The 144,179-nt window shown below is 42.6% G+C and overlaps 1 protein-coding gene across 1 annotated transcript; it reads right to left on the reverse strand.

Moving 5' to 3' along the window:
- Positions 1-23,954: 23,954 nt before the first annotated feature.
- PLPPR5 (phospholipid phosphatase related 5) lies at positions 23,955-119,848 on the reverse strand. Its single transcript, XM_077332987.1, has 6 exons — positions 118,692-119,848; positions 82,036-82,168; positions 75,629-75,879; positions 49,619-49,795; positions 48,291-48,410; positions 23,955-29,140 (listed from the first exon to the last, which is right to left on the reverse strand). The coding sequence occupies exons 1-6, from the start codon at positions 118,950-118,952 to the stop codon at positions 29,108-29,110; spliced, it is 975 nt and encodes a 324-aa protein (XP_077189102.1). The 5' UTR covers positions 118,953-119,848; the 3' UTR covers positions 23,955-29,107.
- Between the last annotated feature and the right edge of the window lie 24,331 nt (positions 119,849-144,179).

Consider the following 144,179-nt stretch of genomic DNA (forward strand, 5'->3'; position numbering starts at 1 on the left):
TAATTTGAAATTAGATACACTCAACTCTATTAAAATGTTGCTCAATTGCATTATTGCTGATACAGAATACAATTGCATTATTGCTGATCCAGCTCCTCAATATAACCAGTTTAATTGCACTATTAATAAACAAGATTGGCATGGGGATGTCTGCAGTAGTAATATATCTATATTTTCTGCATTTTTTTTCATTTGGTATATAAAGGTACATTTATTTCCAGGGTGAAACACTCCTGTTCTCCATCACTGGATGCAACCTCTAAGCATCTTAAAGTAGTAAAACACAAGGCAATACGCCAGACCTATAGGAGTGATGACAGAAAAAAAGTTAATTTTTCAAAGAGACAAAAAGCCAAGAGCTGTTCCAAGAGATCTGATTGGTTAGCATTGGCTGAGCAGAGAAAGACTTCTGAATTGGATGCTGAGGAGAATTCAAGCTGATTTCAGCCTTAGCAGAGAAGAGTCAAGAACTGACAGTTTTGGAATTCAGCCCAGACTGAGAGTAGAAAAGGGGAAAGTTGGCAAGGACAAGTGGGTAGTTAGATGGAGATTTCCATTCAGACAAAGGGAAGAGGATAGATATTCTGGAGAGAGAAGGAATTTCCATATCCAGTCTAAACAAGGTGATAAGTCTGAAGAGTGGAGAAATGTCTAGTTTAGTGTGATTAGAAACTGTCTTTAGAGACCTTAATAGTTAAAGACTCAAGACAACTACTGGTGTTTCAAGGGAAGGGGTTTGGGTACTGGAGAGAGTGTACCAGTCTTCTGGAAACCAAAGAGTTCAAGAGTACTCAAAGAAAATGTACATTTTGAACTCCTCTTGAACTCTGTAAACCAACTAGTCAGATGCCATAATAAAAATATTAGCTTATGTTATGCCAGATTCTTAGTTTTCCACTTTTTTCATTATTATGATAATGGCAAATGGAACTTGAGATTTGTTTCATTCATTTGAATGCAAATCTGCCAACATTATATAAATGATATTACACAGTATAGAGAGGAGAGATCAATATGGGATTGTCATTACAATAGCAATCCAATATCACTTATAATATGTAGTTCTGCACACACACATTTTTCTTTATTGAGTTTCTCTCAGAGCCAGAGGTAAGTAGAACATACATTGATCCTCAGACTTCAAAATTAAGGGGGAAAGCTAACATATAACTGATTCTCTCCTATCCCAGGTTAACTGAACACGACTGAATTATTCAATCTGAACTATGAAATAAATATACTGAAATCATGTTATAGCTCATACATTTACAATTCGTAAATCAGGATTTCTGCTCTGCCAATTAAAACTTATTCTTGTTTTCCTTCACAGGGATTTCTGGGATTATTTCTATTGAAATATATTGATTTACTCACCAATTTACTCGTTGATTTACTATGTGCCTGTTTGAACTTACCAGTCTATAGTCTAGGCAGATAAGAATGCAAGGATAAAGAAGCACAGTCATCTTGCTATAGCCTCCAGGTTCAGGAGTGCAATTCATATGAGGGAAAGTGGATATGGACCACAGAGGAATCATCTTCCTGCTATGGAAATCCTGGCTAATCACCTATAACCATTGACTGGTTCTCTTGACCAAGAAGTAATTCCAGTCCTGTTCATGTGTAAGGGGTAAGAGTCAACCTCCAGGTGGCAGTTGAAAATCTCCTGGGACTTCAACTGATTTCCAGGCAATGGAGATCAGTTCACCTGAAGAAAATGTCTGTTTTGGAAGTGGACTGTATGGCATTATACTCTGTTGACGTTCTTCTCCTCTCCAACCCCCCCCCCTCCTCAGACTCCACCCCCCATACACACACCCCTTTGCATCTCCAGGTACTTCTGAAAGCTAGAAATAGGTGTGGCTGGAGAGCTACATATTAAAGGCAAAGAAAAGAGGTGGTGGGGGTGACTGGACAATTTTTTTTTAAATAGCTAAATATGAACTTTATGTACACAATGTGCTCATGTAGTGTGATGAATATGATATTGGACTAAGATCAGGAATAACTTGTTTAAGTTCCCAATTGGACATAAAGCATCCTGTGTAGCTTTAGGACAGTCACTATCTTTTAAATCTCATGGGGAACAAAATAGGGAAAGAGGTAGGGAAATGTTTCTTAGTCATTTGGAGAAAGATGGGATATATACCAAGTTACCAAGTTCGGCCCTCGACCCATACCAGTCTGGTTTCCGTCCTGGCCATGGGGTGGAGACCGCGCTGGTCGCTCTGACGGATGATATCCGACGCCAGCTGGATCGAAGTGGGTCCGCCATTCTCGTGTTACTAGATCTGTCGGCTGCATTTGATGTGGTCGACCACGAGCTATTGGTTCACCGCCCCGCTGGGTCCAGAATTAGGGGGACTGCGCTGCAATGGCTGGTCTCCTTCCTCTGGAACCGGACGCAGAGGGTGGCAGTGGGGGATGAAATATCGGATCCCTGCGAACTCCCCTGTGGGGTTCCGCAGGGGGCGGTACTCTCCTCCACGTTGTTCAACATCTACATGCACCCTCTGGCCCAGTTGGTTTGGGGTTATGGGCTAGGGTGCCAGCAATATGCGGGTGACACCCAGCTCTATCTCCTAATGGGCGGCTGGCTGGACTCCCCCCCAGATACATTCGCCAGTTGTTTGGAAGCAGTGGCTGGATGGCTCAGGCAGAGTCGCCTAAAACTCAACCCATCCAAGATGGAGGTCCTGTGGCTGGGCAGAAGAAGGCAGGATCAGGAAGCACGCCTCCCATGTCTGAATGGTGTACAATTAACATCTACACCAGTGGTTAGGAACTTGGGAGTGACTTTTGATGCCTCCCTGTCTGTGGAGGCTCAAGTCACGAAAGTAGCCCAGATGGCTTTTTTCATCTTCGTCAGGCCCAGCTACTAGCACCCTACCTGTCCTCAGAACACCTAGCCACTGTGATCCAATCAACGGTCACTTCCAGACTAGACTACTGTAACTCGTTCTACGCAGGCCTTGACTCTGATCCAGAAGTTACAGCTGGTACAAAATGCGGCAGCTAGGGTCCTCACTAGGACACCTTGGATGGCCCATATTCAGCCGGTACTTCATCATCTTCATAGGTTATCAGTCTGTTTCTGGGTCAAGTTTAAGGTGTTGGTATTAACCTTTAAGGCCATACGCAGCTTGGGTCCTACTTACCTGCGGGACCGTTTGGTTGCTTATGCTCCCCGCAGGGCTCTCCGCTCTGTGGGTATGAATCTACTGACTGTCCCGGACCCCCGGGACGTTCGCCTGGCCTCGACCAGGGCCAGGGCCTTTTCAGTCCTGGCCCCAACCTGATGGAATGAGCTCCCGGAGGAGCTAAGGGCCCTGTCAGAATTACCATCTTTCCACAGGGCCTGTAAGACAGAGCTCTTCCGCCAGGCATATGGTTGAGGCCAGGGCAGAGCCCGGGTTCCATCCAAGATCCCTAATCCATCGGTCAGTCTTTCTTCTCTCTCTTACAGGATTAACGCCCAACCTCTCTCTGAACAAGCGGGGAAAGTGGGGAAAGTTATAGAATAGAATGCCATCTTTTATTGTGATAATGGGGTATTTATGGGATTTCATGTGATTTTACTTTGATTTTATATTTTATTGTGAACCGCTGTGAGACCTTTTGGCGAACGGCGCTATATAAATCCAATTATAAATACATAAATAAACATTGGATTCTTAAAATATTGCAAGTTGCTTTGAGGCTTTTATTGTTGAAAAGTAGGGGGGAAATGACAAAATACATGAATACACAGATTTACAACTATGTGGAAGCTGAAAACTTACTTAGGTAAGAACAAGAGGGAAGGAAAATCAGAAAAACATTGTCTCTGACTCAATCATGTATTTAGATTCCCCACCACCACCGGATATGACATCACATTCAGCCGCCCCTCAATGCCAGAAATGGCATAGCAGCCTACTCCACTGGGCTGGGAACAAGGCTGGGGCAAACATCTGCTACTTCATCACCCACTGCCACCCTGCCAACACGATTAAGTTAAAATGAGAGTGCTTACCTCTCTGGAGTTCCATCTACCATGTGCAATAAGCCTTGGCCAGCAAAGATTTTTATAACCAGAGCCTTCCCCCTTTCCACACTCTCCAGGCCCATCATTGGCCATTTTGGAGGGGAAGTGGAGGTTGACATAACCATCATTATTGGTCATATCGCCCAATGATTTTCTTTAGACATTAGAAAAATATATGAATGCATTAATTATTAATCATTAATTTATTAAACCCCACCCAATCGGTAAGAACATTCTGAGACTGTCAAGAAACCCCAGGGTTTCATGAAACCGTTGTTCCTGTTTTTTGCCTACAGCTGGAAACATGGTTTTGCTCCTCCAACTGGATATGAGTAAGCAGCTGCCACGTGCTGCTATGTAGGGCACTTTAAAGGAACTCTGTTCCAAAGCAGCAAAAGATGTACCTTCTACCCATTGAGGAAAGTGCAAAATAATGATACTATGGCAGAGATCCCAGTTTTTCTAGGGCTCTGTTCTGCAGCTATCATAGCACAATGCCATATCCTTAGAAATTCAGGAGATGAAGACCTCCCAAAGAAAAAAAATCTGAACTACTGTGAGAACAATGTGATGTAAAAGACATATAAATAACAGTCTTGGGAATTAAGCTAATATATTCAACTCTCTATAATATACTAAGCACATTTTTTTTAAAAAATGTGGAGCTTATTGGCTCAGACAGCACAAGACCTTGCTCTGGAATATATAGTTTTGTAAATGACAGCCACAGGCCAAGCTCTGAATTCAGAGATCAAAGACTCAGCGATTCTGTCAAGGATTCTGCTGGAAACCTCCTCTTTATGCTGAGAATCTACAGGGTCAATCATCTGAAAGTTTAATAAGCCTTGCAGATGTTATGATATGTGCAGGGAGAGCTTATTCTTTAAATGCAAATATTGACAACAGTCCTTTCCTCCAATTGGAGCCGTTTTTATTTTCAGACCCCCCCCCCAATCCGCTTCTTTTTTGCAATATAGTCTTTTTCAGGAACAACCAAAGTGACACTTCCATTTCTGTGACAGGATTCTTTCCCAAACATAACAAAACGCAGAACATTTAAGGCCAGAAAAGGGCCTGTCATAAAACACCCTGATGATTTGTAGGACGAAGAACCATGAATTTATTTTGCTGCTAATATACCAAAAAAATGTATACCAGAAAAGACCATAAGATTAATAGCAGAGCTGCCAAGCAAATGATAGATTCAAGTGAGTAGCCGTGTTGGTCTTAAGCAGCACAACAAAACAAAACCAGAGTCCAGTAGCACCTTTAAGACCAACAAAGATTTATTCAGGGTGTGAGCTTTCGAGTGCAAGCACTCTTCCTCAGACTATGAACTTCCATCATGACAGCGGGACTATATAAACCAAAGTGAATCCTGTTAATCCAAGCAAATGAGAGAATATTAACTGATTAACCAGCTGGTACTTAAATGATATACATGCTCATGTTACCAAAACCTCAGTAGTGTTCCTTAAACACTCTGATCTAACTGATGGCTAGTAAGAAAATGTCAGTTGGCTTTAACGTAGACATCCCTCTGGTTAAATGAAAAGCCATGCACACGTCCAGGTGCTGTATGCACACGTCCAGGTTCCCCTCACCGATCTGCTTGCACAGCTATTGGCAAATCCCTCCTCAAAAGCAGTTCTCCTGGAGGGCCAAGAACAGGGCAACACCTGATATTGCCTGTGTAACTGTGCTTGAGGAGCAAAATATCTCTTTTTACTCCTTTTTCATCAGTTGTTGTCTGTGCAATCCTTTCCCTCCAAGACCTATGTGAACTTCCTGATTCCTGTATGGTTGCATTCATAGGGATGTCAGTTAACCACTCTCTCCTCCCTGCTTCCACTTACATTTAGGAGTGCTTACTACCATTCATTTTTATAGGCAATAAAATCTTATGGAATGAGCCTCTTGTGGCGCAGAGTGGTAAGGCAGCCGTCTGAAAGCTTTGCCCATAAGGCTGGGAGTTCAATCCCAGCAGCCGGCTCAAGGTTGACTCAGCCTTCCATCCTTCCGAGGTCGGTAAAATGAGTACCCAGCTTGCTGGGGGGTAAACGGTCATGACTGGGGAAGGCACTGGCAAACCACCCCGTATTGAGTCTGCCAAGAAAATGCTAGAGGGCGTCACCCCAAGGGTCAGACATGACTCGGTGCTTGCACAGGGGATACCTTTACCTTTACCTTTAAAATCTTATGGAAGACAGGTACATGTTGTCTCTGTGATTTGCTGACTTTCTACTTCACCCTACTTCCCCCCTCCCATATTAGATATATAGATGATAAGGGCAGAAGGGCAGGCAGAGTAGTTCCTTGGGTTAGTGACTGGACAATTAAGTGGAACGTCTTTCAGTTTCTAAAAATATAGATCCACGTGGTCAGAGTTGCATTAAGCTCAGGCAGCATGTGATGGATGGGAGTCTCAATGGAGAAAGCTATGGAATTGTTAGGAGTAGAGCTAGGAGTAGAGCCAGTTTACAGATGCCATTTTATGTTAGAGGTGGGGAATTGATATGTTTTAATCCTCTTCCTCAAGAGGAAAAATTGTCTGCAAATGGGAAAATAACAATGAGAGAAGAGTGGAGAAAACATGCTATGTTCATACTATGGTCCTGACATGGTTTCTCCATGCCATCCAATGATCCCTTTGAACTGTAATGTGCAGGTGGAGTCCCATCGTCTTCAATGTAGAGTCCTAAGCATGTTTCCATTAGGTATGTGGGACTGACACCCCCCCCCCCCGCCCAGTACAGGAGAGAAAGGACCAACCACAGTTTCCATATCACACCAGGCGTATGGCCAGGAACCTCCACTAAGAAACAAATGGTTAAATAGACTGAGGCAAGGCTATATATTTTGCCAATACAGTGCTAGTGCCATCTGCATGGCAATTACAAGGTACCAAATACAGTGATACTGTAGAATGGTGGTTCTGGAAGAGGCCAAAGACTTTGCAGCATGGGAATTGTAGTCCATTGACATCTGGAGGGCCGCAGTTTGATGACCCCTATTCCAAGGGATGGTCCTTTTACTCTTCTTTCCATACCACTATCCCAGGGCCATTTCGCACGGCTTCAAAGTAGCACAATGGTTGCTATTTGGAAACGCTACTAATTTGCCATAACCCACGACGTCGTAGACAATCTGCAACAATCCTGAAACCAATCAGCAAAAAGCGCTTCGTTGTGGCGCTTTCAGGGGAATCCAGAAAAGTGGATTCACCCTCCGGATAGCAATACACTCCTGCAACCAATCTGCAACAGTAGCGCTAAAGACCTGTGCGTTACCATTGTTGCTGGTTCTTCAAAGTCCCTCCCCCTGGCTCTCTCCTCCAAACTTCCGGCGAAGCGATCGCCATTTTTTTTTCTCCGAGCGAGCGGGGATAAACGCACCAGCGAGCCTCTTTCTGTTTAGAGGCTTCCCTGGCTTCAGTCCTTCACCTTTAGTCACTAAGCACAAACCACTGAAAAGCCCGTTTGCTGAAATAAAGTCCCTTTATTTTTTACAAATAAATTTAGCCGAAAATCGGGCCCGTGAGAGGGGGGGGGATTTTTTTTTATCACTCGAGGCAGCGTGCAAACGATCATACAATCAAACGACAGCTCACATTAGGCAGCTGGATGGGTCTCTCCGTAGCAACGAATCTATCTAGATTCGTTGCTATGGGTCGTTTTTTTTTTAAAAAAACCTTTCTTAAAGGGAAAGGGGCTGTTTGGGAGTATGCTAACGGCTGCCCATTGGCTGCTTGACGGCCAGGGGCGGGACGAGCTTGGCAATAGCGCTTCCTTTCTAGCGATTTCTGCCGAGACCGGAAGCCTGTGGGAAACGCTAAAAAACGCAACTGATTCCACTACAAAGGCAGGTATGCATAACGACGAATTCCACTATTTTAAATGGCGATTTTTCATTCCGCAAACAATTTGCAACAAAGATCCCTGTGCGAAAAGGCCCCCAATTTTTCCCATTGGTTAATCTGTCATCTTTTATCCCCCAGTTTCATGCATTTAAAAGAATATCTTAGGTGGCTGCTGTTTTGGAGAATTCAGTGCTACTCTTTGGTTTAGTAAAATCATCAAAGGTGCTGGCAAAATAAAAAGTCACACAGCTGTAAGGCCAAGAGGTGCCTTTCTTCCCAGAGTTCCCAGCCAGCATATGCCTTGCAGCTCCTCTTTGCAACTGCATCAAGGCTAGGGAGGTACCCAGAATGTCAGTCTGTCACCCCAGGAAACTGGTTCAGGTTCGGCTACACACAGCGAAACCCAGTAATTATACTCCTCATAGCCTGATGTCACCCCTTCCAGGGGAAGCCTGGAATTCTTCTCTTCACCCCCACCCCCCACATATGCACATTGCCAAAGAAAGATTGTATTAACAAATCAGAGGAACTCAGATGCTCCCTTAATCCTGTCAGGATTCCTACAGATTCCAGACCTCCACCTGGGGAACAGGTAATCTTCTGCTTTTCAGGAATTTTATCCCACTTCCATTTCCCATCCTGATAACAATTGTGGGCCATCCAGGTTATTGCCAGTTTTAATAATTATTTAGAGACCATCTGGTCTCCGCAGTCCACCTACTGTGACTCATCATCACCTGCCAGGAAATTCCACATTACCCCACTTATTGTGCACACCTGGTCTTTGTCTCATGCCAATCTGGGAAATCACTGTTCTTTATTCAATATCAATCTGCTTTGCCTGAGTTCTGGTGGTTGGACCCTGTTATACATCGGTGGAGGGTTTTACTGTAACCAGCCTCTCGCTCCTATTACTTCAAGCATCATAATTTGTGACTGGCCATTTCTGGTAACACAGCCTTTCCAGCTGAGTTTTGGAAGGTGGAATTCAGTTCCTTAGATATGCAAGGCGAGTATTGAATAATTCATGGTGTTTGCAAGAGGAGGCTCTATCTCCTGGGACTTCTTTGTGTTTTGTGAGGATGCCACAGAATAATTGAGGCCATTCCTTTCCACATGCTGATCTCAATTATTAATATTTCCATTCATTAATTTCAGCTGTATAACACTGGCTTATATATGGGGTTATAGATTCTGTCCACCCTCCCACCCACCCCCGCTCCTCTATTTTATCCTTCTCTTTTGATGATTTTGTTTACTCAGCTGGAAAGGCTGTCGAATGAAGGATGAAAAATGGCTCCCTATATTCAAAGGGGAGGGGGTGGCATTGTCAGGGCAAGTACCAGGATGGAGGTTGGGGCAGCTGTCATTGCAGAACTTCGGGTAGCGATGGCATGGTGGTAAAGAAAATGATTGCAGCCTTCAGATTGATCATGCAGTTATTAGTAATTGACTATATTTCTGCATATGGGTTTGACTGTTTTTGACCCATGGTTCTTATCAAGAGAGCAGTATGTTCCTCTCCAGAATGTCACTTCCCATGAGTTGGAGGAGGGAATGTTTTGAGCACGGTCAAGCCAATCTTATTTTATGCGCCAAAGCCAAAAGGCATGAGTAAGCCATTACAATATGTAAACCTTGGGGGCTGGGATTGATGCCAGGCAAACTCCTCAATCCCTGTCAGCAGTTCCTGGAAGGCTGGCATAAGGGCTATAGGGTGTTCCAGGGAGATGGAGTGGGGAGGTAGAGACCCCAGGCTATTGGCTCATCCTGCAAGGGCATAATCTTTCCCGACCTCTAAGATTAGGATATTTAATACTCTGTAATCCTATTGTTCTCTGCGCAGATTTGGGAACTTCCCTGTGTTTATATTTCTTCGGCAGTAAAAAGATAAAAAAGGTTTTTCTCTCAGTATGATTCACCGGGCAAAAGAACCCTAATTAGGCCTTTTGGCTATCAGTAGGGCCCACAGCTGTCACCCTCCTCTTTGCACCATCAACCAGCCACTCGTGTGGTCTTCCTCAACCCACTTGTTGGCTTGCCAGCCTTCTGGTTGGTTGTGCTGCCAGCAGGTTTGCCACGTCTGGGTTGGAAAATCCATGGAGATTTGGAGGTAAAGCTGGGAAGGATGGGGTTTGGGAAGTGGAGAGACATCTGTGGGTAAATTGCTATAGAGTGGACCCTCCAAAGTTGCTGTTTTCTCCAGGGAAACTGATGTCAGCAGTTTGGAGAGCAGTTGTAATCTAGGAAATCTCCAAGCTCCACCTGGAGGTTGGCAAGCATAAATCCCCACAATCTGTACTGCATTGCGCCACTAAGTGGAAATGGTGTATGTTATGTATGTGGATATTCTATGCATCCAGACAATATATAAATGAAGGATTGTAACTCAGCCAACTAGAGGCTCACATTTCATGAACTTATGGACCAATGAACTGCTCCCATTAAGCAGTGGTCCCCAACCTTTTTATCACTGGGGACCGGTCAAAGCTTGACAATTTTACTGAGGCCCGGGGGGGGGGAGTTTTTTGCCGAGGGACATTGCCGCTGCCTGAGCTCCTGCTCCACTTGCTTTCCCACTGGCACCCCTGACTTCCCGCTGCCCGCTGGGGGGTGCTGCCAGCAGCAGCCGTGCAGTGCCATGCCGAGGGGTTGAGCCCCAGCCATGGCGGCTGCTGGAGAGCACCAAAGGAGAGCTGGCAGCAGAGTGGCAGGGCAGCCCCTGAGGCAGCAGCCGGGGAGGAAGATGAGAAGAAGCAGCGGCCCGGTACCGACTGATCCACGGACCGGTCCCGGTCTCCGGACCAGGGGTTGGGGACCACTGCCATTAAGGACCAATCAGGTTCTTTGATGGGCAAGCCAAACTGTATATAAGTCTGTGTTGTTCCTATCTTCCCTGTTGGTGTTGTGTTGGATTCAATAAAGAGCTGTTATTTTCAAAGAATTTGTGGTCTGTGTCTACTGAACCCGCAAACTTAACAGTGTGTGTGATATGTGCAGCTGGAGGCACAGGTGGTGGGAAGGCTTGCAAGGGAACAAGCTAGTAGGACATGGTAGGCAGTGAGGGAGGAGCATACAGGTGGGTGAGTGGACAGGGGAGCATGGCCTGGGCCTGGCTCAGGACATAAAAATAATGGCTAACCTCCAAAGAAAATAATATTTTTGCCTGACACTTCTCAGTTTATCAGGATAGGTACCACAGAAAGAATTGAGCAAAGGTATTTCACAAATGTGGCATCACAATGAAAAAAGCACCATCCTTAGTGGCCACCCATCTTACTCCTGAAGGCAGGAAAGATGAAGTCTGAAAGTCATGCAAACAAGTATGTCATGACTGTGCTCTGGTAATAGCTCAAGATTGAACAATTGTAACAGCAGGCTCTGTACTGGGAAGGTTGCCAATAATTTTGTCTACAAAGAGCCTGGTAAGCAAGTCACAGAAAGCTGCCAGTTCTCTGCTCCTGTCCTCAGGGTCAAACAAAGAACCCCTGGCACTCTTTTTTTAAAAATCTGCTGTACAGCTATCCACAGAGGTACAGATGACAGAAAAGTAACAACATGTTACCAGTATCAGTGCCAGATAGTACTAAGCAGAATAACATGCTTTATTTTTAGATTAGTTGAATTCATCCAGAAATTGAGACCACACCATTGCCCAGTTTGCTTCATTAACATCACTTCTGGGGAGACATCTGGGAAATGATATCTAGGAAAGATTATGTCAAGTGCCAGAGTCATTTGTGTATACTAGCCTTTGACCCGGGTTTCAACAGGAGCACCGACCATGACTGCTGGAAACTCCTCAAGAGCTGACCACTGAAATGGCCCTTGTAGAATTTCTGTATTGCTACAAATCGAAAGAGCAAGAGACACGTGTCTGATCCTGACAATGGGATAGATGTATAATTTCCGCACTTCCAGACCAGCATGCAATTTGCTCATAACAAAAAAGCAGACTGAGCATATGACTTGCTGCATGAATGTGTGACAATATGTTCTGGGATTGTCCCAAGGTCACGGGGTCCTGAAACACCCGTTTTAAGAAAGAAATGCTGATTTCCAAACAATGAAAAACTCAGGATCCTTAATATTGTCCGAGATTATGTCTTTGCAGTTCTGACAGGGAGACAGTTATACTGTTGCCAGGTGGGTGCTATGACAGCACACCTGGTCCTGTCTGGGAATTCAATACTCAGCCACATGACCTCAGACAATTTCTGTCTGACCAAATGTTATCATGACAGATTGCGGCAATATCCTCCCCTTACCACCAATGAGTGCTACTGCTGCACTAAGAATTTCAGAGGACAAAACAGAAAAGATACACTCTTCCTGACTCATCTAACCAAAAGAAATATGTCACATATAAATGCCATATCAACTGTAAATAAAAATCATACAATATGTATGCACAATATGCACAAATTTACAAAATCATCAGTGAGAAGTTCAAGCTGTAATGGTTGACAAAATTATTAATTAATGTAAAAGAATAGCTTTGCTCATTCCAAATGCCACTTAAACTAAGTAAGAGGAACCCAAATTGTCTTCTGCCTGGTCACAATATTCCATTCCACTGTTATTAAGTATTACTTTAGAGATAAAGGTCTGCTGTATGTAAGAATAATTTCACTGGGTCAGACCAAAGCTCATATTTTGTTGGTACAGCAGCTGGGAAGATTCCTCTGGGAATTTACAATCATGGAATTTTAAAAACTTTATTTATATTTATTTTTCAAGTTCTACCCTGCTAGCAATACAGAGCCCCTGGGACAGTTTACAAGGATCAAATCTAAAATAAGATTATGCACCAAAAACACACAACTAGCAATGCAGTATGTAAAGCTAACCTATAAGCAACAATAAAATGTATAATGAAATAGATATTCAGCTGCTGGAAAAGCTCTCAGTAAACAACCTTCCCCCTAAACCCATTAAAATCAAGTGGCTTTTAAACATTCTTTTAAAATAACAAATTGACTTTACTGGGGAGGGAATTCAGTGTGTGCCACAACCACAGAGAAGGCCCTGTTTCTTGACCAATCAAACAAATTTAAGCAATGGGATTTGGAGACAAAGAAGAAGAGTTGGTTTTTATACCCTGCTTTTCAGTACCTGAAGGAGCAGCAGAAGAGTTGGTTCTTATATGCCGCCTATCTCTACCCAAAGGAGGCTCAAAGCAGCTTATAGTGGCCTTCTCTTTCCTCTCCCCACAACAGACACCCTGTGAGGTGGGTGAGGCTGAGAGAGCCCTGATATTACTGATTGGTCAGAAGAGTTTTATCAGTGCCATGGCGAGCCCAAGGTCATCCAGCGAGCTGCATGTGGGGGACTGCAGAATCAAACCCCGCATGCCAGATTAGAAGTCCCCACTTCCAATCGCTACACCAAACTAACTTTCAGGGAGTCTCAATGCTGCTTGTCCCTAGGCCAGACTCACTAATAGGTCGGTGAGAGCTCCGATATTACTGCTCTTTGAGAACAGCCCTGTCAGTGCTGTGATGAGCCCAAGGTCACTCAGCTGGCTGCATGTGGAAGAATGGGGAATCAAACTTGACTTGCCAGATTAGAAGGTGCTACTCTTAACCACTACACTAAGCTGGCTTTTTGAGTATCCATAAGGTAAAGGTATCCCCTGTGCAAGCACCGAGTCATGTCTGACCCTTGGGGTGACGCCCTCTAGCTTTTTCATGGCAGACTCAATACGGGGTGGTTTGCCAGTGCCTCCCCCAGTCAATACCGTTTACCCTCCAGCAAGCTGGGTACTCATTTTACCGACCTCGAAAGGATGGAAGGCTGAGTCAACCTTGAGCCGGCTGCTGGGATTGAACTCCCAGCCTCATGGGCAAAGCTTTCAGACGGCTGCCTTACCACTCTGCGCCACAAGAGGCCTTTATGAGTATCCATAAAGATGCATTATACTGACCATTGATCTATCATGGTCAATATTGTCTACTCAGACTGTTTCTACATTAGGAGACACACCTTGTTTTAGCCCCACTTTGGATTTCTTTTGCATGCTGCAAATCAACTCTAGCCTTTCCACATTTGGTCTTTCCTCCCCTTAAATCCCAGGCTGAAATTTGTGATGTGCTTTCTGTATTGAGTCCAAAGAAGGTAGTCTCCTATCATGCTTTGCTCCCTTCCCCTTTTAAAAAAATGGTGCCTGTTTACACCTTTGTTTTAATTGCATCCCTTAATTACATAACTAAATAAAAATAGAATTAAAAAAAACTGTTCCACATTTGTGATTGGCCCCAGTCCCAGTCATTATAAAGTCCCCCCCCCCCAGGTCAGCTATTTTGTGGTGACACCCACTACCTGTTCTCAAAAAAATTCTTGAAGTGCCTACAGGCTCAGCATAGTTGTAGATCCCTAGCCCAGACTGTCACTCAGGAAAAGATACACAAATATGCCACAGGATAACTGCTTACCTGCAATGAACAAATTCAGACAGGCAAAAAAATGACTGGAATTTTGCCAATCCTCCACTATAAAAGTGTGAAAATTGTAAAGGGCTTTTAAATAATTACAAGAGATCATGGCCCAGATTTTACTTCCCCTAGTAAATTATGTTTAGTAGTAAATGAATACAGGCAAGGCCACCATCATAATAAACCTTCAGTTTATTGTGAAGACATTATTTCTCAGTCCTTTCCACAAAGAACTGAAAAGACTACAAAAAAATATGTATTTATTTATTTTGTTACATTTATATACTGCCCTCCCTGAAGCTTAGTTATTTGACTGTGAAGGAAACACAATTGCCTTATTGAGTGGTGAAAGATAAATGAAATCCAGAAACTAACTACATTAAGCCTGTAGCAGGAGGGCTGTATAAACTACTATAGTGCAAGGGTATGCTAAATGAAGGTCAGACATATGTTGATTTATGATGGAAATGTTGGTTTATTGCTTTTTTATTGGGGACATTTTGTGGTCGTAGTTTTCAAAGTCTGTTTCCAGGAAGGTTCCAAGGAATTTTGATCTAGATATAGATCAAAACCAGCTTGGTGTAGAGAACCAGCTTGGTATAGTGGTTAGAAGTACGGACTTCTAATTTGGTGAGTAGGGTTTGATTCCCCACTCCCCCACATGCAGCCAGCTGGGTGATCTTGGGCTTGTCACAGCACTGATAAAGCTGTTCTGACTGAGCAGTGATATCAGGGCTCTTGCAGCCTCACCCACCTCACAGGGTGTCTGTTGTGGGGAGAGGAAAGGGAAGGTGACTGTAAGTCACTTTGAGACTCCTTCCGGGTAGAGAAAATCGGCATATAAGAACCAAATTCTTCTTCTACATATCTTAGATATTTGGTCAGGAGAACACTTAAAGGAAATATTTCAGACTATACCCATGTCAGGGCTGGTTCTATCCAAGGGCAATTGTGCCCCTGCAGTGGAAGCAGCAGAAAGCAGGTTAGGCATGGACGGGCACCCCACTCCCTCGATGATACTCCCTGCTGGCACCACCTCACTGCCTCATCACATCAGTCAGTACCAGTCTCAACCCACCAAGATTTTTTCTTGCTGGGTGTAATGCAAGCCAGCAAGGCCTCTCCCCTCCTAACAGCTGAGATGTCCCTCAAATGTTAAAGAAAAGAAGCCCTGTTCAATAGCTGAAGTGTGTGTGTGTTGGGGGGGGGGGGAATGGAGCTTAGCTCTGCCATTTTGAAGATGCCTGCAGAGCATATAAAAACAGGCTCTGACTGCAGCAGCAGCAGCACCATTTCCCCTTTAAGTCAGAGTAAAGGCATTTTTCCCTCTTTTCTTTGACTTCAAAAGGAAAGCCCCTGGAGCCCCGCAAGCTATGCTTGGAAAGAACATGGCATTAGGTGGAAGCTCCCAAATAAAGCAGGGGTAGGCTATGTGACACCCAGGGGAAATCCCTGTATGCTTTACCATGATAAGCACAAAGAGGTATTCTTTCTCTGTCTAAAGATTCCTAAGTGTGTTGTGCATAGGAATTAAGTCTCATCACAAACTAGAAGTAATAAATCCCATTCATGTTTTTATTGCCACCATGGCTAATCAAGAACCCCACTTGTAATCAACATTTATTGTACTCCATTTAATCAAAAACTTGCTGGTCTAGCTGTTTCACCCCAAAAGTGAAAGCTTTTTATATCTTGTCCTTAATGGGAGAATCTTTCTGTGTGTGTCTCTCTTGTCCAGGAACAGAAAGAAAAAAAATATTATGCTTATTTTTCATCAATGCATATTTTATAATCTAGAAACATCAGGTCTGAGATTGAGTTTTTTGTTTGGTTTTTCTTCTCCATGCATAGAACGAATATTGCTTTTCATCCTGCCTCATGCTTATGTTTATCTGTGTATGAATGTGGTTTGTCTCCTGTTCATTAAAATAACATTGAAAAAGAAATATCAGAATGACTTCAGGAAATCATGTTTATGTTCCATATTTGCTTATGCTTCTTTGGTATCTTTTCTGTATAATAAATAGTGCTCTAACTATTTCATGTGTTTTCAAATGCTATCCGTTATGACCTAAATTCTCTTGAAAGCCAAGTCTTTATATGTTTGCATTTCCTGACTTTACGGCTTATAGGTATAAAGAATGCATATTGAGTGCTGAAGGAATATTGAGTACTAATCCAAATGGATATGCTTATTTTATAGAAAATTTGTTGCATATTTTATAGCAGTCCATGGCACAATTCTAAGTTTCCATAGGGAGATTTTAGTAAGGGGAAAAGATTCACAACAAGGCTACAAATACTTATATTGCGACATTTTCATAGTTCGTTAGCATATTGCTGCCAGGGTCTATATCCACGGACAAGCATGCTTTTGTGCACATATCTATATGCTCCACAGCACAATATTTCAAAGAGCAAAACTGGGATATGCTTATACCTCCTTTGTTATCAAAACAGGGATCATGGCCCGAATCTGACTATTACATGTAGTTAAAGGTTCTGTGCTGCATTCAGTTACTCTGCTGCCAATGCCTGTCCTCAACTGCTTTAATGACCAAGATGGTGTTTGTTTTATCTGCTGAGAGAATAGAATTAACCTGGAGGTGCTCCTTGTGTGGGCAAAAGAACAGACAGAGCGGTAGTCACATGCCTGGAGCATCAGAGGAGGGGAAGCCCCTCCTCCAATTCCCCCCAGCCATGCTCCATAGATCCCTCCATGATTTTCAGGGTGTCTTCCCATTTCCTTCCTCTCTCGCCCTGGATCAGTTTTCCCCCTGTGAGGGAAAGGAGCATGATGGTGAGTAGGAGCCCTTTTTCATCGTCATCTCCCTTCTCAGAGACAAAAGCAACAAAAACTTCACCTGCAGTGGAAGTGAAGGAGGAAGTGGAGTCCAAGCTGGGCTGAAGGAGGTGAAGTAAAAAGCAGTCAGTCACTCGCCAACCATTTTCTGGTCCATATTGAGGACTTTATTACGTGTGATTCCAAAAACGTTATTTATATGATTAAATGTGGGTGTGGATTCAGGTATATTGCCATGTCTACCAGATTGTTGAAGACTAGAATTATGGAACACAGGTCCCGCATCTGGAACCGGTTCCTGGACACCCCATTGGCCCTTCATTGGATTGAACATCAACCTGAATTGGATGATTCTATGACAGAGGGCTTCCTATCCTCCAGTCACCCAATTTGAGTAACCATGATGGACAGGGATTCAGGGGCAAATGGCCGCCCTTATCGATCCCAACAACTTGTCCACTTTGGATTCAGAGAGCCAGCTGAAGCCATCAAATGTATTCCCCTGAGGTGGTCAAAAGGCCTTTAGTACCCTTTATGTATCAAGCAGCATGGCAGGAAGGTCCCGCCAGAGCAACAAGACTTTATCTGCAAAAAAGCTTGCACATGTCTCACAGCTAAGATCCAATTGACTAATATTTTGGCACCCCTCCTCATGGACAATCAAAGATCAAACTATCCTAAGCAATTGGGCAGGGTGAGAGTTTGTAATAAAAATTACATTTAGCCACCTTCACTACTATCTCACTTGCCTTCATAAGTGTGCCCTCTAATTTCCCTCTTCCTCTCCAATAGCTCCCCAATATACCATGGGGCTAGTTTGAGGCAAGGGCAGAGAGAGCACTGAGGAGTGGTTGCACCAATGGTGGCCAACAAGCAGGACTGTCAGTCCTCCACTGGTGCTACCAGTGAGTTGCCAGGAGGCATCAGGAAACCAACTGAATCCTTAAGTCTCCACAGGCAGGCTAAAACAGCATTGTTTCAAGGCATTAGAATCCCAATTCCAATAGACTACAGTGAAACCACCTCCCCACCTGGTACTTCTGTGCTGATGCATCACTGAATATCCCAGTGGGCACAGTTGGGACTGGTTAACTCTTCCCCATATCCCCAACTTGGTTTCAGTGGTATATATCAGGTCAGTCCTCTCCTCCATCATTAAATCCTAGGTGGCTGTTGTTTTGCCTGCAACTGACCTGGCATTAAATAGCATGGTATTATAGGTATTACAGCACAGGCAGCTTAAGGTGGCCTTGGGCAGCAGCTCACAGCCAGATCAAGTGGGGCGGGTGGGGGCTGGGCAGCTTATTAGCAGGATTGACAGAACTCCTTAGCAGTCCTTAATGAGCACTCAGCAGGCCAGGAGGCCCTCGTCAGCAAGGCCAACCTAACAGGCCAAGAAGCCCTTGTTAGCAAGCCCTCCACCACAATCCTTTGCCCAGGGCCTTTTCCCTTACCTGCTGCTGGCTCCAGGCACTGAGGCATCTGAGAGCAAAGAGGCTGGAGTCCAGGGATGGAGGGCGGGAGCTGCAGGGGCAGGGCCAATCAGGGCAAAGCTGGCTGCACCCTGATTGGCCCTATTCCAACTTGGACAGCCAGACACGTCCCACCCTATAGGCTATTTCATAAATATAGAGAGGAACAACAATGGATAAGGATATGTTAAAATATTTCTAGACTCTTTGTCTGCATTCAAAGTAGATAACATAAAACCTAGTTATAGCAATTGGTTCAACATGGGAAACCTTCAAAAAGCTCAATTCACAAGAAAAAGAAAATTGCCACATTCCTTTCCTTTGAGAAGCTCATTATGTAGTCTCGGGCAAGTCCCTGTATTTTTCACTAACCCTACCATCTGTTGTGAGGATAAAAATAGAATAACCCATTTATATAATGCCTGAAGCTCCTCAGAGCAAAGATGGAATACAAATATCATTAATGAATACATGAAATCACCTGCCATCAATAAACTACCAAGTTTTGTAAAAGCCTCATATCTAAGCTTCAACAAGCATTCAATACATTCAACTCTTACCCTGGTACAAGTGAATAAGAGTATATACTATTTGCTCTGTAAATGCTGGCAGAAGATCTTATTTGGTCTACACTGACTATTTCCACCTAATTCTGTTCAATTATTCTTACACTTCATGTGTTTGTACCTATTCTGATTCACCAAATAGTCATTGGAGGTTTTCCAGTATGATTCTTCACTTCCTACTTAGAGCATTAAAAGGGTCCAATAAATTGGAAGATCTCATTTGATGCTTAATGATTTCAGGGCTGATTGAAATCAAGCATTGTGTCTAAACCTGAAACTGTGGACTATTTTTTCTTTTGTTTTGCTTTGCTTTACTAAAACTAATACTTTACTCTTTATTCCATCTGGCCTGGTTTTAGAATCACAGGGTCTGAAGTAATTAAGTTGTCAGTTGACATTATCCTGATTCCAGAAGCCAAGACAAGACCAGCAGCTACCTCTTAGAATGCAGAAGAGTAGGATCAAGCAGGCCAATAGAAAAATACTTGTTCAGCCATCCACAATTGCTGGTGGGGAAATTTTGCACCAATGCTTTGGGAAGGATAGGACATAAGTTAGGGCTGTCTGAGGAAAATGAACTATTGAATGGATTTAACTGTACCAGGTTCAAAAGAGGAAGGAAATCATTCTGTGCTTTATGTTCAATGACCATGACCCCAGGAAAGTCTCCATTTTCTCCGGCAAAAGATATGATATACTTTTGGGACTAGGACATCCATACCACCTATCTGAGGACCCAAGAAGGTCTCAGTAATTCTATACATCTCTCCTCCTTGCAGAGCACTCCAATGAGGCACCTCTAAAGTAGACAAATTCTGTGCGGAGACTCTTCCCATAAGAAAGCAGAAATTCCAAACTTATAAGAGTATTTGAAAGCAGTGTTTACTGAAAACTGCTTAATTTGTTTCTCATGGTCTTCATGTTTAACCACCAGGAAGTTGGCAATCCTAGCAAGACAAGAATATATTTTCCCAGGGTTGGAAATTGCTACCAGGGCAAGGGGAAACTTGGGAAGAAAGGAATCCTTGTGCAGGCTGAGCACAGTCCTTGCGCTGGAGCCAGGTGTAGTAGCTCTCGGCTAGGGATGCCAGTCCCCGGGTGAGACCTGGGGATCCCTTGGAATTACAGCTCATCTCCAGACTTACAGAGACCAGTTTCCCTGGAGAAAATGACTGCTTTGGAGGGCGGACTCTATGGCACTGGACATAGTCCTCTCTTGCTTGAATATCTGAATCCCTTTGTTTGCCACAGCCTTCCTCCAGCCATTTTCTGCTGGCTCTGGGAAGAAATTATGGGGAGGGGAGAAGCCAATGGGGGGGGGGTGCAGCAGATCCAGTTCTTCCCTATTCTTTTTCCATTATGTGTCAATTAAATAAGGCCACTGCAGACCAGACAGAGGGGCATAAAGCCACTCTGTCATCATGACTCCTGCCTGGGTTAGTTAATTTATATAAGTGTGTATAAATAAATTAAATCCCACCTCCATCTGGAGTAACCCCTCTGGAGCTGTGAAATAACCCTGGGGTTACTACTGCTACTACTGGGCTAAACTATTCATATTTTTATGTACTCAGTGTATTTTAATTTTTTAAACTTCTTGTTAACTTCTTTTCATTCTAAACATGGTAAATCTGATCTATATGACCCATGTTAAGCCCCATTGGTCTAGGCTTACCAGGAGGTACAAAGAAGAAAGACACCAAAAAGTGGTGTTAAATGACCAAAAAGAGAGATGAATGTGAGTGTAAATGAGCCAAAATCTCTTTAAAATAGCCTTGGCTTTTCGCATCCCTTCTTCTTTACTTTGGTTCTTGCGCTATGAAAAATGCTAGTTTTATTGAATATGTTAGATCAGTTCAGTGGGAAATGCCTGCATTCAGCACAGCATATAAGAGTGTAATGCTATAAAATAATTTCTGCAGGTGCCTGGTATTAGAAACGTAAAAAAATGATTAAGTATTTGCTATAAACGACAAAAAATCCAAAGAAAATGCAAATACCCCTGAACTTAGCAGTTAAATAATAGTGACATTATATTCCCCCTTTACTATATATTGCTAAGAAGAACCTTGGTAAGAGCTGAAGAGCTGAGCTCAGATGCTGTTTCCATATGGCCAATGTGTTTCCTAACTGCAAGTGTGCCAGAGAATATGTATAAGGACATCTATAACAGTATGGAAATGCTTCCAGCTGGTACCCTCCATATGCCTTGTCATAATTTTGCATTTCAGGAACTGAAGATAGAAGAGAATATTGGCATTTGTGCTTCTTATACAATTGTTATTTATTTTATTTATATTGAAATTTCTTATCCACTGTTCTCGTGAGTGGCTTACAAAAATAAGGTACAACAACCACGAACTGTAAAAATCCTAATATAAGCCCAAGTAAAACCCCAATAAAACAGTCAACAATATGGCTGCAAAAACAGATGTATCTTGGTGGGATGTCAGACCCCACACTGCAGGAATAAGCGGGCTACAGGGCCTAAGATGGAATGATTGTTTAAAAACAGGGGAGAAACTTTTGATCCTGGTTTTGGGTCCCTGGAGACAATGGATCTGTGTGGACACTGAAGTCCTCCAGGATCAAAAGCCTTAGAAACTGCAATGTCCAGATGGCCACCACCTCCAGCATGTCTGACAGGGCAGCAGGCAGTGTATTGGGCTGGTGGTACACCAACCAGATAGCCAAATTCTTGAAGGCACCCCACCCTAAGTCAACACATCCTGTGATTGACAGTTTTAGACTGTGTTGCTAGGCCCTCAGTTTCCTTAGAAACTTGCATTTGTTGAAAATATCAATATAGAGAAAACTTTGTTGGCAAATAATAACAAAATAGCAACCAGCAATAGCTAAACAATACAACAATCAAAGTAATAATGATGATTGAACAAGCCACCAGTTAAAGTTTGTTTTTTTTTGGCAAAATACCTTCTTCAAAGAATCTGAAACATAGAAATACATTGTGAAAAACCAGTGCATTCCATTAAAACTACTAACCTTGAAGACACGCATACCATTTGTTGAAACCAAAACGGGTCATAGCTCACACTGGCTGCAAAGGCTCAAAAATGGCTCCCAAATGTAACTAAGGAAAATGAAAAATGAGTTCCTTGTCTTATTAAGTAAACTGAATAACAAACCCCACCAGAAGGATACCAAAATGATCAAACTTAGGCTGCTGACAACACACCTGCTTTCCTGCATCTTCTGGTCATTACCTTTCATAACAAACACTGTTAAGTTAAAGTTAATGTGGCCAGATAGTTTCAACCTGCTTGTGTTCACATTTAAAGATGCAGTTACAATTTTTTCAATCGCAAACATTAAGGATTCTGTAAAGATATTTTTTACAAATAGCAACTCATTTCAATAGTCTGATTCATGTGAAATTAAGCTATGCAACCTGTGAATAAAAATCAGACTACAACCAATGATGCTGGGAACTTAATTTGGGATATTCTGAATAGAGAACAGTTGCTCTGCTGTTGAGTCACAGCCCTTCCTGGCACATGTGAAGATGTTTTCTCCTAGAATAAAGAATCTCATTAATCAGATCTCCATTTTAAAAATATAAACTGTAATTTATGGCAAGTTTGACATTAATACTGTGTGGTTATGTATATTTATTATATATCAAGTATGAAATTATTCTGTATATTTCATATAAATAAGCACTGTGTGCATCTACATCTGATAGAGATTATACAGATTAATAATAGAAATTGGCATGACCAAGTCAACGTTAAGCATTACTCAATGACTTAAATAATAAAGTTATGGATGTGATCACGTTTCTCACATTAAAATCAAAAGACAATAGTACTGAGCTTTGTCTGGTGCTAGCAAACATTTTTTTAAAAATTGATCTTGACATCTAGGGAAATTCACAGCAAAGCCACGTGGCACATGATGATGGAGTTTCAGCAGCCTTGTATAAGGTGACCAGATTGTCCCACTTTTGGAGGGACATCTGGGGGCACCTGGCAAATTGTACTTATGTTGAAATTAAAAAATATACATTACAATACTATTTTTGCGTTCTATGAAACTTTTTGTTGCTCCATATAGACCAAATTTTAAATCAAGAACCACCCCTCCCCGGTCAATGGTGTACCGCTTTACCAATGTCAAAATCTGGTCACCTTAGCCTTGTATCAACTTTGGAGGAAGTATTAAAAAGTAATCTAGATGTTTGGTGGGAGAAGCTACCTAAAGGATGCTACCACTGCAATCCTAAAGGTAGTGACATCCTTCTAAGCCTGTTAACTTCAATGGATTTAGGATTGCACTCTAAACCAGCATAAACTTCATGATATAGGTCTCCTCCACGTAACAAGCAAATAGACAAAATATAAAAGCAAATGGGGGGAAATATAAATCCTACTGACATTTAAAACCAGTAGGATAATATTTCTCTGGTGAGGCAACGTGATGGGTATAAAAAGTAACCGCCCTTGACTCATAGAGGTATCCAAGTTCAGTATAAGCATATGCAACTTTATAGCCCCAAGTTGAACACAGTCCACCAGTCCAGTGTGGCAAACCAATAGGGATTTGATCATCAGAGGGATTCTCAAGTGCCTATCAAGCCACAATATGTGACCAGTAGGCTGCATTTGGCTTGATGAGATGCACAGCCTAGGCAAAGAAAAATCCAAACAGCCAGTCTTCCCCATATTATATCTCAGTATTATTCGTTGTATTTCATATAATGGATAACAGGATTCCTGGGAGGGGTATCTGGTGGGGGGGGGGGTAGGAGGGAGGGAAAAAACACTTGTAACATATGCTTGAAAAAAATTATTTTATTTTCTTGAAAAATACAGTACACAGCAGTGTGTCTCTTCCTTCATCCTGTCACCACTGATTCACAAAGATAACATGATCAATTGAACCCAAATACTAGGCTGTTATAAATCCTGAGAGACAGACTCGGTTACATGCTGATTTACATTAAGACAGTTTGCTGAAACAGAATAGTCTTTCTTTTAACATAAAAGAGTCCCTTCCTGAACTTATAAATCAGATACAAAATCTGCAGGATTGCTTTACTGCAATGGCCAACTAAAGGTTTCTCTAAAATCCTCATTGTGAACAATTGTAATTAGGGTGGGTCCTAAATAGCTAGATCAAGAAACATAAACATACCAAGCATGGTGTGCATATGGGATATGCTACAATTTACTGAACATAATTGATACATTTAGAAACAGTGCTTATAGTACATATTGTATTAATCATAGTTAAAGGCTCTATTCTTTCCTTCTCTTGAGCACTTTGGGAATTTTTAAAAAAATTATTATACATCATCTTTGGAAAAGATCCAGATGTCAGCTGTCTATGTTTTCCAGACAGGTATTCTAATGCACAACCAGAAGTACAGAAATTGGATTATCCATAGAGAAGTTATGTGTTTTTCACTAGGAACAGCTTTATACCAACAACTGGAAACTGGAAGATTTAACTGTAGGGTCATCTCCAGTGAGGTTTAGATACAAAAAAAAAAGCTTTTGATCTCTAAAAGAAATATGATGCAGAGAAATATTTACAGCCATGATTTATGATCAGCAGAAATCATGCGCTGCCACTCTTGCTTGAATACACTTCTGATTACAGGTGGGAGATTGTATAAATCAGGGGTAGTGAAACTGCGGCCCTCCAGATGTCCATGGACTACAATTCCCATGAGCCCCTGCCAGCAAATGCTGGTATAAATGAATGAGCTAAAAAACAAAACAAAACCTCCCTGCATACATGGGGTTAGCATGTCAGAGACTGATAGAACTTTATGACATTTTGGATTGTTTTTTTAAAAATAGGGAGCATTGAAACATGTGACTCCCCACATATAGTCTTTTGATAGTAAAGTCCAAACTGACCGACATCATTTGATTCTACTGAGGTAGTATCTCAACGCTGATTGTTGTTGATCATGAAACTATCTTACTGTGCTGAGCTGAATGAAGGCAGTAAATCCAAGAGATTGCATGCTTTTGCTAGTCATGTTAGGAAGAAATGTATCTCTATATTCTATTAAAACAGCAGCAGTTTTACCTTCTTTTATCAGACAGATTGTTCAGGTAACATGCAGGTAACTCTACATCAAACAAGTGGCATTTCTTCTTGTATTTCTATCTGTTCTGGGGCTTTAAAAACTCTAATTTCCGCAGCAGAGTCAAAGTAGACAGTTTTTTCAATAGTACAGACTCAACGTGTGATAAATGAAAAAAACAAGTCTGACAAAGTTAAGTAGTTTCATATCACACTGATTTCAAGGAGTGGTATTGATCAAGGATGTCTGAAAGTACCTAATTTTGGCTGGATAATACCCAAAGTATGTTGTAATTCCTTCTTGTACACACACAAAAAGAATAGCTTCATATGAAAATTATGTTTGACACCTCTCAGGTGGCCAGGTGCAATTAGGCTAGTGATAATTTTTGCAGCCATCTTAAATTTGATGCTCAATCCATGCAGTTAAGTCATTTGTGAACATATGGACAATTGTAGACCTACTATTCCAGTGTATCCTCTTATCCCCTTGTTGCATGCTTTCCTCACATGTCAGAAAAGATTCCTGAGATAGACAATAAATAATTGGAAGGATGACAGTACTTTGGTTAAACTTCTTTCCCCCTTTTAAGTAATATCGTTCATTCATCCTTTTAAAGAATATCTTTCATGAACTTTTTCACAATGCCTATCACCATTATAGGTGGCATCCCAGGATAAAGAAAATAAAAACGGCACACATGTGTGCGCACATACACACACACAGAGACACACACACATATGTTCCTGGCATACCCAGACTCAGGCCGTAATATGGCTCAGCTGCCACTATGTTTGAAAGATAATGTGAAAAGAACATTAATCCCATTTGCAAGAGTGATTTAAGAAAACTGGGCAGTGAGTCTCACTCTGTGGATCAGTCTGCCATGGAGATAAAGCTTGGCTAGGAAGAATGCTCCATAAATCAGTACAAGAAGTGCCTTTTGGACTAGGAATATTATCCAAGACTCATCCCAAGAGATGTCTCCTAGTAAAGCTGGTAATTAGTGCTTTAGAATACTGATCTTAAAATAATATGGCCTACAATTAGGTCACCATTTGAACTCAGATACAAATCTGAGGTAGAGCCCCTCAGTGGCTTTCCCATTCTTTTTGGAGAAAAGAAAAAAGAGGGAAGTGTGAGGTTAACAGAGTGCTAGAGAATGAGTCCTGGTTCTCACAGGACGAAACACCACAGCTAAGGAATATGGTTTTCCTATTCGCACTGACTTTGTATTGTTAGAGATCAATAGGACTATATTACTATAAACTGGACAACTATTTATGGTTGACCCTCCTGCATCATAGGTAGAAGTTTGCAGTCCCTCAACTGTCAAGAAATCCTGTGTGAAGCAATCTGGAAGCAGCAGGACAGCTCTGTTCCACTTGCTGGTAAATAGAAGCATTGATCTTTCCTAGCTGTTTCTCTGCTTTTTAAATGAGCACTTTGAAAGAGAAACAGCTAGGGAAGATCAAAGCAGGGAACCATAGCTCAGTGGTTGAGCAGCTACTTGGCATGCAGAAGTTCACATATTTAATCTCTGGCACCTCCAATTTAAAAAGTGTGGAAGTAGGTGATGAGAAAGAGCCCTGTCTGAGACCCTGGAGAGCCAATCTGAGTACTGCCTTTGATGGACCAAGGGTCTGATTTCATATAAGGCAGCTTCATGCCTCAGTGTACATGTGTTCACATACATAAGCCACCTTGTGCCCTCCATTGTGGAGAAAGGTGGAGTTAAACAAAGTAGACCACTATAGGTAATAAAACAAGAGAGGAAAAGGGGGTGGGGAGATAACATATGGGCTCACAGTCAACAAAATAATGCGTGGAAACACCAGAGGACTGCTTGCCATAGCTCCCATAGCTGATGCAACAACATATGCATTAGAGTAGGGGTAGTCAACCTGTGGTCCTCCAGATGTCCACAGTCTACAATTCCCATGAGCCCCTACCAGCAAATGCTGGCAGGGGCTCATGGGAATTGTAGTCCATGAACATCTGGAGGACCACAGGTTGAATACCCCTGGAACTAATGACCCACATTAGTGACCAGTCTTAGGATGAAACACAATAAGCCTGTGATGGAAAACAATAAACCTGTGAAGGCTAGCCTCTACTCTAGCCCTTTCCTTGAAAAGAGAAAGAAAAACCTGTGCAGATTTCTTCACTATACAGACACTCACAGTGCAATCCTAAGCACAGTCATGCTTTTCTAAGTCCACTGAAGTCAACACACTTAAAAGAGCATAATTCTGCTGAGAATGGCACTGCTAGTCTCTACAGTCATGACCGATTATGCACAGAAATGGCTGCGCCGGGCTGCTGACAGTGTATTGCTGCGGAGCATAATGCTCTGCTATTTCTTGTGTCCCCACAGGGGAAGCATTTCAGTGGCGGAGCTGGTCTGCTGCTTTCCGCGTTGCTGTGAGGGACACATTTTGGCAACAGAGCAGCTCCACCACTGAAATGCATCCCCCCAGGAAAGGTTCCACTGCATGGGGGGGCAGGGTCCCCCCCCAGGAAGGTGGGATTGCATGAGATGGCATCGCACCTTCCTGCACGATAACAAACCCCCCCACATCATTCGACCCCATGGTGCTGCAAAGTGCCCTGGGGCTGAGTGGGACATTTTCAGTCCCCTTCCAGCCACCATATCACTTGGAAGGCCCAGCTCTTCGTTTATGCATGAGCTGGCCCAGCCGGGTTGCTGATGGCGGCCACGGTAATAAAGGGCATATTAGAAAATCAACATTCCCTTGCTGCAGGCCATCAGAGGCCCTAAAGTGGGCCAGGGCTAGGAGGAGGCCGTGCCGGCACTGATGTCGTGCATAAGCAGGGATTAGCCCTACCATCATGCAGGCATCGGCTTGGCCTTTCTTGCCTGAGCATAATTGGTCAGTGAGATGCTGCTAGAACACAAGCAGTGGGGAAAAGTTTTAATTAGAATGGTGGGGTGAATGGGGACAGAATTTATACTCTGTTCCCTTGGCATGGGCAGCACACAGAATGAAATTCTAAGGCTTTCAGATCACTTTTGGAAATGGGTCTTTGGCTATGTCACATTAACTTTCAAGATCAATGAACAGCAGTCATTTTACTTGGAATTACATGAATATGCCAGGCCTAAGAATGGAGCCATTAACCTTCAGAAAGGATTGTTAATCATTAAAAAAAAATAGAATATCCCAATGCCTACAATATTCTCATTTCTAGTCCTAACTACAGGGCACATTGAAGACAGTCAAGAACTACAAAATCAACTATTCAACCACATGAAGTCAGGAAAATATCCAAATAAATATATATATATATATATATTTTAAAATTATCATACAATACTTATTACAGTAAAAATTGGCATTGTTTTTCTTCAAAAGCAGAAGCACCAGTCTTAAGATATAAATGTGGTGTGTGAAATACAGTATAATACGAAGTGCAAATGACAGTTCAGTACAGGATGCGTATAGAAAAATGTGTACACTGAATTTTGTCAGAATGGGAACAAGTGTCATGCTGTATTAAAAAAAAAAAGCAAGGAGTCCAACTCAATCAGATGTCTTGTGTACCACGTATGTGGTTAAGGAAAACAAAGTAAATGTATCCAGAGAACGAAACGGGTATATTTATGGAGCTTGCTCAGGTGTACTCTTTCCTCATACCTCCCCCCACCACTTCAATCTTCAAATGATGCAATGCTTTTTAAAAAATACTTTGTTGACATTTCAGGCAGATTCTTCATAGGTTGATGTAAATTTTAATGTTGATAAATCAGGCCTTGAAAAAAGACATAAGTTTTATTTTCTCTTGTATTCAAAATGTTTAAGTTATTATGAGTGAACTGTGAAAAGAGATGACGTCCAATGCAGCGAATAGACATCAGCTTCAACATCATGTGACTTCTGCAAAGGCCGTGAGGTGGTTCTACGTAGATTAAAGAAAGGAGGGAGAAATGAAGAAAATAGTCAGAAATTTGTAACTCCTGGAACAATTTCCCCCCTGCCACTCCCCTTTTGGATAACTGTACAACCTTGCTGGATAAAATTCCCATGTGTTTATTATGGGGGCAGCCATACATCTTAACACCGCCCGTGGTGCCACGGGCGCCACGGACTAAATAAAACGGTAAGGCGTTCTGAGGCGGGATGTGTCCGGGATGAGGAAGGGTCCGGATTGGACCCTTCCTCCGGACAGACAATCGGAGGGACGAATCGGCAGGCGCAAAGCCCTCCGATTCCCAGCCCCTCCGATTCCCAGCCCCGAGCAATTGCGAGCCGCGCGCAGCGCGGCTCGCAGTTGCTTCTTTGCCGCCGGCCTGACGCCCCGAGAGGCCAGCCCGCATGGCCACAACAGAAACCTCCAGGTAAACACCAACATAAAAAAACAACAACAGACGAAAAGCCCCATTCCTTAGCGCGCCTCGTATTAAGCAGCCGGCCTGGGGGCTCCCAGCCCACATGGCCGCTAAGGAGACCTCCGGGGAAACACCAACATAAAAAAAAAAAAAAAAGGCCGGCCGCTAGGGAGCCCCCGGCCTGACGCCCCGAGAGGCCAGCCCGCCTCCGGGGAAACACCAACATAAAAAAAAAAAACCAACAGACGAAAAGCCCCATTCCTTAGCGCGCCTCGCATTAAGCCGCCGGCCTGGGGGCTCCCAGCCCACATGGCCGCTAAGGAAACTTCCGAGGAGAAACAGACATACAAAAAAAAAAAAAAACGAAACGCACCATTCCCTGGCGCGCCTCGCATTAAGCCGTCGGCCTGGGGGCTCCCAGCCCGCATGGCCGCAATGGAAACCTCCGGGGAGACACCGACTTAAAAAAAAAAAAAAACAGACGAAAAGCCCCATTCCTTAGCGCGCCTCGCATTAAGCAGCCGGCCTGGGGGCTCCCAGCCCGCATGGCCGCAATGGAAACCTCCGGGGAGACACCGACATAAAAAAAAAAAAAAAAAAACCCGAAAAGCAACATTACCTGGCTCGCCGTCTATAGCAATGGTCCCCAACCTGCGGGCCGCGGCCCGGCGCCGGGTCGCGAAGGCCATGGCGCCGGGCCGCAGCTCCCTCTCCCCGCCCCCCCCCCGCAGTAAAAAACTTCCCAGGCCGCAAGTTTGCGGCCCGGGAAGCTACTTACTGCGAGAGGGCGGGGAGAGGGAATCAGGGCCGGGCTGCGCCCGTGCAGGCCGTGCCCGCGCGGCCCGATCCGCGGGCGCGGCTCGTGGGCGTGGCCCGATTCGCGGGCGCGGCTCGCGGGCGCGGCCCGATCCGCGGGCGTGGCTTCCGGGCGCGGCCTGATCCACGGGCGTGGCTTCTGGGCGCGACCCGATCCGCGGGCGTGGCTTCCGGGCGCGGCCCGATCCGCGGGCATGGCTTCCGGGCGCGGCCCGATCCGAGCCTGATTGGGATGTGACTGGTTGTGCCCACCCCCCTCCAACCTGGCGGCAGGCACTCTGGCACAACAGATGCCACTGTGTCCCTGCCTGCTGCCACAGGAGGAGGTGGGTGGCCCTCTTGGGGGTGACGGGAAGGGAAATGGGGCTGACCGCTACTTCCCCCTCCGCCCTCAAGCCCTGCCTCCAGGGAGCCCCTCAAGCCCCACCACAACCCTCAGTGGAGCTCTGGAGGCTCACAGTGAGAGGTGCGGGCCCTCTTTTGGGTGACAGGAAGTGAGCGCTACCCGGCACTTCCCAAGCTCCACTGCAGACCTCGGTGCCACTCTGGGGGCTTGCAATAAGAGGCGAGGCCTCTCTTCTGGGGGCAGGGAGGGAGGGTGGACTGCCCCCTTCAGGCCCGCTAGCGCCCATTGCATCCCTGAATACAACAAGCTTGCAGGCTAGTCTAAAAATATTACACATATTAGCAAATGGATTACCAAACTCAGGGGAGAAACAGTTGTTGAAAAGAATATCCATCAGTTCTCCCTTGAAAAGTCCTTCATTTCAGAAGGGTGGTCCTTCAACTCAGTTTACTCCTAGTTCAGATTATGACTGGGGGGAAATAATTAAAAATGCTCCCCACATCCCAGTTATTGAACTCACCTTACGCATTTGCTTCGTATGCAAATAATAAGCAGGTGTGGATGTTTTTTTCTTAATAATTGGTTCAACCCTCAACTCTAATGGATTACTGGATGTTTGATTAATTTTTTATTATGTAACAAACTGCAAAACCACAAGATGGATCTGGTTTGCCTTAATAAAGCTTTATTACTGCACTCTCTGCCCTTCTTAGAAGAAGGCTTACCCCTAGCCAGATACATGGCACAGAAGGAAGTTGTAAAATGTTAAATAAAAATGTAATTTTTATGTATTAAAAACATTTCCGTCAATAAAATGTCCCCCATACTTGTGTTACTCTTTCTGCTGATTCTTTCACTAGGATGGTTCTGCATCTCTGTTCTTTTTAGTGTACACTAAAAATAGAGGTTGGATATAAAACAGAAGCCTACAGTTGTAAGAATAGCAACCTAAGGTTTGACTGTGTCTGTCACATGAGTGCAGGGCCACTGCAGGATATTCTTCTTACAACTTAGTGCTTGACAAGAACTATTCTGTTTAAAGGAATGCTGCCATTTGGTTTCCCATCCAAAGCAGAAATTTGGATGTTACAAGAACTGTTAAGAAATAATTCCCAAAGGCAAAATTCTTGTTAGTTACATCTTTGTTGTCAATATGAACAGACCTTAAAACAAAAGACAAAATTTGGACCTAGTGTTGGAAATCCTCATGGTATTCAATCCTCAAAGCCCTCTTCAGGTTTTTCAACATCAGCCACAGTGACTGACAGGCATCTCATGGACAGTCAGATGTGGTATAAATATGGTCTTCTTCTGCCAGGTCACAGATAAGGAAGAACATGATCTCAAGAACAAACCAGAACAAACCCATGAAAATAGCCCTGGTTGTGGGGATTATGTGAGCCACTTGCATGATCCTCTAATGATCCTTTACCTCAATGGTTCTCAACCTTCCTAATGCCCAACCTTTTAATACAGTTCCTCATGTTGTGGTGACCCCAATTATAAAATTATGCAAGTGTTCTTTCACAGAAATTAAACCGAAATTGACCAATGGCGTGAAGATCCATTGTTCATGATTGTATATAAACTTTTTCACCCCTGGGGGTTTTCAGTTCAGTTCTGCCTCTTGTCCCACTGTGCTGATCTTGCTCTTCTCCGCTGCTCCAGAGAGATGAACGCTCTATCTCAATCTACTCTGCAAGGCTATTGTGTGGAAGAGCAGCGATGTTGGCCACTTTGGGAACCCCTTGGAGAGAAGGGTGGGGTACGAACTGAGTAATGAAAACCAATTATTTGGAAGAACAAAAATTGAGTCCAGGAGGAGAAGCGGCAACAGTGGCGGCACCCCCCACCCGGGCCAAGCTGCTTGCTCTGACATGACCCCTGTGAAAGGTTCGTTCAACCCCCAAAGGGGTCCTGACCCCCAGGTTGAGAACCACTGCTTTACCTGATTTCTGAGTTCAGTGGTTTGTGGTGGGGTTGGGTGTGTCCGCTGCATCTTTGTCAGCACTTAGCTCAGCCGACATGCTGACACACTGAGTACTGTTTCAGGAAGTGGGGTGGGAGTTGACTTCTGCAGCCCTGTAAACACCAATAGATAGCCTTCCAGAGCTGACAGGCAGCCCTAGCCACTAATCAGAGAGCTTCCATTCTGCTCTATGGGAGCAGATTCCTCAAGACAGCCCCTTCTTCTGGGCACCCAGCAACCAGGAGAAGAGGGCTTGTTGCAGCTGGGATCTGAGTGTTGATGGAGAAATGGCCCCCTCCCTACTCAGATCCTGATGGCAGCTTCTTCTCCCAGATACCAGGCACCCTGGTGAAGGTGGCTTTTTGCAGCTGATATGTGAGTGGGAAGGAAGACATCCCCCCCCCTCCAGACTGTGACGGCAGCTACTTCTCCTGGGCACCTGGCACCCATTAGAAGAAAGCTCATTATAGCTGGGATGTGAGTGGACAGGGTCTCTAACCCCCCACCCCCAGGGGTTACAGCTTCTGCTCCTGGGTGCCTCACAATGCCTGCGAAGCCTCCTAGTTGCAGGGTCTGAGTGGGGAGTGGGACATTCCCTTCCCTGACCGGGGAGACAGTCTCTGTTTTCTGAGAGCCATCCTAGCAGGATGTTTCATATCACATTCTATGCAGGGAGAAGCGAAACAGACTGGCCCAAACCAGACTTATTTGTTCTGACAGATTGGGTCATCTGGGTTTAGGAATACCCCGAACCTTGAACCTAATCAGAATGTTCTGGTCTGTGCCCATTGCTAGTCACACAGCACTGCACAGTAGGGATGCTCAAACATCTTACATCCTGCTGCTGGTCAGTTTTCAGTTATTGATTTATTGTTCATTTGTGGATGTTCAGCAGATTTCTCCATTGTATTCTGTTCTAACAGTGTAGTACAGCACAACTGGCTTTTCCTGCAGTCGTGGCTACACTTTTGAGCTCTGTTCACATAGGAAGTGCTTTTAAGATGGCTAAGCAGACGAGACTACTGAACAGAAGACCCGCTGAAGAATTCCAAGCTCATTGGCACTTCTATGTAGACTATATGGATAAGTAGCTTTATAATCAGTATTACTTTTGTGATGTGATTGGAAAAGGAATGGTCATTCTAATCTTTCTATAATCTTGTGTATTCTTTATTTTTTCTTTCTAATAAAATATTCAATAAATACGTTTTTTAAAAAGCAAGGAAGTGCTTTTAATCCGCTAGCATTATTTCTTAGGAGTTTCAGGTAATGGCTCCTGAATCCTAGACTATTTTGACATGTGGTGAACTTCCAGTTTAGCTAACTAATTTAATCTCACATTTTGTTCCCACTGTGGAGAAAGTTGCTCACCTTGGAGCCAAACACTAAATACATACATTTCAGTCCCACAGTACAGAATGAAGTTAAGTCAGCTGTGGCTCTTTTAACTTCCAGGCTAGTCTTTCCTGCTACATCACATCCAAAAATATATATCTGCTCTCTTGGACTGTACCCTCACATTCATGGAAGACTGCTCTACCGCTGCTGTACAGCAATAATTCATAATTGGATTATCCTGTGTGGACAAGCTAATCCAGTTGCAAATGACGGCTGTAGCATGACAGTGGCATGATGTGCAAATGCAGCAAAGGGGCCATGCCAACCATATTATTTTGCTAGGGTTTTCTGCCTGTGAATTCCAGAAACTCATTCAAAGGAACACAGCAAACAAACGTAACACCATGCAAGAAAGCTGATCATATTCTCAAGCCCTAAACGAATGTTTGTACCCCTCGGTGTTCTCACTCGCTTCATCCCAGCAGTCACAACAGAGATGTGTGTGAAACTGTGTTGTTCTGACACAGACCGTTTATGCACTGGAGGTTTCATGCCTGGCTGCAGGCTGGAGTTTTACTCGGGGCAGGTTGTCCCACCTCTTCCTGCACCCACATGGGGGAGCACTTGGCCTGGTGCACGTTGTCCACCCCTGGTTTGTGCTCCTGCACAGGAGCTGGGGCAGTGAAGTTCCCAGTGCATAAACGGTCACAATGAAACAGCTTTCAGGAACAGCAGCAGAGGGGTTTTAAAACATAGCATGCATAGCAATGTTTTTTCCAACCAATACATTTTTTGGAATGGATACTAGACCAAAAGGGACAAACCAATAAAACCAGGTAAGGAATTACTCTGACTAGGAAAGCAGAATATTAAGGGTGAACCTTAAGTGCAGGTTTTAATGTAATAAATAAATAAATAAATAAGTATATCATACTGCATTTGGTAGTTTTGATATTTTAGTCTTCGAGACATATTGACATTTTATGAAAAACAAGGAGTCCATATGAAATATTTACAAATTTCATGTAATTTATGAATACAGATTCCTTGTTTTGTATTGTGATTTCCACTTTAGATCGTGAAATGCTTTTAACTGCTTATTAAACATGTAATTACTAACTAAATGCCAATTTTGAAACGACACATCTCAATAAGCAATTTTGCTTTAATTTTCCCTTCATTACATTTTAAGTAATTAAGCAGAGAATGCAAAAAGAGCTCCCTCCAATCCCAGTTCTTGGAATGATGTTTGCCTGCACTGAAGGCTGACATGTCTGCTGCTATTTGCAAAATCACACACACACCAGTGCGCTTTCTCTGCGCACATACGTTTATTGCCTTATATGAAGATGTTCAAACTGGTCCATTCCTGTAATCCAGGAGAAAACCCTAAAGAGGCGTTCTTTAAAAGAACTCTGTTGGAATGGTTCTTCTTGGCTATCACCAACACCTTGATTGTGCCATACCTACAACAATTATATTTACAGAATAGCATTAGGCATGTTTTCTGCTTGGTACTGCATGGCAAGCACATCAAGACTCAGACCCAGCCACCTTTCTTCATTGACATGACAGGAAAGAGAGGGTTCCCTTTGACTACCAAACAGAATATGCAGAGGATTATGGCACCTACAGGGACAAAAGGCAAGTGGGACGAGAGAGCTCTAGTAAGTCAAGGAATTAGATGAGATCACTGCATGAAGGATCTGGCTGGGTCCAACTGAAACTCATCTGTTTGCGTGACTTCTATTTGTAACAGCTGATTTGTCATTGAGGGTGAAAATGAAAATAAATTGGAAAAACATAATGGGAAGGGATATTTTGAGAGGTTTCCCCATAAAATGTTCTAGTCCTAGACAAACCAAAATATTTGCCAGAAAGCTGTCTACAGAATACTACTGATTTCTTCAAACATGCCTGGATGTAGATCAAACTGAGGACTTCTTCACTACTTTGGTGCTGCATTTTAATTATTTGTTCAGGGATGTAATAGCTGTAATTTGCTTTAGGAACCAATTCTTTGCTGGAAAAGGCTATGAAATTGTCCCCCCTTATCATAATATTTAAAGAGTGGTCTGTGCTATCTGTGAGTGTTTACCCATGCACACAACAATGTATCCATGGCTACTAGCCATGGTGTCTAAAGGGAGTCTCCACATAAACATCTGTAATACCAGTGTCAGAAGGCAGTATGAGAGAAGGCCTCACCCTCTGTACCCTGTTACTGGACCTCCAATGTAACCGGTTGGCCACTGTGTGAGACAAGATGCTGAACTAAATGGACAACTGGCCTGATCCTGCAGGGCTCTGTTCTCATGTTCTTAACAGTGAGTATATAAAATTTGTTCATTCATTTAACTGAAAATATGTTCTCCCCTGCCTTTCCCCACTCCCTGTTACTTCTATCATATCACATTTTAGACTCTGTGCTTATTGAGGCAAGGAGCTTCCTTGCTGCAGTCCATAAAGCAACATGAAAATTCAGAGTGTTATATGAAACAACTAAAAGTTTGTATTTGCATACACACAAAATGCCTACAGACTGGCTTTCTGTCAGTTACAACTAACACAAAGCATATAACAAAAACAAGCCCATGCTACTTGAAGGATCATTTAATAAGAGGATAAGGTTTAATACGAAACTATAAGTGAAATTGCCAGGACAATCCTATGTGACCCCGTTCATAATGAAACACCTACACCAAAGATATACATTGTACATCTATTTTTGTCTTGAGAATCTAATCTTATCTTTTCTGACAGTATATTTATGGTTTATGGATAAGTCCTATATTAACTTTAGCTGCAGCTTTTTGATTAGCTGGAATAAAAAATCCGTTAGCACCTCGCATGGGAGTACGTGAGGCTCATCCGTCTCCATTTAAAGAACAAATGAACCGAGACCTGTCAAACTGATGGTGTTAAAGAAAATGCTGGCCCTGCTATTTATTTATTACATTTTAATCTCACCCTCCAAGGAGATTCCTTTCCCCCATTTTATCCTCATAACAATCCTGTGAAGAGAGCTGGACTGACAGGAGATTCATCAAAGGTTATCCAATGGAAGAGCTGGGGTTTGAACCTTGATGTCTTTGGGCCTCGCCTGGCATTCTCATTCTTATACAGCACACTTGTGAAGGGGAAAAGAGAATGTTCACAGTTCTGTCTCTGTGCTTTCTTTTATTCTTTTCCACAGTTCATAAGGAAGAGGTAAATGTTGTTAAAGTTTAATATTTTCCTAGACACTTCCCAAGATTGCCATTGAAGTACCCAAAATATGTGAAATGCTGTATTTTGTAAAGCAGCAGGGTAATATATTTTACAGCTGATTGACCCTTCTTGGGCAGCAGTAGTTCGCCCTTTATGTTTCACAGAATGGCCTGGTAATCCTTTCAATATTGCCCCCCCCCGAAAAAAAATACTCACTTGTCTCTGTAATGTCCCTTAGGCAAATGAAAGTATTGCTATCAAGGCTAAGAGACCCCTCAGTTAGATAGGCCACACTATGGCCATTCCACAACAGGCTGGACTTTGGGGCCATTTAGCATCTAAAGAGTCTGGAGCATGGTTGATAACAGTGCTGGAATGACTGAATGTTTTAAAAGTTGCCCAAGTATATATATATAGGATTAAGGAACTCTTATGTATCTTCTCCACTGTAGAAATTATATACTATGCTTCTGAGAGAGCTGTACCACTTATTGTGAGTCTACTACAAGTGTCTTGCCTGTTGTTGTTAGGTGCGAAGTCATGTCCGATCCATCGCGACCCCATGGACAATGATCCTCCAGGCCTTCCTGTCCTCTACCATTCCCCGGAGTCCATTTAAGTTCGCACCGACTGCTTCAGTGACTCCATCCAGCCACTTCATTCTCTGTCGTCCCCTCAATCACTCCCAGCATTAGGCTCTTCTCCAGGGAGTCCTTCCTTCTCATGAGGTGGCCAAAGTATTTGAGTTTCATCTTCAGGATCTGGCCTTCTAAAGAGCAGTCAGGGCTGATCTCCTCTAGGACTGACCGGTTTGTTCGCCTTGCAGTCCAAGGGATTCATAAAAGCCTAAATCAGTGCCTCTCAACAACCCCTCTGTCCATGTCAACACATAACACAGACACTATACCTTGCCTACTAGACAGAGTTCAACGAGATCTGAACACAATGGAAAAATAGGCAAATGAGAACAAGATGCAATTTAATAAAGATAAGTGTAAAGTTCTGCATCTGGATCAGAAAAATGAAAAGCATGCCTACTGGATGGGGGATACGCTTCTAGGTAACGCTGTGTGTGAACGAGACCTTGGAGTACTTGTGGATTGTAAACTAAACATGAGCAGGCAGTGTGATGCAGCAGTAAAAAAGGCAAATGCCATTTTGGGCTGGATCAACAGGGGCATCACATCAAAATCACAAGATGTCATAGTCCCATTGTATATGGCACTGGTCAAACCACACCTGCAGTACTGTGTGCAGTTCTGGAGGCCTCACTTCAAGAAGGACGTAGATAAAATTGAAAGGGTACAGAGGAGAGCGACGAAGATGATCTGGGGCCAAGGGACCAAGCCCTATGAAGATAGGTTGAGGGACTTGGGAATGTTCAGCCTGGAGAAAAGGAGCTTGAGAGGGGACATGATAGCCCTCTTTAAGTATTTGAAAGGTTGTCACTTAGAGGAGGGCAGGATGCTGTTTCTGTTGGCTGCAGAGGAGAGGACACGCAGTAATGGGTTTAAACTTCAAGTACAATGATATAGGCTAGATATCAGGAAAAAAATTTTCACAGTTAGAGTAGTTCAGCAGTGGAATAGGCTGCCTAAGGAGGTGGTGAGCTCCCCCTCACTGGCAGTCTTCAAGCAAAGGTTGGATACACACTTTTCTTGGATGCTTTAGGATGCTTAGGGTTGATCCTGTGTTGAGCAGGGGGTTGGACTACATGGCCTGTATGGCCCCTTCCAACTCTATGATTCTATGATTCTACTACCATCCCTAAATATGTCCATATTCTTCCAGGAAAACACAGAGGCAAAATAGGTACTGAGCCTTTCTGCTTTCTCTCTGTCCTCGTCTCCAAACAGATCTATTATCACATTTACATTATGTTTGCTCCTCACATATCTGAAGAAGCTTTTCTTGCTAAAGTGGGCTTCCGTGCCTACTCTCAGCTCGCTTCCAGCGTTAGCTGGATGACTGACCTACAGTGTCTAGTAAACTGCAGATACTCTTCTTTAAAAGTCTGTCCTTCCCTCTATTACTTGAACATTTCCTTTTTCTTTCTGAGCTTCTCCTGAAATTCTCATGCTACAATTTAGTTGGAATACTCATGGCTAGAGCATTCAATAGCTCTTGCTTCAGGAGAGCCCACCCATCACTTGCTCCTATCTCTTCCAGCATTTTTGTCCATGGGACATCATCATGTCTCTGAATTTATTAAAGTATGTCCTATGAGAGTCTAACATACACATCTGACTACAAACTTTCTTGGTACCCCATCTCAAAAGGAAAGGTCCTTACCTCCTTCACTCTATCCATTAGATCTTGTCTGTTGGTCAGCATTAAGTCAAGTATGGCTGAGTCTCTCGTAGGTTCTTCCAACATTTGATTAATACAATTGTCAGCAAGGCAGATCAGAAAGTTACACAACTCTGGACACTTAGCAGAGCTCGTTTCCCAGAACACATCAGGGATATTTACATCACCCATAATTACAAGGCCCTGATGATATTCTATCAAGCTGGTCAAGGAGGGCACCATCCACATCTGGTTAGGCGGTCTGTAGCAGACATCAACCACTATACTCTTTGTTTTTTCCTCCCTTATCTTCACCCAGATACTTTCCACCGGAATGTCACTCTCCTTCTCTAGGATTTCTTGACAAACAAGCCCTCTTCTCACATACAGCATCACTCCACCTCCTCCTTAATCTTTTCTGTTTTTTTAACATATATCCATCCACTGCTGCATTCCAGTCATGGGAATCATTCCACCAAGTCTCTGTAATGCCTAGTAAATCATCTCTCTCTGTCTGCAGGAGAAGTTTGAGCTCTTCCTTTTTATTTCTGATGCTTCAGGCATTGGTTTATAGGCATCTGAAGCCTCTTACCCTTGCTTCTGTTTGATCCAGGGCCATTGCTATTTTATCTTTTACAGTAGATCCCTGTGTTGGACATCTCCCTTCCCTTGTAGATTCTGTTTAAAGCTCTCCTGATGAATCTCCCTAGGTTCCTGCCAAACACATTCTTCCACAACTTGGATAAGTGAAGTCCATCCTGTACTAGCAGGCCTTCTTCTAGAAAACCTATCCCATGGTCTCACAATCCAAATCCCACATGCAGACAGTGGTTCACCTGCATTATCTTCAGCTCCTGACTCATTCCTCTTCCCCTGGCAGGCAGGATAAAAGAGAAAACCTCTTGTGCCCTCACTCTTTTTAGCCTCTTTATAGGTTTTTTATTATCAGTTTCAGCATCCACTACATAATACCTTTAACCTTGGCTCCTGGCAAGCAATATAACTCTCAAAATTGGGAGTCAGGCCTAACCACACGCTGTTCTCCATACCTCTCAGGAGAGCATCACTAATGATTTCCTTCAAGTGCCATTTCTTCCTGTCCCCTTGCCCTCTTCACTCTGTCTTTCAATTTTTTTTGGTTCCTCTTCTGCCCTTGATGCTGCTTCCATCTCCTCTGCAAGGGCTTGAAATCTATTCTTGAGCTCCAGTGATTCCAAGTGCCATCTTGCCTGACACCTTCAGGCTTGTGTTGCAGCAGTAAAGGGAGGCTCCATAGGGAATTCAACCCCACCCATTCTCTTTTGGACAGGCCTCTTCACTCATACACAGGTGTGCAAAGGTCCTCTCCATTAAATCCTCTCCTTCCTTGATTTTATGCAAGGTTTTAGTCCTCTCCTCCAGGCCCCTAATCTTCTCCTCAGAAACCCTATCAATTTACCCGTATGACAAGTATAGTCCATCTTGTCTTCAGGGAGGAAACCAAATATGGCACACTCCTTACAGGTGACTGGATGTGGACCTTGAGTATCTATCATTGTCTTCCAAAAATAGATTCTTTCACTCTAGAATCTTTCTTTAGGATAAAGTTGTTAGGATGATCTTGCCCTTCAGTTAGGCTCTTGCCCTTCAGTTTGCACCTCTGGCAAAGAGAAACCTTTAAGCTCACAGGGTCACAGCCCAGCACAGGGCTGGGTTTGTAATCCCTCAGTTGCACACCAGCCCCAGCACATACTTCCTCCATAGCAACAAATAAAAGCACTTAACAATATTTAACACAAAGGACACTCTATTCTTGGGAAACCGAACATATATTGTAAAAATAGGACTCTATGAATTAATTTTAAAATAATCCCCTAAAACTGGCCTAATGAGGACAGAATACAATCTGGAATGTTGAGGACAGCTGAGTGTCATTTAAAGGGGGGAGAACCAAAAGGGACCTGTTTAGGCGAGACCCCGATCATTTACAGAATCCTGAAGGGGGAGATTTCAGAATTGCCTCTGAAGCACCTGCACACTTCTGGGTCCCAGTTTGTATCAAATTTATATTCAACTGACTGCTCGGGCTAGGAATGGCTGTACCCTACTTTAGTTCAGAATTCCTGAGACTGGTGACTTATACACCTTAAGCAAGACTGCCCACACCTCTGGACAGTTTCCTCTACATTTTATGAATGACACCTCAAAACAGTAGAACAAAGTTTGAGTCCAGTGACACCTTGACCAATGAAGTTTTTTTTCAAGCACATGAAAGCTCATATCTTAAATAAAATTTGGTTGGGCTTAAAGGTGTCTCCGGACTCAAACTTTGGTCTGCGGCTTCAGACCAATATTGCTGCACACCGGAAACTAACCTCAGAAAATGTAACTGCCCCCCATGAAAAAGCCCAGCAAGTGGAAACTTTGCCCTTCAAAGCAAAGGAGAGGTCTGTTCCTCTCAGCTGGGCAACTTGATGCAATGACAAACACAGGTCCATGCCTCTGTGCTTTATACATGAATTGGCCCAGAGAGAGGGAAACAAATAAGTCTGGCCCTGCTTGCATCTAATTTGGCCCTTGCAAAAGCCTTCCCAGAGCAGCCAATATCTTGCTTTGTTTTGATGCCTTGAAAAGAGCTAACTGAACGGATTATATCAAAGACACACATTCATCAACGAAATGCTTGCTCGAGCAAATGAGATGGTGACCTCCTTATGACAAAGTGTCAGAAAAGCTTACTTAGACTTGTTTGGTTTAAAAGGCCTGTTAGAGAATGCTGAAAAGAAATCGGGTGCATTTCTTTCTCCAGCTGGGACTGAATGAAACATATAAATGGCTTGCACAACAGTTCCTGTACACAGAAATCTTTTAAATGGACAGGTTAATTCCTAAGAAATGGCAGTTTATGCAATGAAATAAAACAAAAACCAATAAACCCCAAGGAACATCGTTTTCTATGGGCCACATAATGCATTATTGCACCAATCTAGCAAGACAATTTTATGCAGCCAAGAACTGGCATGGAAATTATTCGACATCCACACTGCGTTGCTCATTCTTATTATGCAGGGCTTGTACATTATTAGATATAAAAATGGGGGTATGTAACTGCATTTTGACAACTATTATGTCTAAATAGGTCTTTGTGATCCTACATTAGGACATATTTTTAAACGTACATGTAGAATGTTTAAGCACACACAAAAAATGTAAAGTGTAGATGTCAAAAACATGGGTCTATAAGTAAATGTATCACATGTCTAAATTTTCCTCTGTGTAATGAATGAAATACAACTGAATTCCTCAAATAAAAATAAAAATTTACAGCAACTGTAATGAGTCCGATAATAACATGAGTCACCTCCTATCAATCTTGCATAAGTAGTTTTTTCCTCTTAAATGACTGTCTTCTTTCGTGGGTTGTTCTTTTAGTTTTGAGACTATTTGATAATAAACTAGCTAAGGTATATTCTTCTTTCTTGACAGTTTGCCAATCTTTTATTTTCCCTTGTTTATTCACCTTGCTCTCACAAGTTGTTGTCTATTTTCTTTCTTGAACTTAAATCATAATGAACATTTATTAGAAAGGTCAATGGTAAAGTTGATGGACTTAATCTTTCTCTACACTGAAACTATATTCTTAGCAAACTATCCTTTATATGTTTCCCACTTGCTTCTGAATTCTTCGGAGTGATTGTTTAAGCCATAAATAATTATGGATTCCATCTTTAGTATCCATTGTCTCTAATTTAACATTGCTTCCTTGAGGGTCAATAAACCAATCTGTTATCCAAGCCAGTACTGCTGCTTGCCTGTATAATGTAATGTCTGGAACTGCAAGGCCTCCATGGTTTTTATCATGTTCTAACACCTTGCATATTACACTTGACCTTTTCTCATTCCATATGAATTTAGTTAATACCCTTTGCCATGATTTTATGGTCATTTCCTTAATGTGAATTGGTAACATTTGAAATAAAAAGTTTAATTTTGGCAATATTTTAACTATTCATCCTAGCCAAAAAAAAAATCTTAGTTTTTTCCATTGCTTTATGTCTTCCATTATTTTTATACAAGTCATCTGGTCATTTGCTTTATAAAGTCTGTCACGTTGGTCCATTGTTTTTATTCCGTAATACTTCATTGGTTTTTTTGGTTTATCACACATCCCGTTAACATTTAAGGTAGTCTTCCTCTTCCTTCATCGTATTTAATGACATTATCTTAATATGGTTTTATATGCTTTGCAAACAGAATGCAATCCAAATCTATAAATTTGGTTTGTTGCATGTTTCATGGGAATATCAGGTTTTACCAAAATAACTATATCATCAGCGTAACTTTTTATTTCATTTCCCCTCCAGTTATTTATCTCAGCAATATTTTTATCTTTTCTTATGCTGATGGCCAATATTTACGATGCTAATATAAACAAATAAGATTAGGCACCTTTGATGGGTTCCTTTTCTGATTTCAATTTTCTCTGATAATGACCCATTTATTATATTATATATTGTTTTGTAAATACACTTTGCATTTACCTTAAATCCCCCCATTGTAAATATTTCAAAACTTCAATCAAAAATTTCCAACAAACACTGTCAAATGCTTTTTCAACATGTAAAAACAGCTTTTCACCTTTTTTTCTTTGAATATTCAACAGTTTTTAATATATACCTGATATTGTCTTTCATATATCTTTGGGGATTAATCTTGTCTGATCCTGATGTATCCCATCTGGGATAAAAAGGTAAAGGTAAAGGTATCCCCTGTGCAAGCACCGGGTCCTGTCTGACCCTTGGGGTGACGCCCTCTAGTGTTTTCATGGCAGACTCAATACGGGGTGGTTTGCCAGTGCCTTCCCCAGTCATTACCGTTTACCCCCTAGCAAGCTGGGTACTCATTTTACCAACCTCGGAAGGATGGAAGGCTGAGCCAACCTTGAGCCGGCTGCAGGGATTGAACTCCCAGCCTCATGGGCAGAGCTTTCAGACTGCATATCTGCTGCCTTACCACTCTGTGCCACAAGAGTCTCCTAAGAGGCTCCATCTGGGATACATCTTCTCAAATTTTTCACCATTATTCTAAAACATTTCTAATCCACATTTAATAAAGAAATTGGCCAATATGTCTATGGCAATAGTGGGTCATTTTCTTCTTTGTGTATCAAAGTAATGTTCGCTTCTTGCCAGCTGATATAAAACTTTTTTTTTCTTGGAGGTTGTTTGCCAGAAAAAGATATATATATATTATGTACTGTAGAATGGTGCCTTAACAAATTTCAAAATAGTAGTGTATTTTTTGTATTTTTTCCTTAATAAATAAAATATTTAACAACAAAAAAATAACATGACTGATTAACTGAGGACTTGAGAAATCCCAGGCACCAGTTAACCATGGCACCTGAAAATTTCATTGTGGCAACTAATATTTTCAGCAATAATTTTATTGTAGTGTCTTTTAGCAATCCTCAGAAGAAATACAAAGCTCATTTATTACTTCATATCAGAATGTATTATATAAAAATCGTGTGTTTGAATTTCTGGTTAATACTTGCTTGAAGCTGCTTTCTATAATAGTCCAATATTCAATAAGAATGTACATTTAGCTATAACCAAGCCAAATATATATCCAAGAACTAATTTACCAGTATTTTACAGATATAATCAGATCTTCAAAATATAACTGGGATTTCTGGCATACCAAAAAATGGGTCCTGAAAATCCTGCTCCCTATCCTATCACTCTCTTTCTGTCTCTCCACCCTAGCACTGTCTCTTCTGCTCCCTACCTCATCACTCTTTCTGCCCCCCCATATCCGTAAATCTCTCTTTTTTTTGGCCCCCCTGCCACAGCATTTTATTTTATTTTCTTAAAGGAGGGCCCATGAGACTGGCAGAGAAAATCTGAGTCCCCCCATTGCTGAGCCTGGGCAACTGTACCATCCACCTTCAAGGCTGACTGCAGTGTTAGTGGTGTCTAGGAATAACTTTGAGGCCAGAACAGCAGTTGGAAATGTTCCTGGAAGTTTGGAGGTGGGGCTTTAAAATCATACAATGCCTCAGAGTCCAGCCTTCAAATGAGCCATTTTTGCCTGCAGTTGGTAGGGAATGGTGCAGATGTGTCCCTCCTGGCCTATGGGTTATGGCCAGCCCTTACCAGCAACTGTTTGTATTCTGGGGCGCATTCAGGCAGACCAGCATCAGTCCTGCGAGTCTGGAAAGTGCAGGAAGATCTAAATAAATATTTACAGCCTGAAACTGTAAATAGAGAACAAGTAAATGTCTGGAGACACATAGTAACTGTAATGACTTATTGGCCCGGCAAATAATCTTGGCCTGGCAAATAAAAAAAACAGTATAAAAATCTTACTAAGGTCAAGACTGCTGTGCACAGAGAGTCTTCCTCTTAGGGTTGCCAGCTTCCCTGTGAGGCTCGCTACCCCACCTCCCTCATGTGGAGTCTGCTATGGGGAGAGAAAGGGAAGACGATTGGAAAATGCTTTGAGACACCTGAAGCCTGCTGGGTCACTGCAGCCCATTCCCAGTTCTCTCAGATCTCTCACAACCCCACATACCTCACAGGTTGACTATTGTGGAGAGACGAATGGAAAAGCGGTTTGTAAACCGCTTTGAGACTCCTTTGGGTAGTAAGCAATAGGGTACAAAATCCATTCTTCTAAGGAGCAACCATGAAAGAAGCATGTGGGCACATAACATTTTACCAACTGTGAAAACATGGGAGATAGAGGGAACAGGGTGGACACCTGTGTACTGTGACTACCCTATGTGTATTAGGGCAGAGGGGCATTTCGGTGAATGTGGTCTAATTCACACAAGAAGGGAAATGACGCAGAACTGGGAGGAATTGGTTGCCATGTAATCTTCCCCTAAGAAGAGTCTCCAGTCTGATTTTCACTTCACATATCTGAGGACATGGCTCTGGAAAGCTCATCTGTAACCACTATGCCACAATTCCCAAAGGTCAGTCCTCTCCCACACTCAACGAACATTCCACACCACAGGTTCTTGACACCCATATCTCCACACCCATGCCCTCATTTGCCACCATGCCACCACAACCTCCCACACAACACACACATTCAACCCCATGCCCTTACAGACTGGACAACTCCTCCCCTTCCTCTTCCCACTGCCAAGCTCTAGCACCCGTTGTATTCTTGGATACAACGGGCTTTGCCCCTAGTATCAATATAATATATGATACATATTCAATAACAATGAAAACACAATATATGAAAATACACTAGAATTGCAGCAAACCTATCTAATACACAAGGAGAATAAACAAAATCCAGCCCTTTCATTAATAAGGGCAAAAAGAAGTACACAATCTCTGATACATGTATGCTATGTGCTTTCTGGGTATGACACATGTTTCAAGGACACTTCCTCAGGCATACAATGTAGAAAAATTCTTTTGATATTCCAAAGTCAGTAAGTTGTCATGTTGGATATTCCTCCTGCTTGAAGCGATGTAGTTTAAAAACATCCAGTAGATAAACTGGCTATTGTGCTTTCATTGTTATTGAATATGCATAGTAAATTATATTGATATTATTTTGTGATGCTTTTTTGATCTTACTTTATAATTTTCATAGTGTTGTACTTTGTACTAACAGGTTTATTGCAGGAAAAAATGAAGCTCTGATGTGAAAAGCTGAAGCAGTCCTATAGCAAAAGCTCTCTGTCCACAGATGGAGTGAACTGCCACCTTTCACAGACTTCTGGGGAAAGGACGGCCCAAGAACTGGGTTTCAAAGGAGTTGGGTAGGATTTTTGAGCAGATACTCCAGTGTGAGATAACAGGTATCATAAAAGTCCACGTAGAGGAAGAATACTGCTACTGCTTATCTGAGGATCTAGATCTTAGGAATGTTTTGCACCCATGATGAAGTAAGCTATTTTCAATGGGGGAGTTTTCGTATGCCCAGTAGGATACATGATAAAGGCAGGGGCTGTCAAATGGAGAGAGATTGCTTTCCAAGGTCACCAATACACACAAGCTTGATGAATAAAGGCAGACTGGTAATATTAAAGATTTATGAAACATTCTTCAAAGTAACAAAGAAACATTCTTCAAAGTTCTGTTTCTTCTACCCCATTATTAATCCCCACAATTGCTTTTGTAATCAAAATCATTCTGGCCTAATTAAATTTACTATGATGAAACTAATAAGCATTGTCTTCCAGTTTAAAAATATTAGTACCACCAATTGCATTACTTTTTTCATGCAATGCATTAATCCAGCTGGCATCTTCTAGCTACTGTTATGGATCATCCTTGTTTCAGCAAGGCCATACAATGTTTCTAAAGGAAACAATCCAGCTATCATGGCAAAAGTATGCATGATTTCTTTAAACCTTCATACATTGAATTTCTGCTCACACATTCTATGACCGGGGATGAGCCAATGAGGGAGTTGGGGAGGAACCTAAGCACGTTTGTTCAGTATCTGAACATTCATTTGACCTGTACAAAGGTCTTGTAACTAAATGTGGCTCAAGTGTCATATGAAGTTTCTCCTCATTTTATGTACACAGGACTGGCATATTTGGAAAACAAGGATGAAGCTCTCCGTTTCTCTTAACTCTGCTATGACCTGATGTTTTCATAATCTTTGAGAACTTAAAGGGGGCAAACCTATCATTCTGTTAATGATAGGCTGTGGCTACAAATCAGAAGATTTAAATACACTAAAAATTATAACAGTTGTACAGATTAAATGAGAAAACCACTCAGAAGAACATTACCTTTTCTAAAGGACTTTCTACCCGTGGAATGCTGATCATAGGCATCTGGGCCAGATTGTCCATGTGAGAATGTTCATTTTCTCGTTGTCTGCCTCTAAAATTGTTTACCACACACACAACCTAGAAAGAGAAAATTAAATGTTACAAAATAATTGTACTGATTTGGTCCAGCAGTAATTTTCTGCCACCAGAAGTGAGGTGTGTGTGTGTGTGGGGGGGGGGGGTAACTTTCAGTGATTCTTCTTTCACACTGAGGACCCCTAATACACTCATGTTTTTTTTTTCTAACTCCAGAAGCAGCATAAAGGGAGGCTAGGCAACAATGCAAGAAGACAGGCAAGACAGTTTCATCCCTTGGATGCAATGCTTTCTGCTAGCAGAAAATTACCACTGGATACAATACAGTGTACTAAGATATAAATATTCTTAGTGTACACTTCTATACTGAATGAGATCTTTAAAGCATTTCTTAAAAAGTAACTTGCCACCTATAGTATTTAAGCTGATGCTTAAATGCTTTGAGATGGGGAGACTGGATTCTAAAAGTTTATAAATAAGAATGCATTGAGGTAGAAGGCCAAATAAGGCTTGTTGATTGCACTCTCCATGTGCAAGGCGACCTTCCATTATACAGATCCATTGAAATAAAACTATGAGTCAGGTAAATAGATTTTTTTACTATACAGCATTTTAAACATAAGCCAAAATCTGGCAATTCCTTGTGCATGCAGAAATTCAGTTATGACCCCCCACACCCCCATGACCCTTGCTCATGGTCTAAAGGAAGGCATGCTGTCACAAATATTCTCAGTTGGTTGACTGACATTCTATAATGTTTTGAATGGATGTTGAATGGGATGATCAGACCTGGGCTTGAAGGTATAATCCTTCATGATAATCCTTTCAGAGCTTCCCTGTTTAGTTCCATACGGGCTAAAGGATGTGAATGGAAGATGTTTCATGTGAAAATTCTCCAATGCAGCACATACTGGACTTTGTGTTTGCACAACTGTGTATTTGTATATATTTGTTGTTCATGTAAATCTCCTGCTTGTTGCTGAATGAAAAAAAAAACTAAGGTAGACTTGTTGGGGATGGACAGCCACTTAATGGCAGAGCATTTGCTCTGCATGCAGTAAGCCCTAGATTTATTCTCTGGGCAGGTGATGTGAATGATGTGGCTTGAGATCTTGAAGAAGTGCTACTAGTCAGCACTGACAATACTGACTCTGTAGGATCAATACCCTGAATCAGTACAAGGGAGCTTTATGTGTGTTCACAACCAAGTGCACATAAAAAAATAGAAATTTGCTTGTTAATGTACTTACCAAAAACACTGCTATAGAAATGCCTACTAGAAATCCTGCTATCACATCTGACCAGTGATTTCGATATTCTGCTACTCTGTTGATCCCAGTAAGAACAGCCATACACATTAATCCCAAGCAAAGGACTGGTTTTGCTAGCCTTGTTCCTCTGGATTTTATTGTGTTGGTGATATACATCTGATGGAGGAGAAACAGATACACAAAAACTGAGACTAGTATCACATTTTTCCTTAGGGGATGGAGAATATTGTTATTCAGATCAGAACAGGAAATCCCCACAGCTGAGAACCAGTATTCTAGTACTGGACTAGAATCTAAGAGACCTTGGTCTCTGCTACGGAAGTTTCCTAGCTAACCTTGGGCCAGTCACTTTCTCTCTGCCTAAACTACTTCACATGGTTGCTGTAAAGATAAAATGGAAAAGAGAAGGAGGTAAGCTGCTTTGTATTTCCCATTGAGGGGGGAAAGGTGGGGCATAAATGAAATGTAGAAATGCTGTTGTAACAATTTAAAAAATCAAGCGATGATCAGAAGTTTTAAAGCCCAAGCAATGATACTATGGATAATGCCTGACCTGTCCTGACATTTTCTTCTGAATGACAAAAGTCCCTGAGAACAACAGAGGAAATTATACCATCACTATCCATTCTTCAATGAAAGAAAAAGAAAGAAAGAGCACTTTCAGCAATATTGGAAAGGCAGCTTATTTCAACTGCTTGCATTTTCATATATAGTAGCTGAGGGCAATTAATGCTAATTAATCTCATTGTGTGAAAAGAAAGGAAGCAGAAGCTTTTCCAGATAAGTTCTACAAATCCTTTCTTTTTTTTTTACAAAAAAATCTTTGCTATCTAAATTCCCAGCAAGCCACAGTCTAGCAAGCATTCAGCAGGCCTTTTCTGTGGCTGCTCTCCAGCACGGCAATACACTGAGATCAATGGGATTGCTGCACACAATTGGGTGTGCTAATTTGTCAGACGTCTTTCTTTGCAATCCACTGACATGTATATATCAGATACAAGAATGAAAACACCACAAAGTCAATTCTGTTTCCAACTGGCGGCTTCCTGGTATCTATGAATGAAGTCTCAACTAACCTGCCAAGCCCACTTGATAAGAGACCACAGTAAGTCAAATGATCTAAAAGGTATAAATAAATTAATATTGTAGGTTGCAGCAAGTCTGCAAAAGATGGTGCTGTTATTGAAGGCATGAACTGAAACTTGACTTAAGGCCTCCCAAGTTCTTATTGAAAGACCTCTACTTATAATAATGCCATCCTATAGAAATTGTCACTATAAGCCATATCCAAGAGCCTCCTCATGTTGATATCCCACTGCATACTTGGCTGTTCTGTGTCACTTCAAAATTGAACAAACGAAAACGAGCCGGTATGAAGAATCAAAGCTGACCCAAAACTGACCCAAGCGGCATTCCTAATGTAATAAAGATTCTCATGGTGCAAATGTCCTTTGTATGTTCTTATTTATTGGTCTAAGTTTACAGCTGATTGGATTGGGTCAAGCCCAAACAATATTTACATAGTTATGCCCATTTTCAGAAAACAAGCCTTTCTTCAGTGGCTTGTCCCTAAATAAAGTAACATTTATATTCAAGAAGTTACATTTGAAAATTAATCTTGTTCTGCTTCTACATTTTAAAACATTTGTATACAGTTAGGCAGTATACTTAATAACATTGCTTTCATAGGGAATTTAAATCTGTTTCACATTTTTCCATAGTTTTCCTTGCATTTTTTTCCCTTTTACAAGTCCACCACATATGGAATTTTCCAGCATTTTCCTTAGTAGTTTTTGTCTGCTTTCTCAGTGTCCTTTGGGATTATATACCATCTGAATACATTTTGTGCCAATTTTCTCTTACTGCCTGGCTGTAAACTTGATTTATTTTTTCCCATAAGTTTTATTATTAATTTGATTTATTGGCCACCCTTCTCTGGCAGCAAACTCAGGGTAGCTATTATCAGTAAAAAAAACACCCCCACACATACATAGTAAATATAAATGCACCTGAGCTCCACAGTAAGGTGGGTTTCTGCTCCTGCCAGGGGGTAAGAGCTGGAAGGATGCGGGAGCCAACGGGAACTCCCAATCCCAGTGGGCAGCAGGAGCCATTTCAGTGGCGCATGGGTGCCACAAAAGGAAGGGGGCAAGAGTGAGGTTGGCACCTTATATGGGCTGCCAATGCTCGCTTGGCCTCTTCTCCCCCTCAGTGCTAGAAGCAGTTAACCCACCTAACCACCCTCCCTTAGAAAGCATTGTTAATATTAGTAAACCTTTACATGCTAATGGTTATGTGTTCAGTTTGTCATAGTCTGTGGTGGTGAAATGGGGCAGATCTTTGAGAGTAGGCTAAGCTTGTGTGCTGGCCTCCCTTGGTTAGGGGGCCCCCAAAAGGGGCTGTGTGGATGCTAAGCTTAGGTAAGCCAGCATTTCTGGGTAGTTGATGGAACTCTACAGAGGCGGACACCTGAAGGATTCACATCTGGTGGCCACCTGCCATGGGCCACCAGGCCAATAGGTCCCGAGCAGCGGGCGCTGGATTGTCTGGAAGCACGGTGAGGATAGTGCCTGATGACAGGGGTCTGCCTTGCAGTCGGCCAATCGCAAGAAGGCGGATCCTGCCCCATAAACACCTCACTCAATGGTTAATAAGGCTGTGGCCAATTTTATGCCCAAATAGCAGCTGTCCGTGACTTTCATAAGGTGTGTAAAACACCCAGGTGCAAGACAAAACCATTTCCAAATAACTATTCAAATTTTAAAACTTAATGCCCTATTAACTGTTCCAGCACTATCCACATGAGTCAGAATGATTCTGGATTAGATTTCATATCCAAATTTAGATGGGAAGGGAGTTGGAGAGAAAGGGGGGCCTTTCTGATGTCATTCTCTGCTTGGATTGGTCTTAATCTTATGCCTTGTGTATTTATGACAGGCTTGTATTGGGGACATAAACTGGGAGTTTGAACAGCTCAGTAAAATTCAGGGTGTAACACATAGACCATCTCTAATTATGGCTTCTTTCTTGTGTTAAAAAATCAATCAAAATGATTATAAATGATTGTGTGGGCATTCTTCCAGATGAAATGATTCAACTTTTACTGTTCTTTGTCTTGGGTTTTTAATCCAAGACCAGGTCTGCTGGTTGATAATATAATTCTTTATTTGGAATTGCTAATCCTCCTATCTTTTTCTCATCTTGCAGTATTTAAGCTTACTCTTGGTTTCTTATAATTCCAAGTAAATGTTTGTCTCTGCCATACTTTCAGTAGTCTTTTTTCCATAAGTATAGATCACATCTGAAATATTAAAAAATTAGTTTTGGCAGTTCACTCATTTTAATTGCAGAGATTCTCCATAATCATGATATTTTATTTTATTTCTTCATATAGATAAGTCTGCTCGTATTATTTTCCAAATCTTCTGGTAATTATTTTTTAAAAGATTACAATTTTGTTCAGACACATTTATTCCCAAATATTTAATGGGGTCATTGGTTACTGTGCATTCCATATCCTTATCCATTGTTCCTCTTAATATTTGTGAAACAGCCTAGTGGGTGGAATGTGTTCTGGATGTCTGAGTGGGAATAGGGCTAATCAGGGTGCAGCTCCCACCCCCCGTTCCGGGACTCTAGCCTCTTTGCTCTCAGATGCGCCTCAGTGCCTGGAGCCAGCAGCAGGAAATGGGAGATGGCCATGGATAAGGGGTTGTGCAGTCCCCTGAATCCCCATGTTGACAAGCTGGTAAGCAAGAAGCTTGTGATCTACCGCATCAAGCACTGCTGTGAAATCAAGCAACTCTAGCAGCACTGACCCATCTCAATCCAGCTATCACCAGAGATCATTTGTCAGGGCAACCAAAGCCATCTCCAACCCATAGCCAGGATGGAAACACAAATGGAATTGATCCCCAATGTTTCATCCGGGAATGCTAGCAGTTGGTCTACCTTTTTATCATCGGGGACCACTCAACGCTTGACAATTTTACTGAGGCCCGGTGGGGGGGGGGTAGTTTACTCCTCTACTCTCAACCACTGCCCTAACATTCTCTGACTCTGGTCGCTATGGTAATGTTTAAACATCCCTTCAAAATAAGATACAGACACACCACAACAATGAACATAAGGAACATTTTATTTTCATGGAAATTTTAACTCATGACAATGACAAATCAATGGGAACCCTGAGCTTGTTTCTCTGCAACGAGATAGTCCCATCTGGGAGTGATGGGAGACAATGACACCCGAAGTGTGTTGTAAAGGGCCGGGGGGATGAAGTAAAGGCCCGGGGGGGGGGGGAGAGAAGGCATCCTTCGTGGCCCACCTCCAATGAGTCGACGGACCACATGTGGTCCTCAGCCCACAGGTTGGGGATCGCTAGTCTACAGTGCCCCTTTCAAGCACCTTTCCAGAAATGTGAGGTGTGAAACACGGCAGTAACTGGCCAAGACCTGGGTGTCCAATGATGGCTTCTTCAGTAAGTGATGAACCACAGCCTTTTGAATTCCCTACAATAAAAGCTGAGATACATAGCCAACACTAAAATAATTCTGATATTGTGGTGTTTATAAATGTTGCTGTAAGAAAACAAGTTGTTGAGGAAGGAGGCATGTATAAGCCAGGATGTAGGAAGCGGATATAGCATGAGGATGTGTTGTTGTTGTTATGTGCGAAGTCGTGTCCGACCCATGGACAATGATCCTCCAGGCCTTCCTGTCCTCTACCATTCCCTGGAGTCCATTTAAGTTTGCACCGACTGCTTCAGTGACTCCATCCAGCCACCTCATTCTCTGTCGTCCCCTTCTTCTTTTGCCCTCGATCGCTCCCAGCATTAGGCTCTTCTCCAGGGAGTCCTTCCTTCTCATGAGGTGGCCAAAATATTTGAGTTTCATCTTCAGGATCTGGCCTTCTAAAGAGCAGTCAGGGCTGATCTCCTCTAGGACTGACCGGTTTGTTCGCCTTGCAGTCCAAGGGACTCGCAAGAGTCTTCTCCAGCACCAGAGTTCAAAAGCCTCAATTCTTTGACGCTCGGCCTTCCTTATGGTCCAACTTTCGCAGCCATACATTGCAACTGGGAAGACCATAGCCTTGACTAAACGCACTTTTGTTGGTAGGTTGATGTCTCTGCTTTTTAGGATGCTGTCTAGATTTGCCATAGCTTTCCTCCCCAGGAGCAAGCTTCTTTTAATTTCTTTGCTGCAGTCCCCATCTGCAGTGATCTTGGAGCCCAGGAAAATAAAATCTGTCACTATCTCCATTTCTTCCCCTTCTATTTGCCAGGAATTGAGAGGGCTGGATGCCATGATCTTTGTTTTCTTGATGTTGAGTTTCAAGCCAACTTTTGCACTCTCCTCCTTCACCCGCATCAACAGGCTCTTTAGTTCCTCTTCACTTTCTGCCATTAGAGTGTTATCATCTGCATATCTGAGGTTGTTGATATTTCTCCCTGCAATCTTGATCCCAATTTGTGACTCCTCTAATCCTGCATTTCTCATGATGTGCTCTGCATACAAGTTAAATAGGCAAGGCGACAGTATACAGCCTTGCCGAACTCCTTTCTCAATTTTGAACCAGTCAGTGATTCCATGTTCAATTCTCACTGTTGCTTCTTGACCTGCATATAAATTTCTCAAGAGACAAATAAGATGCTCTGGTATTCCTATCTCTTTAAGAACTTGCCACAATTTGTTGTGTTCCACACAATCAAAGGCTTTAGCATAGTCAATGAAGCAGAAGTAGACGTTCTTCTGGTACTCCCTAGCTTTCTCCATGATCCAGCATATGTTGGCAATTTGATCTCTAGTTCCTCTGCCTCTCCTAAATCCTGCCTGTACTTCTGGAAGTTCTCGGTCCACATATTGCTGGAGCCTAGCTTGTAGGATTTTGAGCATAACTTTGCTAGCATGAGAAATTAGTGCAATGCTGCGGTAGTTTGAACATTCTTTGGCATTGCCCTTCTTTGGGATTGGAATGTAAACTGACCTTTTCCAATCCTGTGGCCATTGTTGAGTTTTCCAAATTTGCTGGCATATTGAGTGTAGCACTTTTACTGCATCGTCCTTTAAGATTTTGAATAGTTCAACTGGAATGCTGTCACCACCACTAGCTTTATTGTTGCTCAGACTTCCTAAGGCCCATTTGACTTCACATTCCAGGATGTCTGGCTCCAGGTCAGTAACTACCCCATTGTGGTCATCAGGGATGTTAAGCTCGCTCTTGTATAGTTCTTCTGTATAATTTTGCCACCTTTGCTTAATCTCTTCTGCTTCTGTGAGGTCCCTACCATTTTGGTCCCTTATCATACCCATCTTTGCATGAAACGTTCTCTTCATATCTCCAATTTTCTTGAAAAGATCTCTGGTCCTCCCGATTCTATTGTTTTCTTCTATTTGTTTGCACTGTTCATTTAAGAAGGCATTCTTATCTCTTCTAGCTTTTCTCTGGAATTCTGCATTCAGTTGGGTGTATCTTTCTCTTTCTCCCTTGCCTTTCACTTCCCTTCTCTCCTTAGCTATTTGTAAAGCTTCCTCAGACAGCCATTTTGATTTCTTGCATGAGGATGTAGGGAAGTGTTATTTTGAGCTATTTAACCTTGCTGGAGCTTTTTAAATAAAAGGATCCTTAAACTTGGAACATAGGCTTTACTAAGTAAAACATAAATGACATCTAAGTTCTCAAGAGCTTAGCAAATCTTATTGATTTGGATCCTAAACATTGAGCACTTGAGGAAGGAAACTTTGCCACCATTGTATATCACTACAGCCCTCTACACCCTGCCCCAAAACTGTTCCTTCAGGTTAGTGAACCCAACATAACAATGTGAGGAGTAACCAGAGGAGAATATTGGCAGTCTTGCTCTCCTTCTCTGCAGATGGAAAAGCCACTCCATTGATGGAGCATGGACTGTTACTTTTATATAAAACTTGGGTTTTATATACAATCTTTTCTTTTTACAGTTCCCAATATTTTATATTACCAGTAAGTGATAGAATAAAATTTACTCCTCTTCAGGAACTCAAGGATATTATAATAGTGAGAAATCATATATATTTTACTTGATGAGAGTTCTCAATTTGAGAAGTAGTTTTTTTTTAGATGAATTTCACATCACTGGCACAATGTGCATAAAATCACATCACTGTATTCTAGACTGGATTTGATTTTGCAGTTTGCCAAACCTTCCTCTTCCTCAACACAAAAAATAGGAATAATTTCTAAGCTTTAAAAAAAAATGTTTCCAAATTACAAAAACAGAGATTTAAAACAATAAAACCAAGGATGCTTCCCCCACAGATAAGAAGGAGAACTAATCATAGATAAGTTAGCACAGCTAGAAGCTTGAATGGGTATTACTCTCAGATTTTACAGACCTCTGCTATCAGGAATTTCTGTCATCTTTTTCAGTGTAGCAACGTCTATCACTAAACATAATAGAGCTCACATTGACAACTCACTCCCTACCTGATTGGCCTTCCTTGGGAGTGTGCCACCAATACGGAGAGAACAATTTCCCATTGAGGGCCAATCAGTTCAAATTGTGTGCAGATAACTCACTCCCTACTTGATTGGCCCTCCCTGGGGGTGTTCTGCCAATAGGGAGAGAGTACTCTTCCAGTGAAGGCCAATCGTGGGGCTTATCTGCACTCTTCTTCATCTTCCTGCTGCTTGCCAGGTGAAAGAACTGCTGGCCTCTCTGAAAGGCCCTGCTGCTTGTAAGTTCCCCCATCCTCAGCCTCTTCCCTCCCTCAGTCTCCCCGAGGCAAAGGAGGGATGCCAACTGCTTCCTTTGCCTCGTGTGTTGGTCTCTGGTTTCAACTCTCTGCTGGAAGGCAACACAGATAAGCTGCCAGAAAGGCAGAGAGAATCAGTATTTCAAAAACTGGATGTCAAGGGACAGACAGAATGTAATGAATCCCTTAACTCAGTCCAGTGAGTCAAAGGTTCATTGAGGCAGTCCAAGAGCATCAGCAGAAGGAGCAAGTCACAGGTTGCATCCACAACCCAGGCCTCCCATAGTCAAGTTAATATAGGCAGTCAGCAGCCTCTCAGTTTTCACTCTGTGATGAACCCCAGTCTCCTGCAGTCAGCAACTGCTTGCTAATATGGTGTGGTGCATTTTAGACTGGAGCTCTCTTCTAGCACATAGCTGGCATTCCTTAATTGGCTCAGATGAGCCAGGTGGGCTGGCAAGGCAAGGAGCTGCAGGTGGATGCAGGGCAAAGGAAGGGGAGTTCCTACAACAATTTTGGAATCTAAGCTCTGGTTTGTCTGCAGCGCCATTCCCTCATGCTGGTCATAGCTCTTTGCCTGTTGAACATCTGGCTAGGCTAAGCTTAGTATCTGGGCTCACAACACCTCCCCGTGGTCCTGAGCTGGTCATTGGAACACTCTTTTCTCTCCCCCCTCCTTAGAGGGGCTGGGGAAATCCCACAGCCTTCCCCATCCAGCCTGGCCCTTGGGAGATGTGGAGGGATGGGAAGAAGGCAGCCTCCCTGCCACAGCCTTCCCTACCTGGCCAGGCCTTTGGGAGATGGGGTGGGTGTGAAAGAGGCAGACCATCATCCATGGACTACCTCAAGAAGCCTGGCCTTTGGGAGATGTCGAGGTGGGTGGAAAAGAGGCAGCCCAAGCCCTGTGACCTTCCCCACCCAGCTTGGCATTTGGGATATGTAAGGAAGGGGGCAGGAAGGAGGCAGCCTACTCACACAGCCTCCCCTGCCAGGCCTGCCCTTTGGGAGATGTGGTGGGTGAGAAGGAGGCAGCCCATCCCCCATGGACTTCCCCAAGCTGTCTGGCCTTTGGGAGATGTGGGGTGGTTGGGAAGCAGGCAGTCCACCCGCTCTGCAGCCTTCTTGTTCAAGCCTTTGGAAGATGTGAGGAGCAGAATGGTGGCAGAAAGGTGGGGACTGTTGTATGGGGGTGGGGGTAGAAGGGCCAGTGCCCCTGCAAAGCAGCTGTTTTCTCCAGGAGAACTGATGCCCTTCCTCCTCTCTTCCCTTCCCACTCTTTCTTTCTGTCTCTTTCATCTTCCTGAAGCCTTCCAGGCCCCCATCTGAAAGTTGGTAACCCAGCTGCCTGCATATGGAAGAGGAGACAGGAATCAAACCCAGCTCTTGAGATCAGAGTTTGCGAGCAGGGGAAGGAGGGCTCAAACCCAGGAAGGTCACATTGCAGGTGTATGTGCTAGTGCCCATTAAATTCCTGGGTGCTTCTAGTTTCTCATATAACTATTATAATCCACATAAAATGGAATCCAAAATACAAATGAATGCACTCTTTCTAAAATACAAAGAATCTTTTCTGTAAACTTAGCCAAAACCATTTTTAATAGTTATTTAACAATACCGCAATTTGTGGTGAAAACCACTAGAGGTCAGGAAAATCTTCACCATCACATATATTTGAAGCTTACAAATAAACTATCCATCTAAGAAAATTGCTTGTAGAAAATGAATTTGCAGTTTTGTTGAACAAGAATTATAGTTTTGTACTGAAGTGTATGCATTATTGGCACAATAATTTATCAACCAATACTGCTCCACAGAATAGTCAATAAACTACTGCTGAAAAGACAAGATTTTCTCAAGGACCCTTTGTTTCATCAATGCAACAGGTTAGCCTGCTTCAGAGGTTATGCGGTAGATGTAGTAGCTTTGCATGGTAAATAAGTTGTTAAAGGATGGTTGAGGCCATTTTTTTAGCTACGGCATATAACCGCTTCTTCTTCTAGAGTTCGGTGCCATTTAAATTCATTCTGAGCCACTGGGAACCCACTGTATGCCAACCTTGTGTCACATACAACGGATTCTAGACAAGAAATTCAGAATTTGCAGTGGATGTTGAGTTGAACATACAGCCCTAAGTAATGTCTGAAGCAGAATCTAGGTTGAAACTAGATGCTATTGGTAGATGCACAACTGTCTGCTGCTAAACAGCAATTAAACCTCCTCTTCCAGATCACCTAGGGATACTCAGCACAGAACATTACGGCATGGCAGCCAATGAAATGGAGCAGGGACAGAGGAACAATGGAAAAAACAGGATCCCAGGAGAAAAAGATGAGAAGGTTATCAGGCTGTTGATGTGGCAACTGCCATGTCTCTGCAATAATGTCTAGTTCATTTTACTTAATTTATTTGCTGTTCACCATGCCCAAGCCTGATGTTTTGCTGTAATTCATAAAGGAACTAGTCCTTGAAAAATTATGTCCCCTTCTTAAAGAATAAGGACTTTAATAATAATTTCCATTGCCAACAGTCTTTCATATATAGCTGCTGCCAAGGAGAATAATGACAAGTGAGACCCTGGAGCAGAGTCACAATTTATACCTGAGTACATCGCCAACTGGGAAAAATAGATTAATAGTAAGGCAAACCATGTTTTTAACTTTGGATAGAGCACAGAATCACAACCTACAATTGTCTCAGTGTAAACTAATATCGACTTAGTCCAGAGCAATTAATCATTGTCCAATGTCACAGACACATAAGCGGACAAAGGACAGAGAGGAGGTATATGTGTCCCTTAATCTTATTGCAGATGATGGATGGATTAACCCCATTGTGTCCACTTTGAGATGGCAACTAATTTTGGGGGGGGGGGAAATCCTGGGGAATCAGCTAAATATGTTTGGCCAGGAGTTGGGTTGGAGTGCTCCATTTCTTGAAGCTGGTTGGTACCAATGGGGAAAGTTATTTTTCAAGTGCCACAGAGCCCACTTATGATCACGAACGCAGCATGTGGGTAAGAGATGATTTCCTTCTCATATTTCCAAATCAAAATGCCACATGAGTCCCCATACGCAGTATTCAATGCAAATGCTGCTTACAAGGGGGCTAACACCATCCAGGGTCATTTCAGCCTGGAAGACCCCATGTATGGAGAAAGGTAGAAGATTCTTCCCCCAGTTCACAGTCTCTATGGTACTTCGAAAATGTTATCTAATCTAGCAATTTTTCTGTTGGCACAAAAGGAGGAGGAGAACAACCCCTTTGATGACTAAAAAGGTCGATGTGGATCATGAGAGCCATATTGGGAGAGAGGCTGTGATAAGGGAAGTGGTCAATATTGAGGGAAAAATTGGATGGATTGTCACCAATATCTGGGAATAGGTAATATAAATTAGGTAAGGAGAACCCTGATCCAACTATTCCCAATATCTGGGAATAGGTAATATAAATTAGGTAAGGAGAACCCTGATCCAACTCATGGTCTTGTGGAACTTGGCTCTGAGCTACATGTGTCTTCTACTATGGCCAACTCCCATACATAGCTGTGCCTACCTCAATGGGTATGTATTTCACATACCACTGCAAGGGATTCCATGATAATGCTTTGTGTATTTATATTCAGATTTTTTCCATCTAATGTGATGAACGCAATTAATAAAAGTGATATTCTATGCCAGATATTGGATTTTGTTCTGTTGTTTCAGAGCAACACAAATGCTATATGTGATCTACCAAGCAGACAAGGATTTTTCAGTCTGTGCCTTTACGTGACAGCCCCCACTGCCCCCCCCAAAAGACAATTCATGAAGTTCAAGGGGCTTTCTCCAGAAAGGAAGCATCAGCAAACACACACCTCTCTTTTTAACTTTGGCCCTTGTGCTCCCAAAGAAGGGACCCCCATCCGCTCCATTATATCCTATGGGACAGACTCTTCTTGGGATATAATGGAGATGGGGGCTTTCTCTTTGGGAGCACCTAGGATTGGACCCCATTATCCAAACTTTTTGAAATTTGGAGGGGAGTCACAGAAGAGCCTCCTGGAGGCTGTAACTTAAACCGCCACCCCCCAGGCCCTGGGAAAGTTAGAAAAGCCAAAATTCCTATTAAAGTCAAAGGCGCCATTGACTTTAATGGGCGCCAAAGCGAGGCAATCTGAGGTGGCTTAATCCAAAGCCGAATCAGTCCAAATTGGACCCTTAGTGCACATCCCCAGTTGCAACATCCCACTTTGTAGCCATAGGGTAAACTCAATATTTCCGTTTTGAACACTTTACAAAGTATGCATTTTTATTTAGAAATTTATCTATTTAGCTTACAGAATGGTACAAAGAGTGGGTGGCTGTGATGCAGAACAGGTGTTTAAAATCACAGAGTGCCCAATAAAGCCATAGCTCTTAAGGGATCATGGGGTATTATTTTTTTACACACCCACAGAGAAGTGATTCACACTTTGCAATGTTATTTTGCCATTTATACCTATACTAATAAAGAACGGGAGGGGGGAGGCCTTGAGTTTTTTGACATGCTGTGGACATGCTGTGCCAGACTCATACTCAGCACTCATACTCACACATACACTCATGCCAGATGTCCACTGTGTGTGCCTGAGATTGTACAGATTTCAGAGTATTTAAAGAATGTGTCTAACACTTTATGTACTCAGGTGTAAAAACCCACAACTGTTACATAAATTGTAAATCTAAGAATTGAATCTCTTGGTTGAAGCATACTCATGATTTCAGCCTCACTGATATGAAGCCTTCCCTGGGCTGGAGGAAAAGTAGTTTCATGATTGCATACTGTAACAAAACTGTATGCCTTTCCGCTGCTACTTGATGTAGCTGCAAAACTCAAAGAGTTAAGATGGAAACCCCCTAATTAAATGACATGTCTATCTGTCTTAAATGTACAGTCCTATTTATTTACTATGGAGCCACCTCCCTCTTGTTTTCATTGACATTCAGCCACCAGCCATTCATCACTCAGCTGCATACTGAGGACTTGGGGAGGAGAGCTGAAAGACTGCGCCATCTGGAACTGAGGGAGAAGAGAGTAGCATCACATTGATGACACTATCGTCTAAATTAACTTGCAGTGTCCTCATATATAAATAGGATAAAGAAAGAGATGTACAACTCCTTATACAAGCAGACTCAGAGGGCAAAAGATCAATTACTCAACAGTGGGACCCAATTAGCACCATACTTTTCTGCTCATCTCCAGAATCACAGCCCTGGTAATACAATAGGCAGAGAACCAGCAGGGTCAAGGAGCCTTGCTGTTTGCCAAGGAGTTTTAACAATAAGCAGAACTCCCACAATTGGAGGAAAATATGAGGCAATCCTGTTTCATTAACTCTTTTAGTTGAAACCCAGTAAGGTGTTTGCAAGATGTCAAGCAGATTCCACTGGCTTCTCCATTATATATGTCTTCTGCATACAGGATTGAACATAGTTTTATTTTAGGGCTTAGTGTAAACAGAAAGCAAAATTGTGGTTTTATTAAAACAATGTTGCCTAGTGTGAATTCACCAGAATGTGGGCTAATCAAACATGGATAGTGGGGTCTGTCAAACCAGGATCTGAAACTATGGTTTGAAGTTGGTCTATAACAATAGTTACAGCGCCATCCATTGCAGTCAACAGATTTAGAGTGTGCAATTCTGCTTATGGTCACAGTGTTAGACTGGTTTTGTGTGATGTACACATATGGACAATCTGGCTTGTTCCCTCCTACTCCCATCTGAATGCAAGCTGGGATACCAGCTCAGTCTTATAGGAGAAGCAGGGGAGAGCATGAAGGTAATGAAATCAGCATTTGTTTCCCAGTAGAAAAGGGAGGAAAGTAGTTGGGTTCACAGGGTGTAACTACATACAACACATTAAGGTCCACCATCATTTTGAAAGAGGGCTTGTTTTCCCAAGTACAGCCATTTCAAGGGAAGCCAGTTTTTTCTTAGAAGGGGGAATTGGTTCCAGGGTGACTGCTTTCAAAAGAAAAGTTACACAGAGGGTTAAAAACCTCACACTTCCCCCCCCCCCACACACACACACAAGCTCTTTGTAACATGCAGTTCCTCCCAAAATGTCAAATAAATATTTTAAAGTAAGTCAACCTCAAAGATCTCAAGAATTTCTAAATTATTAAAACCCAATGAACCTAAAAAGAAGAGGCTGATCACGCTCATTGACATGCCACATGCGAAGAAAAAGAGGAAGAAGCCAACAGAAGACAGTCAAATTATTAATCGCATCTCAATTCCAATTTTTAAAATATTTTGACAGTGTGCTCCCAATTTACGGAATAGCCTGCCTGAGGAAGGCTCCCACTCTCCCAACATTCCACACATTATGCAAAATGGAATTATTCAAGAGAGTTTTTCTACACAGGCGATACAGCTACACTGTACTAAGCGATCATAATGTTACTTAGGTGAAATATTACTTATTAGGGTCCAGGGTCTTTACTACAGTGTTTAGTTTGTTGAAACTAGGGTCCCACTATGTCATTCTTGCATCATTTAATATGTCATGTTAAGAATTATGCTTCCCTTAGTTTTATTTTTAGATTTCTGATGACTTATACAACACTAATCCTATTATATAGTTTACTAAATATCCCATCCTGTCAATCATATTGACTAACTGTGCAATCTGCCTTGCCTCTATGTGAGGAAGGCGGACTAAAAATAATGTAAATGAAAAATACACAAGTAAACAAATTCTGAGAGAGAAACTGATTTGGAACATGCCAAAGGGCTTCGATTTGGGACAAGGTACAGAAGCAACTTCATAAAAATCTACAACATCCCTACCTTTCTGACAAAAATTGATGGTTCAAAAAATAAGCAACAGTGTTGAATAACCATAAAATGCTGCTTTGGATAGGCAACAGAAAAGCTGTTGGTAGAAGCCTGCACATCCAGCAAGGGAGACAGTCAAAGTTGCTATAGCAGCAGCCACCCACACTAACGAGTGGCAAGGAGAGAGAACTTATTGTTAATAAAAACAATATGCTGAGATATTTAAAAGCTTGAAGAGACCCTGGAGACAATTAGCAGGAACATATCTCCATAAAATGTACTATTAGTTGCCCTTCTCAGTCAGAAGAGATGGCGCACAGTTACACCACTGGGGTATATTTATTTACATTCCACCTCTTCTCAGAGAAGTGTACCAATAGGTTACCCCGTTGTGTCCTGACAAGAAGCACAAGATATGGTGGGAAACAGCAAGTAAACCATAAGTTTCACAGCTATCTGTCAAATAGTCGGCTCCCTTGTTGTTCAGTCCCAACCGCCAACCATCAGCAGCCTAATAAGGTCATGCTCTCATTGTTTGTTCCAAAGCTCAGGTGAGAGAGACAGTGTGGTGTGGCGCAGTGACTTCGGCAAGGATCTGTGTTCCACTTGCTACTCTGTCATAAATCTCGCAGGTGACCCTTGGGCACTTATTTTTTCAACCTTCATCACAAGGCTTTTGTGAGGATAAAATGAGGATAAGATAATCATGTATGAGGCTTTAAACCTTGTGAAGGCTGGGATATCAACGGAATAGAAGGATGTAACAAGGTGCACTGTACACATGCACAGCCAATATTGGTTTTCAGGTTCTTTCCGGTGTGTTGCCAGTGGGCCTGGGCAGTAGCTTTGAACATCCTCACACACCCAGCTTACCTCTCCTGCTCACTTCTATCATCATTGCTATCACAACATTATCCCATTGTTCAAGCCAAATACAGGTCCAGGTATCCCTGTAGTGCAAATCTACATGTGAGTACCTTTTAAAAATGATCATTTGAAAAAGTCAAAGAACCACAGAATAATAGAGTTAGAAGGATCCCATGGGTCATCTAGTCCAACCCCCTGCACTAATACAGGACACTCACAACCATATTGCTCATCCACTGTAACTGCCATGCCCTTGAGCCTTCACAGAATCAGCCTCTCCATCAGATGGCTATCTGGCCTCTGTTTAAAAATTTCCAAAGATGGAGAACCCACCACCTCCCGAGAAAGCCTGAGAAACCGCTCTAACTGTCAGGAACTTCTTCTTGATGCTGAGATGGAATTTCTTTTGAATTAATTTCATCCCATTAGTTCTGTTCCGTCCCTCTGGGGCAAGAGAGAACAACTCTGCTCCATCCTCCATATGGCACCCTTTTAAATACTTGAAGATGCTTATCAGATCCCCTCTCAGTCGTCTCCTCTCTAGGCTAAACAGACAAAGCTCCCCCAACCTTTCTTCATATGTCTTGGTCTCCAAACCCCTCACCATCTGTGTTGCTCTCCTCTGGACATGCTCCAGTTTGTCAACATCCCTCTTCAACTGTGGTGCCCAAAAGAGAACACAGTACTCCAAGTGAGGCCGAACCAGAGCAAAGTACAGCGGTACCATCACCTCCCGTGCTCTGGACACGATACTCCGTTTGATACAGGCCAAAGTCCCATTTGCCCTTTTCGCCACTGACTCATGTTCAATGTATGGTCTACTAAGACTCCTAGATCCTTTTTGCACATGCTACTGCCAAGACAAGTCTCCCCCAACCTATATTGGTGTACTTGGTTTTTCCTACCTAAATACAGAACTTTACATTTGTCCCTATTGAACTTCATTTTATTCAGTTTAGCCCACTTCTCGAGCCTATCAAGATCATCCTGTATTTTGATTCTGTCTTCGGTTGTGTTTGCTACCCCTCCCAGTTTAGTATCATCTGCAAATTTAATAAGTATTCCCTCTAATCCCTCATCCAAATCATTTATAAATATGTTGAACAACACAGGCCCCAGGACAGATTCCTGGGGTACTCCACTTGTCACTCTTTTCCAGGAGGATGCTGAACCTTTAATAAGTACCCTCTGGGTACGATCTGTCAACCAGTTATTGTTCCACCTGACAGAATTAGGATCCATACCGCATTTTACAAATCTGTCAACAAGAATATCATGTGTCTTTAGGAGAGTATTTTTTTTTATAATTTTGTTTATTATTATATAAAGCATTTACAGAAAAATTGAGAAGAAAAAGCAACCAGCTGATATGATTTGCCATCTCTTTTAACATACATATTCAGTTCCCATCACATATTATTCCTAATCTAGAAGTTTTTACCATTTTTCTTAGCCAAGTGATTGTTAATACATATGAGAGTATGATCTGCTATAAGAATACATTCTGTTATTATCTTAAATGATATTAATGCCTATGAAGTATGGTTTGTCATCCACTTTTAGCATACATATTGACATACATATTCAATTCCCATCGCATATTAATCCTGATCTAGGAGTTATTACCATCTTTCTTAGCAAAGTAGTTGTTGATGCATATGAGAGTATAATCTATTATAAGGATATATTCTATTATTGTCTTAGATGATATAAAGTCAGTTCCCTTCATATATTGGTCCTGTCCTAAAAGTTCTGCTGTCTTTCCCCCAGGAAGTCAGGAGAATACTCCATTGTTCAACTCATCCTTCAGGTGGTCGCAGAAAATGAAATTGTGTTTTTTTCCATAGTAGAGTGTTTCTGATTGTCCTTCTGTCAGGGCCAGAGAAATCTCTTACTTGATTTTTGCTGCCAGTCGCCTTTGAGTTGGCTCTGACTTTATCAATCTGGATCTCTTCCTCTGGTCGCACAGGAATATCTCCTGATAGCTTCCTGGTTGCTTTCGCTTTTGAATAGACTCTTTTTATTTTGCTGATCCAAGTCATTTCCTGCTCTAAATAGACTTCCAGGTTTTCGGTGCTTTCCTTCCTTGAATCTGTTTTCCCAGGTTCTTCAAAGGTACTCTGGGTTTTTACATCTCTGGCTCTCTCTCTCTCCTGTTGATTAACTTCCAAACATTGAGTTTTCGTTTGATTTATTATTGGCAGAGCTGTATCAGCTGTTCTCTCTCCGTCCAAAAGCTCCCCCTTAATCCCACGGATTTCCTTTTCCAGCTTATTGACTGCTTTCAGTATCTTTGAGTTCCCTTCGCATAACAAATGGAAAAGCTGTGCCTTAGTTAATTTCTCCATAGTTCCAGGCAGTCACAAATTAGAAACAGAAAGTCTCGTACAGTCTCGCGGGAGCACGGGCGATCCCAAATTATCTGTTTGTTGATCTCCGTATCAAGTCAGTTACCCCCACTGAACTTTTTTCAACAAAACTTCAAAGCACTTTCTTTGTTTGGTTAGTGGGTATAATTAGCTGGGAGTCTCTCACTCGGCGAAAGAAGGAATTCACTTGTAAATTGGTTGAGGAAGGGGGGGGAGAAGAGCTTGTGGAAAAAGAAAGGGAAGAGCCAGAAAGCTTTCAATTCTTACTGTTGCAGACTTCAGCTTCTGTCAGCGCTGATAAAAGATGGTCCGGGAAGAATGTAGGGTCAGCTGGTCGTTTCAAGCTTGTAAAGTTGTTTGCGGCAAAGACGCCATCGTGACCTTGAGCACAGGCCGCTATTAATCTGGGGAGTTCGGTCCTCCTCCCCACGGATCTGTAGGACCCTCAGGATGCCGTTCCCGGTTCCTGGGGCGACCGGCGAGCAGATTTGCGTATCTGCTCAGGTCAGCCAGGTTCAGAAGCCCCTGACCCTCGGCATGGCTGAAGAGCTGAACAGAAGTCCAGCTTTTTATGGCGCCATCTTCAGTCGACTCCCTCTTTAGGAGAGTATTGATATTTTATTTTCTACAAATAATTTTCTTAAAACTACTCGTCTTTAATCATGATAAAGTTCAAGTTGCATGACAGACAACTCACACTGTACCTGATTGGCCCTCAGGAGAGTCTCCTTTCTCATGGAGGACCGATGGCAGGTCTGCCAAGCTCCTGGCCTCAGTCTCCTCCTCCTACTTCCTGCTGGAAGAAGAACTAGTCCCCTCTGCTGACCCACTTCCAAAAGGTAAATTGAGCCAGAGAGTGGGAGAGCTGGGAGGGAGAGGCTCAGCCTGCTGTCCAGCCCCAGGACACCAAAGAGAAGAGGCCCCCCCAGCAAGCCCCATGGATCCGAGTGCAGCCTTTGCACTCTTCTGAGTTGGGGGGAAGGGCAGGAGATGCAGGAAACACCACCTGCCAGTCCTCTAGGAGCCACCCTGGCATTTCAGCACATCACTGTTCACCCCCCTGAGAAGGAGGCCAAGAAAGATGGAGAAAAGAAGCCCTCCTGGTCCCATAGGGTTTAGGGCAGCCTTTGGGCACTCCTCCACATGCCCCCCCCTTTATTGAAGGGCGTGGGAGAGTCTTCCTCCCTCCCTCCCTCCCTCCCTCTCTTTCACTCTTCCTTCCTTCCCTCCCTCCAGGCTTCTTTCATTCTCTTTCTTCCTCCTTTCTTCCCCCGCTCTCTCCCCCTCCCTCCCTCCCTCCCTCCTTCCCTCCCTCCTTCCCTTCCTTCCTAGCTCTCCCACCCTTCCCTTCTCTCTCTTCCTCCCTCCTTTTCTCTCTCTCTCTCTCTCTCTCTCTCTCCTCCTCCTCCTCCTCCCTCTACTTTCCTTCCTGTGATTGGAGTCCGGTATTCTTTAACCACCTCACCTTGCTGGATCTCAAGATCAAGCAGAGGATGGGGGTGGGAGGAAAGCCAGCACCCAGGAGAGACAAAGTGCAGCCATTGTATTCGTGGGTGCAACAGGCTTTGCCCCTTGTAATAAGATAAAATTGAATGGCAAGTAGTGAAGAATTAACTAAAAGGTCAAATAATTACATTTTTGAAAGTATAAAACCATTTTTAAGGAGGTTTGATGCAAGTCATATATCTTTAAAACTAGATGATACACCATGTGGGAAAAGACTCAAGATTTCCCCCTCCACATATTAATACTTCCAGCTGGCATACAGCTGAGATTTTGTGAGAAGGATTTTGACCATGGCAAAATATACAACAAAGTCTGCTTGACAAATCTGACTCATTTTTAATTCTTATTTGTCCTTGAGCTCAGAAAAAAGAAAATGTTTCTGTCATGCGATTATTTCTTAAATAAGCAGCAGCAAAAGCTATTGATGGTGAGGAAAATGGTTTGACAAAGGTTAAAAGCAGTTTGATTGGTGGGCTATGTTTTGGGGATAAATCAAATGCAACCTACTTAATATTTACATGATCTAAGCCACACTTTGGCTGTAGATGGAGGTTCAAGGCACAGTACAAACATGACTGTTTAGGGAAATTGTTACACGAGTCTACATATTTCATATATATATTCTTGAGTGGAAGCTTCAGCACCACAAGAAATCAGCATCCACAGATGAAGACACACCTTCCCACCTGACTTGTAATGCAGCTATCCAGTTCCATTATGTTGGGCAGTTATGCCTGATACTTTCCTTAGCACTAAGAGTCATGCAGCTATCTGAATCAGACCAACACTTCACAATCTGAAATGGGTTAGATTCTCTTGACTATCATGGGTCAAGACAGAGAAATAGGAAATCCAGGATCAGAGGCAAAATGGCCCAGTTGGTGAAGTGTTGGAAAGCAACCAGAACATAAAGGTTGTTGCCTATAGGCTCAGCCTATGGGGACCTAGGTGACATCTGACATCTAGCCAGTGATGGAAACAGGATTTTGAACTAGTCTGATCCAGCATGGCTGCTTATATAGACCATGGTAAGTTTTCACCTGATGTTTAACTAACATTTGATGAAACAGAAAATATTTACTTTGACTTTATAGTTTTCTGCTCTGAGCCTTGAGTTGTGCATATTGAAAGTGAAGCAGTCTGTGCTCTCTCTTAACCTCAGGTGTCAGAGAGACAGATGGGTCTGTTCCTTTGTGTAGATTGCTACTCTCAAGGAAATCTTCCTTCCTTTCTGCTAACACCTACTCTCTATCTCTTCTCCATCTTGCATCCATAACAGCAGGACATACTTTCCTCCATCCAAGTTTAGGGAGTCAGTTTAAATTCTGTCTTTACATCATCCATTCTAAAAGGGAATTCCTTATAATAAAGGACTCCTATTGGTTTACTAAACTAAAAGGTTCTGTGTGAACTTTGTTTTCTGTGAAGCAATGCAAATTCTGCTGTGTGATCTCCACTCTGTGTTCTCATAGTCCAAGCTTTAAATTTAAAAATATAATAATTATTCAAAGCTAACTTACTCAAAGTGTTATATTATATGCAGACAGATATGCATATATTTTTAATGTAAACTGCCACGAGCCGGCTGAGAGTGGTGGTCTATAAATCTAAAAATGAAATAATTAAATATGTACTAATGGGAAAGCTGTGGTAATCCAAAAATCAGGCCTGCAGATTAACTGAAATCTACTACTGCTTGCCTTTGATTGATTTATTGTATTCATAGGACCGCCTGTCTCTGTACAGCCATCTTGGGGCAGTGTACAACAATTTTAAAACAATAGTCAATAAACAATAAAATTAATTTAAATTAGTCAAAAACTGTCACAGACAGCAGCCCATGTCTTCCATTCACAAGTCTAGTCAATTTGGAAGTTCTGGCATGTTCCAAGAGATGGGGTGAGCTTCTCATGGTTTTTATAGCCTGGCTGGTAGATCTCGGTCTTATCTTGCAGATAATTCAGACATACAATCTTCAACCTAAAACATCAATAGAGTATACACCACAGTCCTAACATTCTGATCATGTTTTTCTTCCTGTTTGTATGACCTACTGATGTCAACATTACTTTTGTCATGTCATCTTCCCAAGGCCTTCCCCCCCACCCCCACTCATGCAGAAGACGCCACATAAAACCAGGCTAGCAGAAACTTGCCATAGTGACATGAAATCAGCTGCATTGCCCTCCAGTAGTCCTGCACAGCTATTAATGGGGCACCCGGAGGGATATTCTCTTTGATGGGATAAAACGTGCATTTGCTTATTGCAGGACAAATGCAAGCTGACATCAAATAACTCCCACAGACTTCTCTTTAGATATTGTTGTTAATGATTCCAGTCCATCTGACTAACCAATTCACCTTCAGACACACAGGAGAAGATAAGGAAATTAAGCATGATGTGTGTGTTGATACTAATCAAACTCAATTTAAGTCATGCAATCATCTCTTCTTCTTTTAGAAAGAGAAGGAAAAGGATATATGTAAGAAATCAATGGAGAAACATTATGCTCATCTCCTAAGAAAGGTGCAAGAATTAAATTCGGAGCAATGGAAGAAGAGGAAAACATAAATGGCTGTGGTCAGAGGCTATAGTAAGCCTACATACATACCGTATTTGCCGGCGTATAAGATGACTTTTTACCCCTAAAAAACATGCCTCCAAGTGGGGGGGGGGTCGTCTTATACGTCGGGTGCACTTCAGTTGGGACAGACATAGCTGCCCATAGTGGCCTCCCGATGCTCGGCCAGTGCCCATAGTTTAAGGTGACCAGAATTAAGGGACGCCGAGGCGGAGACGGTGGCGGCAGCGCTCCCCCCCCCACTGGGCTTACCAACTCTGCTGCTGTCTTGTGAACTCCTCCCAGCTCGGAACTCGCTGGGACCGCCAAACTTGTGCCTGCGTGCACACCCCACCTCGCCATGGCAGCGACGGGCCCTCCCTCCCACAAAATACTCTGAAGTGGGAGGGGGGAGAAAGAGAGAGCTCCCGATGGGCTGGCTGGGTGAGCCAGTGGCAAAGGAGTGGAAAGGAGGAGGATGCAGGGGAGGGGGGGAGGTGCCAGCCTCTGCTCCCCTCCCGTGGTTTCTGGTGTTTTGAAGCTGCCCCCATTCAGGAAGAGAGCACACGCGGCCAGCCCGGCGCGCAGCCCTCCGCTCGCTTGCTCTCTCCCTCTGTTTGCAGTTTGCAGAGGAAGCTGTTTCAGTTTAATGCACAGAGGCGCCAGGAGTGAGAGAGAGAGTTATGACTCTCGCCTTTTTTGGGGGGAGGGAGGTAATCACTAATCCGAGCATAGTTTCTTGCTTTCTTTTCTTTTTTATTTGGTGTGTGGAAGAGGGGGTAGTCTTATACGCCGAGTATATAACAAACTCTATATTTTGAGTGGAAATGTTGGGGGGTCGTCTTATACGCCGGTCGTCTTATACGCCGGCAAATACGGTAGCTAAAAACAGCTATTGGCATTTTTTGGAGGAATGATAGAGAAGCCCCCTAGACCTAGGGACTTGCCAAGGACAGCTCTAGGGCAAGAAAATGCAAATGTCTTCAAGGTGCTTCTTCCTCCAAGAGAGATGCCCAAATAGTTTCTTGAGGGAAGGAATGCATTGCAGAAGTTCAGGACCTATATAGGTGCCCACACAGGAATCACAAAGAAGAAACATGCACTGGTAGAAGACTCCCTGCACTAGAGGAAAGTTCTACTGTCAGCTGAATGGATCTGTAGGATTGACCTGTTATATTTTTCATATTTTGAAAAGAAATGGTTAAGATGTCTAAACTGGAAGAGATATCACCAAGCATGTCAGAAGCATAACATAGCATTTACACCATTGTTTTAGAGCTCAGTTCAAAGGTTTTTCAACTGTTATGATAGTCAGAGGCAGTTTTACATAGGCCTAAAGGAATGAGTTGAGAGTAGCAAAATCTTTGGTTCATATTTCATGTCAGCCTTGAATTGCCTCTCTCTCCCATGTGAAGTGTGCATGGACTTGACCAGGGCCAGGGCCTTTTTGGTCCTGATCCTACCTGGTGGAATGAGCTATCAGAAGAGCTGACGGCCCTGCTGGAACTATCACAGTTCCACGGGGCTTGCAAGATGGAGCTCTTCCACAAGATGTTCAGCCAAGGCTGGGGCTGGAAGATCATGGGTCGCCCTCTCCCCCATCCCTCTTGCAGTCTGAATTTTGTTTTTTCAAACACTGTACATCTTTGTCTTTCTGATAAAGCATGGGTCTGGTTAATGGAGGAGGGAGGCCATGGAGCCAGAGTGATCTCTGCTGCTATCCTGTTGGATATTGTTTTATTGTGGGGTTTTATAGTTTCATCTTTGTAATTTACTGTTTTATGCTGTAACCCACTGTGAGCCAGTTTTGGCTGGGAGCGGAGGGCAATAAATCTAAATATAAATAAATAAATAAAAATTCACAAGCTGCTGTCTCAATTACTTGTCTGTAATACAGGGGTAATAATATTGCCTGTCTTATAGGACATCTGTAAGGATTGCTGAAGTAATGCTCTGAATCTTCAACCTAAGACTAAATATTATTATTTCTAAGTATAATACGTCATTTGTGACTGCTTAAGGCGTCTGTCCAAGGTTTCCTTTCTACTGGTGGAAGAGCACTTCCATCAGCCAAGGATGAAACTTCAATCAGCTTCCCTACTCCATCACAGATCCCCACATTGCACCCTCTGTTGCTCTAGGAAACCAGGGGATAGTACTTCAAGGGCTATGGTAGGATGAAGCAAGACAGCAAAGGTGTGAAAGTTCCATTTTGTTGATGGAACTCTATTCATGGTTCACGAGAACAGCTGAACATATTTTAACAGATTTAGAATTGCACTAATGCACACACACCCCTTGTCCTAGCATCCATGCTGTCTGTCATTCTGACACAGAATTCTACACGTTCTGTAATTAGGGCTAGGGTTGCTACAAATCAGTTAGCAAATGTGTTTGATAAATGAACATATTTTGTTCAACACAATCAGACTATGAACCAATCAAGGATCTATTTGGATTGTATTAACTATTTTTATATGTTTAATTCATTTATACCCCACCTTTGTCCCCAGTAGTGACTCACAGTGGCTTACATTATTCTCCTCTCCTCCATTTTATTCTCACAACAACCCTACAAAGTAGATTAGGCTGAGAGAATATGACTCACCTGGGCCCATTAGGCATGGAGTGGAAGGTCCGCATTCGGGGTGGAATGGTGACGGCTAAAATCACCAATTATGCATGCTGCAGGCGGCAACCAGGCGCAGAGTCAATGTATGCCGCCGAAAAAGCTGCATTAGCGAGATGCGGAAGAAAGTGGAGCTTCCTGGGACCAGGGCAAAACCAGAAGTGGCTCCGGAGTAGCCGCGTGCATAATCATTTACTTTGGGTTTTGCTGCCGCTGCGTTCCACCCGTGCGTAAGCGATTTGCTTCACTTCTTCATCCTCCATGTTCCCCATGCTGCCGTTTCAGCGGCCGTGCGTAATAGGCCCTAAAGTCATCTTTCAGTAAGCTTCCATGATCTTCCAGGTACTAGCTTGACATTCTCAACCACTACATCACTACACCACATTGGCTCTTTAAGCAATTCAAACAGTTGTCAAACAAATTTGCAGCTGCCTACTAGTCAGATGGAAGTTGGTTATTATCCACCCTACCCCCTAAGACCCATTATGCACGGGGGAAATAACGCACATTCGGGGTGGAATGGCGGCGACTAAAATCACCGCTCACGCATGGTGCCGGCTGCAACCGGCTGCAGCTTCGGTGCATGCCGCCGAAAAAGCCGCGTTCGCGAAACGCGGAAGAAAGCACAGCTTCCAGGTGACTGGGGCGCAACCAGAAGTGGCGCCGGGATCACCGCATGCATAATTGGTTACTCTGAGTTTTGCCGCCATCGCGCCCCGCCCCGTGCATAACCGGTGTGCGTCGTGTCTTCCCCCTCCGCGTTTTCCATGTGACCCGAAATCGCCGTTTTGGCGGCCGTGCATAATGGGCCAATGTGAGAAGTTGCAAAAGGAAAGGAGAAAGAGCTCATTTCTTCCACCCTCCTTTAAAGCTGGGTGGAGACAGAAGCAATACTTTAAATCTCTGCACTGAACTCATTTTTCTTCTCACCCTTCCCAATTGAGCAGGGACATAAACAACACTTTTAATGTCTGCATTGTAAAATGGAGGCTAGAAAGAGCTCCTTTCTCTTGCCTGCATCTAGTATTAGCAGAAAAGCTGATATTTTTAACTATTGCATTGCAAAATGGGAGAAGACAGAACTCATTGCTTTTCCCCCTTGGCTGGGTATACAACAAAATTTCAACACAAGAAGATCAGAAGCCTACTCCCAGCTGATCTCTCAAGTAGCCAGTTCCTGTGAATACACACAATGATGTTCCAAACAGCCGTTGATTAATTAGCTGCCTAATCACCACTGGTTTATCAAAATGTGCCAAATCAGCAGGAGTTTAAGCAATCCAGAATACGGGTCACTGTGCAGATATGAAGATCCAATGTGCAGATGTTGGAGGGTTGTTTGGGTGAACACACATTACACATCCCCTTACCACGTCTAGCTTCATACATACGCATGAAAAAGGTATTTCATCCACAAATGTAACAAATGCAACTCTCCATTCTTTTGCTAAATTAACATATAACTAAATAGGAAAGCTCAACTAACAAAACATCACAAAATTAAGTAATCTGATGTACTTACGGCAAGATATGTTGCTGCATATATGCTCAGAGCTGCATCTTTGGATGGGAATGTTTTTCTGGCTTTCATAATTAGATCTGGATTTCCAGAGCATGCATCTGCACCGCTGATGAACTGTGTGAACTGCTGGCATCCAAGAGCAGTGTAGTTGGGTTTGCAAAGTGCAAGAAAATGTGGAGCAAGATTCCCAGTTACTACTTGTCCTGCATTTACAAATATATCTGTTGCAAAAAGTCCAAATGTGTAAATACCTAGAGAAAGGTAAAGAAGAACATTTCTGCAATTTTGATGAAACTTCATGTGTAAGGGAAATGCAGTATCCAAGTAAATACAGCACACCATCTTACATTAGACAAGTGATTCAAAACTGAAACGAATGAGTTATATTGGAATTTGCTGGAAAAATTAACAGAAGGTGTGCGTGGAGCTGCTCCTTCCCTGTCTTCCTTTTTCCTCAAGCAGCCAGCAGTTTATTCCTGAAGATCAGATGAACCTCTGAAGCAAAATGTGGCACCAGACAGGGACACTCAATGATGAGAGGAAATCAAATGAAAAAAATCCCCCTCTTCCATCTGCAGGTTGCATCAGCAACAGCAGATCTCATTGAATGTGGCAATGAGGAGACAGAAAATACAAAGAAAATCCTGAATAATTGTCCCATATGTGTGTTTTCCAGGGATATATGTAAGGCAATTTTATTCCCCCCTGTATTTATTGTTTATTTACTCCAGGGATTCCCAACCAGGAGTTCAAGGGAACTCTGGAGGGGGTCTGTGCCCTTTCCCTTCCTGCCTTAATGAAAGTGAGAAAATATCATGTGATTCTGAATCTCAAAGCTATTACCTATTTCTTTACTTATACCATGCAATAACTGCTTTGTTATTAGGAGAGGCCAGCTATAAATGCTTTACAAATTTTCATGGGCTTGCAGCACTGCTGCAGCATTCTGTGTCCCTAAATTGTTGGTTCTCAGACTTTTGGAAAGCCCACTCCTAAATTAGTGTACTTTTTGCAACTCATTTGCAAAGTAAATCCATGCTCCCCTTCTATACTGGCCATAAAATTATTATTTATCATATTGCATGTGCAGTGTATCCAGGAGATCCCAGGATTGTCTGACAGCCAGGCAAGGGGCATTTGGAAGTGGTTTGCCATTTCCTGCACCTTTAATGTTCCTTAGAAGAACTACCATGCAAATACAAACCAGGATCAGTCCTCCTTAGCTTCTGAGATCTGACAGGATCAGGCTTGCCTGGGCTATGCAGGTCAGGGCTGGATATAAAACACTGAATGAATCTCACATCCATTTAACACTGAACAAGTTCATATTTTAGTTTACCCTGTTTAATGTTTATCGATATTTAACATTTCTGGAGCAACTCCACATTAAACTTGTCAATATGTGTTATTTCCAGGTTAAACCTGCATTTGCAAGAGGGATTTCTGTATCTTATTTTGGAAATAATAATTCCAGAAAAAGAAGAACTTGGACACCAGATCCATAAATTTTATTAGTACATAAACTCTAATAGGGATTTTTTCTTTCAATAATATTTAGAATTTCCAGACTATATCCTAGCACAGAAAGATATGTCGACAGCATGTAGCTTAGTTTAATTTAAAATATCCTTGAAGCATAAATTTTATTTTAAACAGCATAAAACATAAGCAGTATGGAGCATGAAAAGCAACATGACAACATAGCAAGCAGCATATGAATCTCACCAGTCCACAAAGGGTAGTGGAGTATATTCAAAGTTGGCCCAAAGGTGACTTGGTAGGCAAAGGTCTTACCTCCAGATGAATACCTGAAAGACAGGAAGTGAGGGAAAGAGGCTTTGGATCCTCTCTGCCTGACTCCCTTTGGACAATCCCCTATTCTTATCCTCTTTTCAGCTCATCTGCCCATTCTGCTAACCCTGCCAGATTCTTACAGCTACTCCTGGATTTCTACCAATTTGATGACATAGTATCATATGGTCATGAAAACCACATATGTCCTGTTTGGGTTTCCCTTTGCTAAGGACAGCCCAACTCTACTGAGTCAAGTTGTCCAATGTTGGAACCATTCTAAACCCACTTCTCCTTTGGCTCAGCATGGCTGACATGCTTGTTTCCAACAGCATCCACCCTAGAATCACACCTTCTATGACAATCATTCTTCTTTATTCCTTCATTTCCATCCAAACCATCCCTTCAGGAGCTCCTGATTACCAGCAGTAATGGATACTATAGCGTATTGTGTGTATAACATAAGCATATATTGTATGCAAGTGTGTATAGATGTATACCATTAATTTACATGACATTGCATAGCTTCATGATTCATGGTTACATGTAAATGGCATTCAAAATAAATCACCAAGCAATTACAAAAAAGGCAGAGAAAGAGGCCTCTGTGCCCTTCTACTTTGAGCAAAGTTCAAATCTGTCCCAAAACCTTCTCCTCCGACTTTGCTATTCAAACTTCATCATCAGCGATCTGGTAATGAAGACGATTCCTTTCTTTTAGAAAAGAAACATGATTTTTCCATTAAATGAGAAATCAGGAGTTTTCATTTAGAACTCTTTTTAAAAGTCTGAAATCCATCTCAGCTGGCAAGGGTTTCTCTCTCTGTGGCCTGGATTCTGATGCTTAGGTAAGCTGCCATTGTGAATCCTGCTAATCATTAACCTGTTCTTGCGTTCCAACCCATCTAATTTCTTTTATAAAAATTAAGTTGTAATTAAGCTATTATGATGGTTTTAGTGAGGTTCCTTCTCCTCCTACATTTCTCTGTCAGTCTGTTCAAGGTGCTTGCTGAAATTTTTATGGTGTGTGTATGTGTGTGTGTGTGATTCTCATTCTTCCCAGTCTCAAAAAAAAAACCACTTCCCCTGTTAGGGACTTTTGGTAGTGATTCTTGTTGTTTGAAAGAGCCCTAAACATCGAATTACATGATTGTCTTGATCTTGAGTCCCAGCCAACACCTATATTGGTTTTAGCTAGATGGAACAGCTGATAGTTTCACACCATTTCTCTTTTGAAAGTGGTTTTTGTCAAGAAAACTGGCTTTAGTTCCGTCTCATTGATTTTAGGCCTTCCTCGGTCTAACAATGGCCATTTCATATGTATAAGCAAACACAAATCTGCCATTGACCTTCCCAAAGCTTCTTCTCTCAGCTCACATTGTTCTTTCACTTTCTTCTTGGTCTTGCAACTCACCACTGAGTTAACTAAGATCTAATTTTGAACCTAGATCATTCACTGGTACAATTTAGTACCTGTACAGAACTTTCTAATATGCTAATACTCATGCACTAGCATTTCGAAACTCCACTAAGAAGTCTCCATAAAGAGCAAAGGTTTGTAGAATAGACAGCAGAGATCAAGAATGATCAAAAGCAGCTTCACATTGATATTGATATATATATATATATATATATATATATATATATATATATATATATATATATATATATATATATATATTTATATATTTATTTATTTATTTATTTATTTATTTAAATATATTTATTTATTTATTTATTTATTTATTTATTTATTTATTTATTTACTGCCATTTCCGGACCAGCCAGTTTATGGCAGCTTACAATAAGAACACAGCAATAAAAACATTAAATCCCCGTAGGATAGCAAGGCTATGCCTTCTTGCCAACACTTAACAATACAAAAATGAAATAAAATAGCACAGATGGCGACAATAACTATCTTGTACTAGACCCTTACTCCTCATCTCATCCATTTCCAGTTGTACTATATAAAAGTTGTTAATCAAGGGTTATGTTAATTGGCCTGGGGGGGGGGAAGGTGTCCAGATTTCACAAAAGATTATGGAGGACCCACTCTTATTCACCAGGTATTCGGCCCAACCTCAACCAAAAGCCTGGCAGAAGAGCTCCGTCTTGCAGGTTCTGTGGAACCCAGAGAGCTCCATTACAGGCACTGTTAATTAAAAAGAGCTCCATTACAGGCAATGTTAATTAAAGAGATTTCCTTACCTATTCATTTGCATTAAGGATATATCCAGAATTTCCCTTCTGTTTTACCTCTACCTCTCATAGTTGAGGAAACAGGCAGAGGGTGAAAAGTAAATTAACATACAGCATAATTAAGATGTTTTACATATTCCTTGACCAAATAGCCGAGTTTGTAAGACTACTATTTGTTTGGGTTAAATTTCATGGGAAAACATAGTAAATACATATGTCAAGATTGCAGATTAATGGGCAGATATATTCTTAATTGCTGAATACTGAGAGTGATTAACTGAAACCCTGCCATTACACTCCCTCCACCTCCTCTCAGGCATGATGGCTTCTTTACATCACCACCTTCTGGGAAAAGGGGTGATTAGCTGTGTAGTTATTTACTGTTCCCCAAATCAGAGAAATACATATCAAACTACCATTCCAAATTACATTACATTCTACTGTTCATTGTGTTATATTACAATCTACTATTCAAATCTATTCAAATTTAAGGTAACTGTGACTGATAAACAAGTCTGGATGTCTACCAAAAAGATCCTGCATCTTCTTTGCTAAATTGGGTAGTTCACACAGATGACCCCATTATGAAATTAAGCTGCAATCCATACAGTACCATTCTAAATGAAGTTACATCTTCTACACATAGATTTCAAGGGTTAACTCTGCTCAGGACTGCACTGTAAACCCAAATGATATCTGTGGCACTTCTTTCTAAATATGCTTTATTCAGGTTGGGCTGTATCAACTTCAGGCATTCAATTACTTCTTTCAAAATACTGGTTTAACTGGCTAATTGAAGAAGGCTGCCTAGCTGCCACATAGGATGATCTTTAACAATGCAATCTTAAACAAAACTATGCCTTTCTCAGTCTACTGAGATCAATGGGCTTAGAAAGGTGTAACTCATCTTTGTGTATCTATCCCAAAAAAAGCCGTTAAAAGTTTAAAGCTAGATATAAATCATCACAGAAGAGGACTTTGAGGGCAGCTGTTATAATTATGCATGTAAAATTTTACCAGCTTAGAAAACCTCAGAGCTCATCAGGTTTCTAGCACTGCCAACATAAAATAGCAATATTTTGGGAACTGGATCACCTCCTTTCAGCTTTACTTCTTTCCCCAACCAAGTTAGATGAAGTGCTCTCATATTGCTAGACGCACACTATCATCATTGCCTCTGAATAAACTTCTCCAATTGCACAGTCAACAAAATATTAACAGAACTCAGGAACTATTTATTCCAAATAGTTTATCATGAAAACTGCATACATTAGGACTTGGGTATTCATTGTTCATCAAGAAGAGATGCATTCATCTGATTACTGAAATGAAAAAGCAGATGCGCTATCATATGGTAAATTCTTCCAAGATGAGCAGGGAGGGGCATTATCAAGAGCCTTAGAATTCCAGCTAGGAATATCAAGCTTCAGTTGAATGTGAGAAGCATCACATCTGCTTTAAGATACTTTGAAAACTCTTTACAAGAGCAAATAAATGCTTTCTGACATGTCTCAAATCTACACTGCAAAAATAATTTTGATTAATGCCAATTTTTTCCTTCTTTTTTTGAATATCTCAAATTTACAATGCATTATAGCTAAATATTTTTGTGATTCTCAAGATGAATGAAAAGAACACCCAGTAGCTGGGAATCTCTACAGTGGAGAACAGAAATTTGGGAGATTATATGATTGTCACCTTCTGATACCTAAAGAGATGCCATGTGGAGCATGGCGCAGATATCTTTTCAGTCATCTTGGATGACTGGATTACAGCAAAGGTGGTTTCATCTAAATTTGAAGAAGAGCTTTCTGATGGTGCGGTATGTTCAGCATTGGAACATTCTCCCTCATGAGGTGGTTAAATCCTGCAAGGACCAATTCCAGAAAGAGTGAGAAGATGCCTTTTTCATCAGAATCTTTTAACAGTCATTGCTTTTTTCCCCTCAACTGAGACGAGGCAAAGATAAGCAGCAGTGATGCAATCCTCTCAGAAATGACAATGAAATAGCTCACATCAGCTTTCTGCTGGTGCAAGAGGAAGGAGAGGCCCTTTTGACCACTAAAAGACTACACTATAAATCATGAGACCTGCTTATTTGAAAAGTCATAGTCACAGAGGATGGCTGCTGTGAGGAGCAGAATTGGGCAAGGTCATCCCTCTTCACTAAAATGCTGACTGGATTTAATTCAATACAAATAATACAAATTCTTAAAGTACTTGATAATTGTGTAAAAAAACCCCCACAATTATGGACAAGCAAGAGTGCAGGTCATGTCATCTAACAATGTTATAGAATGCATAATGGCATATAATTTGGATAACCAAGATTTTAATAAGAGAGGTTTTATCTTGTCTTCATTTGTACGCCATATAACCAATGAAAAATTAAAAGTAATGCCAAACATTCTTACCAAGGAATCTGACAGTCCTGCGCACCAGTGGATTTATATAGCAACAGTCTCCAGTTAAGATTGTTTTTTCTTGGCTTTCAAAATCCCGTGTGGCCATTTGTAGGCAAAACACAGCAGTTTCTCCAACAATTATCTTGATGGGAAAGTAAAGGAAAAAAGGAACATCAAATTTTAACAGACAGCTGATTACTACTCATCACCATACTACACAAGCAGTAACTACCCATATTAGAATTCTAATAAATTCCACTGAATTACAACTCAGGGATGAGCCTGAGGCCTGTAACTCCCTGGAAATCATTATCCTTTGATACAACAATAAAAAGTTAAAATATGAAATGCACCTCAAGATTTGTGCTGAACTTCATCAAACACCAATCAATTTTACAAACTAACTCTGATTTGGCAAAACTGGTAGTTTTGTTCATCTTGTTCAAAAAACACTAGTGATAATTCTACTGCAAGCTGTATCCTTGAAGCATTCATCTCCTTGAGAAAGATATAAACATTGTAAAGAATACACCAGTGTTATAAGGTGCACACCCATAATTGCATGCATCCCCTTGGAGAGTACTCATGGGTTTCTTTCCACAGAATACTCAAGAAGAAAGTTAGTGAACAGGCATAATAAAATCAGAGTCCAGTAGCACCGTTAATACCAACAAGAATTTATACAGGCATGCAAGTCTTAGCCAACTGGAACAACTGCATAGACAGACACATACAGCAAGAGCTGACAAGTGCTAACTGGGAGAGTCTCAACCAAGGTCACTCCTTCCCTGAATGTTAAAGATCCAAAATTTCTCCACAGCAAAATGGGAATAAAACTTTAAAACATACGCTTATCATATACATTCATGAGGCTTTAATGAGCCTCAGAGGATGAGAGCTCTGGCCTATGAGGACACAACTGAGGACCATAGTTCAGTTTGCATCTCTGATGCTGCACACTTGGTGAGTGATCTTGAGACAATCTTTTACTGTTTCTCATTTGCAAATTTGTAATTCGGACAAACTACGAAAAATCCCTTTTAGTTTTCTGGGAAGCAATCTGAAACCTTTGGTTAAAAGTAGCAATATAAGATTTTTACAGGTCACAATCAGCTGAGCCAAAAAGAACAAGATTAAAATTTAATATGCCAATACAGCTTGAGAGGCTAGTCATGCGTCTACAGTAGAAAAGGTAGATTCAACAAGATTTTTAAATACCAACAGGATTTTTGGAGTATGAGCTTTTGAAAGTCAAGATCCCTTGGTCAGATAGCTGCATCGAAAGATAACCATTGGTCTTGTATCTGACCAAGGGAGCTTTGACTTTCTACAGTTTACACCCCTAAAAACGTGTTGTGATCTGGAGATGCTACTGGACAAAGATACACTACCGATATGTTGTTATACATATAATACCACAACTGATATAAAATGTGAAACCTTTAAAAAATCTAATTCAGTCTGTAGATATATAAAGGAAATGACTTTTAGATAAAAGAAAAAATATAGTTCAGTGCAGTATATTTTCTACAAGCAAATTGTATTGCATTCTGCTTTTCAAGTGAAGGGTTAACTTCTGAATATCTCTGCTTTAACTCCTCTTTTTATCTGTAAAATATTAGACTGGTCTTTCAGAATTTAGTCATTGATCCCTTCCCATGATACCCCAGTTATATTCATATGATATAGAACCAATAAGACCTTAAAACGGCATATATGGCAGGGATAGTGTTTAACAGTGAATTCTGCCAGTTACTTCATTGATTTCCATAAATGTACACTGAAATAACTCTATACTGGACTGAACTGTCAATGACCCAACCACCAACATAGTTCTTTCATATGAATATCTTCTTCCTTCCAAAATAGCAATTTGATCAAATGTAGTTCCAGTATTAGATCTTTTAAATAGCCTCCTAAATGAACAAGAGCCATTCACAGTTAAGCAGTTCCTAGACAGCTGGAAGAACATGCAAAGGGTACCTCTCAGGGCCAAACAGGTAATAATGATGAAAAAAATAACAAGTGCTTGGTATATCTACTTCTATGATTTTCTCATTAAAAATACTTCAACGTATGACCCATTATATGAAGGTCTGAATGTTTCTGACTGCATAATATATTTCATAGGTCGACCTGTCCTCTTCCTATCAACTTTCAAAAACAAAATTTTGTTTATATGCAGCACAAAACAGATACATCCTCTCTTGTGTTTTGCATGTTGGCTGCTAAAGACAACCATGACTGCCAATGGTTGTTTTAAGAATAGGTTTTCATCTTTAAACTGAGGTCAGGGTTACTCATTTTTATGACCAGCTGAAGCATGATTGGCTGCTGGTAGCTGGGCTTCCTTTGCATCAGGACTCCAAACCTTTCAGGTGAGAGAACTGCCTAAAGCATTTAGGCACATAGAGATAGAACCTTGATTCAAACCAAATATTATAGCAAAACAAATCACTTGGCTTGAGGTTGCATAATATTAAGCATTTATTAGGTAAGAAACATTAAGAGAGAGATTATTAAATAACAGATTTTTCTTAACCTATGATTTATACAGTGCACCTTGCAATAAGATAGTTTTAAAATTACTTTCAAATGACATACTTCCAGTCTTAACAGTAAAGTTTATGAGTGAATTGATAGGAAAGCTAGCATAAATTTAGCTAGCATAAATCAGCCCCAAACACTCATGCACATACAAAAATAACCAGTAGTTGGATGTCAGCCATAAAGTCCCACCCCATATATTCCTAAGGATTGTAATAGATCACACATTTCCAACACTATTAACTACAACTTGCAGTCATTCAAGAAAGCCCAGAGTCTTCCTCCTTAAGGAATACAGGAAAAACAGCAGAGTGACTGATTTTCTCCACATCTTTAAAATGGTTGATTTTGTTAGCTGCTGAATGCATCATGATTCCAGCTTCATGGGCCTTCAAACTGACTTGGACACTCAGAATTTGTCTCACTGTTCCCCCCTCTCAGTGAGCCTGCTCTGCGAGGATTTATTTTGTGAGGAGAAAAGATCATTAAGATAAGTACTGAATGGTCTGTCATTACAACCTGCTTGGACTTATTCTGAAATACTATAGAAGATTTTAGAACAATATTGAGCTGGACTCTCATCACCTCAATTTACAATCTTGCCCAAGGTGCCCCCTGAAAAGAATATAATTTGACCGAATTAGCTACCTACTAACCTTCATTCAAAGCTCTTACTTCTCTTAGAAAACTTTCATATTCTACAGAACCAGCAGCAGTCATTTTCATCTTCATGACCTCTTCCTTGTAGATTAAGGTCCTTCAAGTCAAAAGTTCATGTCAAAAATGTCTCCTATCAATCAAGCAAAAACCCACCCCAAGAGGGATTCATTCAAAGGCTATTTCTGCCAAGGGCATTGAGGCCTCCTCCCTAATAATTTGAGCTCTACTAACCACCCAGATCTCCAAAAACATACACAATGGTATGATTCCAGAAATCTCTCCCATATTTCAACATCTCAGCAGGAAGGTTCCGGCCCTTCCTCAATAATGACAAATATACAGCCAGAGTTCTGACTTCCAACCCTCCCCAAATAAACATTTTGGTGGTTTCAATGCAATAGGGGAAAACTGCCTTCCACAATGCACACAAAAAATTATTTTCAAACTTGCTCGTACTCAGAGATTTTGTATTTTTATTACTCTTGCTAACTCTTTTTATTACTCTTGATTTGATGCTAACACCCCTTCTCTCCAAAATCATGTTCTTATGTCTTGTTTTTCCCTTTCAGTTTTGTTTCCCCATAAAGCAGACAGTTTATTAGAGAAAGGTTTGGGGTAGTTTTACCATTGCATTTAATGGCACCTTACATTAAAATAATTTGATTTCTTTTCTGTCATTCAAATAATTTGGATCCCAAATATATATATTTAAAAAACCCAAATAAACATGTGTGCTCCATACTAGAAAGGGGATGCCTTGGCTCGATACGGGACCTTCCTTCACATGAATGCCAATTCAGGTAATTAAAGGTCCAACATACCACAAAATACAAAATCTGTAAATGATTCTACAAATCAGGAGCACATCAATCACCCACAGCATGTGAATTGGCTATGAGACAGATTGGATACATTGTGGAGAGTATACACGCCAGATTAGGTTTGCCACAGTTACAACTGTTCTTCAAGTGACAGAAATAGGTTTATCTGAAGAAAATGGCCACTTTGGATTCTGGCATTTTACCTCATTGAAGTCCCTCCCCACCCCAAACCGCACCTTCCATAATCTTCATGCATTTTCTAACCTGGAGCTGGCAACCTTACTCCAGGTGCATGTGGTTGGTATGCTCCCAATTCACATTAACAGAATATCTACAAAGGGCTCACACAGAGCATGTCTGGCCCATTGGCCTCATAAATATACCACATGAACTGAAAGTGTTCCCTGTGTGATGAAGGGGAAGGTAATGATGGGAAGTTTGTCCTTACTGAATTTCCTATTAATTAGTTCCTAAAGGATCCCAAATAGTTTGAAATTATTGGTCTACAACAAGGGTTTTCTTTCTCCAATTAGTAGGTTGTGACTCATCACTAATGACTACCTGAACTACACTGGATTGCACCCAGCTAGGTTGGTGCCATTGCCATTGCCATTTTCTTACTTTTTTGGGGTGGGGTGGGGTGGGGGGTTGCCTTAAGTGATGGATAGAAAAGAATATGCGAAAAAGAGAAACGGATAAGAGCAGACAGAGTTAATGGTGAGTACTAGGCCAAAAGTTAGTATTAGGCATAGATTATTCAGCTTGGATAAGTCCATGAGTACCTGAATCAATGCTGATTTGGGCATTTTTTCCAGCTCATTTGAGCCGAGCCACCCATTCAGCCGGTCCAAATCATGTCAGCCAAATTGCAATTCAGCCATGATTTGGCCATCCAAATACACCCCCCTCTCTTAGGCAGCTTCTGGGGGGGGGGGAAGAGTGTGCACTGATCAGCTGATGATAACAGGCACCATACCTGCCACATCTACATGCCTCCCTGACTGGTGAGGCATTTAAACAGAGTGCATGGGGAACCTGTCAGTACCAGCTGATTGGTGCACGAGCTGCAGTTAAAAGGAAGCAGCCAGCATGCCAATCAACTGAAGCCCTAAAACTTTTTGCATTTGGCTGAATCATTTTTGGCTAACTCCAAAATGGTACCAACATTTTTGGCACATGTCTAGTTAGTACTCAATACTTCCTGCTGTTGAAATGATAGGTGACTATATTATTTCTGCATCCTTGCTTCTCCTTTGATTTGTATGCTAGAATTCCATCTCTCCATGAATCCCACAAAATGCTGCATGTTCTTCCTTACAACCAGACTATTCTCTGGCATGGATGTGTGCAAATTCTTAACACTATGGAGTAATATATTAACTCTGCATTTACTTCTAGTTTTTTCTGCAATACTAGTTGTCAATGGCTTGGCACTGTTCACTACAGCAGCATCTGACATATTCCAATACTAGTAATCAAGCCCGCTGTACCTAAAAGTACCGTGCGAAGCGCGGCTGCCGGGGGCTCCCTTGGTCGGCAGCCTGACGCATCAGAGGCGCTTCGCTGCTACTGCCCTATGACTTCTCCCACCACAAATGACTTCACTTGCAATAATTCCATGTGGTAGCTGAACAGACAGTACTTACTCAGCATACACAGCTCCAGATAGCTGCACTGCTTTATTTGAATGTAAGAAGCTCATTTTTAGAAAGTCAATTTATTTCTGTTTGAAGGTGGCAAGTGATAGGAAGTTCACCACCTCGATAAGCAATCTGTTCTACCTACTGCTCTCTCACTACTGAAAGAAAGTGTTCTATTGACTTTGACATTCTGCTGGGTAATTTTTCATTTATCTCCATGAGAATCTTCTTGCTTACAATCAAGGTATCTTAAAATGTATTTTTTTTAATGGACTCTCTCATTCAGTCTTACCTAATCCCCAGCCTGAACTTCAGGTCCCACTGCACTTAACTTTTGTCCATGCCAGTCCCATGATCCCAAGAAAATGCAAGCCGAAAATAGGACTGAATATGGTTATTCAATAAAATGAAATTTAATAAAGTGTCCAAAAATTATTTTCAAAATCTAATCAACTGTATATTGTGCATCTCAATCACATTGATTATGCACCAATAGGTTTTCACCAAAACAGGTGCCTAGGTTTTATACCATGTTTTTGTACAGTCTCCTTTTTCAATGGAGCTCCTGTGTAATAATGACAATACAACTATTATCATAATACTCACTAATGTTACAAAAGTATATATAAATAAATCCACAACAAGAATACCATACCTTTCCAACCTAAGTAGTATATTACAGTATGTCCTGTGGTAGAAGAAGGAGAGTTGGTTCTTATATGCCGCTTTTCCCTACCCGAAGGAGGCTCAAAGCAGCTTACAGTTGCCTTCCCGTTCCTCTCCCCACAACAGGCACCCTGTGGGGTGGGTGAGGCTGAGAGAGCCCTGATATCAGTGCCTAGTCAGAACAGTTTTATCAGTGCCATGGCGAGCCCAAGGTCACCCAGCTGGTTGCATGTGGGGGAGTGCAGAATCGAACCTGGCATGCCAGATTAGAAGTCCGCACTCCTAACCACTACACCAAACTGGCTCTATGTTTGTTGTAGGTAATCAAAACCTACAACAAACATATCTATCACCAGAACTATATAATTATTAAATCATATCACCTGGGCAAAAAAAAGATTTTTATCCTAAAGAAACTCACCTTATCATATCTCCTTGGCCACAAGCTCATAATTTCCCAGAGAGCCACATTACCACTCTAATGAAGGCTCTCAAAAAACAGTGTTTACTGAAATCCTCCAAATGCAATGGTCACTAATGAGCAGATGTAAGTAATTAACCCAAATTGGCAAAAGTCACAAGTAACAAGGGAGATCCCAGGACATGTTCAAGTCCCAAGGGCTAATTGTATTCATAGACAAAATTAGAAAACATTCATGTTGTACCAGATGCTGTTGTAAATCCATTGCTTGGAAAAGACAATGCTTAATTTGTTCCAAACAAAAAAATACCAGTTCATCCTTTTTATGATTATGTTCCAACCAGTGTATTTACCATGACACAAGGAACACACAAAGAGAGGGGGTTACCAAGGGGTAACCATCAATGTGGGAACATTGATGTAAATGGTGCCTCCTTAATGGTAAATGGTGCCTCCTTAATGCCATTCTTGATGCAGATTTGATGCTCAAGGACTCACGTCTACAGGGGTCTTTTCCTATTTTCCATATACAAAAGTTTACACAGGCACACTATAGCATATACTATGGTTTTTGATGTACATGTTATGAACTCATTAATCTTTACACAAAAATTATCAGTGTTTTTATAATCACTGATTTCCAACATCCATTTACATGTAATAGAGTTCCCACATTGATGGTTACCCCTTGGTAACCCCCTCTCTTTGTGTGTTCCTTGTGTCATGGTAAATTCTCCTATATTATGTCCTCCAAGCTATGAGTGGTTTATCCTAACAGTCTGGAACGTGAGCTAATAAGTACAAATGTTGGTAAATGATGGATTTAAGTAGACTTTTGGATCTCTGTTTATATTGTAAAAGACTGATTCGAGAAGTATTAATGGTTCTTATATGTGCTTTTTCAATAGTCCATTTTTAATAGTCTCACTCTAAGAAAAGCTGATAGAATCTAAGCGAGTCTCGTTACTCTGCATCAAGTATTCCAGAGACCATCTTTAAACCGCCCGTGGCGCCACGGGCGCCACGGACTATATAATTCGGTAAGGGGTCTGGAGGTGGGATTAGTCCGTGATGAGGAAGGGTCTGGATTGGACCCTTCCTCATGACAGACAATTGTTGGTAAGGGTCCGGATTGGACCCTTCCTCCTGACCTGACGCGGCGAGAGGCGCGAAGCGCCTCTCGCCGCGTCAGGCCGCCACCCGGGGGAGCCCCCGGCAGTCGCGCGAAGCACAGCTGCCGGGGGTTCCCAGCCTGGCGGGCTGACGCGGCGAGAGGCGCGAAGCGCCTCTCGCCGCGTCAGCCCGCCCACGCCGAAAGAAGCTCGCCAACGACGACAAGGGACCCTCGGACCAGCCTGGATTGGACCCTTCCTCATGACAGACAATTGGAGGGACCAATTGGCAGGCGCGAAGCGCCTGCCGATTTGTCCCTCCGATTCCCAGCTCCAGCAACTGCGAGCCGCGCGCAGCGCGGCTCGCAGTTCCTCCTGACCTGACGCGGCGAGAGGCGCAAAGCGCCTCTCGCCGCGTCAGGCCGCCGACCCAGGGAGCCCCCGGCAGTCACACGAAGCGCAGCTGCCGGGGGTTCCCTGCCTGGCGGGCTGACGCGGTGAGAGGCGCGAAGCGCCTCTCGCCGCGTCAGGCCGCCACCCGGGGGAGCCCCCGGCAGTCGCGCGAAGCACAGCTGCCGGGGGTTCCCAGCCTGGCGGGCTGACGCGGCGAGAGGCGCGAAGCGCCTCTCGCCGCGTCAGCCCGCCCACGCCGAAAGAAGCTCGCCAATGACGACGAGGGACCCTCGGACCAGCCTGCCAGAAGCCCGGACCTCCGCCGCCGCCGCCTGCCGCCGCGCGGCTCTCCCCGCCGCTGCCGCCGCCGAGGGGCCGGGCCCGCTGGCCAGCAGGGGCAGGAGCGGCGGCGGCGGACAAGCGGCGGCGGAAGGGGACGCGCAGGCGGCCGGCAGGAGCAGCAGGAGGCGCCGGAGGAGGAGCGAAGCCCCGGCCGCTGCCATGCCTGGCCGCGAGAGCGCCGAGAAGTGGACCCTCGGACCAGCCTGCCAGAAGCTCGCCGCCGCCGCTGAAGGAGCCGCAGACCAGCACGCCGAAGACCACTGTAAGGTCCTAGCGCCCGCTGCATTCCCCTGCAGCGGGCTTGATTACTAGTAATCTTATATTAGCACAGAACATGAGAAGAAGAGTTATCACTTAACAACTTCCTTAAGGCCTAACTATACATTATTTGTGGTTCATAGCTGCTACTGCCCTATGACTTCTCAAATCATCTTCTTGGTACCAGATTGAGACTGGGAAGACCTGGGCTCAAATTCCCACTCAGCCATGATGTTCTCTAGGTGCCCTTGAGCTCACTGCCCACTCTTAATCACATGGTTGTTAAGCAAATAAACTGGGTGGGGGGATAATCCAATATGGATAAAGGTAATGATCAAAACAAATTTGATTTTAAAACATGCATAGAGAAATGACTCATTCCCTGCAATTTGTAGGCAGCAGCCAATGATTTGGAATTAGGATTGGGAGGACAGTGAATGTGATTATGTCCAAACTCATGTTCATTTTCCCATGGAGGCAAATTAAGGGAAATACATGCATGCTGTATCATTATCTAATTCTGAACTGGGCCACTGAGTGTGGGGGGAGGGGCTTCAAGCTTGGGAGAAGCCAGATGTTTCAGAGAAATATGCAGTATAAACAAGTATATACTGGGGTTTAGAAAAATTCAATAATTATAGAAGTAATTTTGTCTCTAGGACAAAAATGCCACTGAGATCTCATCAGCCATATTACTTAGCCCTTACATACAGAAATTGAATAGATGAACCTTTTCACATCTTTAGGCCATACATAATGTCACTAGCTTAATTTATGAAAGTGATATTATTGTTAAACACACATGAACAGGGTCCTTAAGAACAGTCACCTTATCTGCACCATTCACATATCACAAAGTAAATGGGATTTTCTATCTAGAATTTTTGTCTGAATTTTCACTTACCTAGGCAGTAAGGAGAGCTGAAATCTCCCAGGACAACCAGACAACTGGAATACTGTACTTCAGTGGTCCCCAACCTTTTTATCAACGGGGACCGGTCAATGCTTGACAATTTTACTGAGGCCCGGGAGGGGGGGTAGTCTTTTGTCAAGGGACGTTGCTGCCGCCACCTGAGCCCCTGCTCCCCTTGCTTTCCAGCCGGCGCCCCTGAATTCCCACTGCTCGCTGGGGGGCGCTGCCAGCAGCAGCTGCACAGTGCCACGCTGAGGGGGAGCCCCAGACCAAAAGGTTCATGATTTATGGCCCTGTAAACCACACAGTTCGTTTATCCAGGATTTGCAGAAAGCCTGAAAAATAGCTGAGCAGCAGGAAGCAGCCTGCTTCCCAATGTTCAGCTGTTTGGGGCTGTCTTCTATTGTCCCATTAACCTTTAAAAGGCCTGCACAAGAAACCCTGAAAAACAGCTGAGCAGTGGGGAGAAGTTTCCAGCTCCTCTGCTGTTTCTCCCCACTACTCATTTGTTTTGCTTTTTTGTGCAGGCGCTTTAAAAAGAGATACTCCCTGCCAGTCAGCTGTTTTTGCAGCTTTTCTGGGAAACAGAAAGAAGTCCCTTTGAACCCCTTCTTTCTACTCTATCTATGAACCACCACAAATTGCTTCACAAGTTAGTAGAAGTTCATGACTGTAGATCAGATCACCTTTATTGTCATAATTACTAGAGTCAGTAGTAAAACAGTGGAATATACATATAGAGATAATATACAGAGTACTAGCTTTTAAATCAACTACATCTCTAAATTATTTGTTCACTACTTGATTCATATTGAAAAAATGTTATCTAGAAACTTCTAACAGTAACTTAGCTATCCTCACAATACGGGTTGAATCAAGGTATTAACAAAATTGGAATTTTAGAAATTGATGCTTTTCAGAAGCTGTTGCATCTAGACCTGCTTTGAATGCTGACTGTAAATCTGTCAAGAACGTTCATTCACAAACCATGAAGAGGACAAAATTTGAGACAAATTTCATGTTCATCCCTAAACCAGATGGAGAATCTGTTTCTAATCATTTTGGTTAGAGAGAACCCAGTACAATATGATTTTGTGAACCCCTTACTTCAATTAAGAGGGAACCTGTGAAGGAATTGGTTCCTTTTATCTATCTAGCACACGGTCCCCACTCTTTCTGAGCCTGCAGGCACCTTTTGAATACTGACAAAGGGAACAGATACCATAAAATGTCGGGAAGTAAAGTTATGCATTAATAGCAAATCTTCAACAAAAACCCTATTTCACATGGTGCCTTTTAAAATTAACATATTGTTTTAAAATAATTTTCCTTATACAGCTTCACTTTTGAAATAAACATAGTATTTTTTTAAAATACATTCACACAGCTCACCTCTTAAATCACATACAGTTTGCCTTCTGTCACAAAGTGATGATTTTTGTGCTGGGCAAAAGCTCCATCTTGCCTCACCCACTTTCTAAAAACAATTGGTGGGCACCAGGAAAGGTCGCAGTGGATGCCATGGCACCCATATTCACCAGGTGGACCTCCTCTCCACCCGCTAGTAGTGGGAGGGGGGGAAGTTGAGCTGCCGTTCTTTGCCATGCCAGTAATATTGGTATCGTTATTATTGTTTTAATGGGGTTTTAATGGGGATTCTGGGATGCTATTACCCGCCACGAGCCGCAAGGGAGTGGCAGGAAATAAATATAATAATAATAATAATAATAATAATAATAATAATAATAATAATAATAATAATAATAATAATAATAATAATAATAATAAAGATTGCAGATCTAGTACATTTTTATCCCACCAATTGTCCAAGCATCCCAAGTGGTACATATAGTTCTTCCATCCTCATTTTATTCTCACAACATCCCTATAAAATAGATTGGTCTGAGAGAGAATTACTGTGCTAAGCAAGTTTCATGTCAGCATCAAGATCTTTGTCAGATTCCAAAGGGAGGTTTGACTGTAGAAAGTTTATAACCCCAAAATCTTGTTTTTAAGGTGCTATTAGACTTGAAACTTAAGGTATGAGGCATCCTGAATAGGGTCTCCCCAGTTCCGGTCAGCTTTCTGCTAGAAGAATTATGGCTTATACTTGCAAGTGGATAATAAAAAATGAAAGATACAATGTGCCATGCTGTAAATTCTCCAGGGGAGGTATTTGATGGAAAGACATATTTATGGTTCCACGGTTGATCCCCAATTGGATAGTCAAGACAAGGTACTGGTGTTGCAGAATGACATCAGGAATTATTGAGAGATGGACCAACCAAGAAAGAATATAAGAATAGCCCTGCTGGAATGAGCTAATAGATGGTTTAGTCCACCCTCTTACTTCCCATAGTGGCCAACCCAATGTCACTAGAGAGCCTAGAAGCAGATTTCCAAGGCAAAAGAATTCCTGTTATTTCTCCCTAGTAAGTGATTTTCAGATGTTCATTGCCACTGAACAGAGACAACTTGATGGAAAAGTCTCCTGCTAACAACACACTTTTCTTTCATAGAGTTGTTTAATCTTCTTCTAAAACTTTCATAGCTAGTAGTCATCAATGTAGTTTATTGCAGCAAATTTTAAAAGATCATTATAAATTGTGTGTTCATCAACTTGCCCCCTTCCCCCATCCTAGGAAGGGGGAAGAGGGAGAAAAATAATCTCTATGCATTTTCTCCATGCCAAACATTATCTTATAAACTTATACAATATTCTCCTCCCTTTAGTAATTTTTTTCCTAAACTGAGAAAGGTTTATCTTCTTGGCAACCATTGACTTCACATGCTAACACCTACTGCACTACAGAAAAATTATTAGCATAAACAGCATCCCTTCATGAGTCTGGAAACTAGAATCACAATGTTCCATAAACTGAAGTTGGTTTGTGAGGTGAGCACTTTGACTGGAAAAGCAATAACATAATAACGATCAGTAGCAATTTCTAGCTCATTGTGCTGATCCTTCCCTTGAGACCACTTTTGCTGTATTTTCCTTGTTCTCATTGCTCCTTGCTTGTTTAAACTGATACCAAATGCACCACTCAGCTTTCTCATAAACTAGAGGGTCTTTCTCCCAATGAGAAAAAGTAGAATAGAGAACAGTTTCACTGCATGGATGAAACTGGGTATGCTGCTATGAGGGCTCCATTCATTTCCCTCCTTCAGAGGCAAGATTATCCCTCTGTTCCCCACCCACCCACCCACCCCGGTCTGACTGAGCTGCCCTAATCATGTGTTTTTTGCTGAAGAATTCTGGCCCACCCTTTGATGGTATAATATCTTGGTTGTTTGTTCAGCCAAGAACCTAAGGGAAGTATTGGGAGCCCCTTTAACTCGACAATGGTTCTCAAGATGTTTTTATATTCCAAATTAACAAAATATTTGATTCAACGTAGAAGGGAAATCAGGAGTAAAATTTCTGAGGTAACTCAATATCAACTCTACTACTGCTGCTGCATAATCCTAGGAAGCTACCATAATTGTTTTGAAACAAGTGTTGGGCTTGTCCATAAGAAAAAGAAACATGGTATCTGTGCTTCCATCTATAAAGTGCAGTGTAATATTACTACATTACTAGATTAAAAGCCTATTGCATCTGTAAATGCAACAGGCACTAGCATCCCCTTTCCTCCAACCTCCCAGGCAGCCCTTCCACCACCTCTACCCTCCTGCCCTGAAAAGGCCTGCCGCGGCCTCTCCAAGGCTCGGGGAGCATTTTCAGGGTAGGGGGAAGGCTTAGAGTTCCCTCCAGGACTCCCCCCCTGCCCCCAAATCTTGCAACAAGCATTGGAGAGCCTATGGCAGGCCTTTTGCAGAGCAGGGGGGAGTGCTGGAGGGAACCCCATTGCCCCCACACACCCAGCAGCCATCCCGCCAGCCATTCCCCCTGCCCCAAAAAGGCCTGCTGTGGCCTCTCCAAGGCTCAGTAGGCATTTTTGGGCCAGGGAACTCCCTTCTTCCCCCAGCCTCACCAAACTCCTCTTCTGGCGGCAGTCAGGGGCAGACTAGTGCCAATTGTGCCAGACTGCCCCTCGCCAGGTTCCTTGGGGGCCAGACCAGCTAAGTGTTAAAGATGTACAGTAATTTCTCTCTATCCCATTCTTTTTGCCTTGAAGAGCTAGTGAGGTTTTTAGGGAAAAAATACCTTGATACCATGTACAAGAGATAAGAAGATTAATGCATGCAGCCAAAATGTATTATTAAAGGTAAAGGTATCCCCTGTGCAAGCACCAAGTCATGTCTGACCCTTGGGGTGACACCCTCTAGCGTTTTCATGGCAGACTCAATATGGGGTGGTTTGCCAGTGCCTTCCCCAGTCATTACCGTTTACCCCCCAGCAAGCTGGGTACTCATTTCACCAACCTCGGAAGGATGGAAGGCTGAGTCAACCTTGAGCCAGCTGCTGGGATTGAACTCCCAGCCTCATGGCCAGACAGCTTCAGGCAGCATTTCTGCTGCCTTACCACCCTGCGCCACAAGAGGCTCTTAAAATGTATTATTAGGGGTGTACAATTATTCGTAATTGGTATTTTTCGTTTTGTTCTATGGGACCCTCCCCAAAAAAGTAATTCTGAAAAATCCAGTATTTTTCCAAAATCCCGAATTTTTTCCTGTAGATCCAAGAAGAAAAATACCTGTTTAAAAAAAGCCAGCCCGATTCTGGGCCTGACTTGGCTTCTCTTTCACCATCAATATGCTGGCCCCAGGATCTGCTTGCCATGGCTAACCCATGGCTCCCTGCAGCACAGCAGCTTCTGGTGCTGGTTTATTCTGCAGCCTAATTTAAGCCAGGCTATACAAGAAGCCAGTCCCAATCCGAGCTGGCAGGAACAGCATGCTCACCCTGGCACAGCTGATCCTTGTGCTGTCTTCTGCTGTCCCTTTAAATTGAAAGGACTGCAGTAAAAACCCTACAAACTACTGAGAGGTGGGAGCAAGCTGTTCCCACCTCTGCTGCTTTCAGGTCTACCAGCAATTCCTGAATATATCCAGGATCCCCACCCCACCCCCCGTTTTGCTGAGAAAACTCAGTGAGGAGAGCAAGACGCGTGAAAAGCACTGAGAAACATTTAAGACAGCTCAAGAGGTGTGGAGTGCCAGTGAGTCACCATTATTTCTCATGCTTTGCCAAACAGCAGGCTTCATGTAATAATGCCCAATGTGCCGAAAAGCACACCGTTTTCCAGATCAAAGGCTGCCCCTCTTAATCACTACACCACACTGGCAGCCCACACTGGCAGACAGGAGAGACAGATTAATGCTGAGATCTGTCATTGGCTTGATCAGCCTGGACCAAAAAGCAGAAGGTTCCTCAGGTGCATCAATCATAATGCTGTTTGTAGCTGGGCACATCATTTGGCAAAAATCATGAATACAAAATGGTTGACTAAACTGCTGAAAAGTGAATATTAACCTGACTTTTTGACCTGGGAGTCTTTAGTTATCAAAGCTACAAGAAATCATTTAACAAAATACCAAGTGACAAGATCTTGTATTCAGTTCTCAGCCTTTGAATTGTGTTGGGGTTTTTTTAAGACAGCAAAACAGAATGTTACGTTTTGTGATCTACTGGAGCTAAAAGATTTCTTGTTCTAATCTTTCTTTCACGTATGTTCTTTCACTCTCTGTAAAAGAGATGATCTCTTCAGAGTAATCTATTTCATCATTGCTGAAAGTATGTGAACATTTAATAAAGATGGGAAATGAGAATTCTAGCTATGGTTGCCCGCACTGAGTTTGGAAATACCAGGAGATTTGGGGGGGGGGGGTGGAGCCTAGAGAGCATGGGGTTTGGGGAAGTGAATGGCCTTAACCGGGTATAATGACATACAGTCCACCTTCCAAAATTTCCATTTTCTTCAGGGGAACTGATATCTGATGTCTGGAGACGAGTTGTAATTCCAACCAGATTCCACCTGGAGATTGGCAATCCTAATTATAGTTCATTAGGAGGACCTGGTTCAGAGTGTACTTGGGTATATCCTTTTACAGTGAGCTCTGAAAAGAATTCAGAGGCACTGTGTGCCAGGATGTATTGGTCCCCAACCTTTTTATCACCGGGGACCGGTCAACACTTGACAATTTTACTGGGGCCAGGGGGGATAGTCTTTTGCCGAGGGACGTCGCCACTACCTGAGCCCCTGCTCCACTTGCTTTCCCTCAGACACCCCTGATTTCCCGCCGCCCGCTGGGCGGTGCTGCCAGCAGCAGCTGTGCAGTGTCACGCCAAGGGGGAGCCCCAGTCATGGCAACCGCAAGAGAGCACCAAAGGTGAGCCGGCGGCAGAGTGGTAGGGCAGCCCCCGAAGCAGCAGCCAGGGAGGAGGATGAGGAGGAGCCACGGCCCGGTACTGACTGACCAGGACTGGTCTCTGGACCGGGGGTTGAGGACGACACAGCATCAATACTCCCTATGTATATAGTTTACATGCTAGGCTAGTGTGTGAACTGACAAAGATTACAGGAGTTAAATAATGAAAGGAAATGTTCAGTGTTTTCACATTAAGGTAAAGGTAAAGGTAAAGGTATCCCCTGTGCAAGCACCAGATCATGTCTGACCCTTGGGGTGACGCCCTCTAGCGTTTTCATGGCAGACTCAATACGGGGTGGTTTGCCAGTGTCTTCCCCAGTCATTACCGTTTACCCCCCAGCAAGCTGGGTACTCATTTTACCGACCTCGGAAGGATGGAAGGCTTGAGTCGACCTTGAGCCGGCTGCTGGGATTGAATGTCCAGCCTCATGGGCAGAGCTTAAGACTGCATGTCTGCTGCCGTACCACTCTGCGCCACAAGAGGCTCTCAAATTAAGGTAGTACTGATAAAGTTTTTTTTAAAGCAAGGCATGAAGAAGCTGAAACCAGAGAGTGAGCCTCACTTAGAAATGTTTACCTGGTTATACTATGTCCAAGAAAAACAAAACAGAACCACATTTGTCTGTGTGGGCTGTTCAGGAATAAATAGCTCATCCCTGTACTAACACATACAAAAATACATTTGCTCACAGTTGGCAAAAAGGAACAGAAGGTACTAACTTCCTTTTAAAGAACCAGCCTTAGCCTATTCCTCTTTAATGGATCCTCCCAATCGTTTCCACGAATGGAAGGCACTTTCATCAGTAGAACAAAACTTCCTTGCTTCCTTGTGGAATAGTAATCAGTGAGATCCAAACCTTTGTTTATTGTGCAAACAAAGAACATTGAAGCACATCAAGACCTTCACACAAGCCATGCATGAGTACACAGCATCATCTCAAGTATCTTGTACCGAATAAACACAGCCATTTCCCAACAAGGTTCCATACATGGATATATCTCACTAGGTTTTGGAATACAAGGGTCAGATGTAAATATGCTATGGTGTATTACAGACTGGGTCTAGGGATGCCGACCTCCAAGTGTAGCCTGCAATTCTTCCATAATTACTACTAATCTCCAGGTGACAAAGATCAGTTCCCACGAGGGAAAGGGCAGCTTAGACTCTATGGTATCTCTTCCCTGCTGAAGTCTCTTCTCTCACCAGACCACACCTTACCCAGACACGCTCCTCGTATTTCCATGAAGTGAGAGTGAGCAACCATATGTACATTAACCACTTCATCGGTGCTCTTTTAAAAGCATGTTCACAATGGCTGCCCTTTATACTCCCTGTTGAAATTGTGGAGGCCCGCTACAAAAAGGGAAACATCCATGTTCTCTTGCTACAGTCCAAAAGAGGGCCTGAGTGCAGGTCCAAGAAGGAAACACTAGAACTGAGGCAAGAAATGTATGCAATTCGGATATTCTCCCTTTTACAAAGAAAAACTTTGTCTATGCAGGCACACTGATAAAGAGAAAAGGGAGTAAAGGATTGCACACAAACAGGAATAAAAAACAGAAGTGGCACAATGCATATTGAAAAGCATGAACCCAAATACAAATGAGATGAAAACATCAAACCCTTATTTCCTTCTTATAAGACAAATTTCTGGTTCAGGGATCAAAAGGAAGCTTGGAAGGACTTCAAGGGGACACAAGAGGGAGAGCCTAGAATGTAAAGTAGTCCAGCCTATGTAATAAAGTTCTACATTCTGTTCCTGACTTTTCCAATACCATTTCTGCTGTTATTTTCAGCCGGATCTGCTGGAGTCTATCTACAGGAGCCTGTTTTGCCAGCTAACAATACACTTCTCATTTGTATTTTGGTTTATGCTTTTTGATGTGTGTAATTCCAAATGTAATATGTAGATAATTGTGACAAAATCATTATAAAATATATTGCAACTAAGAAAACAAGGGCAACATCTACAATCAATAATAAGCAGGGGAAATGGTACATTGCAAAAAAAAAAGTCCTCAAAAAGGCTATGAAGATTCAACAGGTGTTTATTATGTATCATTCAACAAAGGGTCGTGAAGGGTGCTGAAGGGTGGTGGGTTTTGTAATGTCAGGAGGAATAATCTAAAGTCAGGAGGGCCACAAGAAAGTCTCCCCAAAGAAGTCTGCTTGGCTTCAGCATTACAGACATTTAGGCGGCTCTCTTTGAAAGCAATTTCAGTTTGTAAGCTCTTTGATATTTGTCTAGCTGCTGAACTGTGGAATAAGGTAAGGGTATCCCCTGTGCTAGGGAGTACCAGAAGAACGTCTACTTCTGCTTCATTGACTATGCTAAAGCCTTTGATTGTGTGGAGCACAACAAATTGTGGCAAGTTCTTAAAGAGATGGGAATACCAGAGCATCTTATTTGTCTCTTGAGAAATTTATATGCAGGTCAAGAAGCAACAGTGAGAACTGAACATGGAATCACTGACTGGTTCAAAATTGAGAAAGGAGTTCGGCAAGGCTGTATACTGTCGCCTTGCCTATTTAACTTGTATGCAGAGCACATCATGAGAAATGCGGGATTAGAGGAGTCACAAATTGGGATCAAGATTGCAGGGAGAAATATCAACAACCTCAGATATGCAGATGATACCACTCTAATGGCAGAAAGTGAAGAGGAACTAAAGAGCCTGTTGATGCGGGTGAAGGAGGAGAGTGCAAAAGTTGGCTTGAAACTCAACATCAAGAAAACAAAGATCATGGCATCCGGCCCTCTCAATTCCTGGGAAATAGATGGGGAAGAAATGGAGATAGTGACAGATTTTATTTTCCTGGGCTCCAAGATCACTGCAGATGGGGACTGCAGCAAAGAAATTAAAAGACGCTTGCTCCTGGGGAGGAAAGCTATGGCAAATCTAGACAGCATCCTAAAAAGCAGAGACATCACCCTGCCAACAAAAGTGCGTTTAGTCAAGGCTATGGTCTTCCCAGTTGCAATGTATGGCTGCGAAAGTTGGACCATAAGGAAGGCCGAGCGTCAAAGAATTAAGGCTTTTGAACTCTGGTGTTGGAGAAGACTCTTGTGAGTCCCTTGGACTGCAAGGCGAACAAACGGGTCAGTCCTAGAGGAGATCAACCCTGACTGCTCTTTAGAAGGCCATATCCTGAAGATGAAACTCAAATACTTTGGCCACCTCATGAGAAGGAAGGACTCCCTGGAGAAGAGCCTAATGCTGGGAGCGATCGAGGGCAAAAGAAGAAGGGGACGACAGAGAATGAGGTGGCTGGATGGAGTCACTGAAGCAGTAGGTGCAAATTTAAATGGACTCCGGGGAATGGTAGAGGACAGGAAGGCCTGGAGGATCATTGTCCATGGGATCGCGATGGGTCGGACACGACTTCGTACATAACAACAACAACAACATCCCCTGTGCAAGCACCGGGTCATGTCTGACCCTTGGGGTGACGCCCCCTAGCGTTTTCATGGCAGACTCAATACAGGGTGGTTTGCCAGTGCCTTCCCCAGTCATTACCATTTACCCCCCGGCAGCAAGCTGGGTACTCATTTTACCGACCTTGGAAGGATGGAAGGCTGAGTCAACCTTGAGCCGGCTGCTGGGATCAAACTCTCAGCCTCATGGGCAGAGCTTTCAGACAACATTTCTGCTGCCTTACCACTCTGCGCCACAAGAGGGTCTGAACTGTGGAATAGCTTCTCAATAATTGGCTTATAATATCAATTCGTATTTTATTGGGTAGTAAACGGTAGTTTGTTTGTGTTGTATTATTTATTGTGACTTTATACTATCGTTAACACTATTTTGCTCCCTTATACATTTGGGAAACAGCCTCCTGGGAGGAGACTGTCTGGGGCCCTGTCTGTCCAGGTCTACTCTGATTGGCCCTCCCCCTCCAGCTCCCACTCTCCCTCCTTGCCTGCTAGAAGCCTTGTGGCTGCGGCCTCCATTGTTGCCCATGAGGAGAGAGGCAGCGACAGGACTTTGCAGCCTGCAGGTAAGCTCCTGTTGGGAGGGAGCCGGGGGGGGGGAGTTTGGAGCCTTCCTGTGGGCTAAGCCCTGTTGCCACCGCCAGGGGAGGCTTTCCCCTCTCTTTAGCTCGCTTTGCGGGCCACAGGGAGCCGCAGCCACCCTCTCATGCCCTCCTGCCTGCCGCCCCTTTCAAAGCCCATTTAAAAATTTTTTTAAATGGGCTTTGATACTAGATTAATATATAATTTGGCCTGCTTTCCTTGGAGTTCCATCAGAATGGAAAACTAGGTCACCACAATTCTGTATAGCCTCCAGTTATTTGCACAGTTCTCACTCAGTTAACATGAGAACTTTTTTTCATAACTATCTTGAAAATGAAACAAATTGAACAGGCCACTTAATTTGCTCCCTATAAAAATATATTTCTGCAATTTTTAGCTTTAAAAATATTATAACCATAGGAATACTCTGTGAAACTAGAAAGCTTCCATAAGACACGTTTAGCTCTAATAAAAGTGCTGCTCATTGGTCCCTGGATCTTTTGTTTCAAGAGACTATTGTGGCTACTGTATTTACATTTGTAGTATAACTATTCTATAACAAATAAAGATTACTTATAATATGGTGATCCTAAAAGAAGCTACAGCATGTGTTTATGGTTTTCACTACAGAAAAATCTCTTGTTATGTTCATCAGTGGTTATAAGCAAGCATATTACAGACTGTACAATACTAAAGTTTTAAACACAGGACTGTTTAATACCATTTAAAAACCCAGCTCTTTGAATACTGCCATTTCTGGTGCATTATTCATTGAACTAATACAACCAAGTTAGCAATAGAAAAGGCTGAAAATGTTCATAGATCTTTCCCTCCATGGGCAAAACCTAAGAGGTAGAAAAACCCTAAGAGTGCATGTCAGTCTGAACAACCTGGAACATTCATCTGTTCTCCTTAAACAGCCACATTGCCATTAAATCCTGCAGTGCTCCGTTAGAACAGATGGAGACGTGTTATTTCATTTTTCCCATGCCATTTGCTTACCAATCATTCCAGTTCATAAAAATAATACACATGTGGCACTCCATTTTCATGGAACATAGCCTTTTATCTTATACCTATAAAAAATGTGATTTGGTACATTAAATGTTCTGTAGAAAGCCTCGACTGTGGAACAGAAATTAAAATGAAGCCTCCCTTTACATAGGAAAAATATTTGAGTCTGAAAAGTTTTGAATTTTCAGTACAAGTTTTTCCTTAAGATTTTATTATGCTCTTTTCTGTATAAAAAATTAACACACACACTATCTTTCTGTATGCCTATAGAACTAGCCAGATTTTCTTGGACTAAGATTTGAGGAACAGGTTTAGTAAGTTGCGGTGGATCCTATTGATGCCTGATAGCAGTAGAGATTTGCATTTCGTCAATCCAGAAACAATTTCCTTCACACAGGAACACTAGCTTGTCAGTGGAACCCATCTACCTCTGATTTTCTATGTAGATGGAAATTTAAAATAATTTCTGTCACATAAACCTGCAACTGAAGTATGAACTGGTTTAGTCCAGAAATAGGTTTACCACCTGAGTGAAATTAGGCTTCCGAAACAGTAACAGGATAACAACCATCTAGCAAATGTCACAGATGAATGGCAATAGCAAAGTCTCACACATCCAAGCCTAACACCATGTCTACTGCACACAATCGTACATTATTAGCAACACTGAAACACTGGCACATTTTTTTTCAGACTGTGCACTGACAAAATAATCAGCACATCTGATTTGAAACAGTTAGATGCAATCACAGCAATTCTTAGAACTTGGCAGTTAGTGTGCTTTGACAATTCAGAAATTATCCCATATTTATTAGTTCTATGGTGCCTCTTGGGAGGGAAGGCAGGATGGTATAGCCCAGGCTCATCAGATCTCAAAAATTAAGCTGGGTCAGTATTTGGAGGGATGGCATCAAGAGGAAGGCAATGGCAAACCACCTCTACTTCTTATTTGCCCTGAAATCCCCTTGCTGTGGTTGCTGCAAGTCAGCTGTGACATGACAACACCGTATACCAGCCTTTCTCAACCTTTTTACCATTGAGAAACCCCTGAAACATTCTTCAGGATTCAAGAAACCCCAGAACTGGGGTCATGGTGCAGGATATGGTTAGGACGCATAGCTGTGTACATGCCCACCTGCCCCCCCCCTTCCCACCTACTCCGGGCCCACCATTGGCCGTCTGAGGGGGAAGTAGACATGAACATATATGGTCATATCACCCAATAAATACTTAATTTAAAAATATTACAAAAATTAATGAATTCCCACCCATTCAAGAAACCCTTCCAGGGCATCTAGAAAACCCAGGGTTTCACAAAACCCTGGTTGAGAAAGCCTGCTTTATACACACATACACCCTATGCCTCTCCACAGAAGAGAGTTTATGAAGTAAATCAAAATATAAAGATACACCATAAAAGTCATTGACAATTAAAAACCCAATACTGAAAACTGAGCCCTGCATTAAAACTCATCAAGAGAATGACAGCATAAAACAGCTTTAAAACAGTCTCATAAAATGTGAGATGAACGGAATTTGCCTCTTTTCCTACCAAATTTATTTCCCCTCCCCCAGTCAAGGATACACAAAATGCAATGTTCTGTGGCTTTATTTTAGGAAAGAACACTTATAGTAGGAAATAACTATTTTGCAAATAGTACTTAACACACTAGAAAAAACTAAAAAGCCCTATGTAACATTTCAATACCATTTCTGATGCTATTTTCCACCCAAATGAGATCACATGGATCTACTAAGCCATTCTGATAGGCAGACTCTTAAATGCTAAACTAGAATTCCATATACCTACTACGGCCATGGATGTAAGCTTTTTTGCTGACAAAATGAAATTGATACTAACAGCAGCACTGATTCAGCAGCAATCACAAAGCAATTCAAGGTTGTTCCCTACAGAGTTCAAAATACAGAGACTGCTGTTTTAGTTGCCTGTGTAGCTGTCATGTGAACTTAAATGATCCAAGATGATCCATAGTGTTGGCCCCCTAGACAACAACTGCTAAACTTAGGGTTGCCAGCTCCAGGCTGGGAAACACCTAGAGATTTTGGGAGGCGAACTTGATGGTGGGTTTGGTAGGGGACAGACTATAATACCATAGAACAGGGGTAGTCAACCTGTGGTCCTCCAGATGTCAGTAGACTACAATTCCCATGAGCCCCTGCCAGCAGATGCTGGCAGGGGCTCATGGGAATTGTAGTCCATGAACATCTGGAGGACCACAGGTTGACTACCCTTGCCATAGAGTTCACCTTCCAAAGCCACCATTTTCTCCAGGTGTATTGATCTCTGTCATCTGGAGATGTTGTAATAATGGGAAATCTGGAGGTAGACAACCCTACTTAAAGTGAGTGTCATTCAAAATGCAATCTTGATAACATGTCAGTAAAATGCAATGTGTTCTACTTGTCAATTTTTAATGGCAAAACCTCACATATAAAAACAAATCTTGTGACCTGTATCAGCTTGCCTGAGCGACACTGAACACTTTCTTATCCTTGTTCACATTATCAAAAGCATAAATAAGAACTGCAAATGTAAATGGTTACAAAAATACATCCTTGTTAGATGCTCCTATATAAGATAATTAATTTATTGCTCAGTTTAATTTCCTGATACCACCCTTTAAATCCCCCCATACATATATATAACGGTCTGCATACAGATTAAACACATCAACCAGAACTTATTCCATTTATGACTAGCCAAGGAAGTTGTCTATTTCTGAGCAAAGTAAAACAGATTTTTATTTTGCAAGAGAATCTTAAAAGCATTTGAGTGTTACTTCTGGACTGCTCAATTTTTAAATTAGATAAGATGAAGTATTGGTTCACTAAAAGAAGAGTATAGACATTTATTCTGTACTGTTGAGGGACAATAGAATCATGTGTCATGTTTCATTAAGTACCAGAGTAACTTCAGAAAGTTTCATAGCTGAGTTACAAAATCAGCATTCTCATTTCTGCATTGACTGCAAGGTTGCCTGTACATACAGAAACCAATCGAACTGCTTTGATTCCAAACATACAAACCAAAATTATAATCTAAAAGATTCATAATGAAAGAAATCCTAAAGTAAATCCATAACATGCTCTGAAAGGCTGAGCGTACTGTGTGTTGAGTCTCACTAGCATCTCAATATACTGTGCATTATGAATCCAGCAAGATCCCTGCCCCTTGGAACCACTCCCGAGCGTCACTTCCGCCGACTCCTGCTCACTGCCTCACTCAAGCCACCTAGTCCTCCCACTTCTGCGGCCCCCAACACAGCCTGGCCTGGCTTCTCCAAACTGCCACCCACCCTCAAAAACCCTTTCCAAAAAAAGAAATAACTAAGCTTCCTGCCACAGCATGGTTTTTATATGTTAAACTCTATTTTCAATCCGTGCCCTTGTTGGCACTTTGCTGACATAGATTAGTTGCAACTGCCTTCTGAAATGATATCAGACTGTCTGCATCACCATCACATCCCAGCTTCATCTGGAATAGGACACAATGCAGGCACGTGGAGCAGTATGGGTCCTGTATGCCAGATAAACCCTTAGTACATACAGTTTTAGGGTTAATTCACACAGATTTTCATGTGCAAGGATCTGGGAGAGGCAAACCTCAGGTCAAGATGCCTTTCTCCACAGGATTACACATATGAGTAAACCCAGCTGGGGAAAAATGTTGAAAAACAAAGGCAAGTTGATCCACAAAGTCCAGAATGAATGACCAACTGAATGGCATAGAAATAAAGTATTTTAAATAAACGATGTATCAGTTTCTCAATTCTCTCTTTTATTAATATTCTAATTAGGTCAAGCCAAAACAGGATCTGGACATTTTTCATTCTGGGGGAAAATTCAGGACAGATTGCACACATTTTATATCAATAATGTTCAGAAAACAAGCAGCATTTCTACTTACAGTAAGTCTTAAAACTACTCTGGCACCTTAGAGACTAGCTGGTTTATTGTGCCATAAAATTTCATATGCCGTTTGCTCGGAAATTTTATGCTGTAATAAATAATTTAAGATGGGATCCAGAGGGCCATACATGGCAGAAAACATACTGCTCTTTATACATTTCCTCAAACCCATAAACAAGTTAGAAGTCAGGGGCTTCCAAGCAAGAAGGAAATTCTATAGCTGCAAGTGGTCTTACATCTCTCTCCCTAAATTGTATAAATCCTGGAATGATGGGAAGACGAAATGCAGTGCATACTTCACATCTCCTTGTTTCTTGGAAACTCATGAAACAGCTTATAGTCTCTTAACATTCCACCACTTTCTTGTTGTCTTGATATGAAAGACCAGTACAGCTATTCTTTAGTAAAAGTCTATTTTTGGATCCCTCTCCAAGAAAATCAGATCCATTTGTACATTCCAGCATTTCACAGCAAAACAAACACACAGACCACTCAGAGACCATTTCCGCATTAGCAAACATTCCTTGCTTTAGCCTCGCTTTGGATTTCCTTTAGATGCTGCAAGTCGAATCTAGCATTTCTACAATTGGGCTTTTCTCCACTTATTACCCAGGCTGAAAGTTGCAACATTGAGGCAAGCTCTCATCATGCTTTGCTCAATTTCCCTTTTCAAAAAAATGTTTTTTTTTTAATGGTGTCTGCCTTCACCTTTGTTTTCATTGTGCCCCTTAACCCTACACTTGAACACCTCCCCCCAGACTGCAAGGCAGCTTTTTAAAAAACTTAGAAACAGTGTTGAGTGCAATCACCCCTTTTTTTAAGAGTCACAATTAAAAAAAAGAAACTAAAAATGAGTTGTGAGTGTGACAAAAGAAGGAGGCACTAAGAGCTGTGCAATCATTTCTCCCTAGCCTTATCTTTTAACCACCCAAGCTCCAGTTTGCCTCTACAAGGTAAGCGCAATAAAGGAGATTATTATTGAATTTATTATGCTACAAAAATTCTTGCAGTAAACACAATGTGAAGAGCTCTACCAACCTAGTGGGCATGTGCTGGGGAACTAAGGCTAACACAGGTTCTCTGGCAGATGTCTCCAGAGTTTAGTCATGATAAATACCAGTGCTACGTTGTACATGAAGAAACTCTTAGTAATCTGAGGCTGAGTCAGATGCTATTCCTTTTTTTGCCAGGGATCTATAAAGAACAGAAAACGTTCCAGTTTTTTTTTTGTTTTGTTTGCCATCAAGTTGCAGCCAACTTATGGCCACCCCATAGGTAGAGTTTTCAAGGCAAGAAACATTCAGAGGTGGTTTGTCATTCACTGCCTTTGCATAACAATACTGGGATTCCTTGGTGGTCACCCAACCAAGTACTTGCCAGGGCCAACTCTGCCTAGCTTCTGAGATCTGATAAGGTCAGACTATCCTGGGCTGCCCATGGCAAGACAGGAACTTAGATATACTCTTTAATTGTGACAAAGGAATGTCTTTCCCCCTCTATTCCCTTCTATGGTTAATTGTTCAGACCCACAAAAGACAGCGGTTAAGCAAGACAGTGGAGAATGTGGTCAGCAATTTACCTTTTAGATGTTACTAGAGAAAGTAAACACAAATTAGATACACTTAGTAAAACACAGCTAGATGTTGATGGAAGAGAGACAAGAACGCTGTGGACAGGTTTCCAAATGAAGCTGCATCTGATATGTCTGCACTCATGAGGATTTCATTGGGCTTGGAACTCCTGATAGTTTCCCTTCTCATGACCCCCCCCCCCCTCTGCTTCTCAACAAAATCTCCATAGTTTTTCTCAGGGATAATAAGCTAGTAACTCCTTGGCAACAGCTGCCACACAAGATAATTGTATCTATTTTTAACCCAAATATAGTTACAGATTATTCAGCATGGTGTAGTACAGTGGCCCCCAACCTTTTTCATGCCTGGGGACCAGGGGGGTGGAAAGGGAGAGCGGTGCTTGCTACGCGGCACTTACCAGCAGACACAAACGTGCCTGCGCAGAGCTGCCGCCCCTGCGTGTTTGTGCCCGCACCTCCCCCCACAGCACCGGAGGCGCAGGCACAAATGTGCGTTTGCGCCCACCGGTGAGTCCCGCACAGCGAGTGCCACTCTTCCTCTTCCTCGGGCCTCCTGCTCCCCTAGGCTTGAGTGAGCGCCACACTGCAGGGGGGAGGGAGGTGCGCCCATTGGCGCACCTGTGCACACGCTTCCCTTCCCCCCACCATAGCCCAGCACCAAGCTAAGTAGCTGAAGAATTAGGAAGTCATACTCTAACTAACCTTTCTCAACTTTTTTACTGTTGAGAAACCCCTCAAATATTCTTCAGGCTTTGAGAAACTCCAGAAGTAGCACAATCATGCTGAATATGTTTGGGAAGCATAGCTGTGTGTATGCTCAGGGCACCTCCCCATCCCTTCCAGGCTCATCATTGGCCATTTGAGGGGGAGGGGCAGGTTGTCAAGGCCATATCACCCATTTGGGAAACCCTTCCAGGGATGTCAAGAAATCCCAGGGTTTCATGAAACGCTGGTTGAGAAAGCCTGCCCTAACTGTATGAATACAAGTGAGAAAAGGGAGCTACTTGAGTGAAAGATAGGGATAACTTAACGTGATCATTTACTTTATGCACTTTATTTATACCCTGTCTTTCTTCCCACTGGGCACCCAAAGCAGCTTCCATAATTTTCCACTTTATTCTCACAACCCTGGAGGTAGGATATTTGACCAGCCCAGGGTTCACCAGCAAGTTCCCACAGCACAGATCCCAGCTCAAAGGCTAACACTCTAAACACTATACAACATTGTTTCATGGCAAGTCCATTCCTTTTAGCTGATCACGTTATTCTTTAGAATTGATGAAGTACTGAAGATTACACTATATTTTACTCCTGAAAAGCCATGATTATAACTTGATAAACTTTCAGTTTTCTATAGTTTGGTAAACATTGTCAATTCCACAAAAATATATATTTTAAATATTCATTTAAAATCATGCTGTTTGGCATCTCAGCTCATACCATACACTTCATACGTTTACAACACTAATAAACATCCTAAATGGCCACACTGGCCTATACACCCACAACACTAGTGTATAATTGTTTGCAAAATCTACTCTCAGCTTACAGACTGGCCGAACAAGCTACAATAAGCTATAAAAAGAATCAATTTGTCAGACATTATCCTCCCTGGTGCCCATTTGGCAGAGATAATAATGATTGGCATTCTGATTCTAAACACATTAATGAAAATATTCAGTCCAACTGAAACTTGACATGCCATGAAAAAGACACCTTGCAGTATACAAGAATAATGGCCAACTGACACAGGCTTGTATATCATTTGAAAACCCATTTATCAACTCTCAGGTGACACCACAAGCAGCTTTCTTTTAAAAGAACTGTGGGCAAACAGTATGAGCTGATATGGAAGATCTGAATGTGATGTTAAATCCATGAACATTCCTCACGTCTGATGATGCTGAAATAGTTGTTGTTACATCGTATGCTGCCTGCCCATTTTATCTTGCTTGAGACAGGTTAACAGTGCAACTCTTGTCTTGGTTCTTGTCTGCATAAGATTTGTGGGTAATAATAGCCTTACATTTTATTGAAGATTCCACTTCCTTGCCTTTGGTAGCTAGCAACCAAAGCTAAGCTAACCTTGGATGGTCTTGCAGCATCCACTCAGGACATGTGATAGGGGGGTGAGTTCTAGATTTGGATCCTAAGGGATTTAGTTTGGGTTCAAAAACACAGCTACCAGGGCAGTGATTATGGAACAGCGTTATGGCACTGGGAAAGGATAGTGCTTAACCTGTATCATTTCCCAGATCAGAAATCCACTGCCCTAGCTTTAAACTCTAGGTCAGGCTTTCCCAACCAGGGTCAGAGAGGGGTGCTGGCGCCCAACCTACTGTAGCAGTTCATGGTGGGACCAACAGGTCAAGTGGAGGGTGCGCAGTGGTCGAGCGGGGTGTTGCACTGCTGGCTGGGGCAATGGTCCCGGAGCTGGTTGGACTGGTGTGTGGCAGCCGAGGCGGTAGTCCTGCTGGTGGGTGGGGCGATGGCTGCACTTCCGGTTGGCCCATCATGGCTGCTGGCGGGTGGGCCAATTGGTGGTGAAGGCATGGCACCACAGGAGCACCCTCCTCGTCAGCCAGGCAGCGTCTGGCCGTGAGGCTGGCTGAGTGCCTCGCGGCTGGCTTCTGGAGGCGGGCACTCCAGGGGCTGGCCCAATCCTGGACACACCCGAATTGGCCCATGCAGGTAGAAGCACAGGACGGGCACCCGGAGGTGTCCTGGACAGCATCATCAGCATCATTATTATTTTATATCCCACCTCGCCCCGGAGGCTCAAGTGGCTTTCCACCCAGAGTGGCTTTTCCAAAATATTAGAGCCACCAATAGCTAGGATTTATTAAACATTTATTGGATGATAGGATAATATACAGTCATGTCAACCTGCCCTGCCCTCCCCTCTCCAAATGGCCAATGATGGGCCTGGAGGAGGTGGGTAGGGCCCTGGGTGGGCCATGCTTCTCTGCATGATTGTGCCACTTCTAGGGTTTCTCAAAGCTAAAGAATGTTTCAGAGTCTTTGCAACAGGAAAAATGTTGAGAAAGGCTGCTCTTGGTAGAAGGGAAGATAGCAAGCATACTACAATTTCTTCCACTTGGTTCTCACAAGGCTAAAAGGAGGAGACAGAGGAAAGAGGGAATTCATATCACATACACCAATGTCTTCCTTCTGCAGCTGAAGTACATATTTAAGGAGCCATGCATGGGTCTCCAGCCCCATGCAGAGTTTGAACTTAAGAATGTGAAAGGTAAATTCTGAGTAGCCGTACGTCTACAGAATGTGATGAATACAGGTCTGTTTGGGCTTCTTTTTCTGTAGCTTCATCTGGCAGTTTATTATACTTCTAACCTCAAAGGAGCTTAGTGAGCACACTGTGTTTCCCTCCTTCATTTGATCCTCACAACAGTCCTATGAGGCAGGTTACACTGAGGGCCATTCCGCATTCGTCCAAAATAGCACAATGGTTACTAATTGAAATCGCTACAGTTTTGCCATTATGCACAACGTCGATGACAATCTGCAACACTCCTGAAACCGATCTGCAAAAAGCACTTCGTTGTAGCGCTTTCAGGGAAATCCCAAAAAGTGGATTCACCCTCCGGAAAGCGCTACACTCCTGCAACCAATCTGCAACACTAGCGGGAAAGTTCTGTGCGTTACCATTGTTGCGGTTTCTGCAAAGTCCCTCCCCCTGGCTCTCTCCTCTGATCTTCCAGCGAAGTGATCGCCATTTTTTTTCTCCGAGCGAGCGGAGATCAACGCACCAGCGAGCCTTCGTTTACCCAGCGAGGCTTCCCTGGCTGCAGCCCCTCTGTTTAAAGTCACCAAGCACAAGCACGTTTGCTGGTTTATTTTCACTTTATTTTCACTTTATTTTCACACTGTTTTCGGCTGAAAATCACGCCCGTGAGGGGGGGGATTTTTTTTTTCACTCGGGGGGAGCGTGGCAACGATGAAACGGCAGCTCAAACACCACCTGTTAGCTGGATGGGTCTCTCCGTTGCAACGAATCAACGCATATTCGTCGCAACGGGTGTTTTTTTTTTTAAACTTCCTTAAAGGGAAAGGGGCTGTTTGGGAGCATGATAACGGCCGCCCATTGGCTGCTTGTCGGCCAGGGGCGGGACACAGCTTAGCAATAGCGCTTCCTGGCTAGCAATTTTTGCAGACACCGGAACCTTGTGGGAAACGATAGAAACGCAACTGGATTCCACTACAAAGGCAGGTATGCGTTACGCCGAATTCCACTATTTAAAATGGCAATTTTTTGTTCAGCAAACAATTTGCTACATGGATCCCGGTGTGGAATGGCTCTGAGTGAAAGCAACGGGACTCAGGTGAGCTTTCATTGCTGCAAGGACATCCTGGACTTGTGTTTCTTTGGCCCCAATTGCTCCTAGTAACCCATGGACTGCACAATTCTAAAGAGTTACACTCTTCTAAACCTACTGACTTCAGTGGAATTAGAATGGTATAATTTTGCTTCCACTTTAAGAAAAACTTGTCTCAAAAAAGCAGCTAATTACAAAACCAAATACTAATTTTTTTAATGTATTCTTGAAGTTTATGACTACTTGAAAAATTTAGTCACATTAGATGGACTATAAATTGCATGTTGCTTCAATTCACATTCTTTCTTCCAAGATTAGTAAAGCAGTACTATATAAGTCCCATAAAAAGATTATTTTTTCCTTTGAAACTAGAGGAGCAGGGAAGAACCCTACTGTTGAATATTTACTAGCTGTCATAATGCAGCTGAAAAAGCGACCAGCCCCACTGAGCAGAGGAGAGAAAAAACCTGTGCAAAACACCATAAATAACACTGAACTCAAAGCTTCCATTTTGGTATTACTGTTCAGACAGGAATTCAGCAAGAGCACATTTATTTTCTCTTAAAGAGATTTCAGGACATAATAGAAGTTCTAAAAATATCTTGACATATTGTAACCTTTAGATATTAAGTACTTCAGTCACTTAAAGAAAATTCTCAGTTCCTTACTATGCACAGCCTGCATTGGCTTAGTCTTCTGGGTACAAATCACATATACACATTTTGATCCTGAAAAGTTCTAAAAGGAGTGAACATCAGATCACTGTGAAATGGGTTCTTTGCCTGCCACCAGCTCTAAAATTTGGGCAAGCAGTCTTTTTGCAATGTTTCCCTATGGATAAATGTGCAAGCCAAGAGGCAGGGAGGGAAAGAAAGAGAGTAATTTATAGTGACGCCTCCACTAACTTATAACTGTCTCCTTATGAGTAACACAATATGTCATGGCCCAATTTGACTCCATAGGCCACAGCAGGATATGCATTAAACCGCATCTAGAAATATTCATGGTAAGCAAAAATTACACAATTTTTTCCAGAAATTATCAAAATGGAACTCTTTTTCAAAGATTTTTCAATGTTATGTTGAGAAATCCTTGCTTAATCATTTAAATTGCCTTAATTTAGGATTTCAAATTCAAAGCCAGATCAGAAATCTGGCCAGATATCTACACGTAAGAAATCAATTCCTAAACAGTTGTAGCTGGGGGGAAGGGAGAATTTTTGTCATCATAGATACCTCTTTCTCCAACACAAGCTCAAGATTTTACTACCTTACTGATCACCACAGAACTCTCCGCTTTTCTGGTTGGGGAAAATTTTTAAACAAAATCCCCAACCCTCTGGCACAGCCTTTTTCAACCTCTTGAACCCCTGAAATAATTGTTCAAGCTTCAAGGAGCCCCAGATGTGATGTCAGCTAGCCACTCCTTGCTACCACACCCCCAGAAGTGACATATCACTAGAAGTGACATCACCACCCAATGTTAACAGGCAGACTCAAGGAGGAATGAGTGGGAGGGAGATAGTAGGTGGTTTAAGACAGGAGTAGGTTCTTCCCCATGAGAGAACTCATTTATTTTCGGGAGGAGAGAGGGAGCAATGGCCAGTTCCCTAGCTTGTGGCCGAGTCCACTAAGGCAAGAGGGGAAAAGCTGCAGACCGTCTTCAGAGCACCTGCGGAACCCCAAAGATCCATGAAGCCCAGATTGGGAATCCCTACTCTAGCACGACAACCCAACTCAAAATGGGATCATGCAAACAATAGTATTTTATTCTTAGCCTGTGTAGGAATCAATATAGTTTCTTTAGGGTGCCCCTTTAATTCCTTTCTTTGGAAAAAAATGAACTGCAGAGCAATATTTTGATGGACATGTAAGAACAATATTAGAATCATAGAGTTGGAAGGGGCCATACAGGCCATCTAGTCCAACCCCCTGCTCAACGCAGGATCAGCCCTAAGCATCCTAAAGCATCCAAGAAAAGTGTGTATCCAATCTTTGCTTGAAGACTGCCAGTGATAGGCATGTAACCTATCAGCAGCCCCAGCCAATAAGTGGTCCATCCTCCAACTGGTAACCTTTAAAGCAGCGGTTCTCAGCCTGGGGGTTGCGACCCCTAGGGGAGTTGATTGACCCTTCTCCCAGGGGTTGCCAAGGCCACTGCTGCCATGCTACCACCAGTGGGTGGGAGCTGGGAGGGAATCCCCAGCCTAGGCACCATGGATGGGGGGTCACCTCCATGGGGAGGCAGGGAGGAGAGGGAGACCCAAAATGTGAGGCCTCACCGCTTGCTACCCGCCAGCATGTGGCCTGTGTCCACCTCCAAGCCTCACACTCAGGTGGCTGTGCATGCCGGCAGGAAGAGGAACAGCTAGGCCTTGCCCACACCACCTTAGGTGGCTGCAGGTAGGCAGGGGAAATGCCCAGGCCTCATCTGCACTGCCTTCAGGACTCCCACTCAGGTGGCTGCACTGCCACGTAAGAGGGGCACCATTGGGCAAAAGGGGGGGAACAGCCCCAGTATTGCCTACATCATCTTCAAGCCTACGTCGCCCTTCTTTCTTTCTTTCTTTCCTTCCTTCCCCCTTTCCTTTCCTTCCTAAAGCCATGATTCCCACTGGGTCACTAAGGCTATCGGCACTGCAGCAGGGCAGCCTTAGCAACCCAAAGGGGATAGCGGCATTAGGAAGATTGAGAACCACTGCTTTAAAGTATTGTGTAGCACACATAACTTGCCCAGCCTAATGAATGGATTAATATTGATTAACAGTTTTAGGGCTGAAGTTCCCTGTTCCCTTTTCTCTTTAAAAAGTCAATTGTATATATTGGGGGATTCAATTCAGATTGGGACCATAGCATGGGAGGGTTAAGCACCCCCACTCCAGTGCCATATTCCTAATCTGCATGTTGTCCTGTTGTGGGAAAGTATGGGTTTCCAACTAGGAAAACAGCTATTTCCCTGGGCCATTTCAAATCGATCACTCCCCCTTCCCTGCTATGTTCCTTGTCCAAATCGGGCCTTACCCCATAAGTTTTAGAGAGCCAGAAACAGTGGGAGCTCCTTAATGCTGTACTTGATTTTTAAAATACACTGTAACTGGTATTCTCTTAGAAGAGACATTCATTGTAGAAGAGACATTCCTCCTGTGTGAATGAGGGGAGAACACGTTTCTAAGATATTATAAATGTTTTTAAAATTAGCTGCCTGATTAATCAGGGACACATTTTGAGTCTATTAAAAATTTTTAAACAGATGAATCTAATCAATTAACTGACTAACAGATGCAGCCAATATAGCAACCTGTTTCATATACATTGTTTGCATCTCATTAGTATCCTCATTTTATTTATTAATCTCTGCATTTTATCTACACAACTCTATGAAGTAGTCTAAGATACCCCAAGAAGGTTCAGATCCAACTCAGTGAGGTGAATTTCAGATTGGATATTGCTACTTGCCCTTTGTAATGCTGAGATCTGTATGCTACAAAAGGGAAAATTCTTCAGTGGCTACTTTTAAATATTACCAAATAAAACCACAAGTGAATATGTAACTTGGAAACAGAGCATCTAAGAATTAATATCTTGGGAAACAGCCTGCCTGCCAGTATGTTTTGCATTCAGTTATGTTAATCATGTGACATGACTAATTAAAAACTAGGTCTCTTCCCATGTGTTCCTCCTTCCCCACTAAGTAATATGCTCATGTTCCATCTCGCTTTACTTTTCACAACATCAAATGAATCATGTATAACTTAGCATATAAAATTATATTGTTTGGCATAATTAAGCCAACAGTATAAATGTATTAGTTTTCTGTAAGCCAGAAAGCAAAAGCAAGATAAAGCTGCAAACTGTTGCAACCTAGAGCAATAACACACATGGTAACAGAGAGCAGAGTTGTAAATCACTGTACAGAGAGCACATGTTCATGTCATATACCACTGGATCATTACTACACTTGCATGAATCCTACTACATTTAACACAAAGATTATGTAGTGAGCAATACAGCCCTGCTGACTGATGCAAATGTATTTCATGCCAAGACACATGACTTGGCATGGTGTTCATACACAGAACCTGATTTGAAAGGTATCTTCAATAAAGAAAGTCAGTTTTGTTTATTATGTCAACAGAGGTGTTTACTACCTATCCCTGCTAATGATTCCATTTTATGCATATCATGAAACTTTATTTCAGTGTTACACTCTGTAGTTCTTGTCCTCTTTCCCAAAATTAGAGGAAGATTTCTCCCTACCTGTATGCACTTCATTCTTTTACACCACAATGTAATGTAACTCAATCCTGGGAGGGGGGTTATTAAGAGAAAACAATTGTATAGTTAATTAACAATAAGGTATCCCTCCCCACATCATTATGGTTTATGTTTAAAATAACAGTGGGAAATACAATGTCATCATCAAATTATTTAATGATTAGGGCACAAGTTGGGTCTATAGCTTTAAATCCCTATGAAACGTCAAGCCTACAACTATGAGAAAAGTGGAGACTCCAACCAGCCTTTCTGATATAATGGGAACTATTTAAAATTTTTATTTTAAAATTTCCGGGTGGGGGGATAAATTTCATTGTTGAAAAACTGTCATCTGCAGTGCCTTCATGAGAAAAGGGAGGGAATCCCAATGAATTGAGTACAAGAATAACTCAGTGCAACATTTTACTTTTATAAAAGCGTGCATGTGTGTGTGACAATCTATATATAACCGAGTCTTAATGGCCAGACACTCCGTTTTCTGTTCATCTGTTCAATATGGTCAAGGATTATTAAATGATGCTAATGCTCTTGTCAGTGGACAACTTGCACACTGAGCTGTTCAAAGGCAGATGTTTCACTGTTTTTCTGTTGGTGTTCCGACCACACACAGAAGAAACCAGCTGAAGTGTACTAAAACACACCCCAAACACACACTGCTTGCAGGAAACCAAATGGTTTGCAAGATTAAGCTTGCACACTGTGTCAAAACATGCATACCCCATTAAGCGATCTCACCCACGTATCCCAAAAATACACCAAAGCAAACACCCAGAACGACGCCCGCTCCATTTTAAAGAGGCATCCACTGTCAAAAGTGCCCATGCTTGTCATTTCCACTGGCTGAAACATTATCATGTGGCCATCAGCAGCAGCAGAATGCTACCCACCAGAATGTGACTAACACATGCTTTGGAAGGAGAAATAATCCAGCCTGGGAGGGTATGTTTGCTTTTAAGAAATTGGCATTTCAAAATGCCTTGGCCAAAACAGAAAAAGAAAGCCGAGGACACGCTCCAACTGGTCTCCTAGGTTAAAGAGGTGTCCCAGTGGTGGTGGGTCCCTCGGAAGCCCGGACTGAGATGCCTCTTAAGGAAATCAGGAGAGATCCGGGAAGGAAGAAGTCACTGCAGATGGGGAGTGGCAAGAAAGCAGCCCTGTAGGAATTGCCCCAAAGCGGACAGCCATCCCATCCCTCCACGCTGCCCCCATCCCCCTGGAGCTCCCCTTTGCTGTGTGGACAGTGTGCCTCAGTATGCTTGGTCCCTTTTTGTCTCTTGGATGGCACCCTGTCAACAAGTTGAAGCCAAAAAGGTGCTATCTTTTTTTGAGGGGGGGATAGCGACCTCCACGGGGGGGGGGGTGGAGAAAGGGGGAAGAGGATGGCGGGAAGGCAGCCGCTGGGGCTGGGCAAGGCTTACCACCAAAACGGGCATCCCGGCCGCCAGGGAGTAGAGGAGCACGGGGGGCACGGCGCTTCTCTCCTCCGGGCCCGGGTAAGGCTTGCGATAGGCGCTCTCGTAGCAGAAGAAGCCCTGCACGTTGACCGCGAAGGTGTCGGTGTACTCGAAGTAATAAGCCAGCATCACAGTCCCTGCCATGATCACCATCTGGAAGTAAAGCATTCTGGTGAGCAGGAGGAGGAGGCGGAGGCGAAGCAGAGGCGGAGAGGGCACTGGCATGTACTCCGGCGGCCGCGGCAGCCCCCCTCCCCGGCTGCGCGCTCCGCCCGCTCCCCGGCGGCATCCACCGGCGAAGAAGGAGGCGGCGAGTCCCGAGCAGCAGCAGCGGCAGCAGGAGGAGGAGGGGAAGCGCGGGGCGCTGGGTCAGGCGCGAGGGGAAGGGGAGGAGGCGGCCGTGTCCCCGGCCCGGGTCCTGCACGTGGCCAGCGGCGCGGGAGCCACAGTCGGCGGGCGGCGGCCCCCCAGCGCCCGGGCGAGCACGTGGCCGGCGGCAGGCTGGGCGGGGAGGGGCTGGGGGCGCGATCCCCGCGCTCAGGGCCGGGGGGGACGGGCGGGTCCAGGCCGGCGAGCGCGAGGCTGGGCGTCGAGGGCGCGGAGCGAAGCAGCCGGCGGGGCGACAGCGGCTCCCACGGGCTGGGCTGCCTCCATGCGAGCCCCGCGGGATCTTGGCTCCTTTTCCTAAGGCGGTTCGATTAATCCCAGCGCAGTGGCGGCGCGACGCGGCGGAGATGGCCGTGCTTTCCAGGCAGGCGACGCGGGGACCCTCCCTTCCGCACGCCCCCCAGCTCTCCTCCGTGCCCGGGAAAGGAAAGTCTCCACTGCGACCCTCCAAAAGCGCAAGGCGGTCGGACGGCGCCCTTCCGGCCGCAGCAGGTGCCCAGGAGCCGAGCGGCTTCTTCGGCGCCCGCCCGTCCCAAGTTCTGCCTTTGCTCCCCTGCCGGACGGTCCCCGTGGGGACGACGCCTGGCAGCCCCGGCCAAATTCGCCTGGAGTGGCGGCGCCAGCCCCCGACGAGGCGCGCAAGTGCCGTCGCCAAGGCTGCCTGCGAGCGGGAGAGGGTGGGCAGGAAGGTGGGCGGGTGGCTGAGGACGGCTCCTTCGCGCGCCCCTCTCTTCCTGCCTGCCCCCCTCCCCGATTACGAACTGGAGTTTCTTTCTGGGGAACCGAAATGCAATGCACGCTCAGCGGAAGCCGCGACCACCCCCCGCCCCCCCCCCCGGTGCTCGGCAGCCTCCGCCTTCCACGAGCAGCATGGATCGAGGGATAGATGGAGCCCCTTCGCCTCCCCCTCTCGCAATTCGCGCCTTGCGAGCGCTGGCATTGCGCATCGGCATTAAAGGGGCTTAGAATCTGAAGCTGTCAGCCGCGATCGCTTTAGCCCCTGCTGGTATCGGGGGTGGGTGGGAATGGGGGGGGGGTCCTGAGAAAGGGGGATCGCAGCAGTTGTTTGCCCTACCGGGCTGCTGCTGCTGCTGCTCGCAACGTGAAAAGCCCTTCTGGAATCGCTCCCGTCTCCCTTTTACATATTTCTAGGGGGTGGGCAAAAGTCGAATCTAGGTGATTTTAAACGGATCTTCATGAATTCCTACGGTTTTTCGCCTGAAACGAGATAAAACCACCATTGTACTGTACACTGTATCTTAGTGTATAGACAGGATCACGAAAATCATGCATCCAGGGCACATGAGAGGATGCAACGGTGCAAAAAGGAAGTTGAAATGCATGGATCCTCATGATTTTGGCACTACATCTTCCCAAGCTTATCATAAGATCACCTATTATAGCAACAGCCACAGCATGCACCACAAAAATCACAGCTCCACACCTTCGTGGACACACATCAAAGTAAAAACATGTTTCTGAAGCACCACCAGCTGTGCACGGCCCAATGTAAAACCCCTGCTGAGATGCTGGGATGGCCCGATGTAAAACCCCTGAGAATCCATGAGTATCTATGCTTTGGAGTCATATTTTTGCTCTGTGGTGTTGCTACACAGTCATGGATCCATGATTTTTGTGGTGCAAGCTTGGACATGATACGAGGGACAATGAGGTGATCGGGGGCAAAAACCCTGAGGATCCATTGGGATCCATGGTTTGAAACCATGTTTTCCCTCTATACAGTATTGTCATGAGGGTGTGGATCTGATTTGGGGGGGGGGTTAAGTTGTGGCTATTGATATAATAGGTGATCTTATGCTGAGTTTTGGAAGATCTAGTGCAAAAATCATGAGGATCCATGAGGATCTGTGTATTTCAACTATGATTTTGCGCCATTGTGGCCCCATGATGCAGTAGATGCATGGTTTTTGTGCTGATGCAGCACTGCAAAATATTGGATCCATTTTTCAGTGGTCCAATCTACAGTCCTGTCTTCCACATGTAATTTGATACTAGATTTGTTAAGAGATTTGTTGAAGTGGAGGATCCATGAGAATCTGTGTAGGTCTGATTTTTACTTCCATATTGCTGACTGTGGCAAGGAACTGACAGGTTTGCTTCACTTTCTTCATTTATTGTCCCAGCCTCTTGCACTGCCTTATATGCTTTCTTAACTCCACCTGTCAGTTTTTGTGTGTGTGTATGTGATGTTTGACTCCTGTCCACCTTCATTCAGGTGCATTGGTAGAACCATTAGAAGTGTTTTGAGCTATGTAGATCACTTCCAGGAGGAAAGGTGGCATGGTTAAATCAGAATTTACACATTGTTGGTAAGAATATAAGAGCCCTGCTGGATCAGATGAATGGTCCATCTAGTCCAGCATCCTGTCTCACTCAGTCCTCAATCAGTTCATCTGGATGGCCAAACAACAGGTCATAGACACTGAGGCCTTTCTCAGATGTTACCTCCTCACTCTGGGATTCAGAGGATTAGTGCCTCTGAATGGCCCATTATGCACGGAGTGGAAAGTCTGCATTCGAAGTGGAATGGCGGTGGCTAAAATCACCAATTATGCACGCTGCAGGGGGCAACCAGGTGCAGAATCAACGTATGCCGCTGAAAAAGCTGCGTTAGAGAGATGCGGAAGAAAGTGGAGCTTCCCGGGACCAGGGCGCAACCAGGAGTGGCTCCGGAGTATCCGTGTGCATAATCGGATACTCTGGGTTTTGCCGCCGTTGTGTTCCAACCCCTGCATAATCGGTTTGTTTCACTTCTTTCTCCTCCTCGTTCTCCATGCCACCGTTTCAGCGGCCGTTCAGCGGCCAATGTGGAGGCTCCCCTCAGTCACCATGGCTAGTAGCCATTGATAGAACTGTCCTGTATAAATTGCCTTTTAAAGCTGTTTATTTCTGTAGCCATTGCTATATCCTCTGGCAGAAACCTCCACATTTTAATCATTCTCTGTCAAGTAGTATTTACTTCTGTCCCTCCTGAACCTGTTGCCCATCAGTTTCATTGGATGCTCTATCATTTTTTTAGGAGAGGGAGAAAAACTCTCTTTGTCAGTGCTTCCATCATGTTCCCCCCTTAGCCACCTCTTTTCTAAACTGAAAAGTCCTTACAGGGAAAATACCCCAATCCCCTAATCATCTTGATTGCCCTCCTCTGTACTCTTTCCAGCTCTGCAAATTGTCCTTTTAGAGACAGGGTGACGAGAGCTGTACACAGTATTCCAAATGAGGCCACACCATAGATCAATAAAGAGGCATTACAGTATCAGCCATTTGATTCTCAATCCCTTTCCTGATAATCCCTAACACAGAGTTTGACTTTTTCAGTGCTGCAGCACATTGGGTAGACACTATCCACTATGACCCCAAGATATTTTCAACAAATTCAGACTCTATTAGCCCATACTTGATGTTTGGATTTTTTCTCCCAGTATGCATTACTTTATACTTACCAACATTGAACTTCATTTCCCATATTGTCACCTGCTCACCCAGTTTGTGGAGGTCCTCTTGCAGCTCTTCACAGCCCGCCTTGATTTTCAGCATCCTGAATAAATTTGTGTCATTGGCAAACTTGGCTATTACACTTCTCACCCGTAGTTCTAGATCCCTAAATAAATTAAATAGTACTGTCCCCAATACTGATCTCTATAGGTCCCTGCTGCTTATTCCCTCCCTTGTGAGAACTGTCCATTGATTCCTACTCTTTGTTTCCTGTAATTTAATGAGTTTTTAATCCATAAAAGAACCCATCCTCTTATCCCGTGATTGCTAAATTTATTCAGCAGACTTTAGTGAGTTACCTTGTCAAAATCCTTTTGAAAGTCCAGAAGAATAATGGCTCCCAGGTCACTGTTGTCTTCTCAAAGAATTCCAAAAGACTGGTGAGGCAGGACTACCTTCTGGAGAGCCATGCTGATTTTCCCTAAGCGGGATTTGTCCCCCTATGTGCCTCACAATTCTGTCTTTGATTACAGTTTCTACTAATTTGGCTGTGACAGACATTAGGCTGAGTGGTCTGTAATTTCCTGGTTCCCCTCTGGATCCTTTTAGGAAAGTGATATCACATTAGCTACTCTCAAGTCTTCTAATTTAGCAGCTGAATTTAGTGGTAGATTAAATATGCAGGTTAGTAGATCAACAATCTCACATCTGAGTTTCTTAAAAACTTGTGGGTGTATGCCATCAGGAGATTTGTTTTTAATTTCCCCAGTAGGTCTAGGGTTTTATCTCTGGTCTCCAGACTTGCTTCGTGAAAACATGGGCTGTGGCAGGGATACATGCCCCTCACTTCCCCAAGAGAACAAACAGCAAAAAAAAAGAAGAAGAAAGAAACAGTAATTGAGCTTCTCTGCTATTTCTTCATCTTCCTTTAGAAATCTCTTAATTCCTTTGTCATCCAAAGGCCCCACTGGTTCTGTGGCTGGTTTCCTGCTCTGGATATATATTTTCTTTAAAATGTGTGTGTTTTATCTTGATGCTTTTAGCAACCCACTCTTCAACAATTTATTTTTGCATGTCTAATTATTGACTTCCATTTCTTTTGCTAGAGCCTGTGTCCCTCCTGTTCAATTCATTGGAACAGCCTTTCTACTTTTTAGAAGAAGTCTCTTTTTATAGCTCCCTTGACTTGCACTGTTAACCATGCGGAGCCTTGGCAGTGCCTTTCATAACCTGTGGAATGAATTCCATTTGAGCTTCAATTAGTGTGGTTTTAAATAGCTTCCAAGCATCCTCAGCTAGGGATTTGACTCTCTCATATTTCTCCTTCAGCTTGGTTTTTAGTATTCCCCTCATTTTTGTTAGGTTCCCTCTTCTTGAAATCAAATGTTACAGCTTTGGATTTTAGGGGTAACTTTCCATTGACCTGAATGCTGAACTTAATAGAATTGTGGTCACTGTTCCCAACTGGTGAAAAAACATCTACACCTCTCAGCAGTTTTTGAAACCCGCTCAGAACCAAGTCCAAGATCACTACCCCTCTTGTTGGCTCTGTGACTAACTGTTTCAGTGCACAGTCATGTGTGATGTCTAGGAATCTCATTTATACAGCATGACTTGAGTACACGTTTACTCCATCACTGTGAGGGTAGTTGAAGCTTCCCAATATAAAATTATCAGCTTTAGCCACCTCCCTTATTCCCTTTTCTATCTCAAGATTATCCTCAAGAGTTTGATCCAGCATACACCCCCATTTTTAAGTAACCCTTAGGTCCTCGTATTCCCACTCGTCACTTTGATTGTGGAGTTAATTTCCTTGATGTTTTCTAACTTACTTGATTTTACGATGTACAACAGAAGACAATTACTAATCTGTCCCTCCCTGCTCTGTCTATAGAGCTTATACTCAAGAATGACATGTCCACCATGTTTCTGAGACACCTAGAATATCTAAATCATCACTTAATACCAAACACTCCAGCTCCCCCATTTTGGCTTAGAGACTTCTAGCATTGGCACACAGACCTCTATAATGTATTTCCCTCTCCAGTTACCCTTGCCTCCCTTTGTCTCTTAGCTGCGACACATGGCCCTAAGTCACCATCATGCTCTCACTCCCAATTCTAATACTCTCCAATCATTATGGCCCTGGTACTGGAAAGGGATCTCTAAGAAAGAAGAAGAAGAGTTGGTTCTTATATGCTACTTTTCTCTACCCGAAGGAGGCTCAAAGCAGCTTACAGTCGCCTTCCCGTTCCTCTCCCCACAACAGACACCCTGTGAGGTGGGTGAGGCTGAGAGCCCTGATATCACTGCTCGGTCAGAAGAGTTTTATCAGTGCCGTGGCGAGCCCAAGGTCACCCAGTGGGGCAGAATCAAACCCGGCATGCCAGATTAGAAGTCTGCACTCCTAACCACTACACCAAACTGGCTCTGGAAGGCAAAGGGAGGCTCTGGCAAACCACCTCACTTAATCAATTGATTTGAAAACCTCTTGCTGGGGTCACCATAAGTTGGCAGTGACTTGACAGCACTTTACACACACAAATCACATTAAGATTGCCTTTTCTGTGTCCGTTAATCCACATGGGTAATGTAAATGCATGGGTACTTGACAGCAGAACAGTAGAAAATCTCCAAGCCTATCAGTTCTACTCTGGAAAAGAAATGAAGTAATTTCTGAAGAAATATTGAGAAGCAGAGTTCTGGAAACATTTCTAACCTGAGCATTGGCATTCTTTGTAAAAGAAACACAAACTGAGCCCTGCCAGATACTGACATGGACCTTGCTTTGTCTCATGATGCATCCAGACATGGTTGGGTATTATGCTCTTGCTGCACAACAGTAACCATTATCAATTGGATTGTCCTTGTTATGGTGCAAGAATAATGAAATCTCCAATAATGTATTGTTGGAACTTCAGATAAGTTGAATTTCCTAGCACTGAAGCTAATCCTATATATTGTTTATCACAAATGTGATAAAAATAAATATAGGCATCACGTGTGCCAAACAACATGCAACATTCATATGATTTCCTACATCAAAATGACCTGCAGGAAATGAGACTTTAGACAAAAGATCTGACCAGTCAGCAGATTTGGAATAAATGTTCAGTCATGTTTTTGAAATACTGATGTACTGTTGGGAGTATTCATAACAGACTTGTCCTAGAACAATTACATTTTTCAATATTTGGGGGGCTACCAATATAGCAAATATTAATTTCTTAGGAATCCAATACCAACAAACATGGTGCTCAGCAACCATATGCATATGTGCAGTACAGATACCTTACTACGACCATTTATGCACTGGAGGTTGCAGGCTGGAGTTTTATTCATGGAAGGTTGTCCCACCTCTTCCTGCACCCACAAGGGGGAGCATTTGGCCTGATGTGCCTCATCCGCCCCCAATTTGTGTTCCTGCATGGTAGCTGGGACAGTGAAGTTCCCAGTGCATAAACGGTCAGTGGCAATTTATTATTCATTTATTTAGAAAATTCTAATGCTGCCTGTCCAGGAGAAAGCCAGCTTTGTGTAGTGGTTAAGAGCGGCAGCTTCTAGTATGGAGAGGCACGTTTGGTTCCCCATTCCCCCTCATGCAGCCAACTGGATGACCTTGGGCTAGTTTCAGTCCTGTTAGAGCTGTTCTTACAGAGCAATTTCCCTCAGAGCTCTCTCAGACTCACCTATCTCACTGGGTGACCTGTGGAGAGAGGAAGGGAAGGGAATTGTAAGCCACTTTAAGACTCCTTCAGGTAGTGGAAAGTGAGGTATAAAAGCCAACTTCTAAAAAATACCCCCCAAAAATCCACATTCCATTGCTGTCCTAAGAGTGACAGTCCTCACATTAGCAGGGTAGATAAAAACAGCTCTTATTCATACAAGAACGGGATTTCATGTTAACTGAGCCTCCAAAAAAAACATAACTCTAAAAAATACAGCTTTTGTGTAGGTTAGCAGTAGAAGTTGCCATCAAATTATGGCAATTCTTTAGCGTTTTCAAGGCATGAGATGAACAGAGGTTGTTTGCCATTGCCAGCCTCTGTGCAGCAGCTCTACATTTCTTTAGTGATCTCCAATCCATACACTAACCAGAGCTGAACCAGGATAGCTTCCAATATCTGATGAGATCAGGGCAGAGTCTGAACTTACTTTGTTTATTCCATTGTCAATCCTGTTGAATCCAGATCGCTTTGAACTCGGGTCTTCCTCTTCCCCCCCCCCCCCATTGAAACAGGAAAGTCTTCTGCACGTGGTTAGGGTAGTTCAGAAGGGGGGGGAGCCAAGCAGGGAGTCTCTTTCTTTTCTTGGATGGGGGGGGGGGAAGAGTATCGAAAAAGGCAGAGAAGGGAGAAAAAATCCAGGACCAACAGAAGTTGAGAGAAATTAGGGGCTTCTCCTTTAAGGCAAGCTTGTCACATGACCAGGTGTGACCTATCAGAGGTTCTCTACTATGGAGCCTTCTTTCCCAATCCGGATTTGAAAAATATTGAGCATTAAAAGCACTCTAAGATATTGCAGAATAAAGGTAGGGTCACTTCAGATCGATCCTTCTTGCTGCATAAGGAAAATTTAAATCTCCCCAAATCCAAACGGAAATCGCATTCTGTGTAGAGGGCAGGGACTGAATCGACTGAATCGATCGGATTGGAATAAAAGCTCCGTGCAGTTTACACCCAGGCTAGCCTGGACCATCTAGGTCAGATCATATGACTCATACAGCAAGTAAATAATGTGTCCCAGGACTGGTCCTTGGCACAAGTAATCACTAATTTCAGCAACACTTTCTATCCTGTTCCAATAAGTTTTATAGATGTTTAAATAAATGTTTAAAACCAGAAAACCAAGAAACTCGTTATTTTCCAAAAACCTATTTTGTGTTATTTGAAAATTAAATGGGTGAAGAAGCTGCAAAATTGTATCTTTCCTAAAGAAACAAAATACCTGCAATACTATTTAATGTTGTACCATATTCAGTTAATTGGGTTTGGCCATGTTTTACATTTATTATATAGCATTTTGCTCATATTAGGTATTGTTACATTTATTATTATTTCTAGTGATTCAAGAGAAAAAGTCACAAAACCAGATTAAGCCTGGGGTTTTCTTTTAAATCTGTTCAATGAACTCCTGAGGGACTTACTTCTGAGTTATCTTGTTTAGGATTAAGATGCAAGTCCACAGTTACTCTGATAAAAATAATGAAGACACAGCAATGTAAATAACAACAGATTAATTGTGGCATAATCTTTTATGAACGAGATATGTTTGGTGAGATCCATGCAGGGCTTATGTCCTCATAGAGGTATTTGCCAAGACCCGTGATCCTGGTTCATTTCCCAGCAGGAGAAATGCCTTATAGCAGCGGTAGTCAAGCTGTGGTCCTCCAGATGTTCATGGACTACATTTCCCATGGCTAATGGGAATTGTAGTCCATGAACATCTGGAGAACCACAGCTTGACTACCCCTGCCTTATAGGAACAGAGGATACAGAGCCAGGGAACTGTGATGACCTCTTCCAAATGTTCCAGCCATAAGAAAATAACAGACCGCCTCAGATGGCCCTGTGACAACTGCAGGTGGGCATGTACAGTAGTGGTCTACTCTTACTTCCAGCCCACTGTTTCCTAGCTAGCCTAAGCACCCCACCCAACCACCTCTGTCAGTTAGAAATGCCAGTAAGTAGGATCAACTGCCACTGGGAAATGGAGCACAGTAGAAGAATTCTGGCCCCCTATGCTAGTGCCATGTCTCTAAATCCAAATTCTACTACTCATGGATGCTTTAGTAGATCTTCAGCAGTTCATCTAATCAAGACATAAAGTTTATCTGGTCTCCCAGATAAGGCAAAAGGGTTGGATGGTGTATCTGCAAAATACATCTTTACTAATGCCTGGAGATGACATCTTATTCCTGCTAAACATGGTGCCAAATGGCACCATTTCTTATTTACCTAAAACCAGTATATTTATACCTAACAACTCTGCCATCAGTTCTAGGGTTCTCCTTGCTTGGGGCTGGATTGGATGCTGGGCTTTGCTTTGTGGAGTTCAGTTCTAGTTCAGGTTCAAGGCAACGGTGAGACTGTAGAACTAGGTTTACTTAAGTTTCATACCAAATACCACCCTGAATCAATGTCTGGGATCAAGCTTAGGTATGCTGGATGTAGTTGAAGAAGCACAGTGCACCCTGCCTCTGCCAAATCGTGTTCTGGGTTAGGACTGGGCCTTCCCCCAATGCTGCTCTGGCAATCAAATAGTGCAGTCGGCCCCAGCCTCAGTAATCATGACTGCGAATTGGAAATAGGGCAGAGAGAACTCATTACCTATAGCCATCTAGTACATTCTTAACCGGCATGAGTTTTGAACGAGGAATATCTCAGTGTAACCCTATTGCCTAATATTTTCTATTTCTTTTCTGCCTTGTGGAAGAAATGTCTTGATTCCAGCTGTATTGTCACAATCTACTAGAATTACCTCAGGGCAAAAAACCCAAATAGCCAAAGACTGATTGATTGCCATGGATGAGGGGCTAACAGTCACCGTCTAAACAGAGTGGTAAGAGGATCAAGAGAATACCTTTAATGAGTTTGGTGACCTCATCCTACAGTACTCAAAATTAAGAGTTGCTTTATTACAAAATTAATTTAATTGGTGGAAGCCCCAACAAAACATCAGAGCGGAAATAATTTACATAATGAGAATAACAGCTCAGAATTGGCCTTGTGGTTTTCTAAGAGGCCTCATTTCTAGTATAGTCCTGTGAGTGGATTTAAAAAAAAAACCTTCTGTTTATCCAATTATTTAAAGGGGGCTTTATAGCCCCAGGCCGTTCAGATAAGCAATTTTATAATGTGCTAGGAATAAGCTAGGTAAGTTTGCATCTTAATGACCTGTATTCATCATCAAAATGTATTTTGCATTTTGAAGTGGAACGAGTTCATAGTGACAATACAAGAAATAAAGCCACAAGTCATTTTCTTAGTAGCCAGAACTTCAAAAATGCAGGGAACCAGCATTTCAGTTTCCGTGATGCAGCGTTCAACCACATTGGCTGAACATAAAATCTAAATATATTTAGATCACCTAAGTGAACATTTGGTTCTTCAAGAGAATGCAGGAAAACCAGATGCTGACAAACAGCTGTTGTGCACCTTACTTAAGGAAGACAGCATGCTGGAAAGAAGCAATACATCTTTGTACTGAAAAAATGCAACTTGACAGGTGTAGGAAACATTTCTCAACATAGAACTGTCCTCAGTTCACCTATACTTAAGAAGAAGTCCTTCTTTCATAACAGAAGATTTGCATTCTTGTGGGCCCAAGGTAAAACCAAATCCATGTCAGCAAATGCTTAGCCACAAACAAGCCAGGCCATTTTATCCTTTTTTTTTTTTTTAGCATAACTCACTTTTCAAGGAGAAAGGGTTGACTTGTAAGGCAGTGTACAAGGCAGTAACTTGGGATGGCACTGTTCAAGGGTCATTCAACATAACTGAATCAATGCAAGAATCCAAGTTTTTGTGTCAGCTTCTTTCATGGCCTGGTCCCAACATAAACAAAGTGTGCCCCAGTATCTTCTAGAATATAGCAAGGGTCTAGAGCAGTGTTCTCCAACCCCTGGGCTGTGGACCAGTACCTGGCCATGGAGCCCTTGGCTTAGTCTTGTATATTTTAAAAGCTGCCTGGACATTCCTACCACCTTTGTTCCAATAGAATTTTAGTATAGCACCTGCACTGTTTTGCACATACAAAGCAATATGGGCTACATGAGAGTTCATAGCTCCGGAAGCTTGAAATGTGACACACAGATATTTATATAATTGAACTTGTTCAATACAAGTAGCATGTAGGCACCACAAGTGTTTCTTAAATTTCTTTGAAAACTATTTTTGTTTTAGAATGATTTACTTCAAGACAGTTTTCATTACAGTAATCCATAAGGGCTCACAATGCCCGTTTTAGTCCAATAGGAGTACTTGATAAAAGGACAACATCATCCACATACAATAATAAAGACAAGTGTCTATTAGCTAGTTTTGGTGGATGGAAGTCCAAACTCTGTAAATGAGTAACAATGTCATTAATATACATGCTAAATAGTTGTAGTTGTGGTGCTGTTATACAGCCCTGTTTGACTCTTCACCATTCTTATGGTATCTATTAAATGTCCCTAAGGGTTACATATAACCCTAATTTATGTTTATTTGTGCAAGGCCCAAATCAAGAAGATAAGTCGTTTGTCTATGTTGGCTTTCTCTAATTTCTCCCACAGTTTTATTCTTGACACTGAATCAAATGCCGATTTAAAGTCCACAAAAGCAGCATACAAGGATATGGTGGAATGGAGGAATATTTTGCTATTAGATGGTGCAAAATTAAGCAATTATCTATGGTGGATATTCCTTCTCTGAACCCTCTAACCAATCCCTTAATTTCCACTGCATATGTTTTGCATATAATTTACTTATCATGTTTAATAAGCTTATAGATCTATAATTGGCTGGGTCATCCTTGACCACCACTGATCCAGGGGTAGGTGGGAGGTATGAATGGCAACTTTCTCCATGCAGTTGCATCCTGCAGGTGACCAGGCATTTGGACAAAGGGAGGAGGCAGAGGCAGGGACAGAGCACCCACACCCACCTGTGCTTTCAATGAATGCATGGGATTGTCATGTTCCTCCAGACAACTCACTAAGATCTAATTTATGAATGAACATGCCAACAAAGAGATACATTAGTTAAACTGCATGCTGTATGTGATGTCCTCAGAGTTATTTCTCAGGGTCCGGGAACATATTTCATACTAAAAACTGAATGTCTCAATATTCCATCAGCAAGCCACCACAGGTGTCACATAATACAACAACTGTTATCTACATCAGTAGAAAAATCCAATGCTACATATGTGAGTAGAGAATCCACTCATCATGTGAATTAAGCAGGAAGCAAAGAAAGATATGAGTAGAGAAGACAGGGAGGTATGGAGAGAGGAGGCTGAAGGGGGAAAAGCAGGGCTGGAAGTCTTCACATATCACAAATGAAATGCTGTGATATCACAGAGACTTCCAGGGTAGAAACCTCCCACAGGGTTTAGGGGCATAAGACATCATGCTTTTTGAAAAGCTGCAGAATGTTCATACAGTTAAGTCCATTAGCTTCCTTGTTCCCATCTTTGGGGGGGGGGGAAGCAGATACATATGGGGATACCTCCTCTCGTGCATGTGCATGTTGTTGGTGGAATGAGATGTCAAGACCAAACATGGTGCTGAATTTTAACATCTCAGTTACATTAAAGCTTACTGCTCATTTTTTAAGCTTCTGTCTGCAGCAGTGTATTTTTAACACTGGCAGCCTTCGTTTCTCCCTACCCTCTAGAGCTTAAAAACCTTGTATACAGTCTGAGCTCAGGATGAAAAGGGCAGATAGGAGAAAACAGGAGACAGAGGGAGAGGTAGTAGTGAACTAAATTGAAGCTGGTATATTGAGCTGCAATCTCAGCCCATCGGCTGTTTAGTAACTGATTAAATGTCTACAGTAATTAATGCTTTCAAAGCTCCTGGAGTTTCTCAAGCACACAAGAAGCAGATAGCAATGTTGCCAACAAGTGTTCAGCAAGAAAAGATAACACATATATTTTGGGCAGAACCAGAGAAAGTGCTGTGAGCTGAGACTGTCACTCTCTCAGGCAATAAAATCAGACCTTTAAATAATTCTTGGGGGGGGGGGACAATGAAACCCTGCACACCCTTGCAAGTGACAATTTGCCATATGGCAATACACTGCATGGGAGAGCTGTGATAATGTTGCCCGTATGTGTGGGTTTCTAGGCTTCAGAGCAATGCAGAGGTCAAATTTGTTTGGGGCTCCAGTACTGAGGACAGAGGTAGCACTTTCACCATTTCCCTGATCAAAATGCTATTCCCCAAGCTGTCAATAACCATAGTGTGGAAAATTATACATACTAATTCCTGATCAAAACATTCTTTTGCTGTAGAATGTTTAACTGCGTCTTTACTATGTTAGTTAGTGGAAATCTTATGGCCTAGACATTTGGTAAAGGAAATCTTAGGGTCATCCACTGTCACCTCCCATATTTAGCCAGTGCTACGCGATCTGCATTGGTTACCAGTTTGCTTCCAGATCAAGTTTAAGGTTTTGGTTTTAACCTTTAAGGCTTTACGTGGCCTGGGTCCTACCTGTCTGCGGTACCACTTATCTGCTTATACCCCCCGCAGGGCTCTTCGCTCTGCAGGTATAAATTTACTGCTTGTCCCAGGCCCCCGGGATATATGCCTGGCCTCAACCATGGCCAGGGTTTTTTCAGCCCTGGCCCCAACCTGATGAAATGAGCTCCCAGAAAGAGCTAAGGGCCCTGATGGGTTGTCAGCTTTCTGCCTCTTCCACCAGGTGTATGGTTGAGGCTAGAGCGGTACCTGGTGTTGTCACCCGAGGATCTCTAAGTTGAGATCAACTATGTTCCTATTGACCCATGCTGAACAGGGGAATGGGCTGGTATTTTACTGTCCGAATAATGTTATTATTCTCGCTATGTTGTATTGTATTAATAGGGTATTTTAGGGGATTTTATTGTATTTTATTGATCGTGAAAACTGCCGCAAGACATTCAAGAGCAGTGGCATATAAATATAAACATAAATAAATAAACATAAATAAATATTAAAAATGCACATAGTTATTAGGAGGTAGTTTGGATTTGGGTGTTAAGACTTACTACTTATGTGTCTCTGAGTCCCTTAGGTGTCTACTAATCCGGCAATAACCTCTTACTTCCTTTTATAGATCCTGTTAACTGCACAGGCACAAAGAGCATAAAGAACTTTAATGAAAGATCAAACTGTACATGTTTGAGAAGGATCAAATGATAAGTAATTCCATACTTTAAAAGTAGGTCAGTGTAATGGCCTGACCATGACCTCAAGGCAAGTATAATTCTTCTTTGGTAAACAAGATGGTTTAGTTTGCAAAACGAGCTGCAATATTCACCTTGTTATTTATTTTACAACATACAAACCTGCCCTTTAGCAGAATACAGTGCTGTATTCAGGACATACATTAACACCAACAAGATGCTTTGCGCTCTGTGGGTTCCAACTTACTGGTCGTTCCCAGCCCCAGAGATTTTCATTAGGGATTGTATTGGATTGTTATATAATCCATCTGACCTGATGTGCTGAGAGTGGTGTGTAATAAATCAAATAATAAATAAAACTAAAAAATAAAGATGGGAAGCCTAGAAGCCTGTGTGTGATGTTGTCAATAACATGCTTTCATGGTCATCAGGGCTATGCTGGGGTCAAACAAGGACCTTTTTTGATTTGGTGAAGGGTTTTTTGGAGGTGGGGGTAATGAACACTGGCAACCTCCCCCCCAAAAATCTGAAGTGGCAATGATGGTTCTCTCTAAATCTAAAATTTAAAAAAATCAATCTTTTTATTGGCAGGGGGATGGGTAAACAGAAATATTTTCTTTTTCCAAATAAGTGAAATCTTTTTTTGAGGAGATTTTAATGCATTATTGTATAAACAGATTATGGTGCTACAAATCTTGATGACAGTGTTCCTTGCTCTGTTTTACGGTAATTCCGACTAACATCAGCTTGATGTTTTTTTAAGTGCCTTCGCCTATTGAAGAATACACAACATGCCTACATTTTGTGAACCTTCACAACCCAAAGAGGTGCCTCATGGTGGCAAGGCCTTTAAATGACACTCTGAATCCTCTTCTAACCTGCCTTAGGTTTTTCCATCTTCTACATCAAGTGCAATAAAGTGGTGGACATTTGAAAGTATACACATGAAGAAACCAAATTACATGTGACAGACTAAGCCGAATTACACCTTTCTAAGACCACTTTGGATCAAAGCTTCTCTTTTAAGGCACAGATAATAAACCATCCTTTGCCTTTACATTCGTGTTGATGGTCGTCAGCTCTCATCTTATTTCTGTGTCTTCAAATGGCAACAACAACAAAAGTTCTAGGAGATGCTTTACAGTGCAGCATTCTGCAGCTCCATCTCCATCACTGGTTAGATTTGTAATGATTGACTGAATAAAGCAAAGACGTTTACACCTTTAAATGTCATGAATATATCAAACAGTAGAATTGTATCTGACAACAAAGTTATACACATTTCATATTTTTAAAGTAGTACAATTTGGAAGATGATGATTATTGATAGACTTTTTATTCTTGAACTTTCCTAATGCTTCTCACTCACCCTTCCTTTCTGAGGGCATGACTAGGGTATTGCTATTTGTTGCAAATTCCCCTCCCCTTCTGTTTCTATAAGGACAATCAAAGTAGTGGCAGACATGATTTGCTCACAAATCTTTCTAGCCAGCCAGTTATCCACACAACATCAACTGCTAAGGTAATTCTCTGGCAGGAACCGCCGTAGAGTCATCAAAGTGGGAGGAGAAAGCACATCCTTAACAATAACCATCTGTTGATGCTGTGTAGGCCTGGGGGTGGATCTTAGTAATTGCTGATTGGCTAGCATTCCTTGCTGGCATCAGGAGCATACCCCAGGACCTGCTAGCCAGTCACTAACAAAATGCTTGCATGGTGTTGACAGAGATTCCACCATTCCAACCTTCTGAGATTTACTGGTAAGGCTGGGCTTTCTCTCCCCCCCCCCACCTCCCTGAATTGCTTACAGGGTTATTGGCAATTCTTACCAGCAAACCATCTCACTGGCTCCTGCCAGTCCTACCTCTACATTAAGCCAAGATTAGTGTGTGGTTGAGGGAGTGACCCCCAATGCAGTAAATGGCACCCACAGCCGCTAGAAGGAAGGAGTGAATGACCAATGCTTTGCTCCTGCACATATCTCTGCAACTATCATGCACCAGGCAGTCCACCAGATAGAAGCCATTTGAGGTCTGCTGTCCGTATTGTTCCCATCATTATTTTAGCTTATTCAAGAAGCGTAAATAAGAAAATTAATTAGAAAATTATTACAACCAATATAAAATTATTGCCAAGGATGAGGAATATAATATTGAGCCACATTTACAAATTGGCATGGGATGTAAGGCTGTAAATTGCATTGCATTTGTTAAAGTCTGGCTCCCTTGTTGGCACCACTGGTTAGCATAAAAATTGAATTTTCAGTTGGAATAATTAAGAACAAATGTCCTAATCTCATCAGCCTTAAATAAATGCAAAGTCATTTCTCTTAAATTATATCCCCCATGGGGAGCAGGATGCAAGAAATAGCCCAGGGGCTGTACTATCATCCCAGGGTGACGAGTCAGCAGGCTGGCAGCTAAGCTGACATAAGCAGAATGTTTGCATTATGCAATACCAAAATGTGTACCTGAAAGGGCATCAGCTGCTCTGCAGCGGACTCTCTCTATGGCTCCATCTGTATATGCTTTGCCAATGCTATTTAATAGCTGCTTTTAACCATCAAGAATGTGATCTATTTCCATTTTGTTTCAGATGCCAATTTATCAAGTAGCAACCTATCACAGCATGCATGTAACTACCTGGTTAGAGGATAATCTATGTCAATGCCAAGTGGTAAGGACAATTTTTGCCACTTCCCCATTTCTATGGCTTTCTTAGCAAGTACAGATATGCAATGGCAAGATTCTAGAGCCAGCGTGGTGTAGTGGTCAAGAGCAGTGGCGTGTAATCTGGAGAACTGGGTTTGATTCTTCACTCTTCCGCATGGGTGGTCTTAGGTCACAGTTCTCTCAGAGCTCTCTCAACCTCACAGGGTGTCTATGTGGGGAGAGAAAGCCTTTATAAGCCATTTAGAAACTCCTTTGGTTAGTAATAAAAGTAGTGACAACCAGGCTCTCACAGAGCTCATAACTCAAGCGTAATGACTCATTGAATAGATGATGGGCACGTACTGTAGGGTTAGTTTGTGAGACAAGGAAGGATATTCCTCTGCCTTCTCAGCATCTTGGGTAATAGGGAGCCCGAGTTGAATTGATTTTGTATGGTCATAGGCTATAGCAATATAAAACATTATGAAATAAATAAATACAAAATATACCATATAAAATACAAAGTTCAGATTAAGATACCAATGAAGTATATTCTTGCAATAAAATAGTATGAGACCAACAAGAAATCCATGGTTTAATGAAGCTGATATACCTGATATGTATTTGTTTCCAAAACTATTGCTTGTGTGGCTTGTAGCTTCCTAGCAGCCAGAGCAAAGAGTGCTACTCTGATAGTTATAGAAGGATCACCATCAGATAATAGAAATGAGAGTTTTTCAAGATCTGAAGAATAAGAAGGAAAAGTTGCTTGGATCTTGTCTAGAAATTTGGTTCTGGGTTTTTGAAAAGGGGGCAGAATAATACATTGTGTTATATATCCTCTAGAACTGGGACATCACACAGAAGTATAATGTTTTTGGAATCTGGGCAAACCTTCCTGTAAGAAAGACCAACAGCATGGCCTGTAATCACAAAGCAGTGAGCTGAAATTTTATGGAGCTCTTTTAATATTGGTCTTAATTAATGTAAACAACGGGGAGAACTTAGATTCTAATATTAATTGCCTGTCATAAGAGGCATCCCTTGGGTCATATGGCTTTTGCTAACAGCTAGTCTCCCTTAAAGCCAGTTCTCCTTGGAAGGAAGGAAGACAGCCAGAGCAATATCATTCAGTATGAATATGTGCTTCAATACTTGGCAGTCAAGAGTTGCTCCATTTGTTCTTGGACAACCTACTCTGAGGCAATCTCTGCAACAAGAATAAGTGAGAAAGAGCAGTGAGAAAGGGCAGTGGAGTTTGGCTGCCAAGGCCTCTGTGTTTTTTCTCTTATCTGGGATTCCTAGGAACTTTCCACAGCGTTTTACCCCTGGGCAGCTGCTTAGTGGTTGAACATTCAAATTCAGCATGCACCTTCAGCTCTGGTGAATCCTCAGGTATGTGAAATGTCTTACTTTCTCATTCCAAGGAGCATTTTAAGCAAACACTTAAAGATTTTTTTAAATCAGTGGCATGTCTCTTTGTATGTTAGGAAAGGGATGTACACTTTAAAAAATCATTTTCATTTGGCTTTATTATTTCAGAAAGGGTATGATTATTGTTGCCCCAAAATTTCAAGGCCCATTCCGCACAAGGATAAATGTGGCAAATTGCTTCCAGAAAGAAATAACGAAATTTAAAATAGTGCTATTCGGCATTATGCATACCTGCCTTTGTAGTGGAATCCAGTAGCGTTTCAATCATTTCCCACAGGTTTCCGGTCTCGCCAAAAATCGCTAGAAAGGAAGCGATTTTTTTCCATGCTTTGTCCCGCCCCTGGCCATCAATCAAACGAGCAGCCAATGGGCGGCCATTATCATGCTCCTGAAAAGCCCCTTTCCCTTCAAGCACAGTTAAAAAGAAAAAAAGAAAAACACACGTTGCAACGAATATGCCTTGATTCCTTGATTCCTTGATTTAAAGAGGCTCTGTGGAGGTACTGCAGCCGGAGAAGCCTCGCTGGGTGAATGAAGGCTCGCCGGCTCGTTGCTCTCTGCTCACTCCGAGAAAAAAAATTGTGATTGCTTCGCCGGAAGTTCAGAGGAGAGAGCCAGGGGGAAGGACTTTGCTGAAACCGCAACAATGGTAACACAGAGAACTTTTTCGATACTGTTGCAGATTGTTTGCAAGAGTGTAGCACTTTTCAGAGGGTGAATCCACTTTTGGCCATTTCCCTGGAAGCGCTACAACGAAGCACTTTTCGCGGGTCTGTTTCAGGAGTGTGGCAGATTGTGTGCGACGTCGTGCATAACTGCAAATTAGTAGCGTTTGCAATTTGCCACACTCCTGCTACATTTAACTTGTGCAGAATGGGCCCAAGAGTATATGTAGAATTTTTGAAATATGGCTTAGGTTAATTTTTGGTGTGGGGATATGAGGTATCAGGAGTTCTCTTTCATCCAACACCAGATCAATCGCTGATTGGAATCAATAGGAAAGAGACTTAGTCTCCAGATGCCAGGTCGACTTCCATTGTGTCCAGTGAGTTGTATGTAGATGGAGCGTCTGTGTCCAGATATCAGAGCTACTTTCACTATTTTCAGTGGATGGTAGATTTGGCATCTGAACTTGGACACCCATTGAAAACTTTCCCAAATTAACCGGAAATATTCCCAATATTTCCAGAGAAAAATGTGAGGAATGCCAAATTTTCAGGAGTGCCTGACTTCATTTTGATATTTCTGAAATGCAACAAGAAAACTTGGAGACTGTTTCAGATCAGAAATTTCCAAATTGATAAAATTTCCTTTAGCAGCTCTGAATTGTCTTCATTACTTGGAAGTATTTCTCAATAAAGGAAAGGTCAGAAACCCCTGGTTTGCTGGCAACTAGTTAATTCCTCCTTTTGGCCCATTGGAAACGCAAAGACAGAGCAACATTAACAGTATAAAGCTAAGTGTAATCCAACTATAACAATGGCAGTGGTCTTAGAAGGGTTTATTATTGCATTATAATACCTATAATCTAAGTAATTTTTACAGGAACATAAATGGCCCTGCATGTGCCTTTCTATAAGTGCAAGAAAAGGGTACATCATGAACTTCAAAAATCCCTGAAATTCCTATCCAGAAAATAACTTGTCCCCTAGTCACCTTGTTGTCTGAAGATTTATGTCATTTCTCTGTATTTAGCCATCCATGGGTACATGGTAATGTTCAGTTCCCAACACTACAGTAGAGGTTTTAAGCCCTTTGCCTGAAGATTGATACTGAGACCTAGCCAGTTACAAATAAGATGAAGATAAATTTCTGGGGTTCAGCTAACTGTATCTAAGGAGGCTGGTTTCATTATTCCTGGGAAGAAGATGTGCGCACACGATTTTCTATCACTTCACAGAAACCTTTCTGGTTTTTATTTGTACAAGTCTGTGTCCCCATACTGACTTCCTCAGCTCTCAACAGTAGATTTGCATCTTTCTACACTAAGAAAGGTAGGCAGGAAACACGCCTGGAACTCTTGCCTCCCTTCCCCTCTCATTAGAAAACTGATAATCTCACCATTATTTTAAACCTGTTCAACTTTATTTTAAAATTCTAAGCATTGGATCCATTGTTGTTGTAAACTTTTCCTCGAAATATGTGACAGAATTGTGCCCTAGAGATCAGAAGACACTTCACAAACAGCACATTCATTCATTCATTCATTCATTCATTCATTCATTCATTCATTCATTCATTCATATACTGCCACCACCCCAAAGGCTCTAATTCTCTAATCTTTTCAAAAGAAACCTTTATCGCTTCTAGGCCCATTTTGATTTTTGGGATTTGAACTAATGGTGTCAAGACATTTGTACACTTTAAGGTAGCTTTTGCCACTTTACCAGAATGGACACTCACATTATTGAAGGACTGCAATCTGGATTTTCAGATAGTTAGGTGGATAGGAAATTGGTTAGAGAACCACACTCAAAGAGTTGTTGTCAATGGTGTTTCATCAGACTGGAGGGAGGTGAGTAGCGGGGTGGCTCATCTCACCTCACCTCCTTGGAGCTGGTCTTCCTAATCGGAACTATTGGGAAGCAGCATGGAGGAGGAGGAGGACGAGGACGGGGGTGGGGAAGTGCTTCAAATTGGCCCTCAGTGGGGAAGGTCCCTCCCAGTAAGAGCCAATCAGAGGTCCCCCCCAGGTGCTTCTCATGCCAGCCCCTCAACAGCATGCCAGCCCCCTTGCACCAAATGCTACATAATTGCTTTTGTTTTGACAGAATTTACATTCTTTATTTATTAAGGCAACTCATTCCTCTTTTCTTACTGCTAGGAACCCAAAGTGACTTACAAAAACACTTATAATATAAATAAAGAGCAATTAATCAAGCAAAATGTAAAGAAAAGAAAACAAACCAAGATTATGAAAGTGAGCACTGGAAATAAAACACAACAATAATAGGCCAGTGTTTTCCAAGAGAGCAAAAGGATGCTTTTTCTAAATTAAAATTGGAGAGTAACCCCAGGGAGTGATCATGGCCTCCAAAGAGGCCATTCTGTGAGGTTTTGCACTATTCTAAGCATGTTGTTGTGATACTGGTGGATCATAGACTGGCTAGACAGTAAGGAGAGCAGAGAACAGCAGGTACCACTCCCTGGGATGGGATCCTGGGGAGAATTAGAAAATAATGGAAGAACAAGGAGACAAGGCAGAACAGCAAGGCTTATGTTGACTGTTGCCCAGACAAGGCTCAAGACTTTTCCAAATGCTTTCATAGTTCTACCAAATCAGAGAAAAACAGTGGCCTTGATCTGTTGGGTCACCAGGGAGGAGATGGCAACAGATATAATCCTGAGAACCTCAGAACCACTCTGAGAATTTTGCTATAAAGGATGGCAGAGCACAGAGCCAAAGATTTCCTGTTGTTTCCTGAATGGAACTGGGCAAGCCAAAGTAGTGATTCATGCAGAGAATCAGCAGCTTGCTCTGAAGGTGGCTAATCTGTGCATCAGTTCAGGAGTGGTTGATGGATCTAATCATAAGCAAGTGTAGAAATGTGGCCAGATGACTGACTGTCAACAGAACCTGGTGCTGGAAATAAGCAGACACAGAGCAATCAACACACCCTTCAACATTTTTTCACTAGTAAAAAAATAAGAACTCAATTATAAGTGGTCTCTTTTTTAAATTAAGGATCACTGCTTGAGGCCTCCAGCATTACAGAATGCAGAAGGCTCTTCTGTACCTAATCTAAGGAGTGTCCAGGTCTCTACCCTTCAAAAGTCAAAAAGGCCTTTGATCTTTCAGTAAAAGCTCTATTAAAAAAAACATAATTGTTCACCTACACATTCTCAACAATTCAAAATATTACCCCAGAGTATTAGATGACAGGAGATGCATGGCATAGCATTTTAATGTCCAGCAAAAAGACACATTTCCTCCACTGCCCCAGAAGCTCAAAGACTCAACCACTAGACAAAAGATAAGGGAGTTGAACTTTGAAGAACTATAGCAAACCAAAATGGCTATTTTAAAGAGAACCCCCTCAAAAAAAAAAATTGTTCCAGGGAGAATGACTGGAAAATAACTGTTTCCATAAGAGCCGTTCCTATCAGTCCCTAGGCAATAGGATTCAGCTTGCATTTAGACCCCATAATGGATGTTACTAGTGTTATACCTACCCGTTAAGCTTGTGGGTAGAACAACTTGGAATTTGGCCAGAAACACACTTCTGAGTCTTGGATCTGGATAGAAAAGACTGGTCATAGCTTCTCAAAGGTGATTGGATGCTGGAGCAGCAATACTGACTGTAGCTTTTAAAAGGAGACACCCTGTGACAGGGGGCAGCTGAACTGGGATCACACTGCAGGGGAAAGAGGGGCTGGTTTTTCCTCTTGCCATTCCCCCAGTCAGCTCTTGTGGTCCTGGCAAAGAAAAATAGATCTGCATTTTTCCCTAATGTGCTTAATAAAGTAAGCAGCAACAGATGAGGGTGTTAAAGCCAGGGCTGTCTCTAAACAGTGTGTGTGAGTGTCCACTCATGAACACAGGAAGCTCTGTTCAATAGCAGTCTGGAGCTATGCAGAGCCTTGCCCATTTTAAGATTACAGCACTTATACTTTGCTCATTGATAAAGATAGGTAGCCATGTTGGTCTGTATATATGAGCAAGAATCCTGTAGTGATATATCCTTCATATATGCCCTTCTCTGTGCAAAGAGGAAAGAGGGTGCAATTCTCCATTTTATTTCTGGTTCACTATTAGCAAGATAGCTCAAGCCAAGAGAAGCCTACTCAGACAGCTTTGTGTGTCAGAAATAAGCCAAAACCAAAAGCCTGCCTCATGCAAGAGGCTTCCTGGCTGTTAAAAGAGTGATGCAATTGATCTGCACAGAGAGCTGGGCAGTATGTTCTTTCCCCACTCTGACACAACAAGGAAAAAAGGAATAGGACAACACCTGGCCAGTGGTTAATCTTCTCTATGATTCTGCATTGTTTAACCTTAATGTCTCTCCCTGGTGAAGTAATCCTTCTGGCAGCTTCCTCCTGATTTTTAATCACTGGCACGTTGAAATCCCATTAGGGTCTCTCATGCCTGGACTCTCCATACAGCCCAAATGCAGATGTGACCAACACCCAGGACTCACTTAGAATCTTTCATCAGCTCTGAAGGTTCCCTAATACTCCATTAGAATTTCTTTTGCAAAGCCCAGTTTGCCCATTAACGAACCCTCTGTACCTTTGACATTGCTAAATTAATCCTGCCAGACACTGACTCAATACTTCAGTGCCTGTCCCTAGGCCCCGATGTACAAAAATTGTTATAAAAAGAGAATAGAGACAAGCCTTATCTATTTGTATGTTTAGTTCCCTTTTACAGCTTTGCAGGTAGGCTGCTGATTCTAGACTCTTCTCATTGGAGGTAGCTATAAGCTTTTTTTGACCTATCACACCAGATCACCTCTTTACTTTTCATCTGTATTATTGTGTGTAGATTAAAGTGAATGCATGTTGCTAGGGACCTTTTTAGTTTGTTTCCAATAAAAATCCTTTTTTATTATTAATTTCTAAGTTAAATTGCTATATTTGTTTCAAAGAATTTCTATAACCCTGTAAAAACTGGTTAAAAAATCTTGCAGTTACCCAACCTCTTGCTAATATACATTCAAATTCTCCGTAATTCCCCTCAAGGGATCCATTCTGGGTAGTCTTAAAGATTAACAAAAGTTGTGGCAGGGTATGAACTTTTATGAGTCACCGCTGTCTGAAGAAGTAACTCATGAAAGCTCATATTCTGCTCAGGAGCTGCTTTGTTCAGTAGGGGGGAAATTAGAGGCAACATTGCTTCAAGCCCTCCCCATCCGCAGTGCAGCAGCCCACAGTGAAGTCAGTGACCCTGACCCAGGCTGCTTTTAAAGCACAGCTACATATCAGGAATTAAGTCACAGAATTTCAACAGTTTATCCATGGAACATTTTTGGGTTGACCATTTTAGGATTCTGTCATGCTGCCCTGGTTAGAGAATGCCTGCTGGTGTAATTGCTTGTTTCTCACCTTCAAAATGACACAAGCCTCCATGTGAAATTGACTCTATTTTAAAAGTCTGCTTTTGAAACTTTCTGTTATTTGTGATGGTAGAGAACAGGTGAGTAATACACAGCCAGGAGCAGATTCTGCACCCTTTCATTGCTTGGTATAATTGGACTGCCACAGCTAATCCATGTTGTGCAGAATTTAAAAATTTAATGGATCTATTTACATTCAGTATTTCAACATTACACCCTGAATCCCGACCCTCACTTTTCACTATTCATTACAAACTGCCTTTCCAGAAGACTGAAGACGTTAGGACAGATTAAGCCCCAAGAATTCTGTATAAAGCAGCATTTCTAAGAAGTACTTACTGCTATGCTATAGGCAGACCCATCTAATATGGACAGAAAAAAGCCAGCAACTTTGTGTTCTGAAGTTTTAAGGGTTCTACGTGGTATAAAGCTGCCTTTACCAGAAATATTTGATTACAAAAGATGCATTTGGAGAGCAGCTTTATGCCTGTCTTTAAGTGACAGTGCAATAATGCACACTTGCAATCTGATTTATTGCTGTCCTTGAAAAAAAATCACTCAGCAAATTTCTTACCTTACTTTTTAGTCAG

This window comes from Paroedura picta, chromosome 4, assembly GCF_049243985.1.
Source record: "Paroedura picta isolate Pp20150507F chromosome 4, Ppicta_v3.0, whole genome shotgun sequence".
Taxonomy (NCBI): Eukaryota; Metazoa; Chordata; class Lepidosauria; order Squamata; family Gekkonidae; genus Paroedura; species Paroedura picta.

Bases quoted from the DNA above. Each gene is read 5' to 3' on its own strand.
- PLPPR5 (XM_077332987.1), bottom strand. From the start codon at position 118,952: ATGCCAGTGCCCTCTCCGCCTCTGCTTCGCCTCCGCCTCCTCCTCCTG. The intron at 48,411-49,618 runs GTAAGTACATTA...TTCTCTTTCTAG, and splicing joins TTTCTATAGCAGTGTTTTTG to GTTGTGTGTGTGGTAAACAA. The intron at 29,141-48,290 runs GTAATGTTCTTC...TAATCTACGTAG, and splicing joins TAGAAAGTCCTTTAGAAAAG to AACCACCTCACGGCCTTTGC.